We start from the raw sequence: 142836 nt of genomic DNA, 5'->3' as shown, positions 1-142836 counted from the left end.
GAACCTGAGCATTCCAAGGACAATCAGATGTCAAGCTGCCATTGACAGATGTTATAGAACTGGACCTGCTAGTAAAGGATGGATGGACTACCTTTACACATGCACTCAAACAGAGAGACACACACATACAAACTCTATAAGTTACATATACTGTACTGTGATGTATAAAGCCATAGATTCGTGTCATGATGACAAATACTGAGGGTAGATTGATTATTCAGAGGTCTCACTGCTCTCCAAGCTTTCCCTTAATGAAAGATGGTTGTCATTGACTGGTTTTTACCCCTCTGAAGGGCAATGGACTCACAGAGACATACTGTAGCTCTGTAGAACACTGGTTTTTCTCACAGTAGGTGAAGATCAGTAAGATATATATAGCCTTCTGTTTGACACAGAAAGCTCTGACCTCAGCCCTTTTTGAGAAATACTCATACTGTTGCATGAGTATGACTGTTGCATACTAAATATCGCTAATGTTATTTTGACCTAGATATCTAATTTCTTGTCTGTCAGTGAGTCTTTGATTAGAAAAGACTTAATGAATCAAAAACAAAAGCAGTAGAAAAAACTGGCGCTATGGCTACTGATATTGTCCTAAACCGGGCAGACAGGGAGGAAGTGCTCTGTCTAAGCCACCAAGGCTCTGTCTTTTGGGCCGGGGGAGGGGGGGGGCGGGAATAAGACCTCCTTGTTATCTTAGTGTAAAGGTCACTCACGCAGGTCTGACGGAAGAACCAAAAACAACAACCATCTGAGTTTTGTGTTTTGCCACACTACTGTAGGCTATCTAGCTTTCCATGAGAGTATGCAGACGTCACAGAGCTCACTCATATCTACACACAGGCAGCATGATGAAAGATGCATTGTCAATGCAATGTGGGAACCCCAAAAATATGTTTTCTTTTTTACTTATGCACTCATTGTTTTTTGCTTTCGGCTATATGACCTGATTTATTATGGTGTCTTGGTTGTTGTTTATGTTAGTATAACAGTGTGCTGAATATACGTCTGGATCGTATATCTTCCCACCTCTTATGAGAAACTTTTAGAGGGATTATTTCAAGGAAGTAGTCCTTCTTCACATGCAGTGGCTACATTACAATGAAATGGTTTAGGACAAAATGCCATATGGCTGCACTTTACAGTAAATAACACTGTTTCAATAGATATATTGTACAGTACCAATAGACTATTAAATACTGTACTTGCAACATGGAGAACTTACTGTACCACTTTAGCACTCACGTTTTAGTTCTAATTTTGCATGTACATACATCCTGGTACAAGGTAGTTACATTAGGTATTCCCATATACAGTAGTTACCCTGGAATACTGCCAATGTAATGTGAAGTGTTGCCAAATATATTTATTCGCTTACAGTAGTATCTGCATCCTCCCAGTCTCCTTTGGCTGAAAGATGTGAAAACAGTCACAGTATATCCAGGCTAGGGGCTTTTTCACGGTCCTATTGTTTCCTTCTGGACCTGTACAGAGAGAACCCTGCCCCTTAGTCCCAGACACACACTCTGTATGAACACACGCACACACACACACACACACACACACACACACACACACACACACACACCAAAGGAGGGAATTCACATTATACTGCGGACATAACCATGGGACAATAAATGTTCAGTCCTATTACAATGATAAACAAAAACATGCTGCAGAGAATGAGGACATATATACAAACTCAACACTCTCGCAAAAGGATAGACCTTTACAGTGCTCATAAATCTATAGTGTTAAAGGGCACCAGCTAATGTTTTGACTGTGCCATTGTGCTTTATTTTAAAGGCCATGTTACTTTTACGATGCTTCTTGAGGGTTTTATTTTGAGCCTATAAATCGTTGTTTTTACAGTACGGCTTCAAGGATTGTCTCTCTATGAATCGAGAAAACAGAATAGCAAAGCCAATTGCTAGCAGAAGCTGATCTCTTACCCTTTAGGCTTTCACCTAATTACAGGGTATTGTACTGTGGCAATGCCCTTTACACAGAGGGGAATAATACCTGGATATTAACTAGGGAAACACAGACAGGCACTTCATTTTTATGTGAGGCTATATATTTGTCATGTCATGCAAACTTTATCATGGAGATTACAGCATAATGCCATGTAATGGGACATTAATATTTGGACCTCTCACATAGTTAACGATAATAAAAGGAGAAATATTAGCTGGGAAAAGGCTGCATCCAATTGTAATAATATACTACACAGAGAGGGTAAACAAAAGACAGAACCAGGTGAACCGCTGTACTGTATATGTTATAGAACCAGAGACTGTCATGGGTGGTTTTGATGGCCAGCTGTATTGATTGGCTGCGGAGGTTCTTGGGCCTGTGGGGAATAGAGCCTTTATTTGCTGTTTTTTTTTTTGTATGAAGTGCTGACTTCCCTGGTCCACCTGTTTACTGCAGTACTGTGGTCCAGGCTGTGTCACTGGGGGGAGGTGTGAGTAGTGTTATTGTGTTTATGCAGTTGGGAGAGCATAGTATTCACTGCTGACACCAAGGTTTTTTATTTTACTGCATATTTGAGCTTCTTTTGGCTAGTTATGTGATGTTATGTTGTTGTGGGTCACTGACTTCAACACACTGTCAGCCTAAACTGATTAATAACCATTTATATCATTCAAATATCAAACTATTCAATGTTCATGTTCCTACACTTCAAACACACAGTATTCTCTGCTCAACTGTGTTAATCAGAACGTAAAGCTCAGGTCAAGTAATCAAGTCCCTGAAGGCTTCATTGGTTGTGATTGGTCTTGCCCAGGCTTGTGATCAATAAACCATGTCAATAGTCGTTCAGTGGTGTCCCACACTTTACCACCCACTAATTACAAAGGTGTTCAGGTCACTGGAAAGAGTTAAAGATTTGCTCTGAAATCACACACATCAATACACTACATAAGCCTTCCCTATACTAAAGCATTACCAAGACTCATCATTTCCTAGAGATGAACTTATGTCAATGACATAATGCAGCACAAAGACACATTGTGCAATGAGGTTGTGAGAATTCACAGTGACCAAAACAAGGGTTTTCTAGTAATTGGCTGACTTACAGCACAACCTCTCACAGCTTTACTCCCTGCACCGGGGACAAAAACACTCATCACATCCAGGTCCACTATGTGGCAGTCAGAGCAGGTGTTACCAAACATCTCTGCATGTCTTAGGTCTGGGAACAAGTTTCTGACCCCTTTCCCTGATCGGTTTCCTGTTTAGAACAGTTAGGAGGAGGGGAGAGGGGGGCTGGGGGTCGGTTTGTTCTCTGGTACACTGACATGTTTTTCCTGATGGCTCCCTTTCTCTCTTCCAGTGAAGTTCTGTGCCAGGTGGACAGACAGAGCAATACAGCAGTACACACAGCCCCTCTTAGTCCAGGACATTTGTGTCCTCAATCCAAAACATGTTTTTTTCCGTCTGTGCCACATCTGAAATGATATTTACCTCTGATCCCATTCTTTCTCTATCCATAACAAAATTTGCAGACTATGCTCCTGCTTCAACGGCAAAACATATTTGTACAAGTGAAACGATAAAAAGTGCAAATTTAGCTCCAGTGAATACAGAACCCTCTAAAGAGAAACACAATTGGCACTGTACAAAGTCCAGGCATCAGCTATATTTAGAAGTGCTTTGCCATTTCAAGAACAAAAGGTTACGCACTGCAACTATGAATGTGCCACTGACACATTTAAACTGGTCATGGCTTGAATAATATATCATGCTAATATTCTTTGAAATATTCCATGAAAACATAAACAAAGTCAAGCAAGCAGTGTGTGCATGATTAGGTTATGTTAATGTTATATCATTTGAAATACATTAGTCTGCTGCATACTGTAATGAACGATTTGATGAATGTGATAGGACATTCTATGGCCCTAACATTTGATGCAATTATATATAACATAAGCTTTATCCAGTGCCCATACAAAGTTTGAACAAGGTATGATTATAAGGTCATTCAGCTGGTAAACAGTAAGGCATTCAAACTCTATACAGTGGCGGGTGTCAGACAACATCTTTAAGACACAGTCTCAAGGACCTGCTGCACCCACTGTGTCCAGAGTAATGCCTCTGCAATGCACAGTGCTTTCTGCACCAAGCCATCTGGAAAGGGGATTTTGCTGTGTCTAACACATGATATATCTCTGCAGTCCATAGAACCAGTGCCCTGCAGCGATACATCACAGCACAAGTGATTATTTGATTGTACTTTTCTCCTCTGTCTCCATTCCAGTTAGGCTCTAGGCAAATTCCCCAAGGTCTGCTGCATCATCTGACTTTCATGTGTTCAGAAGAGAAGAGTAGAAGTACGATGTTCCCCTCTCGACATGTGAGCTGTCAAAACTATCCCAGCCTTCTCCTGTGTTTCAGGAGGTCTTGATGTCCTTGAACAGCCTCTCTATGAGTCCCAGTTGGAGGTTACTCAAAGTTTGGCTTTGCTCAAGCCCCTAGACACAGCACAGCATCAGTCAATCAGCTTACATTAGCCTATACCTAAGGGGTTAATGTTGCCAACCTTGTCCATCTGTTGCTAAGGAAGTTTTGCCTGTTGTGCAGGAAACAGGGAGAGCGGTTTCCTGTTATGAAGAGAGGTTTTTAAAGCGTTGCTTTCCTCCAATCATGCAACAGATGCCTAGCCAGGAAGCCCAGCAAATACTGTAGCAAAAGCTTTTGGTGTTGTGGAGAAACTGTTTTTAGAAGCTGTTTTTAGGAACTTTTCTATGGGTTCCTAGTATTCAGGAAATGTTTAAGGGACAAATATGTTCAGCATTTTGTCTTAGATATTACAACATGTTTATTGTTATTTTAATGTAAGCACTGTTATGGAATTATGATTCTGCCAGAGATATTAAGAACATATTCCTCAGTGGATAGTTATTCAGCCTACTCTTGAGATACATTATCTAGTCTGAAAAGGAGTTTCCATTTCTTATCAATTGCACATTTATTGTGAGTTATGTGCATTTACAAAAACACTATAAAACGGTACAGAATGTCTGGTATGCACTGAATGACAATGTCATCAATTAATGAAAATGCTTTAATAGATCAACATATCTGAAGGCAAGCAACCCTGATCTACAGATATATCATTTTCATTTCCATTTTCATATAGCCCACAGATTTTGTCGATCGCTGATCAGAGACCTTAATCTGAGAAAAAAATCAGTCTCAACAGTACATATAAAAAGCTCTGGTTTAAGCAAATTGGCAAGAAAATGCGAGGATAGTAGAATTATACATTGGTATGGGAAAAAAAACATCAGTACCACATATCTAGCAGCTAGCTATAACATTAACTGTGTTTGATCACATTTTTCGTTTACTTTTCATAATACTTAAATGTTTTCCTCCATCTAAATCAGCTCGTAGTGGGTTTGGTCAGCGATACTTCGCGCAATTAGACCTACCTCCTCAGGAAGCGCGACGGTGCACCTCTACAGAGGCTTGCGAGAGCGCACCAGTCGCTCATCTGCTACAAGGATGCCCGCTCACTGGACAACCAGATGTCCGCTCACTAGACTTGGATAAAGAGAGAAGAACTGTTGTGAAATGTTGAATTTTGACCTCTCGAATTCTTTCATTGTGTATTTGGAGTAAGTTTCTTCAACGTTTGGATGTACAGTGGCCGTTGTTTCCCCAGAAAGAAATATGTGGATAACTATCGGTTGCTATGGCGGATGATGTCCCAAAATGAACACAGGTAGGTACTGTGAAGTGGCGGTGCTCAATCAACAAAAAATAATGGCTTATAATCAACTCATGGATTTAAAGTGTGTGTGTGTGTGTGTGTGTGTGTGTGTGTGTGTGTGTGTGTGTGTGTGTGTGTGTGTGTGTGTGTGTGCGTGCGTGTGCGTGTGTATGTGTGTGTGTGCGCGCGTGCGTGTGTGAGAGATTTTTCTTTTTGTTGACAACAGTTTGACTGTCAACGTTTGTTCAGTCTTGTACATGACTGTAATTAACAGTAAAACAATATTTTAGACAAGTTTGAATGAACACATCCTTTTTATTGTACTGCACTTTAGGCTGGACGTTGCCACCATATTTGATGTAAAGGAATGCAATTTCACTGTCTTTCCTAGCATCTTAAAGGTGTGTAAGAAGGCTTTACAAGAGAAGTAGAGGAGGGTGTAACGAATCACAGCAGGGTGAGACAGGTGCACTGTTGAGTGGAATTAGTATAATTTCAGGTTAGTTTAGCATTTTCCTTTAGGGGTGGGTTCCCGGGCAAAGATTAAGACTAGTCCTGAAATAAATCACACTTTCAATGGAAAATCCCCATTGAAGATGCCTTTTAGTCGAGGATTAGGTTTAATCTGTGTCCTGGAAACTGTCTGTTAATGTTTATGGGGAAAGTAAACTGATCCTAAATCACAGAATAAGCGCAACCTCTGTTGGAGGAAGAGCAGAGCAGAGCCATTACAGGTGTAAAGCTGAGATGGAGTCTTCTCTTGTCGGGGATTGCTGTAACATGTCCTGTTTGTGTACTGTTTGATATGTCATGTGTCATATTGGCAGGTGTTCAATAAAGTCATTTTTTAAAGGCTTTTCTATTGTTGAACACTATTTGTTTGGCCTCACCATCACTCTGTAGGTTATAGGATTATTATGTGATGGGTGACATTTCTTGTCCCCCCTGTGTGAGATCATATCCTGCAAGCTTGGCACAGTCAAAGTCCTAGTGTCTATCAATTCCTTTGTTTTTCAAACATTTGTTTTAATTGAATTCTTGTTGCATAATTCATATCCTGTTGTTTGCAGAGGGACTTTGTGAGACTGTTTTATTGTTCTTTGACACACTGAAAGGACCTTTTCAGCAAAAGTGTGTGTGTGTATGTGTGTGTGTGTGTGTGTGTGTGTGTGTGTGTGTGTGTGTGTGTGTGTGTATGTGTGTGTGTGTTTGTGAGAATCTGGGGAAGAATGACAAGAAGGAAGTCCATTTGTGTTGTGAAAATGTGTACTCCTAGAAGGATTCATGGGGGAGTGAGGGCTCGCTGTTAAGGTCTTTCCCTCGTGGACTTCCTGTGTGGAGTCCTTCAAGGAGAGTCTGCTGGAATAGTTAATTAGAGGTGTTGGAAAACAATGTCTTACCAGAGTGAGAGACAGGGAGGGAGAGGGGGGTGGGCAGACAGACAGACAGAGACACAGAGAGAAGGAGCGAGAAAGAGAGAGAGACAGTACAAGAGTGCACACAGAGTTTAATAGGACGTGCGTCAGGGCAGGTACTAAATAACAGGAAGAGACAAGGGGTGTATCCGTTTTTGTTAAGTAAGGGTGTGTTTCATGAAAATACTTCAGCTCTCTTAAAAAGAGCTGAAGGCAGGTTGATAGAAAAGTATACCTATGTTTGTGGTAGAATTTGACAGATCTATTGCAATCAAAATCAGACAGCATCTGTCTGTGTACAGGTTGTTTTGATCAGCTAATCAATGACAGATTTTTGGTGGCGAAGAAAAGATTTCAAAATAGTGCAGGAAAATGCAGATCTAAGTCTCAGTATCCCAGACATTGAAATGTTATTGTTCACAATAACATGTTCACTATGGGTCTGTTGTTTTTCCTACAGATAATGTCCCCTACAGCAGTCTGCATGTCACTGAGTTGATTGCATATCTGCTGCCTTCCATCTTAGTTACAGGGCTCAGACACTGCCTTAAAGTCAACCAAATTTAGTATCAGGAATATAATTCTAAAAGGGTCACACTATACATTAAGTTGCCCTTATACCTGGTTTATGGGACTGTCATTACTCAAGCAACAACATCATTTTGACGAGTTATTACACAGAACGCTAGTAAAAACTTTATAATTGAGATGGAGCAGTTTGTTGGTATTTACTCCATATACCATGCAATAACAAAATGACTATGTATTAACATGCAAATACAATGCTTTTACCAGAAGAAATTACAGTGTTACTACACTGCTACTCTAAATTATTCACATTCTTCTTTCACCTCTTCTTTCTAGATTGCCAGAAGCGACTCAAAGTTCCCCGACCAAAAATCCGCAATCATCTGACAATCAAGGTGCAGTCCAAACTTATGTCAAAACCTTGTCCCTCTGCCCGGGGTCCCAAGCCTCCTGTAGCCCCGAAGCCCAGACCCTCCTCTGAGCCAGAGGACGACCAGTGCCCCCCACACAGCCTGAGCAATGGAGATCTGATCCCCTCAGAGGGGGAGTCTGAGGACCCTCTACCCCACTCCACAGAGCACAGCCAGGAGAGAGAGGAACCAGAGGAAAACATAGATGACAATGAGATCATAGATGATCAACAAGAAAGCTGTGAGGATGAAATAGAGCGAGATGTAGTCGTGGAGGAGAAGGAGAAGGGAGAGGATGAGAAGGTAGAGGGAGAGATATTGGGGGATGCTGCTGACATGGAGAGCACTGGCTCTGTGGATGCAGCTGAAGCTACTTCTGACAATGTTGAGGAGGAAAACACTGAAGAGACAAATGACTTGAACACACCTGAGAGTGACAATGATGACACATTAGTAGACCCGTCTGATCAACCAGACTATGACAATGAGTTGACACAGTCATACTCAAAGTGTGAAAGAGGGGATGAGGCAGGAGAAAGAGAGAAAGAGGAAAAGGCTTTAACCGAGGAGACTGAAACAGCCAAGGAGCCTACAGGAGATCAACATGAAGATGTAAAAGAACTAGAAATGGATAACTGGCCCTCCTTCAGCCAGCCTGCTGCAGACAATGACAGTGGTCTTGACGAGGAGGACACCACTCCTAGTGGTGATGATTTGCAATGTGAGGTGCCCACTGATGAGACTGAGGAGGAAGCTGGGGATTTTTCTTGTGACACACAGTGCAGTGCGCTTCCACCTCCGTGTGAGGAGTATCCCTATGACGTGATTGGCCCCTCAGATAACACCGGTGACCCATGTGACCCTGCTGAGGCAGGTGACACAGGTGTGTGGCAGCCCGAGCGGGCTACCAAGGACCCCTCTGGACGTTTCCGTTTCACAGCGAGCACTGAGGATGTGTTTGGGCCTTACTCCATCATAGAGGTGGTGCCTGCGGACATGACGAACACAGCTGACCCTGAGGTGAACCAGGATGACAAATGCAGCGGTGACAAACCACATACTTCAAAGGAGCTGGAGACGGCAGCTGGCACCTCCAACCAAGAGCCTTACTATGTGTCATCAGGAGATGTGGCAGAGCTAGAGGATAAGCAAACACTATTACGAGAGGGTGAGCTCCAGGGAGGTCCTGATGACTCAAGCCAACACACAGATAAAGGCAAGGACAGTGAGTCTGTGGATGAATACGCAGACATCAGTGATTCTCTCCAGCTGGAGTGTGTGTCGTCTGAGGATTATGTGGAGATAGGGGATGACGACGAAGAGGAGGACACGGAGAGAAAGCAGATCAGAGGGAAGAGTGTGAGAGAGAGAACGGCCAAGCGAGAGCAAGCTTTACTCGGTCAGCGCAACAGCTGCCAGCCTCGGCTCAGGCTGTGTAACATAACAGTGCCAACTGACCTGGAACTGGGCCGCACCCCCGAACTCACCAACAGGGTGGTCTTCGCCCACACCACAGAGGCCTTCGAGGAGGACATTGAGGAGCTGGACTGCCACATTGTGCCTTACTCCGAGGACTCGGACTCGGATAGTGACGAGCACATCTATGAGGAGGCTGGGTTCGACTCTGAAGGGGAGAACTTTATTTCTCTAGACCGTAAGAGCATTGTGACGCGTTCCCGTTCCTACTCTGGCAAGGTTACGGGGTATGTTCCTGAAACAGTTCCTGAGGAGACGGGTGCGGAGTACCAGAGTACTCATGACTATTGCACGGTGGCCCTGGACCAGAACGGAGAGCCTCTGAGACGCCCAGAGCAGCTGGAGGTCAACAGGCTGATCCCATCTCTGAAGCCACGCCGCTTCCTCTTATACCCACGCTCCTACTCCGCAGAGGGCAAAGATCTGTCATTGGCTGCTCACACGGAGGCTGACCAATCTCTAAGGGAAGAGGGCAGGATGAGGAGGAAAGACAACACCCTCTCCCTACCATGTGTCATCACTTCCTCTGGGAGCTTCTCTCAACGTAGCCATCAGTCGTCCAGTGGCGTTTCTACGCCAACCTCTCTGGTGGACATCCCGCCCCCCTTCGAGCTGGCTTACATCACCAAGAGGCCCGTAACCAAAAGCTCCCCCTCCCTTCTGATCCAACACGAGTCTACAGACATTCCCAAGAAGAAGAAGTCCTCCTTCAAACGCTTCCTGGCCCTGAAGTTCAGGAGGAAGACAGAGAGCAAGGCCTACGGTGACGGCAGCATCCGCTCCTCACGCTCGTCCTCTGAGTCCAGCCACCATGGGCCGGTAAGAGTCCTGGACCTGGAGCGTAGGAGCACCGGCAGCTCTCCACAGCCCCAGTCCCGCATGATGAAGCCTCAACAACGCCCTCCAGACCTGCCTGCCACCTTCCTCCTCTACAAAGACCACCAGAAGAGAAATGGAGCCTACGGGGGCAAGGCTGTGTCCAGGGTTGAGTCTTTCGAGGAGCGTTCTCGGCGGCCCCTCATGCCCCTCCCTCTGACCAAACCACGCTCCATATCCTTCCCCAGTGCAGACACCTCGGACTATGAGAATATCCCTGCCATGAGTTCAGACTATGAGAACATCCAGATCCCCCAAGGCAGGCCCACGCGAGCAATGACAGTCACAGAGTTCTTTGAGGACCCCAACCGGATGACAATCCCCTCCAATGAGAACGACGGCTATGTGGATATGAACAGCTTCCCTGGGATTGACAACAAACCCCAGTCTCCCGAGCAAGAGACTGAAAGGTACAGTTATTGATATTAATTTATATTTAATTATTAAATCATATTTTTCGCCATTATCTACGCTATGAGTTTATCCTTTTGTTTATTTATTCTTTTCAACGGATGAAAGACAACTATCACAACATCGTAGATTTTCAGTCTATGTTATATTTGGATTATTTTGTTTTGGCCCTTGTGTTGAATTGTCTGGATCAGTATCACCAGTGCACAAAGAATCTTCATATTGGATAGCTCACAGTTTTCAGAGGGAGTGCTCCTCTCCAATCCCCAAACCACTCTCCACACACAGATAACCAGTGGACTTGTTTAGCCAGGCCTCGTCAGTTCAACATTGCAATCTCCTGACCAGCTGACAGATAACTGGAGCTCTAATGAACAGCAGGCACCTAGCTGGGCAGGGTTCCCTTTCTTGGAGAGCGTTCTGTGAGAGATGAGCAGCCTGCTGCGCTGAGGCTCGTTGAGTTTTAGAAGATGGACAATGCATGTGGGAGAGCTCATCCAGGTTTTCTAATTTTCTGTGTCTGAAGGTCGCATCTGGTGCTGCAGGCTTCATGTGTGTGTCTAAGGGGATGGAATAGCTCACAGAGATGAAATAGCTCACAGAGCACAGGTTTATGCACAATGGAGGAAGTAATTACTATGTGTTACAATTAAAAGTGAGTGTGTGTGGGCGGGGGGCGGGGGGGGGGGGGGGTAGAGAGGTACTGTAGAGGGAGAGGGGACGGGGATGTGGAAAGATGAGAGAAATAGAGGGGGGTGGAAAAGATGGAGGGAAAATAGTAGGGGAGACTAGAAAGAGAAGGGAAAAATAGGCATGGGTAGGAGAGACAGAGTGAGGAGGAAAGAAAACAGACTGTTTAAGAGAGAGAGAGAGAGAGAGAGAGAGAGAGAGAGAGAGAGAAAGAATGGGCACAGAGGGAGCGGGGGAGAGGGTAAGAGTAGCTTGGTGTAATTGCTCTCCTGTACCTGACACTTGTGGTTAAGTTTAGGATCGCTTTTATTAAAGGAGGTTCTCCTGAGTGCTTCTCTTTCATTGGGCCCTAGAGGCGTGGTAGGATTTACCGCAGTATAAGATAAGAGAAGAAATATCACTGGGGCTGGTAAGGACCAAATGACCCTCACTAGCACTACAGCCAGTCCTCCCTCCAGTCACAATTAGACACCTCTGTTTGATGGCCTAGGTGTGGTCATAGGGACAGGCCATTACTAGGGGCCTCCTAATAGCTTTCTGATCAATTTTCAGAGCAGTTATGTCATGGTTGCCTCAGCTGCCAGTTATTGTTTTTGTTATTGTATTTCACATACATTTACCAGTCATTTCATTCTTTTTATTTAGAGGGCCATTTGATTAATAAGTAGCTTCATGTAATTATATTTGAATCCATGGTTTGATATGTTGCTTAATAAAAACCCATGCAGTTGTATTTTGCACTTGAAAGCATCATGCAGGCGGTGTGGTTTAATGATGTGCCTATAAACTATGGAAAAGATAGTCTAAGCTCCCTTTACAGAATAAGCTACAGTATATCTTTTGAGGGAACCTCTTCTCACAAAATCACACTTATCGTCAGCTCTTTTACAGCCATTGCTTGTATTCGAGTGTATGACTGCCATACCCTATCATGATAGAGGACCTATTCTGTGTATATCTCCTGTTTGCTCAGAACCAGTGTGCCCTATGTTTGAATCTCCTCATTGCCCAGACAATAGTCCCTCAGAGCAGGCTCTTTTTCTCCTGTTGATGTTATCGATCAGGCTCTTTGTGTGCCGGAGGTCTCAAACCTTAGACCACACTCAGTGATCCAAGGAGGCCGATCTGTCCTGTCGCCTCTCCTTGCCTCTGCTGCATTCCCCCTAGAGATGCCTCTGTTGCCGGGGCTGGGGCCGCTGTCTTTGTTTTCTTTTCATTCAGTGTGTGTGTGCGTGTGTGTGTGTGTGCGTGTGTGTGTGCGTGTGTGTGTGTGTGTGTGTGTGTGTGTGTGTGTGTGTGTGTGTGTGTGTGTCTTTTTCCTTTTTAAGCTCTCCCTGAAGAGTTGACATTGCTACTGTCCTAGCCCGCCAGGCCGATGATGGCAGGGTGATTTATTGAGAACGCATTCAGAAGTCAACACTCTTCTCATAAGAAGTCAACACACATTCTCTCTGGAACACATAGAGAGGATCAGCACTGTTGTGGGCACAGTGACCAGTGGACTGCAGGGAGACAAAGGAATAACGGCCACCAAAGCAGGCATATAGTTATAGAGACGTCAGAAAGCAAACACACCAGAGGTCATTTGTTTTCTCAAGGTTTGATTAATGTACAGTACAAATAATGTTGAAAGAGGGTAAAGATGCATGTTTTACCAGTATGCGTATCCAAGACGACCTTAATGAATGTGCATGCCTTTGTAAAACAGGGTGCTCCTTTATCAGAGATGGAACTTGTTGGGTCTGGGTCCTAAATGTTAAAAGAAAATCTTCCAACAGCCTTGCCCTTGTATGGGGACAAATAGATGAGTGAGCTGTATACAACAAAGCATCATGTCATAGGAGAAAGCCTCTTGACTGTGCTTACGTCTCTTTCAGGGAGCGTGTTGTCAGTGTGCTCTGTGATGACTCTCTGTACCAAGCGTACCAGTGAGATCAACAGCACTAATTAACCATTGATGACAGCAGTGATGTTCTATATCATTGTCCTCCATCTCTTCTTGATCACTTATGTTCTATGCTAAACCATTCAGAGAGGCCATTTATCCTAAATTCTACAATGTTTTGAGCAAATCCCTACTACTGTACAGCAGCCCATATCATCTGTTTTCTAGTTCCTCTATGGCTCTGTGCTGTGTTAGTTCTGGTCAAGGAGCCATCCTAGAAGTGCATTGTTGTACAGGGCGGTGGCTGCTGTGTGCTGCGGCGAGGTGGCCGGCCAGGCGGGCGGGCGGGCGGGCAGGCAGGCAGGGCGTGGGGCTCAGCAGGCCCGTTGCCAGGTCTTCAGAGGTCATTGCCAGGTCATCCCCAGGGAGGAAGAGTCCTGCCTATGAGCTTCCACTCTGCTGTTTACAGGAAATGCAGGACAAGGGTGGTGGGGTAAGGGGGAGACATACTGCAGGTTTGGGGGGAGACAGGAGGGATGGGGTTCAGCAGGGCAGGGTGGAGGAGAGGCAGTGTGAAGGATCCCGGACTCCCCCTGCGACTGGAACAACAAGATGAGGTGGGGCGTTCTCAGGAATGTCAGGTCTGCTAACACCAATGTGGTGTTGTTGTCTTCCCTGACAGAATATGCTCTGTTGAAGATCCAGTTTGTTGGTTTTAGCAGGGTTCATGCAGTATGACGTTACCGGCTCCCACAGTGTTTTGATTTCATTGTGGCTTATTTTGGGTACATACTGTACAGTACAGTACAGTAATATTCAGTGCAGTAAGCTAGCCTTATTCATCCCTGAATAATGGTTGAGAATGAAAGAAAGTGTATCCTCTCACTGCTGCCTCTGAAGGTCAGAGTGAGCCCCTCAGGTTCTCTCCTGTTGTTTGTATTGTATGCAAGGCCTCCTCCATCATGTCAGCCACAGTCAGGGCACCAGGCAGGTGCCAGGCTCTTAGCATGCTGCTTCATACAACACTGTCACACAATTAGCAACAAAACAGCCACAGGCACAGACAAGCACAAAACAATTTAAAACAGCTGGTATTTTTTAAATCCCCATCTACATCCGCATCTCCCATGTTGAGTGGAATAATGAACCGATTTCAGCCTTTCCTATTTCCTATAATAGTGCCATTACAAGAACAGAAAAGGCCCTCTGATGGAACCTAATGTATATTTTAATACTCAATGTTTAGCTCAATTGAATTACATATTACAAGCCTCATCAAATGCGGGGAAAAGGGGGACATATAGGTTTTTTTTTAAAGAGAAAATCATTGTATGCTCTTCTGAATTTGTTACAGTAGATTTAACTCGGCGGTATTATAAAAGACATTGCTTGCAAAGGCAGCGATTGCTGGTATAATTACATTATCGTAATGATCTTGTTGAAGTGCTTCGAGTATTGTTCATGTTGCCAGTTTTACAGATGGCAAAATTATAGGAAGCCTTTTGCATATGGAACCCCAAAAACGTATTGGAATTTTAAATGTGGAATGTAGTAGCTAAGGAAAATAAATCATTAGGGAACCATTAGACTACCTATTACTATTTAACATGTTGAATAGGAAATCACTCTTGGACACTGATGAGAGATATTACTCAATAAATGTTAGTAAAATATTTATCTAACTAGCTATATAAAGTGATGTGTAGTTGTTCTTACTACTTTATGAGTTAGTGAAAAACCCTATAATGTGAACCTGTGCCTAGCAGACACTGAGAGAGAGAGAGAGAGAGAGAGAGAGAGAGAGAGAGAGAGAGAGATAGAGATAGAGAGAGAGAGAGAGAGAGAGAGAGGGATGAGAGAGAGAGAGTGAGAGGGGTGAGAGAGAGAGAGAGATAGAGAGAGAGAGAGAGCGTAGTAGTGTAGTATAGTAGTGTAGAGTAGTGTTCAGAGAGTGAGATATTCTGAAAGTCAAGGACTTTCAGAATATCTGGTGTGGTACAAAAACAGAAGTGGTAAAAGGCGAAGGTGAAAACCTGGAGGAATTTTAGTAGAAGGTTGGTGAAAACCTGCTACCTACCATCCTTCATCTCCTTTAATACAGTAAATCAGAGCTCATAGGATTAGAGGATTTAAAGACCCCCTCTCTCCTCCCAACCATCACCTGGGACCCCCAGCGTGACCTGCCCCCCTCTGGAGGATAGTGGGAGGTCAGAGATGAGTAATGACACCTCCAGTCCAGCCAATGGAACTGAGGTGTGTGTTAGAGCCTACAGTGTGGTCCGGGCTACATGAAGGATGACTGTGTCTCAGTGAATATGAAGTCCAGCTGGGAACTCTTTTAACCTTTAGTACTTTAGGAGCTGAGGGAGTAGTAATCTAATAGCCTCTATCTCTGCACTGGGAGCTGTTTAGGTCATGAATACCAACTTGCTTATTACCTTCTTTGTGCATGTGTGTACTTCCACAATTGTGTTTGTGTTGGTATGTGTTTTGCGTTTGTGTGTCTCTGTAAATATGTTGATGGTTTCAGTTTCTAACTCCTCTGAGTGTTTCCCTATGGTCTGTTTCGCTGTAATGAACCTGTTCACTGCAGGACCCCAGATCCGACAGACGCCTCCATGCTGTTAATGTCCCTGCAATCTGGGCCCAGTCATCCATGTGACGATTGTAGGACGCAGAGGGGGGAACCATAGGAGATGAATATACCCACAAGGACAGCCTTTCTTACCAAATGTTATGTCTTTCTTCTCTTTTGTTTTTGCTGCAGGGTCTATATAGAGTCTTAACTAGTGAATGCACCGTAGTGGCCTTTTTTTGTCTCCCTGGTGTCGCAGTGCCTTTGCTATTGAATGTAAAGTCTCCTTTCACTCTATCTGACAGTGCCTATACAGTAAATAGAACCTTTCCCAGTTCACATCATATCATTTTTTCTCTCATTGCTGGTGTTGCTGTACCTATACAAATCCTTTGCTATTGAATCTTATGTCCCTTTCCCGTCTCTCTCCCGTCTCTCTGACGTTGCAGTGCCTATACAGAGCCTTTCCCAGTGAACCACGTCCCTGCTGGGCTCTCGGCTGAGGAGGAGCATGGACGCACCTCAGAAGAGGAGGAGGGTGGTTTGGAGCAGAGCTTCGACAGACAGGTGAGTCATATATTCCGCAACAAAGACAATTTATGAATATCTAGGCCCCATTGAGTTAGTCAGTGGTACAGAAGGAGAATCACTGATACTCTGTAAGTACTGTGTGCTTTACAAGGCATAGTTTACAGTATATTCCACATCTTTGAGTCACTTCTGTTGTCGTTATCGTAGTACTTAGAGTACTACAGTTAGAGTTCAATGAAGTTGCACAGATCTTCAGTGATTTGGGCTTGAAACACTTGTGAGGAAGCATTGTACGTATTTTTAATCTGGATGGCCTTTTCTTCTACGATTTGTGGCAGAATGTGTTCGTTGGAATGTGTCACGTTCAGTTGGCGTGTATCCACTTTTCTTTACGTAAGCAGCCATTTTACAGCAGCACAGAGAGGGACCCCACCCCGCTCCTCTGCCACAATAATATACGCCTGGCTCTGGTCATGTGACTTACACTTCCTTGTTTTCTTCTTCTTCGAAAGAGAAAACAATCAAGGAGAGAAATACTTGAGCCTGTTCCTGAGAACAGTCCCCCTGTATGAAAGTGTGTGTTTGCTCCCATTCCAAGGAAACAAGGATCAACATGCCATTAGGGTTATATTTGTAAATGGATCTGCTTTAGGAAAAAAACACCATTCGCAAGACTGGGACCAATGGCCATGAGTGCCTAAAGGTGTCCAAGATATGTTATGTTATGTTCCTGAATGTTTTGAAGCTCAGTGTTTATAGCCTCTAAATCAATAGGTGCAGTGTTGTCGTCACGAACACAGCCACTCATGTATAATGCATCTGAATTGTAAGTCATGTATTTGTGAAAGCTTTCACGTCTATGCTCCACTCTAATGAAATAATCAGTCTTATTTTGACAGCGGAAAATCCTAAAAATCAGAATTTGCTTTTCCTCAATCTCCTCTGCGCCGTGTAGCTGTTGCTATTAATGTTTCCCAGGAATAAGTGCCCGCAGAGAGCCTTTAAACATTAGCTCTGTTCATTCATCTCCTGCTGCTTGCACTTCTGTCACCCAGATTGATGGGCGATCCCGAGCCTTCTACGTCGCCAAAGAGCTGGTGGACACCGAGACACTGTGAGTATCTGTTCTAATGTACTCAGCAATCTCCCTGCTTTATGCAGGCCTATTCTCTTTCTCTCTCTCTCTCTCTCTCTCTCTCTCTCTCTCTCTCTCTCTCTCTCTCTCCTCTTCATCACTGTCTTTGCTAATTCATTGAGCAGCATCCACGGCAACCCAAACTGACAGCCAATTAAAGATTGTCTTGTGTAAGTTATTAGTTAACAGTTTTTCTCATATACTTTATGAGCAAATATTACTGATGAGAGAATCATATTTAAGACATTTATATAGTATTTTATACCTATTTTAGTAGTCTGTAAATGTTGCTTCCAATGTTGAAGTCTCATCTTTGGATGTCCTTATAAACAGCACCAACACACCTGTAAGAGACTTTCCAGAAGTGTGAGTGCATTTCTCTTAAATCTGACAGTATCTCTAACACTCTCTTCTTCTTTTGCAGACATGTAAAGGCACTCAAGCTCCTTCAAGAGGTAGGAAAAGAATACTCAAATGTTGCCAAACTATGGGTGTGAGGATGTGAGGCATCACTCACATTGAAACTCACATCCACATTTGAATGGAATTTATCCTGTAAAACGTCTCCTGTAGTTACTCCAATTATAGGTTCCAGAAGCCATTGATGACATCACTTCCGGTGTGTCTGCTCCCCGTCAACCCAGCCCCCCCCCCCCCCCCCCCCCCCCCCCCCCCCCCATTGCTCAAGTTTATCAGTGTTTTTCCAGCAAGGTTGACTTCCTCATCTTGACAACGTTAACATGGTCAGTTCAGAGGTAGTCAGTCAGAGGATGACGCAGAGCGTACGCACCAGGCTTTGTTTGGGGTGTTCTTAGCCTCATTTCACAAGCGCTCAGGCACACCGTCGCACAGCTACAGTACCGGACAGAGAAAGGTCAAGAGTAGGCCAGTGTTACCTTCTATTCAGTGGTGCGTAAACTGTAACCTCATCTCCTCAGGACTGGATAGAGTACAAGATAGCAAACAGATTTTTTTTTTTTTTTTGGAGAAGCCTCAGAACAATGGAATTGTGTTAAAGTATAAAGTTTTCAATGAGGCCAATGCAGTGAGGACAGGCCCCAGAGGTGAGCTGAGTCCCAGGAGCCAGCCATGCATCAGAACCAGCTGCTGTCATTCCTCTCCATTATTCCTCGTTTGCTGCCTGTCAAAGCAAGTGTCCAGTCTAGGTCCCAGCAGAGTCGCTTTGGAAGATGGATTTGTCCCAGAGAAGCATTGTAACATGACCTTCATACTGTACAGTACATAGAATACTGTATATTAAATGCTGTACTTATAGATAGCAATTTGTGTTTCTCACAGAGGAAATTGAAAAAACAAACCACTACCTAACAGCTTGTGGTGTCAAATTGGAGATGGGAATTTGAAACAGCAAAGGAGAGAGAGTCAAGACTATAATCTTTTGCTCTGTCTGATGATCATTTGTCAATGGTCGTGTTGATCTGTGTCGGGCTCGGCTAGTTGGAATGTGATGGGGTGAATCCAGGCAACGACATCACTCATACTGCACCGTATACCCTTGAGTAAGGTCATAACCTGAGTTACCTATGTCTTCACTCTATGATTTAGAATTGGTTCATCTGAATATAAAAGCTGTAGTGTATGTCATTTGATGCTGTTAAAAAGCTGAGTAATATACATATATATATAAATATAAAAAGCAAATATTATACATTATTTCACACTAATTATTATGGTTCTTAATGGTTCTTAATATACTGTACATAGACATACATCACAGATCCACACTGTACATGAAGATATGGCCTTAATATTGTTGCTTTGACGTAGCCTTTCGCAGCTCAATAGCATTGTTGTTTTTTTTCCTTTTTTGTATGCATCATCGTTTCCTTGATCATTCCAGCACACTTGCCATGTTTTTGAATATCATTAAGGTCAAAGGTCAGATGTTTAACCTCGTTTTTTTCCCCCTTCGCAATAATGTTATTATACCAGTTACTTGTGCCTTATACCCACCTTTCAACAATGACATTCAAGAATCTTTCATCAGTCTGATGCATAATGCATAGACGCAACCCAGTTTTCTTATCATTCTTAAAGGTACAACAGCAGTGGTGCGTGGTTTGGGATCCATCCCTAAAAGAGAACACATCATGGTTGCAATCCATGCAATCCATTGGAACTCGCAAGCGACTCTTAGACGGAACACTCCCAGGCTGAGAAACACATAATAGAAGACACACACACACACACACACACACACACACACAGCTGAGAAGAGAGACCACCGTCAGCCAGAGTTAGGGAGAAAACACACTGGGCTATTGTTCCATTGTTTGATAAGGAATAACAAAAATACAAAGAATTTCCAGACCATGTCCCCAAATGGGAAGTGGAGTTATGCATTTGGGGTGTTCTTTAGCAGGACTTTCCCAATAACATGTTAAACATACTGTATGATTCTCAGACCTATTTTTCTCTCTCTTATGCCCTTTGATGCCTTTACAAAATCTCCTCTTAAATTCAACCAAGCTTGATTGGCTGCTCAACCAACTGTTTAATGTTTTCATTTGACCAGGGGTGGTTTTACCTCAGTAAACTGACGATGAGGAGGGTGAAGGAGGCTGGGAGAAATAGAGGGTAAATCTCCCCTCATATGTAGGGGGTTAGCCAGCTGTGGCTAGGTCAACAGTGTGTGTCCCAGGGGAGAGATAGAGAGAGAGAGAGAGAGAGAGAGAGAGAGAGAGAGAGAGAGAGAGAGAGAGAGCGAGTAGCCAGGCTATGAGGTAGCAGCTCTGATTCACGGCAGCAGTGATGAATGCTAACTCAGACGCAATCGATAGTGCATGATGAACGGGAGGCGCTAAAGCACACAGTGTCACAGTATTATCTCACACACACTGTGTGTCTCTATCTGTTTTATGTCTGTGCTTTTCTCAAAACTGAAATTGATGAGGTCCAGACGGCTGTCCTTGTAGACGCATTCGGGCTTTGTGTTGTATATGGTGTTAGATACCAGATAGCCATACACCCCTGGAGACCATTGATATTTGTTAAGCATTTTGACACCTTCTATCGATTAGTGAGGTTTCATATGTTTTCCCCAATTCTTGGAGTAGATAAATAACCAATCTTCAGGGCTTTCTCTCCTAGAGAAATGCCATAATTCCTAATGAAGTTTTAGCTCTTGTCACTGACACAATGGCTACTCAATATGAGGGCCTGCTATTGTCATGAACACAGATCATTTTCAGTGATAGTGTAATGATATGATAAATGGTAGGGCTATGTTCAACATTGCATGAATAACCGTGGTCATTAGGCAGTATACTGTAGCGCCTGGTATTTAATTCAAGTTCAGCGCCCCTTTTCCTGAGTGCTTGGACAGACAGAGCTCAAGGAAAAGGAAGAGTGAATAAAGTGATATTGGAATTGGGGGACAGGAAGGATGTTAAGGAAGATCTGAACCAACCTCTTTCCCCCCCCTGTCCCCCACCCCCTCCTCCTCCCCCTCTACCTCTCTCCCTCCCTCCCCCCTTTCTCCTATAGAACTTCAGGGCAGCGGTGGAAGAGGCGGTGGGGGAGGATGGGGATCCAGTGCTGGGGGAGCAGAGGCTGGGGGAGATATTGAGCACGCTCCCGGAGGTCTACACCCTCCATAGTACTATCCTCACTGAGTTGGAGGCTCGCATCAGACAATGGTGAGTCAGTACTTTACACACCTCCCACCTGTCTGTACACACTTCAGTGAAGAAACACACATCCATACACTCACACACACACACCCATGAATGTGGGTGTGTGTGTGATGTTCACACACCCACATTCATTCAGGAGCAGGACATATTGATCTGTTTCTCTGTTTTTAAGTTAACCGTTTAACTGTCAACGCATCATCTAAAACTCATCCACATGCTCTAACACATCACCAGGGAGGAGAGCCAGAGGGTTGTTGATGTCATCTTGTCTCGACGGGAGGAGTTTTCTGTGTTTGCCACCTACATCTCTGAGTATGACCGCAGCATGGCCCTTCTGGAGGAGAGCTGCAGACTGAGCCCTGTCTTCGCTGGCATTGTCAAACAGTTTGAGGTGAGAGACTAGACTCAGATCCTGCACTGTACTGCAACTACAGTACCATAAGAGCCCAAGATGAGTTTAAAACTGAAATCCGCTGGTTTAAATCAACCCTTGGATACGAGGACACAATCATTCTAGTAGTCATACTTGCCAGTATCATGCGAGGAGTTGCGTGTTACGACCAGTGGAGGGATCTAACAATGTCTGTGTTAAGCCAGGACTTTCCTTTCCATTTTCCTGGCAGCTTTACTTTGTCACCCAGACTCCATAGGGAGTTAATGGCCTTTCCAGTCTCTCTCTATCCTGCTCTTCTCAATGGGACTGACCTTTTTCACTGTGCTACCCTAGCTATGTTTTATACATCTCTGACACTGAGCCTTTAGTTCACCGTGAGTCTCTTTATGATAGCTGTCCCCCTAGAGAATACAAAGTACTGGAGGGTTTTTGTAAATCGCCCTGACTGATTCAGAATTCACCTGGCTTCTTATGTTTTTACCCCAAAGGGGAATAGAGTTCACATACAACTACTAATCTTTATGGATCTACTGTATATAGATGAGCTTCTATATACTGTACATAGTATTACATTGATCCATATGTTTTAAATGATTGCCATCACTGTGGGGAAGAACATGTATGATCAAGATAAAGCTCCTAATGATGACGATGATAGGAACCATTATTCATTACAGCACAGGATATTAGGAGCCCTTACAGATAGATAGGATTTCTCATTTCCATTCAGGCATTGGTTGGCCAACAGAATTGATTCAGTTCTCATGTACTGGAAATCTCTACTGCTAATAGTTCAGGTCACCTTGTTTTGAAATGGTTGGTTTGTTCAGTTGTTATTATTATAGTGTAGTGTAGTATAAACTGAGCTGATCATATTTGTATATAATGCTTGTATTTAAGTGTTATTGGTGTTTTTAATATTTACATTTGTTGTGGCGTTTTAATTTACATGATTACATTAGATCAACTCATGTTCTATCATCATATGTTGATTATGTAAATTATCCTCAGCTCTATTGGTTATTATTCTGAGGTTGTTGCGTCAGACAACCACAGATATATATTGCATACCTTGCATATTCATGAGTTAATCGTTCCGAGCCACATTTTGATTCATAGCGATCGGTGGACGCAATGATTCTACGCATTTTAACGGCGATAAGAATCGCAACCTGACAAGGAACCAACTGTCTCAGCTTCTCCAAGACGATGATAGGATGGTCAGTGGACGGCAGCAAAGACAGAAAGAAAGAAGGGGAGAGGGGAGAAGTGAGGGGAAGACAGACATTTGACTTGTACAGCGTCTTTATTCTCACAACACAGGTCAAATAAGAGTGTTCATTCTGATTCGCTCGGTTAAAAGCTGCTCTGCTGTATGATGTAGTGTCCACCTCACCCCAGCCTCTCATGGTCACATCAGAGACAGAGCACTCTCAGAGAGAGCGGTGAGGTGAGGGGGTGATGGATGTAGGAGAACTGACATGGAACTCTCTCCGTGTGACACTGCAGTAATGAGAGAGACCAGGGGTCAATGGGAGAGCGTTAAGGACCCAAAGGTCACTGCCTTACCGCCGGGGGGGACAACAGCAGTTTATTTATGAGTGACAGTTTAACCAACGATCAATAGAGAGAGAAAGGGGCGGCCATTTTGCTTGTTTGTCTGTTCATGTATTCGTTGAGGTGTTGATTGATTGATTTGTTCGTTAAATTGTCTTACATTTTCAGGAGCCTAACTAATAGTGGCTATTGGAATCATCAGAATATATTGTGTAATATTGTTTCAGTTTTCTTCATGTTTCTAGACTTTCTCCTTCTCAATCCTATATTTGTACTTTCTCTATCTATAGTGAAAGGTGGAGGGTTTCTGTTAAGCGCTCTAAGCGCAGGTCCAGCAGTGTTGTTGGGCGTAATCTCATTGAGGATGTGGTGATGACAGTGATAAAGTAGCTATAGAGCGTGATCACATCACTGTTGGACCCTTACAGGATTAAAGCCCCTCCTCAGACTATTTGTTGTTTACTGGGCATTATAGAAACGCTAGACAATGGTGTGTGTGTGTGCGTGTGTGTGCGTGCGTGCGTGCGTGCGTGCGTGCGTGCGGCGTGCGTGCGTGCGTGCGTGCGTGTGTATTATATGCGTTTGTAGGCTGTTGTTCATAGACCTGTGTCTTCCCTTGTGGCGGAAAGAAGGAGTATTTCGGTGGAATGCAGCAGGTGGACAGAGAGAGATAAAGGGAAAAGGATGGTGTGAAATCCCAGTAATGGCAGCTGGGCAAATGAGGCAGACCAAAGCTAATTAGAGAAGCAGCCTCCTTTACAACTCCCCAATTAGATCAGTTGTGTGTGCAGACGGCAAATCAGCTGCCCATGACTGAGTAATGTGTGTCTGTGTGTGTGTGTGTGTGTGTGTGTGTGTGTGGTGTGTGTGTGTGTGTGTGTGTGTGTGTGTGGGTGCGTGTGTGTTGTGCTGGTGTGTGTGTGTGTGTGTGTGGTGTGTGTGTGTGTGTGTGTGTGTGTGTGTGTGTGTGTGGTGTGTGTTGTGTGTGTGTGTAGTGTGTGTGTGTGTGGGTGTGTGGGTGCGTGCGGGTGCGCTGTGGCTCAGTGTTGGCAGTGTTGGGATGTGCAGACACCCCCCCCCCCGCTCATTGAACCACTCACCCAGCAACCAATTATCTGGCTCGCAACAGAGCCACTTCCTCTGAACAAGTGTCAATTGGATCACAATTTACATGTGACACTTCAGGAGAGCGGATGTTCTGTCAGTGAGAGGGTTTAATGATGGGATGCTGTTATTGTGCCCAATTAATCAGGGAGAAAATTTAGATTGATCCTAGGACACAACCTAAAAATCAGTCCAGCTAATATAGGGTATAGAGCGTAAAATGAGAGAGAGAGAAAAAGAAAGAGAGAGAGGGAGGGAGATATACTGTATACGTATAGAGAGAGAGAGAGAGAGAGATACTGTAGTACTATAGAGAGAGAGTGAGAGAGAGGGAGGGATATACTGTATACGTAGTATAGATAGAGAGAGAGTGAGAGAGAGAAGAGGAGAGAGAGAGAGGAGAGAGAGAGGGAGGAGATATACTGGTATAACGTATAGTATAGAGAGAGAGAGCTGGAGGGAGAATTTTAGGGAGGCTTGAAGGCTGATTGGAGGGTGGTTTGACACTGTAGATGCCCTGGTGGCACTCTTCAAGGCCCCAGCTCAGATAATGAAGCCAAAGATCTGCGTATACCTGGTGTGTGTGTGTGTGTGCGTGCGTGCGTGCGTGCGTGCGTGCGTGCGTGCGTGCGTGCGTGCGTGCGTACGTGCGTGGAATCCACAGTCACCCAGAGTAAAATGAGAAGAAGATGCTCTCTCCCTCAGGGTGCTATCTCTGCCTCTCTAATGAAGGATGGGACGAGCCTATTGGATTAGGAGTGCTGATGTGTGTATCTGCTCTCCTCCAGTCCCCACAGCTCTGGGCCCTCTATAGGAATAATACCTGTCAGAGACAATTATACCCTGATTGATTTTCTAGATCTCTCTTTTTTTTCTTTTTGTGTCTTTCTCTGTCCTTTCACCTCACAAATGATTTCTTTTGGGAGAAGAATAGAGGTCGTTGAGGTTTTTTGTGTAAGGAGATGAGGAAAGGTCAGGTTGGTGGCCAAGCATTCTAGCAAGGTTATCTTAACATTGCCTTTAGTCACCTACAGTGTGACCTTGAATGACACCGTTTAAACAGAGGTCACTCTGTTTAGGTAGAGAGCAGTGTACGCGTGGTTCGTGGGCGTGTGTGTGTGTGTGTGTGTGTGTGTGTGTATTGTACTCTCTCTATTAAACTGACGGAGTGAGTTTGTGTGTGCAGATGCAGGGTCCAGACGGAGCTCAGGTCCCACTGAAGCACCAGCTGCTGCAGGTTATTGTCAGAGTCCTCCAGTACCGCATGCTGCTCACAGGTACAGAACCTTACACACTCAAACCTGGGAGAGAGGAGGAAGGAGATAGCACACTCATCTATGGTCGTCAGTTCTCTGACAAATGATTTCGATTGGATGCTGTATTCTATACAACACTTTATCAGTCATCTAATCTTAACCTACACTTATGAGTTTGTCTTCTTCTTTCCTCTCTTGCTAGATTACCTAAACAACCTCTCTCCAGATTCAAAAGAATACGACGATACGCAAGGTATGTTTGTCTGGGTAATTTTCTATGCTCTGCAAGCACTGGGATAGTTGCTCTAATATACACACCACACACACACACACACACACACACACACACATATTAGATATGTGTCAGAGGCTAGTTGTTAAGGCACAGACAGGCAGTGTCTACTGTTCTTACTCCCTGAATAGTGATGCATTTTAACCCTTTCGTCAACACACACTGTCTTTTTATTCTATTCAGCTGCCTTGGTGATCGTATCAGAGGTGGCAGACCAGGCCAATGAAAATCTCAAACAAGGGGTAAGCTGTGTGTTTGTATATGTGTGTAAGGTTCTGCTGTTATTTCAGACTACAACTGCTATTTTTCAGGGTTTTCTGGAGGTATTGATGTATAGTGCATTTTTGAGTTTGAGCTTGTGTGAGAGATCCGTTTTTCCTTGTGTACATCCTTGCTCTGGATTACACCAGCATTCTGAGTGAAGGAGAGGCCTGTCTTTCTACTCTCAGTGGGCTCTGTTGCCTGTTGATGAATGTGTGGGCGAGGAGAGATGATGTCATCAAAAGATCCCAGGTGCATCATAACAATGGGTGCAGTGTGAGGGAGGACATGACTGACTTACACACCCTCACTCAGATCATCCTCACTATTATGCCCTGTCCCTCTCTCTCTCTCTCTCTCACACACACTCTCACACACACACACACACACACACACACACACACACACACACACACCACATATGTACTTTGTCTCTCCCCTCTTTCCTATTCTCATTCACACACACATCCTCCCCCCACTGATCCTCACTATCTCCTTCCTCCCCTGTTTATCTCAGTCTCTCTCTCTCTTCTTTACACACACACACACACACACACACACACACACACACACACACACACACACACACACACACACACACACACACACACACACACACACAGTCGAACACATGATCCCTCTATCTCTGCTGCTCCTATTCAGTTTCCAGCAGCACATCCCTTTCCGCCTCCCTCCCTGTCATTCACAAACAAAAACAACAGTTTCATTCTCTCTCTCTCTCTCTCTCTCTGTCTGTCACTGGAAAATCACCCCCTTTCTCTCTGTCTGTGTCTCTCAACTCTCTTTGTCTCCGTGTCTCTCTGCCACACAGGAGAACTTGCTGCGGCTGGTCCACATAGAGTACAGCGTCAGAGGCAAGAGAGACCTCCTCCAGCCAGGAAGGGTGAGCTCAGTCTGGCTTAGTCTCTCTGGACAATTACACAGTCGCGCAGTCATAACAGAAACACCGCAATGCTATCTAACTACCAAGCCCATAGCCCATATCCAGGGGGGGAATTCCTAAACAGGACCTAAATGCTTAGTGATGATACAGGCAGCCCTTTAGCTGACATCTGTTCTGTGTGTGTGTTTGCAGGTGTTTGTGAAGGAAGGCACTCTCATGAAAGTATCCAGGAAGAGCAGACAGCCCAGACACCTGTTTCTGGTAACTATTACTCTCTTGTGATGTGCCGTACAGTATGATTCTAACCAGTATACCTATATTGTTGCTCCCTCACCCGCCACGTATACAGGACAGTGAAAGCTCTAGCACAGGGCTAGATAGCACTAGCACTAGGCTAGAGAGAGGTAGCCAAGCTCATATCATGTGGACAGGGGAGAGGCAGAGGGAGACCGGGAGGGGGGGGGGGCGGGGGGAGACAAGGCCACAGGGCCCCACCACACCCAGACGGCCAGGGCCTCCCTCTCTCAGGGCTTGTTTTTCAGGGCCCTGCTTCCTCACAGGATGTTTGGTGTGGGTCACTGGATGCTGGCTTCCCATGCAGGGAGGAGTGGGTCTGACAGGGCTGTGAAGGCCAGACACCCTCTAGAATGCGGACACACATCCACACACACACACACACACACACACACATGCGCGCGCGCACACACAAACACACACACACACACACACACACACACACACACACACACACACACACACACACACACACACACACACACTCTAGAGTAGATGGCTCAAGAGGGGCAGGTGTAATGTATGGCTCTTTAAGGGAAGTGCGTCCAAACTGAAACAATGAAATCATCCATCAGTCACCGGACGACACTGAGAAGATGCTCCCCCATAACCATCAAAATGCTGCCATGGCAACCAGAGAGCCAGAGAGAGTCTTAGAGAAGAAGGAGGATGGGAGTGAGTGAGAGAAGGGATTAGGGGAGGATGGAGAAGAGAGAGGAAAACCGTCACTAGAGGAGAGAGACAGGTGAAGAGTTTAAAGTAAAGGAGAGGCAGAGAGGACGCTGGTGGAAAAGTGGATGTTCACGTGTGGATATACAAAGTCTACTACCTACGATCATTTACTTTTCCAGCATTTTCTCTTCCTTTCACCTGTCTCTCTCCTGTGACAGTCATTTTGAGGATTTTGTATCAGAAAAAAAATCACTGCTAAACAATATTGGCACTGTACTCCATTTGTATGGGATGATTTTGGCTGCATGTTACTTAGACCATGTGAAACAGGGTGGAGCTGGCCAACAGTGGGAGCTCTAGAGGTCACAGTCAGGACTGGAGGGTCACGTGCTGTTTTTTTCTAGCTGTTTGTGTTGTTGTCGTTGTTGTTGTGGCTGCTGGTTCTACTGCCTCCACCCAAGAGCTTTCTCACAGGCACTGAGAGCTGGAAGTCACTGGGAGCGGGGAGCTGGGAGTGGGGAGGAGAATTCCTGGATGCTGCCTTCCTTATGGGCCCAAGGATGTTTAGAACACACTTGATGTGTGACCAATGATGTCACCACTTTTGTCCGACTCTAAATAAGTCCCCTCAGAACACAATGGGCTGAAGCATGTTCTGAGGATTACAATAGTTTGGGTCTGATAAGCAAAGAAACCCTGCCTTTTTATCATGTAGGCTTTGTTATGTGTTAACATGTGAATTGGTGGCCAGAGGATTGGACTGAGATGTGTGAATGGTGTGAAGGAAAACGTGTACAGTCTGTTTATTGTAAAACTCAGAGGATCAGTGTGAGTTGTTCAAGCTCACACTGCCCTCTTGTGGCAGCTCTGTGTTTTTACACAACTCTGGAGACCAGTGTACCACAGAGAAATCATTATGATGTGGGTGATGTAATTGAATATCTCGAGACTAAACAAAGTGTAATTATGCTAAACAAAATGTAATTGAGACAAGTTGACCTAAATGTCACTTAATCCTGGGTTCCTTTGAAATAAAGCACCTAGGTTACTCCTGTGCACACACAGTGTATGAGAATAACCATACCTCCCCTTTCTCGCTATGTCCAACAGATGAATGACATGATGCTGTACACCTACCCCCAGCAGGATGGTAAATACAGGCTGAAGAACACCCTCTCTCTGTCTGGGATGAAGGTGAGTGACCTTTTAACCCCTGAGATGACCTTCCCTGACCCCTCATAACCCCCCTGTGACTGCTCTGTGTGCTGACTGGGCTGTGTGCTCTGTTGTCCCAGGTCAGTAAACCTGCAATCGACAACGTGCTGAACAGCCTGAGGATCGAGGTGTCTGACATCACCATTACCCTGTCAGCCAGGTGAGGGACAGGTCCCTAATGCCAACACAAACACCCAGGCTCTACCTACTGTATCTGTGTACCATATCCTACACAAGGCTCTGTGGTTTTTGTGTGTCTGTTGCGTCGTGGAGTTAGCTAGTAAACAGGCTAGATTACAGTACACAACTCCTGTCTGTCTCTCCACCCCTGTGTTTTGGTTGAGTTTGATGCCGTTTGCCTTTAACTCTCTCAGGTACGCAGGCGTAAAGCAGACTAAAATGTACAACATCTCTCTGGTCTCTCTAGCTCGTGCGGAGAGAGGGAAGACTGGTTCCACACACTGAGTCGGGCCATAGCGGACCACGCCGCAGGGCTCTGTACGTTCGGCGGACCCTGCAGTGAGGTAAGAAGAGGGATTGTTTCATTTCAAATGATGTTGCTGTTGTTGTGAGGATGTTAACATCGGTGTAACATTGTCCCTGTGTGTGTGCAGGCTCGTGAGAAGCTGTGGATGGCCCTAGGGGAGGCGGCTCCAGTGCTGGTGCCTGTGTCTCATGTGATGATGTGTATGAACTGTACCTCTGACTTCAGCCTGACCCTGAGACGGCACCACTGCAACGCCTGCGGCAAGGTCAGAAACACAGGACCAAAGCCTCCTCTCTTTGTCTGTCTGGATGATTTGTTATTACAGCATTCATTGTTCCTATGTCAGGGCATAGCTCTTGTACTGTATCTGTGGTTTGAAAATAATGAATGAAAAAAAACCTATTACGATACCAGTTTGTAACCTGTTCCCCAGGTAGAGCCAGTCTTACTGTGCTCTCTGTCTCTACATACAGGTTGTGTGTCGTGCCTGCTCCAGGAACAGATACCCTCTGAAGTACCTCAAAGACAGGATGGCCAAAGTGTGTGACCACTGCTATGCTGAGCTTAGGAAAAGAGGTGTGTCCTGTCTCTGTGTCTCTGTGGTCGGTAGTGTTTGGGTGTCCCTGTTCCTTTCTATTAGGTGGTAGTGTCTCAATGTGACTGTCTCTCCCTGTGGCTGACAGTGTGTTAGACTAAGTGTCTCACTGTTGGTAGTCGTGACTCAGTGTTTGTGTGTGTGTGTGCATGTGCGTGTGTGTGTGTGTGTGTGTGTGTGTGTGTGTATGTGTGTGTGTGTGTGTGTGTAGGTGGCAGTGTGTCGGGGGCGTGTGGTAACTCCCACAGGGCTAGCCGGCCCCTCTCGGCCGTCTTCCAGAGCCTACAGCCCCCCGGCCTGTGGAGAAGCAGGAAAAGCACATCGCCTCTCAACCAGGTGTGAGAGCATGATTACCATTATCTGTCCTCTATAACATGCTATGAATTTATTATAACCGGATGCTCTAAGTAAAGTGTTAGTTGTTTAAACACTATTTTACAACTGATGTCTTGGGCGTGGGAGTCTGGGAGTCTGCTAGGGAGTCTGCTAACTCCTTGACCTCTGACCTGTGTTGACCAGGTGGCCTTGGGGGCTGAGGGCTCCACCATGAGCGGTAGCCTGCAGCGCCGCAAGAAGAGCAAGAGGAAGTGGAAGAGGCTGTGGTTCCTCCTCAAAGACAAGGTGCTCTACACCTTCACAGCACGCGAGGTGAGGGGGCACAGAGTCTCCCACACCGGCCCCAAACACACACACACACACACACACACACACACACACACACACACACACACACACACACGCTTATCTTCCTCTTTCTTTCCCCCACAGTCTCTCTCTATCAGTCAACCCCTCTACCTCACATGCACAATTGCCAACGCACGTACAACATTGACACTCAGTGTTATCGTTCTGTGCTACTCAATTCCCTTTTCCTCCTCCTGTTACAATTCTGGGGAATTCCTGTGCTCTCTCTCTCTCTCTCTATTTGGGGGTCTTTTGGGGGTCTATGGTTTGGTTTTAGATCATATTGTTTGTATTGTATTTATTGTTTATATTGTTTCGTATTGTTTTTGTTGTGAAGCACTTTGTGACATTTGTCTATGTAAAACGTGTTATGCAAATACATTTGATTGATTGATATTTACATTTACTTGTATGTGTTTTCTGGAGCATTTAGAATCAGTAGTAGTTATGCCAGGAATGCAAAAGGCTACGAAAAGTTGATCAATTTGTTTCCATGCTTATAAATTCTGTGATGTACATGATGTGATTGGTGTACAGCTTAATGAAGATCTATCTGCCTCTCCTCTCTCTTCCTCTCTTCCTCTCTCCTTCCTCTGTCCCCCTCTCCTCAGGACAAGGTGGCCTCAGAGAGTCTTCCTCTGCAGGGTTTCACAGTGAAGCTGTCTGAGAGGCCCGAGGGAGAGGAGAGCTCCAACATGTTTCAGCTCTATCACAAGAAGACCCTGTACTACACATTCAGAGCAGATGACCAGCACACTGCACGCAGGTCCACTAAGAGACACAGAGAGAGAGACACACACACACACACACACACACACACACACACACACACACACACACACACACACACACATACACACAATCAAACACACACACACACACACACACACACACACACACACATACACATACACATACACACAATCAAACACACACACACACACACACACACACACACACATACACACACTCAAACACACATTGCACACAATACTCATTTCACACAACACTCATGTTGTTCACTTATGTCTTACAGGTGGGTCAATGCCATTGAAGAGGCAACGGTTTTATAGCATCCGCCCACCTGCACAGACTCTGATGTCCACCAATGCTTTACCTCTTCCACCACTCTCCCCTGGTTTCAATAACAGTCCACCAGAATGCCTGAATGTCACCAGGAGAAAACATTCCTCCCGTGCTGCTCTGGATCAACTCTGACTCTGTTTCACTGGATAAATGATATTTGCCAAGGTCACCATCTAGATGCAGAGGAGTGTACGCACAACCCTGGTGGAGCAGCGAAGCGTCCAGGTGTGAGATCACTGTTTGGGAGTCTCTAAAGTTTCTGACGTGGAGGCCTCTCAGTGGAGTATACTGTGTCAAACTCACTGCAGCAGAGCTTTTCTTTGGGTCTACAAAGGGATGGAGAACAAGACCTCTTGTTGCATACTGTTCCCTCTCAGATCCTGAGGATGAGCACAGGGATCAGCTGGAACACATACTCTGTCCCTGTTTAAGGACTATGCCACAACACTCATAAACAACGTACTGTATTTACCCTGTTTTTATTAACGACTCTCTTCTAGCACCAACTCATGTTCACTGAATCATCTGTATACACTACCACTCTTTTTCTACGCTGTAGAAAAACATCATGAAGTTAATTTTTGTACATGGAACAGCTTTACATTGTACATTGGTCCTGTTTTGGATTGTCTGTGCTTTTTGATGCAGTACAAATGCAAACATTTTACAGACAAATAATGTACCAAATCAGTATTAGCAAGTTATATAGGAGAAGGAATCGCTGGTTGCCATTTAAAAATATGTAAGAAATATGTCAGATTTTGAATATATATTGTGTAGTATTCAATACACACATATTGAGGTGAGGTATATGAAGTATTTGTACAGAAATGTTATGCTAAGATGTTTCAAACAAGAGCCCATTTTAATCGTTTTAGCTTGTGTATACTGTATTTACTCTACTATTTCTCTCTTTTTAGACTTTCCAATTTTACAATGGAGTTTTACTCTTGTATGTAATAACATTTACAGGACGAGTGGCGCGACAGTATTGTTAAACAAAATAAGATTTGAAACATATTTCACAGTTGAATGTATCGTTTTTAAACATTTTGAAAGGCTGCATTACAGTTTTTTAAGTGCCAATAGTTCCCTATTGTATGCAGTGCCATGTGTTCTGGCAGAGAGAATGTGAGTGACATACCACTATCATCAGTTATGACACTGATATTACTAGTAATGCCATTTTATATGATGCACTGTTGCACCACATTATACTTCTCCTGTTCCAGAAAAGTTTAGGCTCATAAAAAAATACTATTAGACATTGTATTGCCTTTGTACATAAATTAGTCTGAATTTAGTGGACATGGCCTACATGGGAGATGTTGTGAAGAAAACGTACGCAAAACTATCTCTATATATTTCTCTGAAAACAACCTACTGTATGTCAATATTAGCATCAACTGAGCCATTTTCTCATGAGTATTTGAATTGTTGGTATTTATATAGGGTGTGTCAATCTTTTCTCATCATCCCCATTTGAGAACATCCAAGTCTACCAACCTGTCTGACTACATTTTTACTCTATTCAGAATGCAGCAACCTGTGGTAATTTAAATGTTTTCACATTGGATGGGCTTACTTTTTAAAGCACAGTTTCTGGATCCAGCAAATAATGTTTTGCTATTACCTGTCTTTATGGGTTATACAGTGCCTTCGGAAAGTATTCAGACCCCTTCACTTTTTCCACATTTTGTTGTGTTATAGACTCAATTTAAAAAGAAAGAATTTGCCATCAATCCACACACAATACCCCAGAATGACAAAGCGAAAATAGGTTTTTAGAAATTTCAGTAAATTTATTCAAATTGAAATACAGAAATGCCTCATGTATGTAAGTATTCAGACCCTTTGCTATGCCACAAATGAGCTAAAATGCAAAAATATCATCAACAAATCACTCAATAAGTTGAATTGAGTCCATTTTAATGCAAGGATAATAGTTCATGTAATTTTGGAATTAATATCTTTGTTTTTATATGGTCTTCAATTTGCATAGGAATCAATTACACACTTAATTTAACTTATTGAGTGATTTGTTGATGATATTTTTGCATTTCAGCTAATTTTAAGAGTGTCATAGCAAAGGGTCTGAATACTTATGTACATGAGGTATTTCTGTCTTTCAATTTTAATAAATTTACTGACATTTAAAAAAAAAGTGTTTTCACTTTGTCATTCTGGGGTATTGTGTGTGGATTGATGGCAAATTATTTTAATTTAATCCATTCCAATTGAGTCTATAATACAAAAAAATGTGGAAAAAGTGAAGGGTCTGAATACTTTATGAAGGCACTGTACACCTGTAGTTGAATGGATTGTACCTCTAAAATGGCCTTGCATACAGTGCATTGTAAATGTAAATGTTGAGGTATGTAGATAAATACCGAAAATAAACTCAGACCAGATACATTTGTTTAATCTGTGTTTCCAGAAGTTGAAGACGAGACTACATAAACATTGTGACTCATTGATCACCACTGGTAATTCCTTACCCTCTTTACTTTTAGATTCTATTTAGTTTTATTACCTTATAATAGTCTATTCATGTATGACATCCAACAGGGGGCAGCACATGACAGAGAAACAAATATGAGAGTGCGGTAAGTAAACATCTGTCCAGGAGTGAGGGTGGAAAGAGAAGGCCACCTAAGTCTTGTATCTATTCATAGCTACCATAACATCACATACATATGGTTGTGGGAATACTGAGCATATTGATTGTTTTCAAAATAATTACTGACTCGCTACTTAAAGTTAAATAACTTGTCCACGCTACTTAAAATCTACTGTTGATTCAGCTTATGTCATTACCCCTTTATTTTTGTGTCTCTTTACTCCTCTGCTGTGCCAAAGCTGAAGTAATATGACACAAGAGAGATAAGTTCATTAGCTAATCTATATCAAAGGGTTCTACGAAGCTCCAACCAACCCAGTGGACCGAAGCAAGTAAAGCAGCAGCTGGTATAAATAATTAAAGATAAAGAAACAGCACAAAACATTTTAGCCTATTTCTTTTCAACGCCTGCAATATTAATGACCGTGAGTTAAACAGAATACTGAGGGCCCAATGCAGGAACTCTCCAAACAAACAAGGCCTGGGTTTGATTATAGAGTACACATACTAATAGAATCTTATTCAGGTCACAGAGGAGAGAAAATGAGAAAAATATAGGGGTATGCAGAGAGGAATGAAGATTGAAAGGAGAGGATGGAGATTAAAGAAAACATGGGGATAGGGCTTAAGATATTGATATTATGACTATTTATGTACTGATTGCTCTTTGTGATACGATTTTAGGATTTCAAAGACAACTAATAGATGAATACATTGGATAGAAGGATGGAGTGACAGACAGAGAGAAAGAAAGAAGCAGAGTTGTTCTAGTTACCGCCATCCCTGGAGTCACAGTGACCCAATACTAAGTAAGTGAGCAATGAGAAAGAGAGAGACAGAGAGAGAGAGAGAGAGAGAGAGAGAGAGAGAGAGAGAGAGAGAGAGAGAAAGAGAGAGAGAGAGAGAGAGAGAGAGAGAGAGAGAGAGAGAGAGAGAAAGAGAGAGAGAGGGCAGAGAACGTTTCCCTCACTGAAGCACCTGAAAGTTACAGACACCTTGATCTACTTTTCACTTTAGTAATCTATGTCCTTTCTCTCTTCTCTGGATAGGCAGAAAACGATGAGGTCTCTGTGAGCATGCTCAGATCAATGGGCTCTGTGCTCTCTGCGAAGGTGAGAGAGATGCTCTAAATATAGGGAAGGACACTTCCTTCTTGTCCCCCCCCTTAGAAAGATCCAGATCCACATTTGGGATGCTTACTGCACAATGCCTCATTGATTAATTAAACTGCCTATAGTATAATGTCAAGCTCACATGTAATGATAGCACAGAGATTGGGAAAGAGATGAGAGGTTATGGTGGATTACAAAATAGGCATGGTTCAATAAAAAAGGCATCTGGTCTCAAGTGGTACCGATGAGAGTCAATGACAACTTTCTCCCTTGTCAGCATCCCTTTGACACAATAGCAGCTTCTACACTGTAGACAGGAAACACCTCAGGGTCAGGAGTCATTTCATCAGGAAGCAGGACGTTTCATTTCTGTACTTCTGAAATTCCAATGTACACTGAGAAGGACGATGTGTTCACCATGTATTCTGTGTTTCAGAACAGAATGTACCATGTATTCATTTGATAATTAGGCCATATGTCTGTGATATTGGCTAGCAAGACATGTAAAGCATTTAAATCAGATGGACAAGTCTCTAGAGATGTTTGTGTTCTTATCTTAATTTGAGAGGAAAATCAGTTTGTCAGTGGCTAAATGAGGAACGTGTTGCTGCTTTTAGAGATCACCAATAGTTTACTTCAATGTTTCACCCTCACACTGTCACCATGTAGGGGTAAAAACAACTCTTTGTGTTGGCCAAAAAAGAGAGGCCTGGTTTTCCTCCAATTTCACACTGTGTTCTCATTTTCTTTAATGACTTCTGTTATAAAAACACATACACACTCACAGTAAACCACATGGGTAGATACTGTACATAAGATACTTCTGTCTGTCACTGTGTACCGACATGTACATTGATTTGTAACAATAACATACTCATTTACTGCCTTGGAACACAAAGAGGCTCACAAATACAAAGACAAGCTGTGAGACGCAAAGAAACATGAAGAAGAGGAAGATGAGGAAGACGGGAGTAAACAAAGGAGAAGACAGAGAAAGAGAGGAATGAAGACAGTTAAAGGAAGGCTGTTTTAGTCCATGCCAGGGGTCTTGATGAAAGGACCATTTCTCTCTTTTTGAATATGTTTATTTCTTTCCTCTCCCTCCATTCGTTCCTTTCATTACTCACTCTGATGTTTGCCCTGACACCGTATAGGAATAAATTAAGTGGGTATTGCTATGAGAAACATCTGTGTTATCCTGGCCTAACGGCTGGTACCAGTACACACTGTCGGGGCCAGGAGACACCAGAGTAAGTGATCACAAACAGTACAACCTTTTTTCACGCACTGGTTACAAGCTGAATAGTCTATAATTGTTTTAACCTTGGAATCAAATGAAAGAGAGGGACGACTAAAGTCAAACTTATCACTTTCACACTAAAGTTAAATTAAAGAGGTTGATGACAAACATACACAAACTGAAATACTCAAACTGAAATACTCCAAACACATCTTGGTGTTCAAATGGTGCTGCCTTTCATTAAAAAGGGAAATGTCAGGAAACTATGGAATATCCTTAAGAACTGCACCTTGTCTGGGAGGTTTGCAAGCTTTACTTCTAGGCAGGCATCTGAGAAAAAGGGGAAGTACAAATGAAAGTGTGGACATTATTAATGGAAAGACAGAGGGAAGGAAATAGAAAGAACATGGGGTGGGGTTTTGGGTCGAGAATAGATAAGGAGCTGGACAAGTGAGAAGAAATAAGGCTCATAATGGCTGAGAAATGTAAAGAGAAAAGTGGCCTGAGTTGTCTTGTGGTAGTATGACAGCTGTCTGCTATCCTTTCTTAAATGAAGACAATTAGCTCAAATCAGTGCCAAAACCACAGGTGTAACACAAAAGCATTCTCTGGCGTAAACAAAAACAAACACATTATTCAACCATTGAAACTCCCTGATTTCCCAGTATTAGTTTCACACTCTTTTGTTTGAACAGGGGGGTGAAACCAACATTCCTCTTCCTAATGGGTGTGTGAAGAGTAACCATCTCTTGTCCAACAATGTAAGTATGTCAGCATTCACCTCAAATCAGGAATGCAAGTGTGTGTCATCCATATACTCTGAATGGGACTAAAAATAGCCCCATAGGAACGAGACAGATTGTCTAAATTTACCAGCCATTTCTCTCTTAAAGCTGCGGAGGCGGGGTGGAGTGTGGTGACTCAGCAGCATGTGACGAGAGTGGTTGAAGAAGGTTTCTGCCTAGCTAGGACTGGGAGCATGGAGCATGTAGGTGGGGCCATTGTGGATGGTTTAGTCAAGCCCCCAGAAAGTGCTCTCGCCCAACCTGTCTGTGGAGTGACAGACACACTCTGTTTGTGTGTGTGTGTGTGTGTGTGTGTGTGTGTGTGTGTGTGTGTGTGTGTGTGTGTGTGTGTGTGTGTGTGTGTGTGTGTGTGTGTGTGTGTGTGCACGCACTACCATCATTTCCTGGTATTCTGCCATATACGTTTACGTTTTCCTGAAAAGAAACAGAGGCAGCTTTGAATTGTGTTTACAGGACAATATTCCTAGACACCTATGCAATTGTGAAAAGGTTAATTATGTTGTAAAAATACATTATTGGGGCATAACCAAAGGGTATACCTGTGCCCTCCTCCTCTCTCTCTCTCGCTCGCTCGCTCCCTCCCTGCTGGGATTGCACCTGGCCGACGTCACCACTCTACTGAACTGACAACCCTGCCAGAAGAAAGAGAGCGGGCGAATGGTCGGATACTTCCTCAAACACGCTAGTGTTTCACGTTTCTAGTGTAAAAGAAGGTCAGACACTTGGGAAGCCAAACACAATTTACTCAGATACTTTTATATCGCTTTGAAAAGGTAAGTCGACTCCGATTACTTTAAAAAAGATGCACAACCGCTGTATGAAATGTTCATTAGATCTATGACACTGAGACATGACAGTCAAATGACAAAAGACAACAACAATGAGAACTGCCTATTAGACATATTTTAGTGGGGCCAGTTGTTTCGAGATACACTAGTACACATTTGAATCAACTTTTGTTGTTGTCATCCTGAGCAAGGCTACTTTTGTGGGTCTTTTGCTGATTGTGCAAATGACCGATCGTATCAAGGTTGTACAATAATTTACTGGTGTAAGGTGTTTCAAGGAGTATTCTGCACAGACATAATGCAGAATAAACGCCTTTACATTACGCCTTGTAAGAACCAACCGGTTAAGCGGTAGGGATTGATGGGAAACATTACTCCATTGTCTCGTTCAGTGTATCGGAGAATGTTATGTGTTCTCTCCTCCCGTCGTTACGTAAGCCATTCAGTAGGCTACTTGCACTCTTGTGTTTTCAAAACTTTCTCGCTCGCACATGATGTTCTTGTTGAGATTAAGTTCGAAATCCTGCGTTTGTGTAGTTTGTCTTTTTCTTTACACACACTCGGTTTTTGTGAGCACAGAGTTGAAACGAAATGAGAAGTAATATTTAGTCATCATTTCGCTTTCACAGGTCCGATTTGACGCTGTCACATGGTCATATTTGGAGGGATTGTTTACATTATATTTACATTGTCATTTGCGACATAGATTTTGCATTTACGTGAGGTTCAGAGGAAGTTTTGAAGGGGACAAAGTCCGTCTGAGTGCAATGTTTCATTGTCCTCTGTCGCAAGACGTATTCCACAATGCTACTCTTTACCATGCTACTGTGGTTGTTACCACACTCACTCGAGCCACGGTGTTTGCACACTGTATCATCCAATCATGTCATCTACGAATGTTTCTGCATCACTACTATGATTAAATTACTTACCCTGCAATGGGAGCTTGTAATATTATGTAAGTTAGACAAATTAGGCTGTTTGTGGTGAGACCTTTGTCTCTATTCTTTATCAGTGGCTCCTCTGAAATAGTCTCTTTGCTCGTTTTGCCCTATTCTTTTCATATGTAGTATCTAGGAGTCAGACCTTAATGTTCCTGTCCCTTGAACCACCTGTAGTGCAGTAGGAGAGTCAGGCTGTCACTGAGCCCTTTGATTTATTAACCATGGTCCACCCACTGACACTGTTAATTTCAGTCTAGAAGATGAGTCAAAGCTTATGGACTAATAGAGTAGGTCAAGCTTACAACGTCAAGCTACTCTGGTGAAGTTGAAGTCCACTGAAAGTGAGACATGCTCTATGACAAAGTTTTGTGCTGAAATGTTATGCAAGATTACATTCCTGTGGCAGAATACACCACACTGCCACCACACATACAATCTATGGACATTTTAGTTAATGCTTCTAGTGTCTAATCTGACAATTTGGGTATCTGAATGTGTCTTCAAACTGCAATATGTTATTGCCATGCCAATTTCTTATTAGGCATATTTTGCGACACAGCAACAAATTGGCTTAAGCCAAAACAAACGTGCATCTATGTATTTATGTCAGACAGTGTTTCATTGTTAGCTCTATGACGGCACACACTAGAATGCTAAGACAAGTAACCCTAGACACCTGTATAAGGTGCTGTACAGTATTAGTAGTGTGTCAATATTAGCTGTGGGTTGTGGTCTGGCTTTGCTGGCTGCTCTGAGGAGACAGTTGTGACATCTGCTCACTGAGGAGCTCCCCATGCAGCACTGATCCTTCAGAAAACACAACAAACACACAGACACTCTTTTGACCAGCTGGAGCAAAACATCAGGCTCATGTAGCTTGTGTGGGTTGACTTATGTAATAATTCTACCCTTCATAACCATTCTTCAGGCAGTCGGCTTTTTTAACATTGGTTAAGCAATGTGCTAGTCAAAATACTCAGAATTTGTATGTGTCTGTCTGACTGCAAATCTAATTTGGTATGCCATGTCCATGACATTCTATGTTCCGTGACACAGAGACACATGGCAGAAAAGAAAACTCTTCTCAGTAATATTACACAAACAAACTGAGTTGAATGGACACACACACACACACACACACACACACAGACAGACAGACAATGTTTAGCTAATTATGTGTTGTTGCCTGTTCTGTTGTGGTGTACTTGTATTATTTATTCATTTGGAGCACACCTGCTGTCAGACAGGCAGAGTAAACACACACATACACACACACACACACACACACACACACACACACACAGAAACAGAGGTAATTTGTCTTAATCTGCAACAAGCTCCCATACTCCATTATTTATCTCAGTAGTTTACACGTTCTGCTACTTACTGACACTATGATCATGTTGTCTCTGACATACACACCCAGACTGACACCAGTTTAACACACAGTTTTGTCACATCTTCTTATGTATCTTGCTCCAGCTATGTCTTTCTCTTTTGTTCCCCTCTCTCTTTGTCTCTCTCTCTTTCTCGCTCTCTCTCTCTCTCTCGCTCTCGCTCTCGCTCTCGCTCTCTCTCTCTCTCTCGCTCTCTCTCTCTCTCTTGCTCTCTCTCTCCCCCCCCTCTTCATCTTTATCCTACTACAGTACTCTATAGAGTGTAGTCACTCGGCTGTGTTCACAGTTCAGCCTCCTGGCCTGGCCTGGTCTGGTCTAGGAGCTCTGCTGTCTGTGGCTCATGTTAATCAAGCTTTTGTGAACTGTAAGCGAAGCAGAAATGGACACCACTCTTACAGACAGGGAGAGGAGCTGGCACAGTCCCTCTCTATCTCTCTCTCTCGCTCTCTCACACACACACACACAGACACACACACACACACACACACACACGTGCACAGTATAACACAGTTATAGACAGGGATTTTGTAACTGTTTGTATTGATTCTGTAGTAGGGTGGGTCCAGCGGCAAAGTGAAGTTAGAAATCGATAGGGCAAGTCCAGACCAATGGCAAAGTGAAGTTAGAGATTGATGACACTCAATGTATCAATCAATGTAACTCAGTAGCTACTTTCCCCTGACCTTGAACCAGTGGCCCCAGCTCCCTCCCTTCCCTTTCCTCTCCTCTCTCCTATAACTTTCTCTCCCTGCAGTGACCTGAGGTCTATTGAAATGTGTGTGTGTGTGTGTGTGTGTTTATATACATCAGAGTGTCTTTTCAGGGAGACCCAAGTGTGTTTCTAGAATGTTTTGTTTTGCATTCTAACAAATGTAGTCAAATAATTGTACTCTCTTACCACAGCAGGAGAGTATGTCTTGGGAAGGATTTGTCTCTTGAGGTGAGGTGAGGTGAAGTGAAGTGTAGCTTTTGGGGGATGGTCAAATTCCAAGTCAATCACAAAAGCATCCAATGAGAAATCACAACTTATGGTAGCCCCCTCAATATATGCCCAGCAACAGTGCCTATCAAGTCTATACCCCCTTTCAAAAATGTTCACTTTTTGTTGACGCCGAACCTGGAATCGAAATACATTAATTTAGGATTTTTTTCCCACTGATCTATATAGCCTACTGGACACTTCCAAAGTAAAAGAAAAAAAGAAGAACAAGTTTTCAACAATAAGTTGAATTGAGTCCATTTGAGTGCAAGGATAATGGTTTGTGTGATTTCGGAATGAATATGTTTGTCTTTGTACGGTCCCTGATTTTAATAGGAATTAATTACACACTGTCTTGATTAGGCTGTCACTACCGACTCAGCAAATTTCTAAATGTTCTCTTGATCCTGACAAACTCCCCAGTCCCTGTTGGTGACAAGCATACCCATAACATGATACAGCTACCACTATTCTTCACACGGGACATGATGTGGAAACAGCGATGTGCTGGATTTGCACTAAATGTAATTCTTTGTAGTAAAACCACATTTCCATTTTTTTTTCTGTACCACTTGAATTCAATGTTGCAGACACAATTATGGATTTGAAATAGATTTCTTTCATTAAGGGATTCCTTCTGGCCACCAATTTTGTCTAGTGACTGGGATGATGTTGTCAACTGTGGGTTTCCCTCCCAGCCATTCAACTTTATACCTTTTTTAAGTCTCCCCAGGCCTCATTCTTGAGCAGTTTTGTTCCTCTCCATTTGCTTAATTTGTAGTGACAGCCTGAGTGTGTAATTGAGTCCTATGCAAATGAGGGACCCTGCAAAGACAAGGTTATACATTTAAAAAATGTTTTAACTATTCACTTGATTCAACTTGAACTTTACCAACAGTTCTTCTCTGTTTTTCATTTTTAATAAATTATTGAACATATTAGGATTGTTCTTTCACTTTGAGAGTGTCCAGTAGGCTGTGTAGATCAGTGCAAGTTTTATTTTTCTAATTTAATGTATTTCAATTGCAGGGTCTGGGTAAAAAAAAGGTGAACATTTTGAAAGTGGGTGTAGACCTTCTGTAGGCACTGTATATAGCTTTGTTTTTTTCCATGTCTGAGGCATGATACTGTACAAGTAGCTGCCAAACAATTTAACTACAGTAGCACATAAAGAGATGACGCATTAACACAGACACACAACAGTGATTAACACTACGTGACACACTTTTCCATGGTCACAGTCACCATGTCAGTCCTCACAATGAGCAATTAGTTAGGTAGAAACATTTTTCTACAACATGAGTTGTCATAAATATAGTAGGCCAAATGACATCCACGCTTATGACACACACACACACACACACACACACACACACACACACACACCATGTTATTAGCTAAAGCTGTAGGTATAGTATAGTCTTGGCCCTAAGATGACACAGGCAATAATTGTTTAGTTTCAATATTGTCATGTGAAGTCTGTTTGCTTAGCAGTAATTGCTAGGGCTGAAACTAGCCCTGCTCTATAGACCCTCCTTGTTCTCAGACCTGCTGTACATGTCTGTCCTGCACTCCCTCCCTCTCTCAATCTCTCCCTCCGAGTATCCTCTCCCTCTCTCTCCATCTCAGGTTACAGTCACTCAGGGTTTCTGGGAAAGAAGAACTTTGTCAAAAGCACAGAGAGGCTTTTAACTCAAGACACAGTGCTTGCTTCTGGAGCTTGTGACAAAATGCTGTTTCAGCTGAACTCGACTTGAATCAACTCAAAACAAATATTACATGCTGAACCTGGGTTATGCCTAGTAGACATGTTGCTAGAGAAATACCACTGCCTGAAACATGGTTAATTTATATTTGATTCTAAATTTATTCTACACACACACACACACACACACACACACACACACACACACACACACTCATTTCATTTGGTACTAAACTCTGAACACTAGATAAATCCATATTCTGTCACTGAACTGAGAGCTGGCATCCAGGCACTTTGATCAATTGACAGGGACGCAGTCCCTGATTCTGCCTTGCTGGAGTATGTGTGAGAGCATGGTATTAAATGTTTGTGTTAGGGAGAGAGAGAGAATGACAGGTTATTTTGCGTACTCTAACAAAAGACGAAGACCATAAGGTAAATGCCATCTGCTTCTACAGTAGCTGTTTTTCCTGAAAGTGGCTGCTTTGCATGTGTTCTGGGAATGTGTGGGAACAGGTTCCTGGTGTCAATCACGTTTCACTGCAGCCACCGAGCAACTGAAATCAGACACGTCAGAAATATGAGTGTATGTGAAGAGTATAACATCTTTGGAGTGATTGGAAGATAGTCTTTCAGTTCACCTATAGGCTCCACACCTGTATCTACTCTACATGTAGCTCTTACATAAAGCGCAATCATCTGTTTTTACAGCTCCAAAGATGAGCTGTCAGGACAGGATCATTCCATACAGTAATTATAACACTAGGGTAGAAGGTCTTCCTGGTATTGGTGTGAAATACGTGCTGGACTAGCCTCATGGTTTTGTTATCAGAATGAGCTGTAGGATGCCCTCTGCACAGTTCACCTCATCAGTTCCTTAGAATTTCCACTACTTCTTGGTTTGGACTCCCCTGAAACGCCTCCTCTACTTTGTTAGAGTCTATCTGTGGCATCCAGGGGTGTGTGTGTTATGCAGTCAGGCAGGCAGCCCATGACATGGTGGAAATACTCATTATCATGAGCCATTGTCATGATCACTGTCATTGTCCCTGTCCCTTTGAGAGCAGGTGAGATGCTGATAGGATGATACTGTAGGCCAACAGAAGCTACCTTACCTGCCTAACCTGCTTGGCTAGAGTCCTGTGGTTAAACTCCATGATTAAAGTCCTCCTCTAATGACAACCTTAGCAATAAGGGGGTGTTCTTCACCTCGTTTGTATCTTACAGTTTATTTCATGATGACGTTTTCCCTCCTCAGGTTTTTCTTGCGTCTTGTTCCTCTGCATTTTCTTCATTGTTGCATATTTTCCATTCTCTCTCTGTCTGCTGAGAGAGTTGCTGTGTGATCCATGAAGACATTCTGTGTTTGGTAACCGAAACCTGACTTTCCAGTTGTACATTTACTGTAACTCCGGCCCTTTAATTCCAGAACACAAGCTAAATAGTTACTTGAGAGTCTTGAGTTGAGGCCCACTGGCCCCAAGTCCTATTCCCTAAAGATTACACACACACACACACACACACACACATTCACACAGAACGGCCCATTCTACCCACGCTTTATGGAAGTAGACCTCTCTGTGACGCTAGACAAGGGGGCTGAAGTCTGTGTATGTCGTTGAGACTTTGACTTCTGCTCATGTCCACTAGCCTGTTCTCCCTCTCCTCTTTTCCTCTCTTTCCCCTCTCCTTGTTCTCTCTCTCTGCCCACTCCCATCCCCAGTTGCCTGTGCTAATTTTTTCCACTCTCTCTGGGGAGACAAGGATCTCTTTTTTTTATAGCTGTGCGTGTGTGTGTCTGTGTCTGTGTGTTGGGTCTTCTCGAGTGTACGGTAATATTAACATAATATAGTAATATTACAGTGGTATTTCACTCCCTCCCATACCCTTGCAATTACTGCTATCCTGTCATACTACATTTATCGTCAAGGGTAGTATATGGCATACTCAACACTTTTTCACCCCTCTCAATCTCACTCCCAAATTGGACAGAAGAACTATCCCAAACAGTTGAGTGGGTCCCTTTCACCTAGCCAGACAGACAGATGGATAGATGGTTGACTAAAATGCGGCCAGAGTAAAACAAGGATGGACATGGATCTAGTTCATCACCTAGAGCTACTTGAACCTGACCCTGTCCCACCACTCATACCTACCTGTACCTAACTCCGTGAACACTGAACAGAACACTCTAGAACACAGCATTCTCTTCAATCGTAATGACTGGCATGCAGTAATGTGAAAATGAGCGTGAAAAACAAACTAGTCTCTTCTGAATGATCAACTCTTTTAACACCAGGAGGGACACCATGTCCTAGTCTGGGAGTACGCTATGTATGTTTTCAGAAAGGATAAGAAAATACTGTCTGTACAGTATGTGTGATTTGATGTCATATGTATGCCCAGAACTACCACTCTATGTCTGTGATAAGAACAGCCACAGGACTTACCCTACCCGACATTGCCTTGAGTCACTGGATCTAGTGATTTTACAAGCTGAGTAGTACATCTCTGAAATAACTGTTAATCCACATGATTATGGCAACAAAGAAACTGGAAAACGTGGCAATTGGGGGTAGTTGCAAGTTCACAAAAAACTCTGCTGTGCGGGAATTCCATGGCTCCTTTGGGAATTAGGATGTAGGCTAATGCGGCCTCTTAAGCACGCTAACTGTGAGTCACAGCTAGCAGCTCTGGCCTGGTTGTGTTCTGAGGCAGCCTTTATGATGTAGGAAGTGTAGTTACAGACTTATCAATGCTCGTAAGCACTGTTGTGTTATGCAAGATCTGGATTCCCCTAAAAACGTTGAGGAAGTTAAAGGTGTCATCATCTCAAAGACTACTGTGTTATAACCCATAACAACTATAGTAGGGAACTGGTTGTCCTCAGGAACCTGTGTGTGCATGATGGGCCATTGGGCCTGATCCATGCCTGTGTAAAAAAAGGACATTATTAACAAAGTGTAGGGAAATGTCAGCAGGCCAGATTTAGAGCACTGGCCCTGTCTTTCTCTCTTGGACTTTTAATGTGTCATGTGATCCCATTGATTTTCTGTCTGATTTTCTCTCTCTCTCTCTCCTTTCTCTCTCTCCTTTCTCTCTCTCCCTCCACTCTGTCACTCATTTGCTCTTTCTCACTCACATAAACAAAGGTTACTATTCATTAATTCATTCATTAATTCATGCACAGGGACAGGACAAACAGATATGTCTTGTTCCTGGAGTGCCTTCTCCAATGTCTTAATATGGTGGTTTCTCAGTGGATGTAAATTTCAGTTCCTATGTATTTCCTAGCACTGACATCTGTGCCAACTTCTTCTTTCTTCTTTTTAGTGTACATGATGAGCAAGGGAATGTGTGACTGTGTGCAAGCTTATGTCTGTGGCTCTGCTTTTTGTAAATATAATTCAAATATGTAAATATTTGAGTTATATTTACAAAATTCTGCTTTTTGTAAATATAACTGTGAATATCTCTGTGTGTTTCAGGAGGCCACCATGGCACCCTTCCTCCGTATTGCCTTTAATTCGTATGACATTGGGGCCCTGCCCCCCCTGACTGACCCAGCGTTCTGTGCCATCAAGATGAAGGAGTCCGTCAGCACAGGTCAGTAGCATTGTAACACATACTGTACATACACACACACACACACACACACACACACACACACACACACACACACACACAGCATGTTTTGGTCATGTAACCCATCCCCTCTCTCCAGAGCGCGGTAAGACCCTGGTTCAGAGGAAACCCACCATGTACCCAGCCTGGAAGTCTAGCTTTGATGCCCACATCTATGAGGGGCGTGTCCTACAGGTGGTTCTGATGAAGACCGCTGAGGAACCATTGGCCGAGGCCACGGTGGGCGTGTCGGTACTGGCAGAGCGCTGTAAGAAGGGCAACAGTCGTGCTGAGTTCTGGGTAGACCTGCAGCCCTCTGGGAAGGTGATGATGGCTGTGCAGTTCTTCATGGAAGACACAGACTCAGGTAGGCCAGACGTACATGCTCTAAGTAACATACTTACTATATATACCCCAGTGTCTCTTAACCTACACACACACACACACACACACACACACACACTCACTCACTCACTCACTCACTCACTCACTCACTCACTCACTCACTCACTCACTCACTCACTCACTCACTCACTCACTCACTCACTCACTCACTCACTCACTCACTCACTCACTCTCACACACACACACACACACACACACACACACACACACACACACATATATATATATCCTCACCACAAACCAGAAGCACACTCACAGATACCCTTGCTATGGACAGTAAACAGTGTCCTCTAGTGGTCGTGAAAAGTACACTTTCTCATCTGATAATAAGGTGCTCAGACAGCAGTCACTGCTTGATTCAGGTGTAGCCCCCATGTGCCAGAGGAGAATAACTCAGGTGTGGTCAAGCATAGGTAGATTTCAGATCAGTTTGTTTGTATTTAGCGAGCCTTTAGGAATGGCATTGTCAATATGGCCACAGAGTTGTACATGTATGAGCAGACAGGGTGCTGAAGTCTTTGTTATGGACTGGATGGATAGATTGCTAGTTGCTCGTGCAGAAGAGATTAACTTTTAGTTAATGGGATGATGATAATGCATGAATAAGACTGATATCCACGGTCAAAGTGCACACACTTATAAAACCCTTTTGGTGAATCATAAACAAATCCACAACTCCCACCACAGTGTAGTATGGCTATCTGGAGTGTACACTACAAGGCTGCCAGCCTACTTCATCATATGACGTACAGCCCAGCATCCAGAGCCTAGGAGGGGAGTGGGAGTATATGTCTGGCTCAGGCCCCAGAGTGCAGTAGCTAAGGGGGTGGCTGTGCGTGGGAGTGCCCCAGCCAGGGCCCTCTACTCTGGGTCGGCACAGGGAGGGAGAGGGGGTAAGCTGGAGGAGCTGGTCTTAGCTGCAAAAGCCATCACACACCCGCTCCACAGGTTTCCTGAAAACCAGCCCAGACTGGGGTATTTTTAGGCCTGTGTGTCTGAACAGCCCCTCTCTCTCTGTCACCCACCCTGTGTCCTGGGTTGGCAGACAGGAGCAATGCATGTCAAAACATACACACACTAGTCAATGGAATGAGGAGGCGGAAAGGAAATGAATTTCTCTCCCTCTTCTGATCTCTTTCTTTCCTTCTCTATCTCTCTGATGAAGATGACCTCTTGTTCTGTCTCTGTCTCTCTATCTCACCCCCTCTCTATGTATCTCCTTTCCCCTCTTTTGTATTTTCTCACAGTCCCAAGTTTCCTTCTCTTTGTTTACCTCTCTCACGCCTTTCTCTCGTTTTTCTTTCCCTGACCTTTGACTCAGTCCCCTCAGCTTGCGTCAGTTGGAGCCACATATCCCAGCATGCTATTCTCTCTGTTTACTCAGAATGTCGAACAGGAGAGAGAGTGACCTTGTTATTGAGCTTTCTTCTCCTACACAGTTTTTTTTTATGGGCAAATAATCTGATGATTGATGTTTGCCTTCAGTGTCATTATTTCCATTCAAGAGATACTAGTAAAACACGGAGTGCCAAGTTTAAAAAGCAAAAAAAGCATTGTGTGCTTCAGCAAAGGCTATGAATCGAGCCTTGTACTATTTGCCCGATTTCCAAATAAGAATAGCACATAATGAGTCTATTTATCAATTATGTATATATAATCTCTTGATAAGCAGCTAACAAATGTGGAGGGTTGTATACCGACTTTGAAGGTGTATACTGTATTTATGAAATGTGTATAGCAATGACTGTTCCATAAAGGTGTTCCATACCTCTCTCTTCCAGCATCGTGTAAGCCATCAGTGAAGGTGCCTGAGGATGATGGGGTGATGACTCTGAACAGGAGAAGAGGAGCCATCAAACAGGCCAAGGTCCACTTCATCAAGAACCACGAGTTCACTGCCACCTTCTTTGGACAGCCCACCTTCTGCTCCGTCTGCAGGGAGTTTGTCTGGTGAGAAACCATAACCATGACCATGACCATTTCAAAGACCATGCCTCTCAGGAATAACATAGTGGTTAGTGTGAGTGAAAAGCATGAAATGATCAGTCATCGAGACAAGGCTTACAGCTGATTCACCCGAGTCACCTGTCCAGACCTGATAAACAGCTCTGATCATGAGAGCATTGCATATATTTGTCAGCAGGGCAAACAATTTATTAACACCCGCCACCCGCCAAATGCGGGTAGATTTTGGCATTGGTGGGTAAATCTGTAAATCTTACAAGCCAACAAAGGTTTGTGAATACTATGCTTCAATTTAAAAACAAAACTGGTGCGATCCGCAAATATGGTCACCGTTGAATCAACATTCATGACAACACTCCTGCTGCCACTGCCTCCTCCAGCTGACTGTAACTGCTGCGTATCTCACTCACGCCTCTCACGACTTTCAGACAAACCTCAGAGTCTGACCTTTCTAAAATAATGCATAACAGTCAAATTCAACTACTGTACATGTGACAGCACTAGATAGCAACTTACACGTGACTGCGTGAGAGAAAACATGCAGGGGAAAATATTTAGCGGTATTTTGACACAGGGATAGGCACAAAATGTAAAGCTTACTACAGGAGGCTTATTCTGTGCAGGGAGTATTTTTTTGTTTGGGTGATATTTGCCTTAATATTGGTCGTTTTGCTGAGGTGAATTACCTGAAATAAAACACCATCACACCAGTGCCCAAATTCTAAACTTCATCCTACTGTACACACATTCATTTAATTGAATTTGTTACAGGGGTAAAAAGACAAAGATAAGTAAAAGGGGTAGTTCACTGTTTTACACCTATACCAGGAATATATATGGTTCCTTACCCTGAAAGTAGTCCATGGGCCACACTAACTTTAACCACAGCTAAGCAAAAAAACAATGGGAGTCATAGGGGCAAAATTGCATGCCCAAATCAACTCAAATGAACTTTCTGACTTTGTTATACTTTGTCTAATTGCCCCCCTCACTCCCATAGTTTTTTGTTAGCCGTGCATAAAGCTTATAGCATATAGCTGAAGTTAGTAGTGGCTATTTAAACAACTGAACCATGGATTCCAGTTTCTTGTGTACCACAGACAAGGAACCAGCTAACTATTAGGTGTAAAAAGTGAACTATCCCAGTAAGAATTCCAATAAGAATACTGAGAGAACCCACAGCCCAGCCCCCTAAGGTATCAGTAAGTAGACCAGTTAGAATCTGTAATAGTTCCCTAACTGGAGCAATCCACTGTGGTCAGTAACAATAAGACTAGCAGGACCAGTATTGTGAATATGAGTCACTGGGGAAAACCCAGAGGGTGTTCCTGCCACCATGCTCCTGCAATGTCAGCACAATACCCAGGACATAGAGAGAGAGAGAAAATATGTTATCTATCCTTTATGGCCTGGGGAGTGACTGATGTCCCATTTAGCCTTGTGTGTGTGCATGTGTGTGGTGTTTGCATGGGATTTCCTTAGAACCTGTCAGTATGTAATTTGCCATTCTGGTAAAAGGACAACTAAGGAGAGTTTAGAGCTTATTGTTTGACCAATCTTTGTCTATTATTTCCCTAAACAGGGGACTCAACAAGCAAGGCTACAAGTGTAGACGTGAGTATCTCCCTGACCTCTCACCTGCTTTACAGGATATAGGCATCCATTTGTGTGATATATTTAAGTTAAACATCCTAAATGTTCATTGTTTAACTCCCAAACCATGTTTTTCATGTCAGTAAGTAGGTAACATGACGCATCATTCTGACTTCTATGTTCCAGAATGCAATGCAGCCATTCACAAGAGATGTATCGACAAAATCATTGGGAGATGTACAGGAACTGCAGCCAACAGCAGAGACACTGTGGTAGGCATTACTACCTCCCCTCTCAGATCTATAAAACTATTGCATCGAAGTTCTGACATCAATGATGTGCAGCACTCTGTAAACAGTATATGGCCCACTGTATAAAGTGTCATATAAATATATAACATTTATATGACCCTAATTAAACAAACAGTCCTACCTATTCTGCAGGAAATGAAACAGACACCAGTTAATCAGTGAGTTGGCCTGAGTAATTTTTTCCCCCAAATCAAACAATGAGGCGATAGCCAACATGAACGATAGTCAACGTGACCAAAGTGAATCCACCCTTTCCTCTCCTAAAATGTTTCCAATATGTCTTCCTTTATCCTCTGAACCTCTTACCTGGAGACCTTCTGCGGAGTGTTCCTTTAAGAGATACAGTATGAGAGCTGTGATCAGTGTTAAAGATCCCCCTACAGAGGCACGAGGCATGTTGGGCGGCAAAGTCAACATCAACAACCACAGACAGCTATCAGAGTTCAGGCTAGTTGAGTTAGATACATCAATAGAGCCTTGTGTTTAGAACAAGAGCAGTGGTGGTCCATTTCAGCTGAAATATAGCTACAGTAGCACAGCACCAAAGCAGTCATCAGGCCTATTACTAGTGAGTGTAGAATAGGACAAGTATTAGGTGTAGGTGTGTGTGCCCCTTCCCCTGGCCAGGGGGCACCATGAGGAGGGTCAGAAAGGCTGTGCAGTGCCATAGGCCCACAGGTCTTCTGGCAGTGCTCGCGGGTTCTAAACTGGCTCCTTGGTGACATTGGGAGCTTTGTGTGTGTGTGTAGTTCCAAAAGGAGCGCTTCAAGATCGACATGCCGCACCGCTTCAAGAACCACAACTACATGAGCCCCAACTTCTGTGACCACTGTGGCAGTCTGCTGTGGGGGGTGGTCAAGCAGGGGCTTAAATGTGAAGGTGGGTGTGGGTGGGATACCCATTCTTTACTACACTCTCTCTCTCTCTGATATCTCTCCCTCTCTCTCACTGTCTCTCTATCTCCATCTCTCTCTTTTTTTTTTTCTATCCATATCCCCGTCTCTCCCTCTCTTAATGTCTGTCACTATATCATTGCTCATAGCCAGAGTCTCACTCTTCTCTCCTCTCTCTCCATGCCAGATTGTTCCATGAACGTCCACCACAAGTGTCAGACCAAAGTGGCCAACCTCTGCGGGATCAACCAGAAGCTTCTGGCCGAGGCTCTGTCCCAAGTCAGCCAGGTGAGCCAAATCAGGCAGGGAGGTGGTCATCACCAGGTAACATTTACCTGCTTAGGTTAGAGTCTGGCAAGAGAGACTAGTCACACACCAGTTCAGGCACACACTCAAATGCAGATAGACAGAGAATTTAAGATCATGAAGATTCACATGCATATTTTAATGGCATGTTCTCCCCCTCTCAGAAATCCATGAAGAAGTCTGACAACTCCAACTCAACAGATGTTGGGATCTACGAGGACTTCAACAAAAGCCCAGGAGTGGACTCTGCTGGTGAGTAGCTATTATTGCTGCTACATTACACCACTATTGTTAGATTTTTTTATAATATTTTGGACATTGGACTAGTCTGCTTTTCCATGCCGTGTGTGTGTGTGTATGTGTGTGTATGTGTATGTGTGTGTATGTGTGTGTATGTGTGTGTATGTGTGTGTATGTGTGTGTATGTGTGTGTATGTGTGTGTGTGTGTGTGTGTGTGTGTGTGTTCTGCAGATGGCAATGGGAAGTTATGGGATGGCACTGGCCCAGCCCCTGCACCTCCTTCCAGCGTTACACGCCTCACCTTCAACCACTTTGTGTTCCACAAGGTGCTAGGCAAGGGCAGCTTTGGCAAGGTAAGCCCTCTACCGCCTGGTTCATAGCTCACTAAAAGAAGATTAGTGATTGGCTTACTGTAAAGCACTTGGGATAAATGTATTTGTAAATAAATAATATTACACTCATAAAATCTTAATTGCTGTATTAATGCCTACATGTCTCTCGCGGCCCAGGTTCTGCTGGCTGAGTTGAAGGGGCGAGGGGAATACTTTGCAGTGAAAGCTCTGAAGAAAGATGTGGTGTTGATGGATGATGATGTGGAGTGTACCATGGTGGAGAAGAGAGTTCTAGCGCTGGCCTGGAACAACCCCTTCCTCACACACCTCTACTCCACCTTCCAGACCAAGGTGAGACCACTTCTCCCCCTTTTTTCTCCCTTCATAATGCGCACACTTATGTAATACTGTACACCTAGGGCCATTTTTTTTTGTCATTTTGCTCAGTCATGTACACACTGGTTGGATGTAGATGTGGTAGGATCTGCTAAACTGACGTGTGTGTGTGTGTGTGTGTGTGTGTGTGTGTGTGTGTGTGTGTGTGTGTGTGTGTGTGTGCGCGCGCACGTGCATGCATGCGTGTGTAGGAACACCTGTTCTTTGTGATGGAGTACCTAAATGGAGGAGACCTGATGTTCCACATACAGGATAAGGGCCGCTTTGACCTCTACAGAGCCACGTGAGTACCAGAGTTTCACATTATGACTGTATGCAGCACCTCTCACTCACAACCCACCAGTTACAGACTAATTACACACTCAACAAAAACAAAAGCCTTCCAAGAACATGTAGAAGTCATTGGGTGTTTTCATCCCTTAGGTTCTACTCTGCGGAGATCATAATTGGACTCCAGTTCCTCCACTCCAAAGGAATCATCTACAGGTGAGAGCCATAAAATACTCTTGCTTAACCAACTGCCCTGTCCTGATATTGAGTATAAGGACCTCACCCATCTGCCCTCTCCTATTCCCAGGGACCTGAAGCTGGACAATGTGATGCTGAACAAAGAGGGCCACATTAAGATTGCAGACTTTGGAATGTGCAAGGAGAACGTGTTTGGAGAGAACCGCGCCACCACATTCTGTGGAACGCCGGACTACATAGCTCCAGAGGTGAGTGCAGTGGTTTCTCTCTCTCATTCCCTCTTGTGTGTGTGTGTGTGTGTGTGTGTGTGTGTGTGTGTGTGTGTGTGTGTGTGTGTGTGTGTGGAGATCACTCTGAAATTGCTATATGTGTACAGTAGTACTGTATGTAATATTGTGCTCCCCCATGCTAATGTCCATGTGTCTTTCTCTGTCTATCCGTCTGTCCTCAGATCCTGCTGGGGCAGAAGTACACCTTCTCTGTAGACTGGTGGTCGTTCGGGGTGCTGGTGTATGAGATGCTGATTGGCCAGTCGCCGTTCCAGGGCGATGATGAGGATGAGCTGTTTGAGTCCATCAGGATGGATGTGCCTCACTACCCGCGCTGGATCACCAAGGAAGCCAAGGACTTGCTGGAGAAGGTGAGTCTGCAAAGCATTAAGACATACACTTGCACACGTACGCACGCACACACATCATACCACCCCACCAACTCTGTACTTCCTTTTCACTAGATGATGTGCCCTTGTCTCTGATGACCACTAGTAAACAAAGCAATCTGTCATGTAATCTCCCTTGGTTTAGTTTCGTCAACACTAACAAAGACACACACACACACACACACACACACACACACACACACACTCCTGTACAAGAAGTATCTTCAAAGAACTTCTGCATGTGTCACTGAGCTCTTCTGTCTCTGTGCCCTCCCCAGTTGTTTGAGCGGGAACCCAGTCGTAGGTTAGGCGTGGTGGGGAACATCCGTGGACACCCCTTCTTCAAGACCCTCAACTGGCCTGCCCTCGAGAGGAGAGAGGTGGACCCGCCTTTCAAACCAAAAGTGGTACGTCCTGGTTCTCTGTAATGGAACTATTAAGACTTTATATAAAACTTGCTCTCTGATATTTGATTCATTTGTGCCATACAAGCTACTCATTTATGCTTTAGTACTTTTACAATATGGATCATCAGAAGAAGATGATTGACATAGCAAAAGCAACAGCAATAGTATGAATACCATCTACTCTACTGAGTGTGAGGCCCTGTTCCAATCCTTTCAACTGCACCCTTCCTTCTGTGATGTAATCACAGATCTAACACAATTGGATTGATATAAGTAAGGATTCCATTACAAAGCGTTGACCTTTCCATTCATAAATCAGTGACTACTTCAGTATTGAGTATTGGAAACAGGGCCTGGGTCCTTGGTTATAGGTTGCTTCCTGAACTGACAGTCCTTTTCCTCCCAATGCAGAAAGCCCCCAATGACTGCAGCAACTTTGACCGGGAGTTCCTGAGCGAGAAGCCCCGCCTCTCCCACACAGACAAGAACCTGATAGATTCCATGGACCAGACGGCCTTTGCTGGCTTCTCCTTCATCAACCCTAAAATGGAACACCTCCTGGACAAATGAGGGCCCAACATGGCTAACCCTGACCATGGATGAATCCCAACACTCCAAACTGGCTTCCTCTCCTATGTCCTCATCTACACGTACCCAAGTAAACTAGATAGGTTGAGGCAACTGCGTTGATTCAGCACTGGTTGGCCTCCGCCATATTGCTTTTGCATATTCAGTTCTCTCATCAGAGAAGATGGAGAGAGGACACAAGAAAGGGTGCCACAACACAGTGTTACGATTCAGGCCATGTCTCCATCCCAACCATCCCATTGTAAATCTCTAAACACACAGGAAAGGGAGGAAGGAGAGACCAGTGCAAAAAACAGTGTTACGCTGTGGAGGGTCCAATCAATAAAGTTGTCTTCTTTTTTTCTTGTGATCAAACCTTGAATCAATATGAATCTGTCAATTACTGTAGTATACTTTGTATCCTGGTCACTCACGTAAGTGTGTGTGTGTGTGTGTGTGTGTGTGTGTGTGTGTGTGTGTGTGTGTGTGTGTGTGTGTGTGTGAGAGAGAGAGAGAGAGAGAGAGTAAGAGCACATGTGCACATGTGTATGGGTGCTATTGTGTTTGTGTCAGAATTAGTGTAAGTGTTGATCTTACTAACTGTGTATGTAACACCTGCATGAGTCTGTGTCTGAGCGTGTCAGCATGAATCTCAGGTAGATTTCATCCTAGCTCTAGTTTTAGCACCACAAGATGAAAGATTGTTCAGGTGCAAATGTAGTTCTATAAAAAGTTATATTTGTGTGGACATGGGGCTGAATATACTAGAACTCATTACAATGCATCCATGAAACGGGACACAACTGAAGCCTCCTGTTTGCAGATAATTGCATTGTGATCCTGAAGGTATCTGCTTTGGGACAGATTAATACAGGATGGTCTCAACCTTCTCTTTGTCAGCACATCCACATAATATAAAACAAACTAACGTTGCACCTTTTTGGCACTGATTCAAAGATGAGAGTTAAACTGAGTCAGATAATATATGCTGGAAGGAGTTGATGTAATGGTACTGATGGTGTTGAAGGGGGTACTTTAAAGAAAGGATAAGTAATTAGGTCTCTACAGTATATGTGTCATTACTTGAATGTAGGTATTTTAACAAGAAAATAATATGCTGTATATGAAAAATAATGTTTATTTCCCTATATAGATAGCCTACACTATTGGTGAGCTACGGATGTACTTTTTTTACTGTCTTCATATTTTACATCTGATTATAAATAAACACATTTTAAATCTTAATGATTGTCCAGGACCTGTTTGTTAAAGCTTATTTGGTGATTTTGTGTCTAATTTTAGGCCTACTCTTGAGGTTGATTTTTTTAGTAGGTAGCACACGTTTCACACGGTATTTGCCATGTTTTTGTCACATTTTGTATTATTCCCAAATTGTACCACAATTGAATGGGAGGTAGCAGACTTCCCTGCCATCTAGCGGTCAGGTGCCACAATTACTGTTCATCTCCCAGTTCATTGTGTCCATTGCCGACGACATTCCTGCAGTGCGCACGGCACGGGCTGTCCGCTGTCCAGTCCGTCGCATCACAAGCCTAGTAGTACACCTTGCATGATTGAAAAGTTGAATCATTTGGACCCTTGACCTCGCATTTGTGATGCTTAAAAGCCTTCGAAAGTTAATTAGCTTGTTCAGGCCTACGTATGAATTCGCATATAACCTGGATACCACCAAAGTTAGAACCTTAGATTGGAACATGTTTTGCATGAGTTCATGTTTTTCTTCAAATGCAAAACCACACAATGCCATATTTTGAAAATAGGATATCATCATTTCCCAGATGATGTTGATCTTTTCTCATCGTTTACATCCAGTTTGGTGGTTCTTGATATCATTATGAGAAATTCTTAAGAAAGACCTAGCCTACAATAAATGATATTTGAAAGAAATGAGAAATGCATTTTCTCTTGTTTTTTTTGTTGATGATTTTGGCTACTTAAATTGTTCAGGTGATTCATGCTGAATATGGATTATCGTTATTATACATCCATTAAACTATTGATATGGATGTTTATTCCACTCTATTGTTAAAATAGGATTGGTCTATTTGTGGGATGTAGTAGCCTACATCGTCGAAGTGAGCGACCAAACCTACAGTATAGGCTATCCTATTCGGTTTATGGACTATTAGAATGATTGTCATAACGATAACTAATATGTATTCCTCTATGAAAGCATTTGTAAAAGATTCACATAGCCTACCCACAAAACATTTTTAAAACGTCTTATCGACACATATTTCTAGCAGTTTCTCCCAAAAAGCGTGACTTTCTGATTATGGCCAATAGGCTACACGCATGAACAACTGGGATTGCCACTATTGCAGTGCATTCAATAATTTTGATAAAAGAAGAATTCTAAATTTCACAATCATATTTGTCGAATATTTCTGGACCGAATGGTGCGAAATTAAGCATTTCGAAACCTTTCTTTACGCGGTTCCATTACGAAGAAGACACCACCTTTTAATGTGTTTGATGACTGAAAAATACCATTTAACGAAAGTGGTCGATATGCAATCCATATTCTAGTTAAAGCATTAACAAAGTGTTGAATCACACGGGAATTGGCGGAATTGGACCAATGTAAGCCTTATTCACAATCAACGATAAAATACAGTGGGCTACTTTTTCTTTCTAGAATATGAATGAATAAAAGAAAACAGTGGGTCCAGTTTTCTTCAATCTTTAAATGTTGGGTTTGATTAAGTCATATTTGATTGTGTGAGAAGATGGAAGTCATTTGTTCATGCTCAAAGCCGACAATATCAGCTACCCGGGCTTAGAACGTGGATATAGGCGGCAGAACATGCGCAGTGGCAGTTTGTGCCATATTGGAATGAGGTCGTGAACGACTAGGCGGAAAGAGACGGCATCTAAAACCGACTTGAAAAACTATTTACTGGTAAGAGACGAATTTTGTGACTAAATACTCACATACTACATTTTGTTTAGCAAGGGCTCAATATAGTAGCATGCATTTTGGTGCTGTCTGCGTCTTTTTTCCCGTCTCTAAAAAAGATGACTCGGGCTCGGTCGAGTGCAAGCGCCCTTATTGCTCGCTAGTGTATTGCTCAAGCCATGACGTTTCAGTAACTTGACTTGGTCACAGGCTTTTTTAGCATGTGCCGAATCAGCCGCATTCGACCGCGGTGCCTTTGGCATCAGAACTGACCTATATTGTTTAAACACGGACATTATTGTATCTTTCTTTCTCGCATTCGGTGTCTTTCTTTCTAGTGCACGCATCAATGTGAAAGTTGGATCATCGGCGCTCGTGTCTGCAAAGCTATTGCGTTAATGACCCCTTCTATTGCCGAATGCGGTTAGTCAGTTTGAAAGCCGTCATTGAGAGCTTCCACGACAAAAGCCAACAATTATTATAAAACGCAATACAAATTTGTTATTTTTATGTGTAGTTCTTATAAATGTTGCACAGCCTTAGACGAATGTGGTTTTACGCTTCAATCAATTGGATATCCACATTAACATGTCGAAATGTCCTTTAAGGGGACAGATTAAAGAGGACCGATAAAATAATACATGTGTAGCCTATAGTGATGTAAAAAGCATTGCCATTTACTACGTAGGCCTATTTCTCTTCGCACTCCAACTTCCCTAGTTATGCAACTTGAATGATCTTGGCAACATTGTTTCAATTGATATAATATGGCAACATAGTTTCAATTGATCCAGCCTACCGCTGTGAAATTGAATCGTGTGGTGTTTACGCATTAATCTTGATATTCACCTCTGGATTTTAGTTAATGTTCGATTGATGGTTATTCTTTGTCCATTTACACAGAAACACCAGGCCAGTTCAAAGAATTTCAGGTTAGGTTAGACAAACCGCTTTGCATAACCGTCCACCGACATGTGAGGGGCGCCAACTGACATTTGGTTATTTGACATTGGCAACAAGCAACCGTGAAATGCTAAGGAAAAACAATGAAATATATATAAAATAGGCCGATAATTCAGACACTCAGACAAGGCGTAAACAGCTATAGCCGTAAAAGCAGCAATCTGGGATTGGTCCATCCCATTTGGACTTCTAAATTAATGATATAGCCATTGATTATTGAATAATATAGCTTAGAAATTCCTCATAATATCAGTTTAACTGTCTTACCCTATAAGAACCCAAATGTAAGCTTCTTTTACTCTATTGTTTGTAAACAATGTAATTGTAAATAAATACTTTATAGCCTCAAAACATAATATCATTTTCATTTCATGGATGTTTCAGTCCTTGTATCCATAGCTCCGTCTAGGAATTTGAGAGTGGTAACATTTCTCCAGCCCCATTACTCAGCTGTTCACAAAAGTTGGACATGGGGCTGAATATACTTTGTTATTGTTTGTGTTTGTTTGTTAATGACTTTTCACTGAGCAGCTTGTGTCAAAGAGCTCAATGGCATGTTAAGCACTGATCATATGGTCTAATATGTGCTAATTTACGTGTATGTGTGTGGTGGTGGTGGGTGTGTGCATATACTTTCTGTTTCAGGGGGAGTCTGTTTTTTTTGTATATGATTGAGAGACGTGTGTGTGGGGTGTGAGGGGGGGGGGGGGGGGGGGGGTGTAGGCCTCTAAAAGGGAAATTGTTGGTGTTCCTGTCTGAAGTATTCAGTATGGTGAATTCAGTATGGTGCAGTGTCAGCTTGTTTAGCAGAAGCTGTAATTTCCCAGGACATAACCTTTCATTTTAATTCCCCATTAATATAGATACATATTTTTCTCCATTTTTACTTTTAGTATTCTTTTTCCCCACTAATAAACTTACAGACATTTACCATGTCTGTCATAAATGTTTTATATACTTTTGGGGGGTTGATAATCAGGTATTAGAGTCCACCCAAAATACTGATGGGTCTTTGTAAATGTCTCTGCTTCTCTTTTTATCCTCTCCTGTGTTGGGAGTGTGACCTCCAGCACAAAGAGAGCCTCTGGGCACACTGTGTGTCTGTGTGTGTGTGTGCGTGCACACGCGCGCGCTGAGCCCTGCAAGGCGGCAGGGTCGTGGGTGAAAGGGTGGGCTGATTCTGGTGGAGCACAGGGGTCGCGGTGGCCGGGCGGTGGTCAGGGGATCCTGTCTGACGGCCGTCTCGTTTTTAATAGAGACGTCAGAGATGACAAAGACAGGCCTGACAGGCCGGCTGAATGGAGCAGCCGTGACAGAGCAGCCATCCTCCGCGTCCTATACACAAATCTCACAGCTATTGTCATCTCTAATGCTCTCCTAGGCCCAGTTTATAAATGCACTCTCCCTTTATTTCATCCGCTGTGGGCGAAAACTTTAATCTGAATCGTGTATTGATGAGAGATTTGAGTGAAAATCAGTCCTGTGCATATATTTCAATTTTAGATCTGTCCAAATGTGGCGAGGTAGCTGAACTTTTGTCTAAGTTGTTGTCTGTATCTGTGATGGACATGTTTGGGGATTATTAAAGATTTTACATTTTGAAAGTCCCCACTCATGCCGTTCTTTGCAAGTGGATATTTACACAACTGCATAAATGTTTCCCCTTTGAACGGACCGTCTCTCAGAGTGAATTTGTCTCATTCACAGAGCAATAAAAAAAACAAAAAAACTCTTCCTTCCCAAAAACAGAATATGATGGAGCCTGGAAGACATAACAATCTCTTACTAGCTAACGAACTAACCACTTAACAAAGGCATACAGCTGTCTCTCTCTCTCTGTAAATCACTCTCTCTCTCTCTCTCTTCCTTATCTTTGGGCAGATTCTAAGAACATTATAGTGTCACTGTCCATCCTTTTCCAGATTATAATTCCTTTTCTCACCCCTCTTTCCCCAGAGCTGCCAGATTTGGCCAATAGGGCGAGCCAACATGAGTTATGAGTCGCTGGAGTCTGGTGAGTCCTACAATGTTTTTCAGGTCTGCTACAAGATGCATTTGTGAAAATATACCTAAATGGATAAACAACTAATTAACCAAAGTATGGATTTAGAAACTGCCAGCATTGATGGACAACATGTCACCATAGTGGAAACAATTAGTAAAAGTGTCAATCATGAACTAAACCTGCTGTGTGGTCCAGATGGGGACTCTGGTCAGGATGTGTCTGACTTTAGCTGGGATGAATACCTAGAGGAGAACGGAGCAGTATCTGTGCCCCACCATGCCTTCAAACATGTAAGTGCACAAGCCCCCCCCCCCCCCCCCCCCCCCCTCACTCCTGACCACAAATATGTTTCATATGATGTGTTTGAGGTTGGTATGTAAAGGCACTTTGGGAAAGTGAATTAATGGTCTGCCAAAAGGAGATTACACTTGTCCTTCTTACCCTTACTCTATCCTCTCTCAATTCCTCCCATCTCTCTCCTCTCCTCTCCACCCCCCTCCCCTCCCTTTCATCCCCCTGCTCCCTCTCATCCCCCCCCCCCCCCTCCTATCCCAGGTGGACCAGGGTTTGCAGACAGGGCTGATTCCGGGGATGAGACTGGAGGTGTGTGTGCGCTCGGAGCCCGACGCACCGTACTGGGTGGCCACTATCATCACCACTTGCGGCCAGCTATTGCTGCTACGCTACGAGGGTTACCACGATGACCGCCGTGCCGACTTCTGGTGTGACATCATGACGGCTGACCTCCACCCTCTGGGCTGGAGTAGGGAGCAGAGGAAGCCCATGAGACCCCCCGAGGGTGAGGGAGAGCTGGGAGGGAAACTCAGGAGAGGAGGGGCGGGGTTCGTAGTTACACTGGTTTCGTTCACTTGGTGGATCACAAGAAAGAAAGACCTTTGTTGGGCAAAGAAGTTTGGGAACCACTGCTGTAACCATGTTTCTATGTCGCCCTCTTCAGGTGTGCGTGAGAAAAATCAGGACTGGGAGGCCCTTTTGGAGAAAGCCCTGGCTGAGGAGTGCAGTGCACCTGCCAACCTGCTGGAAGGGGTTAGAGCACTTTAATTCTTGGCCTACCTCTTACTTCACAACTTTATACAGATGTGAATATTTTACACTACAACACAAACAGTATGCACACTCCAGGCCCTTCAAGGATAGTATAGCTCCTTGTGTATGCATGTGTTTACTGGTGGGTGTATTGATGTATCTTTCCTTCCTTGTGTGTGTTCCGTCTCCAGCCCCAGCGTGGTAAGGACCCGGTGGACCTGCTCTCCCCAGGCTGCAGTGTGGAGCTCCAAGACAGTGGTGACGCCGGTGTGGCCTGGGGGGCTAACGTGGAGGAGAATGTGGGGGGCAGGCTGAGACTGCGTCTGGCAGGCACAGAGGGGCTCCCAGAGACACACAGCACCCTCTGGCTCTTCTACCTCCACCCACGCCTCAACCCACCTGGCTGGGCCAAGGAGCAGGGCTGCATCCTCAGGCCTCCCAGTGGTGAGCTCTCTGCCTCCCACAGGTCTAGGTTTCTATTTAAAAAAAAAAAAAAAAAACACTCAATGAAACAAAATATATCTCTCCAAACGATTGTCAGTGCATCCTTGAATTTGAACAGGAGCCCAGTGTTTTGCTTACGTTGTGTGTGTGTGTGTGTGTGTGTGTGTGCGTGCGCGCGTGTGCACGTGTGTGTGTCTCCGTGCGTGTGTGTGTGCGTGTGTGTGTGTCTGCGTGTGTGTGTGTGTGTCTGCGCATCATGTGTCTTGCTTCAGCCCTTATTGCCCTGCATACGGAGGAAGAATGGGAGGAGGTGAGAAAAAGGATTAGTGATCAGCCCAAGGACGATGTCCTGTCCGAAGAGTTTTATAAGGTAGAGTGTCATGTCAAGCACTGTGTTTTATACCTGCACTGCGCTAATGGTATGGGCCTTACAGTGTGTGTGTATCTGTGTGTGCGCTTCAGGACCGGCCTGCCATCACTGCTCACTGCTTCACTGAGGGGATGAAACTGGAGGCCGTTGACCCCACTGCCCCTTTCTCCATCTGTCCTGCCACCATCGCCAAGGTAAAAGCACCTTTACATAACCCCCACTCCTCCTTCAGTCTTGTTCTGTTCCTGTCCATGCCCCAGGATCTGTCTGGACTGTCTACTCTGACATGATTGCTGATTGATAGGGTGCCTGGGATGATAATAGAACGTCACAGAAAAGGCATTCCATTTCACCCAGGAGTTTCACCTATCCAGTCCTTTTAGATCAGTGGTCAGTTACCTCAGGGTTTGAAGACAGAGGGTGTGTGCTATTGGATTACCTCTGAGTTGTTTATTTAAATAATGAATGTAGCATACATGAGTGTGATGATGACTATATGATGTGTGATGATGATGATGATGATGATGATGATGCTCTTTAGGTATTCACTGAGCTGTACTTCCTGGTGAAGCTGGACGATCTCCGTGGTGATGAGGCGTGGTCAGAGGGCGGTGGGCGGTCCTTCCTGTGTCACAGAGACAGCCCTGGGATCTTTCCTGCTCAGTGGAGCCTCAAGAACGGGGTCCTGCTCAGCCCCCCTCAAGGTGGGTGGCCTTGGACCTTCCACAGTTGTGGTTAGTTTAGGATTCTCTGTTATCTTATTGACAGTTGATATCTCTTGCTCATGCTCTATTGCTTTGACTCTCTCGCTCTCGTTCTCTCTCTCGCTCTATCTGTTCTTCTCTCTTTCTTTATCTCTTTCTCTGGTTGTGTAGGATACCAGGGACAGGACTTTGACTGGGCAGACTACCTTAAACAGTGTGAAGCCGAGGCAGCTCCCCAGAACTGCTTCCCCACAGTGAGTTGGGCTCACTATCTCTTTAATACACGTTATAACAACAACAACAAGTATAACACAGAGGACATACACAGAGGATGTCATACTCACAATGTTAGTGACAAGGCTAATACAATAACACTTTACTGAACTTGTTAATATAATTCCATTTAAATTTGATTTCAGTCATTAAGGAAATGTGCATGATGGGCTTTTCTCTCTCCTTCGCCCACTCTCTCTCCCCTCTCTCCTTCTCCCCCTCCTTTTTCTCTTGTTACCTTTCAGGAGCTGAGTGATCACAGTTTTAAGGAGACCATGAAGCTAGAAGCTGTGAACCCCCTCTTGCCTGAGCACATTCACGTGGCTACAGTAACCAAGGTCAGAGGGCAGCATATCTGGCTTGGCCTGGAAGGTGAGAGAAAACCAGCAGGCTTGTGTGTGAATACTTCTCTTCATTTTGAGTTGGAGCCCCTTTGAGTCTGAACACTAGTGATGGTAATACACTATTAATAATTCTACTGTAGACTGAATAAGTGTGTCTCAATGATATTTGTCCATCTGTCTCCCAAGGGCTAAAGAAGCCGATGCCAGAGCTAATCACTCATGTGGACTCATTGGACATCTTCCCTGTCAGCTGGTGTGAGACCAATGGTTACCCTCTCCTGCACCCTATCAAGCCCCGAGGTGGGTGTGTCCCTCTCCCTAATCTGAAGAAGTGATACAACATGACACAACACATACAGTATTTCCCATTTTAGAACATTTGCATTCAAATGTTGCCCATGCTGTCATGACCGTATGACTCGCCACCAGATAAGACAACTCTTCACAGGAAATACGTCGATGGATCTGTCCTTAATGCCTCATTTTCCATTGTATTACAGTTGAGAAGCAGAGAAGGATTGCTGTGGTGCAGCCTGAGAAACAGTAAGTTTGGGAGATGAAATGTGCATGATTGGTTGTTTCTCCCTCTTTGATTGGTTACTGCTCCAGTCCCACCCTTAACTTTCATATATTTGCCTTTACAGCAGAGCCACACCCAAATCCACATTACCGGACGCTCTCAAGCAGCAGATGACCAGCCAATCAGAGACTGGTTAGTGTAGTCTTGTCTTCCCAGATAAGCACATTTATTTTGTGTTAAAAGCGCTGACATTATATGTGAATGGGTGTCTGACTGTGTGTCCATGTGTAGGACAGGTGAATGGGAAGTACTGCTGCCCCAAAATCTACTTCAACCACCGCTGCTTCTCCGGGCCCTACCTCAATAAGGGCCGCATCGCTGAGCTGCCCCAGTGCGTTGGCCCCGGCAACTGTGTCCTGGTGCTGAAAGAGGTGACTGTGGAACCACACTATTATACCACACAATTTATTAAGTTACATGCTCAATTGAATCAAACTACACATATCTATCTCCTTTGAGTAGTTTCTGTTTTTCCACTGCTGCTTTTTCCACATCCCTCCCCTCAATGAAGCACTTGCACCTGAAATAGCCTTTCTGCTAACTGTTCCAATGTCTCTCTGTGGCTGTGTGTGTCCTGTCCAGGTGTTGACCCTGCTGATCAACTCAGCCTACAAGCCCAGCCGGGTACTGAGAGAGCTGCAGCTGGACCAGGAGGGCCGCTGGCATGGCCATGGAGAGACACTCAAAGCCAAGTGAGAGACACACACACACACACTCCCTCCCTACTCTACTGCCATGTCCATGACCTAGTCCTAGACAGCCACAACCTTACTCTTCTGCATTTAATGACTCAATGAAGGAAAGGGCATCGGGCATGAACATGAACACGATGCTATACCTGATCTGCAGGTACAAGGGCAAGAGTTACCGGGCCACGGTGGAAATAGTGCGTACTGCGGACTGCGTTGCTGAGTTCTGTAGGAAGACCTGCATCAAGCTGGAGTGCTGCCCCAACCTGTTTGGACCACGCATGGTTCTAGAGCGCTGCTCAGAGAACTGCTCTGTACTCACTAAGACCAAATACAGTATGTACAACCATGTATATTATCTGTTTATTATGAAGAGATCATAGTATACACAGTATACACTAGACAGTGATGCTGATGTGTTCTCTCTAGCCTATTATTATGGTAAGAAGAAGAGTAGGCGTGTGGGCCGCCCACCAGGGGGCCACTCCAACCTGGAGGGAGGAGTGAAGAGGAGAGGCAGGAGGAGGAAGAGGAGGAAGCAACTCTTCGTCCATAAGAAGAGACGCTCCTCAGCCTCACTGGACAACACACCTGCTGGCTCACCACAGGTAACACATGCCCCACACACACCCCCACACACACACACACACACACACACACACACACACACACACACACACACACACACACACACCTGTCTCCACTTACATGTCTCTCTCACAGGGTAGTGGAGAGGAGGAGGATCTTGATGAAGACGACTCTCTGAGTGAGGATTCCGGTTCTGAGATTCAGGATGACCTGCAGGACGATTCAGAATATTCCGCTGGGAAGTCTCAACCCCCCACCCCTTCCCCCTCCCCGCCCCAAACACCCAGGCCAACACGCAAGCGACGGAAACCCCGCTCCCCATCCTTTTCTGACGACGAGAACCACCCCCCCTCACCAAAGGTAAACATGTCACTGGTGGTTGATTTGTCTTGATTTTCAGCTGTTTAATAAGCAGGCTATTTTCTGGGTCTGGTCCGTGTCAGACTGCCTTTACATCTGTGCTCTGTGTTTGTGGGTATAGAGCGCCAGAGTTGAGGTGCCCCAGAAGCTGTGTTTAGACACCAGTCCTTTGGAGTGGAGCGTGACTGATGTGGTGCGTTTCATTAGGACCACCGACTGTGCTCCCCTGGCACGCATCTTTCTGGATCAGGTAACACACACACACACACACACACACACAAAATATAGACCCATGATGCACACCCAAAAGAGAAAAAAACACTCTGACATAATATTGTACAGTGGTGAGTGTATTGTTGTCTAAACCTGTATGTGTTTCCAGGAGATTGATGGACAGGCTCTGCTCCTGCTCAACCTCCCCACTGTGCAGGAGTGTATGGACCTGAAGTTGGGACCAGCCATCAAGCTGTGCCACCATATTGAAAGGGTCAAGCTGGCATTCTACCAGCAATTTGCTACGTAGCTGAGGCCACTTAACAGGGAGTGACATTCACATACTGTGTGCTATATGTCAGTCCCATGAAATGACTCTCCATAACTGTTCTACCACTGGACATCCATTGGAACCCTCCGCCCCACACAGGGAGCAGACATCATGCACAGACATCAAATGGATCAAGAGTTTCATTGTTTCCTTGCTATTTTATACTGTGTGATCTAAAAGAGGCAGAGCGTTGGTGCCACAGGACCAGAAGCCTAATGTTGTTTGTCCATCTGTCCTCAGATCTCCAAGGTAAAGGGTTCATCTAGCCTACAGTCTCATAGAGGAGTTAAAGTGACTCTTGATTTCATTTAATCATCTTCAGACAACTTCAGAGCGGTTGACAATGCAAAGAGCTATAAGCACAAATACAATAACCATCAACTGTAGTGGTATGCAAATGTGTACATAGCAGGGTGTGTGTTTGTATATAGTGTATATACTCAAAAGCTCCTCTAGTGCAAACGGGTGGTTAGTTTGATTTTCTACTGAGTAAATAAGCTCTGTAACTATATTCACAAATGGGCCCTAGGCATATTTTGTTATAGACATAATATGGGGATTAGAGGCCCACAGTAATGCTAGCATTCTCCACTGTTTGCTGTGTCACAGCCTTTTGTCTTCTCAGACAATGATTTAAACCTGTTTATAATCAAATTAAACGTTATTTCAAAGCCTGGAGCTATGCTATGACATAACTTCAGTGTTTGAACAAATGACGTCACAAAAACTTGGGTTTCCATGATTGGAGTTTAAATTAGTTTAGAACAAGTAGGCCTAGGTGGCCCTAAAATATCGTAAATTCAACTGCCATAAATGCAATGTTTCCCCCTCATGCCAGGGAGGAGTTCCTGTAGACTTTGGTGTTGCAAAATGTCTTTTGCTGTGTTTTAGTTTCCCTCATTTACCTGTTCAATGGCATTAATATTGATTGTATCTATATGTTCTTGGATTATCATTGCTATTTAAGACTATGTAATAAAAACCTGAATCTCATCAAAGCGGCCTCAGATTTGATTTATCCTATATTTCCCAGGATCCCGTCGCGTCACATGGTCCTTACGTCATGTCAACATGAGTGGGCACTGAACAGGGAAGCAACGGGGATTTTCAGTGGTATACAACGGCTAGACTATCATCTTCAAACAAGTTATTCATCATTCCACGTTTCGAGATCGTGGTAGTTCGTTAAGAGACAAAACAGCACAAAGGCAATGCATTTTATGTATGGACAAGACTGGATCATTTGCAAGTACTCTGACTGAAGCTCGCTTAATGCTAGTCTGAGTAACGTTAGCATCGTCGCCTTGCATGTCCTTTGGTAATTGCTAGCTAGCTGTCAGGTTGTTAGTTTTATCCCAGTACAGTAGCAATAGGTTCAGATGTTATTTTAGAAAAATACAGACAGTTTAGCTACTGAATGAACTGACAGAAAATCGCTAGCTCGGTAAATTAGTTAGTTCAACAGCTGTGCTTCAACTGCTGGGCTGTGCTAACGCTCTCGCGCACCGCTAAAATGAGATGAAAATGCCTTGGGATGACTCCTCATCTTTTGCACGGCTGAATGCAACTTTGTTGCTAATGTTTCCTATTGCACTTGAGGGCAACACATTTCTTACTCACTTGCAAGTCCAGTTTGCTACTAGTTAGCTTTTCTTTAACCTGTCAGATTGTCAAGATGCTATGACAAGGGATATGTCTTTTGGATATGCCTTTTGGTGGCGATTGTCTGATGGTGTTGCATATAGGGAACGAGAGGATGGGTCCGCAGTTGAGAGGAAGAAGATCACATTATCTCCTACTGATAACTGTCCTGTGTAACATATCGATTGCCAGTTAAGTGGCAAGGATACGTCGATATTGACTTATATTTAGCTTGGTCTACTCCATTTCATCGTTCCAAACCTCTTCTCTGGTCTACAATGATGCCTGTAAGCGGGGTAAGTCTGCTCTCCCAAGTCGGGGACGTGGCTGGCCCTGGTGCTGCAGGGCTGTCTGCTATGTCCTCGTCGAACATGTCGTCGTCCGCCAGCCCCACGCCAGATGCGGATACCCGTGGTTGCGAGAACGGTGACTTGATGGACTCTTTCGGCATCTTCCTGCAAGGCCTGCTTGGGGTCGTGGCATTTAGCACGCTGATGTGTGAGTACAGCAGTAATGTAGTTGCCTCCCATATTTTTCAATTAATGCTACTCTGTATTTGGTTTGCAAGAGAGAGATGAGTGGATTTGATATTTCTAAATACGAATATTGGCACTAGCATTGACCTCTTTTTAATAGCCATAACATTCTCCCTGTAGTTCATGTTTGCTGGCACAGATTATCACATGTTGGTAGGTGTGTCACTTCCCAACTTCCAATCTGTTAATTCATGATTTTATTGATATTTAGCCTACCTGCAAATCAGTTGCAATTATTAGGAGGAATTAATACATAAGTTGTCTAGTCAACAATAGTATTCCATTTTGTCATGGCAGTTTGACCTTTTAGTACCTCTTTTACCTCAGTAGCTGTGTCTGTTCTGCCCCCAGTAAAGGCCCACTACAGCACAAGGTGAGGAATGTTCAGCTCTTTAGAGCAGCATCGCCTGAGGCAGTTTTCTTTGCAGGAGTAGACTAGGCCTGGGCCTGAGCCTGAATCTCAGCCCAGGCAAGTAGGGTGTGTCAGTAGTTACACACTCAACACAAATAATAGAACAGATTGAGGTCACTGCATAACATACCCATATGAAAAGCCCTCTATAAACATTTGTTTGGACAACAGTGTCAACACACACACACACACACACTGGTAAATATGTTACAAATATGTATGCTGACGTGATTGTTGCCCTGTGGTTTGCCCTGTGATCCTCTAAAACTGAGGATCAGGGTACAGTATGTCTGGTATATTTACTGGTAGTTCAGTGAACCACATCTCACCCAGCAAGCAATCCTGTGTAATGGAAGTTAGGAGAAGGGGGGGGCATGGAAAACAAGCAACTATTGTCAGGAACAGCGAGAGCTTTATTTGCCACTACGTCGGGTTCAGAGAGTAGGCCACACACACACACACACACACACACACACACACTTGCATCACTCTCACACAGGGATAATTAAAAAGGAGACTTTTTAAGGCACATCTCTGAATAAGTTGCACATAAGCTATCACATAAGCTATAACCTCAGAGTAGCAGTCACCTTGACAGGCAGGCAGTTTCAGCCTTTCATGTATGGTGTCTACAGGGAACAGTGTTTTTGTGAGCTTTCTATCTGAAGCATCACCATCATTTCATAGACAGTTGATCATGCTGAAAGAGTCACTAATATACAGTCAGTCAAGTGACCAAGACAGTGTGACAACTACAGTAATATGAGAAAGGTTTCACATGCTGTATGTGTGTATATAGGTGCAGGTGCTCTAACTGTAAGATGTATGATGGAAATTATTACAGAGGTGCTTGATGACACATTTCCTGTGTTAGCTCATGTTAGTTCAAAAGCAGTATCAATACCTGCCGGGTGGTTCCTCTTTCCCTGGCCAATGTCCTTTCCACTGAAGTCTGGAAACTCATTGTCTTTGTTTGCTTCTATAATATGTATTGTTGTACTAAATGTTGTTTGGTTTTACTGCTCAAAAAGTCTGGCTACATTTTCTATCGAGACAGCCATTAATGCAAAAAGGCCCTGTAACACTTTAAGTGAGACACTTACTAATCATGTGTGTCTCTTTTGGCTGGATATAGTTGCACACGACAAAACATGGTGGTGTAGCTAGAGACTGGACCTTGATTATGCTAACTACAGTAACATGAGTGATTGCTGATTGAATCTGCTCCTAATGAGAAGCACAGGGAACCTGTTTGATCACACTGCTTGTGTGTGTGTGTGTGTGTGTGTGTGTGTGTGTGTGTGTGTGTGTGTGTGTGTGTGTGTGTGTGTGTGTGTGTGTGTGTGTGTGTGTGTGTGTGTGTGTGTTGATGTTGTGTATGACACTGTCTCTCTCGTTGACAGTGAAGCGCTTCAGGGAGCCCAAGCATGAGAGAAGACCCTGGAGGATCTGGTAAGGCAGCAGCTGTATCTTTCTCTCTCTCTCTCTCACACACACACACACAAACAAACAGCTTATTCAAGCTTATCAGCTTCCATTTCTTATTCAGCTGTTAATGGAACTTGGATGCTCAAGTGAGTGCCATAAGGACCTTTTTCCTGCTCCTCCTCCTGGTAGGTTCCTGGACACCTCCAAACAGGCCATTGGGATGCTGTTCATCCACTTTGCCAACGTCTACCTGTCTGACCTCACAGGGGAAGACCCCTGCTCACTGTGAGTGAGTGTGTGAGTGTGTGAGTGTGTGAGTGTGTGTGTGTGTGTGTGTGTGTGTGTGTGTGTGTGTGTGTGTGTGTGTGTGTGTCTAACCCTGTCTCTGAGTTCTTGTGCTTCTTTGTAATCTTGAAGTGTTTTTGCTATCTTTGTAACAACTACTACAAATCCATCTATGTATGTCTCTCTCTTCCTCAGATACCTCATTAACTTCCTGTTGGATGCGTCTCTGGGCATGCTGGTGATCTACGCTGGGGTGAGGACTGTCAGCGCTGTCGTGGAGTGGAGGCAGTGGGACTCCCTACGCTTTGGAGAATATGGTAAAGTTCTGGAGGGGTGTGAGTGTGAGAGAAAGAATGTGTACTTCCATTCTGTCATACCACTCTTCTCCAGAGGAGGGCAGTGGCTGCTTAGTGCAGTGCTGCAATGTCATCCAGATCAAACACTTGCACTGTACACTTGTTAAACCACAGGAAGACAGTTTATGTCTAGCTAACTAAAACAAACCTTTTTCAGTTGAGTTCCTTCTATGCGAGTATCGTTGTCCCTCTGTGTGGGTTTGTATATTGTCTGTGTGTTTCTGTGAAAAATACTTTCTGTCAACATAATTGTCCATGGTGGTAACTCCATAAGTGATCTAACATGTATGTGTGTTTGTAAGTCTTGATGTTCATTTGACATGAGTGTGTTTGTGTGTTTCAGGAGAACCGGTGCAGTGCACTGCGTGGGCAGGCCAGTGTGCTCTCTACATCCTCATCATGATGTTTGAGAAGGTTTTCATCATCCTGGTCCTGCTCATTCCTCAATGGAAGAAGGTCAGCAGGGTGCATGATGGGATACAGGTGGGGGGTTTGTGGGTAGAAAGACACTGGGAATTAACACTGTCAGTATGGTTGGGTTGTGACATTTGTAATGTGTTGAAACTAATTGCATTGCATTGTTACGGTAACTGGATGTCTTTTGTTAGTTTCTGTCTAACGTGTGTGTGTGTGTGTGTGTGTGTGTGTGTGTGTGTGTGTGTGTGTGTGTGTGTGTGTGTGTGTGTGTGTGTGTGTGTGTGTGTCACAGCTGGCTATCCTGAACCCCATAAACAACCCTCAGTTGGAGCTGGCCATCGTCATGCTCATCGTCCCATTCTTTGTTAATGTAAGTCTGCAGTGCCTCGGTGTCTGGATGTGCTGTATTGAAAGAGGCCTGCATTACAGTATTGTATGAAATTAAATACTGTTTATGCATATAGATCAGTCTCTTACCAGATATGGCCGCAAAATTGTCCGCTGTAATGTATAACTTTTCACTTCCTTGTTGAAGAATTTCTTATAGAACGTACAATTACGTCTCAATTATTGTAATCAATGTTGGTAGGAGGAGAGAAGCAACCCCTAATGAGAATTGAACTTATGGTTCAGTCCATGAGCATGCAGCTTGTGCACTACAGAAGGACCAATGAGGTCACAATGTTCTACACATAAAGCATGCCTGCCTTCCAAGCGTGAGACTGACGTAGTACACAATTTACGGGTCCACGTCTAGCTCACAAGCACCACTTTTTGTGGTCAAAAGCTTTAATTGTTATTTAGCTCCAACTGTCGTTTTTACTGTTGTAATTAGTTAATGTCTATTGGTGTAAACCATTTAAGGGTGTGTGGTGTGTGTGGATGTATTTCCTCATTGAGGTGTGTACTGTATGTTGTGCCCAGGCCCTGATGTTCTGGGTGGTAGACAACTTCCTGATGAAGAAGGGGAGGACAAAAGCAAAACTGGAGGAGCGGGAGGTGGGGGAGGACTCTCGGGGCAGCAGTAAGGTGCGCTACAGACGCGCACTCTCCCACGACGACTCTGAATCGGAGGTAAGACCTGGGTCCAGACATCTGACATATGGGCCATTGTTGAAATAGCTCTATTTACATTTGACATGAATTGCTTGTCAGAAGACCAAGGCCAAATCACACACACCATTTACATGCTCATTAACACACCCATTCTCACACACACTCAATTTCAATTCAATTCAAAGGAGCTTTATTGTCATGGGAAACATACGTATGTTTACATTGCCATACCTTGCTTTCTCTCTCAAACACACTCTTACATTCTCTTTCTCTCACACACACCCCCCCCCCATACCCATCCTTCCTTACCCCAGAAGCCCTCTTGAAGCCCTGTGCGGTGTCTCTGTCTCCTCCGTTTACTGAGGAGACATAGCCACTACATTCAGCTACATCATCCTCCCTGGCACAGTTCCCGCTCAGCATAGACAGCCCCCGCTCAGCATAGACAGCCATCTAGCCATCATAGACGTCCAGTATTCAGCAGAACCATGTCTCAGTGCTGTGAATCACTCCACCTAGTGCCCATGGCCAGACCAGTCACTTTATAGGCCTGTTAAAGCAGGTGGGCCTGGGACAACGATCTGCTCCACAGAGCACAAACCACCAGCACGCCAACATTAGTAAATGAAGTAATTTGGCAGTCTTCCTAGGGCAGGGGGAGCTCTTATGAATCAGAAGTTGTTCAAAATAAACTGTCTGTCATTATATGGAGTGGTTATACTGAGTTACAGCTATCTAGAGCAGTGCTGTTTCTCAGTACGAATGGTGGAGAGTGGCTATGCTGTTGTTGCTTGTGTTATGTGATTGGTTTCTCCAGTTACAGAGGTTGACTTATGGGTGCTAAGAGAATCTTGTTGAGTTCAGTATACTTTAGGAGGTATAAAAAGGGGACGTTCCCTGACCGGGAATCGTACCCGGGCCGTGGCGGTGAGAGCACCCCATCCTAACCACCAGGGAGGTGTAGCTTTGACAGGGAGGTGTAGCTGTGACAGGAATGCGTGTCTGCTGGAATGTGTGGCACATGTGACCGGAGGGAATTCAATCACCCATTGAGACAACTGAGTGTCGTGTAGCAGACTTCCACCAGGGTTAAAATTGCCCCTTAGTGTCAGAAATAAACAGGTCATCAATCTAAGAAGTTTACTCCAGGGTTATCTATACCACTAACAGTCTTGTTGAGTCACAGTACACGGTACAAAGTAATGTAAAAGGATATTCCATGACTGCGAATCGAACCCGCGTATACTGTAAATCAACAACAATCAATCTGACTGTAAATCAACAAGAATCAATGTTGTTCGATTTACAGTATAAGTGGAGTGGTATTAAAAAGGACATTCCCTGACCGGGAATCAAACCCAGGCCGCGGCGGTTAGAGTGCCGAATCCTAACCACTAGACCACCATGTATCCTGAATGTATCCTTATTGAAAATATATCGGCTACCCCCCCCCCCCTCCCCCTCCCCCCCCTTCACACGGACACTCACTCCCTCTCTCCTTCTCTCTCTCTCATATTCCATTTTACATTAGCAGACACTTTTATCCAAAGCGACTTACAACAAGTACATTTGTCTAAAGTACATTTGTCTATAGCCATCTATCAGCCATCATAAGAAAAAATCTATGGTAGGACCAGGTGCCATTGGCAGTCACAATGCTAGAGAAAGAAAGGATTACTTTTTATTTTATTTTTTTATTATTAACAGTACAGGAACTGTACAGAGGGGTAGTGGGGGGGGGTGAAGCGGTCTTTAGGAGGGACAGTCAACATGTAACCTGAAGAGATAGGTCTTCAGTCTACAGCGGATCCATCATGGCAGTGTGGCTTATATCTAACTCACACGCTCCCCTCCTTTGCCATTGTCTCTGAAGTGTGCCTCTTCATCTCTCCCTCAGATCCTGTTCTCGGCCGACGATGAGATGGACGACTCAGAGGAGGAGGATGTCCGCCGGCTCACCGGCCACAAGACGGTCAAGAAGAAGAAGCATCGTATGGGCATCCCTGTTTGACCCAGGCCTACCAAGGCCATCCTGGTCTAACCCACTCCTATGTCCGGTCACTTCTCACCCCATACTCTATCTCCCTCCCCTCCAGTTGTCCTGACTGGAGCCTACTGTGGACCTGTACTCTCTAACACTAGGCTGGCCTTGGAGTCTCCTATGTGGAGTGTTTATGTGGGGAGGATGAAGGATTGAGGAACATGGGGGGGGGGGGGGACAACTTAACAAATGACGGAGCGTATTGGACAGCCTTGATTATACCAGATTCTTATTATAGGACTCCTGCCTCAAGCTTCTGCACTGGGAAAAACATTTGAGAAGCGTTGTGCTACAGCTAACCACACACCATGGTTATGTGTGATGTTTCACCATGGATCTCTCGCATGTGGCTTAGTGACACTTGTTTGGAAACAGTTACCAGAAGTCATTTATGAGTATTGTATTGTTAAAGCATTTATGACTGTTGGGAAAGCTCTGTTATTAACACTGGTCAATATTAATGGGAAGGTTTGGGTGTATTTCATGGGTCATGCAGTGTAATTGGTATCGGTCCTTTCTCTGTGGTTCAGTTCTACGGTGACTTTGAGATCCAGTGTGATGTTCACTCACTGTATCAGGTTAAGCTGTGAATGAATGGGTGTAGCATTTCTGTGGTTTAGCAGGTGAACGGTTGGATGTAGAGGGAGAGAATAGCGCTCTGCGTACCTCCCAGCCTACAAGCCAACCTCATTTTAATGTTTTGATACATTTGATACTTTGATGAATCTTCCGCCTCCTAAAGTGATTGTATTTCTCATCGAGGTTCCTGTATGTGCATGTGTGGGAGATGTGATATATATCCATTGGAGGCTGGGCTTTGCAAAGGAGTAGTGTTTCACAATGATGAGAGAACATTTACGTTCCTAACTCTTCCAAACCTCTACATTATGTCCATGGTATGTAAAGTGTCATGTTAACCATGTTGAAGCCTATATCATGATTGCAGAGACAGGGCAGTGCTGCTTGGGGAGTGAGACCCCCCCCCCCCCCCCCCCCATTCCAGTTTGATGCAGTGGTTTTATTACTGCCCATGTTAGCTCTGTAGGGCTTGGACCCCCCTTCTCTCCCTCTCTGTGTATGTCTGTGTGACTGTTTATTGGGGGTGGTTACCATACTGTATTTATTCTGCGTCTTTGGTGTGTGTCCTATTTGTTTGTTTATTTTTTTATTTTTTTACTCTGTGTTATTTTGGGACAAAACCGTGACAAAGCCTACTCCAAGGGTTCTATTCATTCCCAGAGAGAGTAGATATTGGATCTCAGAGGGTATTCTCCTCACTTACAACAAACAAACTTTCACACCTCTTGCAAAATGCCCACCCATCACTGGTCTGTGAACATTCTTTGTGTTTATGCTGTATTTTTGTTGTTTGTTATTTGTTATTCATTCCAACATTGTGCCTGTGTAAATTTCACGTTGGTGGCGAGTGTTCATCTTGTGGCACAGATCCTCCATGGGTTTAGCTCAGATGTTGAGACTGTGACAGAAGCAGAGACCTCCTGACCGCGCGTGACTGTGGACCAGACAGTGGAGGGGGTAGTGCAGATATGTTTCTGTATGAGTGTGTGATTTCCTTCTTAGCCCTGTTAAATGTAAGGGAGAGAGGGAAACATTTATGGTTACTGTCATGGTGCCATTGATGTTGAATGAATCATTTGACTGATGTTGTTGAACTGATACAAAGGAATAAGTGACTGTGGGGTTTGGTGAAGGGAGGAGCAGCATAAAAAAAACTAAAAACATGGTTATCCTCAGCTCAACCAGGACGAAGAGGGCTTTTAGTACTTTGCTAAAAAAATAACAAAATAATTAAAATGACTGACAAATTATGGACTTACATTATCATTATATATGCTTTTGCAATAAAGTTGGTAAAACAACTGTGACATAGCGGGTCTTTTATGAATATGTTTGTGGAATGCTACCTACTGGGCCTTTGTGAAGTTGTGCAACCATATTGTCTTTCAAATGTCATGGAAATGTGATGTCTTTTGAAGGGTTAAAACATACATTCCCTGACCGGGAATCGAACCCGGGCCGCGGCGGTGAGAGCGCCGAATCCTAACCACTAGACCACCAGGGAGGTGTCCCAAGATGAAGAATGCATGAGTTGAAAAAGGCGCCTGGAATGTAGGGGGAGGGGGAAGACGATGAGATTTATGTCAGGCAGTAGGGAGGAGCCTATGAGATCATATGTATCAGTGTAGTATTCCAGACAGCCACTAGGTTGAGCACTCACAAGACTGACAGACCAGAGCTGCAGTCAACAGTTTGGAACAGCTGCAGTGAGGCATGCACTATGAAGGAGACTATTCTACTCATAGAGTAGACACAGAAATGGTTCTGTACCTTAAAATTGATTCAATGTGTAGTTCACACACACTCTTTAAGCATTCAAACTGACTCACAGACAATTATTATAGACACACACGCCTGCCTCACTCTTTAAAAACAACCCCTGACTTGCTGGCTATTATTAACTAGCCACACACACACACACACCCCAGCTCTTTTTCATTTAAAGAGGCTGATTAATTGTCCCTTTGATAAAGATGACAGGGCCCTGTCTGACTCAGGTGTTATTCGAGTTTAGTTTTGTTGTACTGATTCGCACCACACGTAGTGGATTCTTTTGTTTAGACACTCGAGGAGTAGAGGTGGCTGTTCTTGCCTGTATTTAAGTTTTGTCCGCTGCATTAGGCCAGTGAGGTTTTGTTTTCGCTTTGGTTTTGTTTAAATAATGAACGTTTAGGTTTTGCTCGCCTTTTATGAGCTCTCTTTTGGATATATTTGTTTGTTTGAGTTGAACAGCCCCTGCCGGTCCTTTTTCCTTTGTTGTAGCCGCCGATTCTGTGTCACCATTGTTACCTTTTATAAAACGATCTAAGTTCCTTGTTAATAAAATAACTATAATTTACCAAATCCATCTGGTTTTATGTTGCTTCTCTTTCCCCTAGCGAGCCGGGTTGTAACATCAACCATTAGGAGCAAATTAGTGTAACGTACAGGTGCTGAGTCAACAACAGTTTTAGAGCCATCTTTAAACTTAACTCCTGATTGTATGTGAGTGAAGTTCTCTGGATTGATTGATTGATTGATTGAATGGTTGATACATTTTCCAGCTTTTGGTTTGAACCACATCGTAAAGGAGGGAAGACCCTCTCCAGCTGCACAATCTCTCACGTCAGGCCTAATAATACACCCTGACAACATACAGAAAGAGACAGAAGAGGGGTGTGGGTCTATTGACTCACTCCCAGAGTCAGTAGTAGAGAAATATCCCCCTGACCTGATCTGAGGGGATATATATAATGGGCTGGATAGATAGGAACAGACCAGACAAACAGACAGCTTCACTGACAACAACTCTGGAAATAAACTAAGAAAAACATACAGACCATGTCACAGGTAAGCCAAATCCCTGTGAATAATTCTTATTTCATATATCATACAGCTGTATCAACAAGCTGGAATTATTTACACTTGTTGGTCTTCAATAACAGTAAGGTTTGATATGGATATTAAACACTACATTGTTTGGATAAGAACAAGAATAGGAGAATAATTTAGGCACAGTGATACTGACAAGGTCATCATTGGTGAGAGTGGCAGTATTGAAATTGAGTTTTTTTTTTTCCTTCCCATTCTCTCTCTCTCTCTCTCTCTCCTCTTTAGCCCTGTGAGGTCAAGAAGAAGAAGCGTCCCGTGATGAAGGAGGAGGACCTGAAAGGAGCCCGCAGTAAACTGGGTCTGAAGGGCGAGGTGAAGAGTAAGACCTATGAGGTCATGGTGGAGTGTGGTGAGTAGGAGCTCTATGATGTGTGCTTTACCACAACAGCCTAATGTTGTTGGACTCATGTTTTACACACTCACTGACATTTTTTTCCTGTATCTCAACTTATCTAACATTGTTATTTGGACTATCTGTGTGTATCAAACACATATTTTATTCCTCTCATCTTCATGAAAGCTGACCACACACCATTGATTATGGTCAATGATTGTACTTATCAAGCGAGAAGTGTCACACTATTTCTAGAATGTTATCTCTCAACTCTGGCTTGTATTCGGCCCTAGCCCAGTTCTCTCTTGATGAGACAGCCAGGGAGGGAGTTACTGAGTGAGTTTCCACTCCTTCTATAGAGAGTATTGGAGTGTAAATCAGGGGTTGAGCAGTCAGAGACTCTCTGTCCCTGTTCACAGAGTAAGGGAAGCTCTTAAAGAACCAAAGAGGAGGATAAACAACACAATTGCAGTACCTGTTCTAAGAATACATTACTGCACTAGCGTCGGTCTTTATGTGTCTCTTTGCATCACCGTCTATGTATGTCAGAATTTGTCGATCACTTTTACTGTGTGTGTGACTGCACACAACAGTTTCTTTGCTCACAGCTGCTCCTCTCTGTCAATCCTCAGAGCGCATGGGGAAGGTGGCACCCTCTGTGTTCAGTGGGGTGAGGTCTGGAGGAGAGACAGTACTGGAGAAGCCTGGAGCTAAAGCCCCGGGAGCCAGCGTGTTTGGCAAGTAGAGCCGTGGTGGAGCAGCACTGGATACAAACACACCGGAGTCTAACAGAGATGACTAAATAGATATCAGTAGCTGAACTGAACTTTTTTTTTTTTTTTTTTTTTTTTATCAGCATGGTAAATGGTCTTACTTGTAATGTTTTTTTTTAAATCATGATAACGATTCATTCCCTATATTGCTTTGTTGGAGATAATAAAATAGATGCACAACTTCCCTACATTCTGGCTCTTTAATTTTGCATCCTAACATTAAGTGGATAATATCTCTTGTCACATTGGCAGGTTAGTTAGGAGTGAGTTGGAGTGTTTGACTTTGCATTATGTGATGCTGCTACAATTTGCATGACCATTACATTATTATTACCACAACATTACAACATCATGTCTATCACATCACCTTTACTGATAGTTAGCCATGAGTAGTTGTTGGAGAAAAGTTCACACGCTTGAGTTTGTTCCAGGTGCTCAGAGTGAATGAACTAGCTTTGAAAAGGAAAAAACTTTGCACACTAGCTTTCTTGCTAGTTCCTGTGAGAAAGATAGCAACATTTTGGTCAACAGACCTTCATCAGTGTGTTTCCAGAAGTGTTTTTTTCACATTCTTATACACAAGTATCCAATAGACAAAAAACGTCACAGGTGCATACAATCATCGAGCTGGGAATGCACCTCCCACATGCCAGCACACAAGCATAGGCTATGATTTACAATATACTGTATAATGGCAATATCCAAAATACATTATCAAAATAGATTGCATACAAAAAGTGCACTTAAAGAACACATGAAAAGGGTTCACATGAAGAGTTCCCTCACCTACAGTTATTTATCAGGTGCTAAAAGAGAACACTAATTTAAAAAAAACAATTAAATACTGTATCAAACCAACATTTTGGTCAAATGACTTTCATCGGGGAAGATATGCAAACACAAGTGTCCTGCCAGCCAGTCTAAGGTTAAACTAACACCCCTGTATCAAGCACACAGAGCCTTTCTTGATGTCCTCTCGAGGTTCACCTCTCAATCTCTCTCATTCTTTCTGTTTTCTGGGCAGTGAAGTCAGTGTTTAGCTGCAGTTTGGTGCATGTACTGTATGGAGTGTGGAGTGTGCTGCTACTGTGGGGCTGTGTGTACCTGCGTGTGTGTTTGTGATGGAAGGGGGAGTCATGTGTGTCTGTGATTCTTCTTTTTCCACCTGTCTATTTTATTCCTTGTTGTAGTTCTTGTTGCTGCTTCAGCTGTTTATTTATAGTAGCTACAGTATATACTTACTGTATTAAAGTATCAGTGTTTAATTGAAGTGTGTTATCAGTTGCAAAATGTTGTATTGCTACATAGAGAGCAGCAATGAGATAGCAAATCTAGTTTTGATAATATTCTAACACCATGTACCTACCTATGCTTTTGTGTGTTTCAGAACTCTGATGGTGGTACAAAGTTACTGAAGGTACTGTAGTTGCTCAGTGTGGACACAAACATAATTACACACTGATTAAAACAGGATTCTAGGATTGTAAACCTGATCACCCCATAATGATTCTAACTTTGTTATTCACTCAAACAAACAACCCTTGAGGCCATGATTAAGTAAATATTTCCGAGAGCTCCTGTCGAAAGTCTTCTGTGCACTTCAGTAATGACAACATTATCATTGGCACCTAAGCAATCTCTTACACTTGCAAAGAGTAACATTTCCATGATAGATGAGGTGTCCGTTCTATTAAAAGTTCTACTACTGTACATCCTGTATTTTTGTAAGAAACTATATTTAAAACTTTTTTAAAGCATACATACAGTGCTTTCGGAAAATATTCAGACCCCTTCACCTTTTCCAAATTTTGTTGTGTTATAGACTCAATTTAAAATGGATTAAATTAAAAGAATTTGCCATCAATCCACACACAATACCCCAGAATGACAAAACGGAAAAAAAAAATCAATTTACTGAAATTTCAGTAAATTGATTAAAATTGAAATACAGAAATACCCCAAGTACATAAGTATTCAGACCCTTTGCTATGACACTCTTAAAATGAGCTAAATTGCAAAAATGTCATCCACAAATCACTCAATAAGTTGAATTGAGTCCATCTTAATGCAAGGATAATAGTTCATGTAATTTTGGAATTAATATCTTTGTTTTTACAGGGTATCTAATTTGCATAGGAATCAATTACACACTAGATTAGGAAGAGTCGAGAGGGCCTCCTCCAGAGGAGGGCTGCAGCGCCTCACCCTCTATAAGGCGCTCTGCAGCAAGGGCGCCCTCCACGTACCAGACCATCCATTTGAGTACCTCAATATCCAGCAGAGTGCATAGCTCGCAGAACGAGCTGTCAAGAACGGCGGTCTGTGTGTGGATTAAATCAAGGCATGGTGGGCAGACTTTTTGTGAGTCTTGCTTCCACAAGGCATGTCCACATCCATTCGGGCTCCTTATTAGTTGGCATATGCACTACAGCCATAGCGGGGTCCACAACCAAAAGAATATAATCTCCCAAGAGAGATAGCACTCACCCACACACCAAAATAGCAAAGCAATGAAGCTTCACTGAAAATGGCGGAAGATAGCTAGCGTGCCAATTGCCTGTGCGCAATTGGTAGCGTTGCTATGCAGGTGTTTGCATGAAGCATAGGAGCTAGAGACTGTCAGATTAGCTGCATGCTCAAATTGTAATGACGATGAACGCACTAGTACCCACTTTAAAAAGGAAAGCTCATTCACCCATACATGAGGTCACTTCCCAAAAGCATTATTACACAGGGCGGCAAAGCTAAAAACCTAGACAGAGGTAGCATCCCAAATGTGTCAAAATGGATTAGAGGAGAAGACCCAAGGTTCCTCCCCTTAGATATTACTCCAGTGCTTTTTGAGAAGGATGTGATGCGATGAATAGAGGAAAGACAATTGGTACGCAACCAACAAGTTTGTTGGCACTACAGAAATGCTTTTGCACTGTTGTCTCGGAACCACACCTTTGATTCACTGCAACACACAAGGCCCTCCCCTCCTCCCCCTCCTCTCTCAATCCTGTGTACAGTATGCTCTCATGTACTGACCCTCATTAAACCCGTTGGTGTGTGTGTACTGTGTAACATTGATACAGTGTGTGTGTGTTTTTACATTTTTTTTCTGTGTGTGCATTTGTGAATGTGCATGCAGGCGTATATATGTCAGTCTGTGTGCGTGTGTGTGTGTGTGTGTGTGTGTGTGTGTGTGCGTGTGTGTGTGGAGGTGGGGGGGCACGAAGGATGTCTAATTCACAGCAGAGGTGGGGATGGTTTGAGAGGCTCAAAGCCTATACTATAGTTTGTGAGAGAAGGAATCCTAACTTGAGATAGGATCAGTCAATCTCTTCTCTATTTTCTGTCTTTTATTTTTTACCATAAGTCAAAATAACAACTAAATTGTCTTTTGATGAACAAAACATGAAAAAGGCATAAGTGAGTGATAGCAACAGTAAGTAGTTATACTTTGTCTCATTCAGCCTTGAAGTAGTGTCAGAGCAATCTTTAGACTTCATTCCAGTTTGTACATGAGGAAAGGTTGACTTGATTGATTGAATGGTTTATATTTTTTCTCCCCATCTGTGTATTCACTCTCAGGCCTTGACATATATAGGATGACCGTGTTCACACCACATAAGTCATCATGTTTGCTATTCTGCATTGTATTTGATTGAGGTTATTACAGCAGTGTGTGGTAGTGCCCAATTGCTGGCTAATTGTGAGAGGCCACAACAGTCATTTATTTGCAATTTATTGTGTGAAATGCAGTAGGGAAAGATGTCCATAGAAGTTACATGTGGGATCTGTAAATGTGTTTTGCCAGACTTCAGAAATTGAATTCCATTAAGGGGCCCAAAAATACATTCCCTGACCGGGAATCGAACCCGGGCCGCGGCGGTGAGAGCGCCGAATCCTAACCACTAGACCACCAGGGAGGTGTGAAAGAAGGACAGGCCCCTATTGCACCAGATTGCTCTTAGCTGCTGTGGAGAAGGGGAGAGAGATATGTGAGGTGTCCTGCTCCCTCAGCTGTTGGTTTGGACCACATCGTAACCGAGGGAAGACCCTCTCCAGCTGCACAAACTCTCACACCAGGTTTAATAATACACCCTGACAACATACAGAAAGAGACGGAGGAGAGGTAAATGAATAAACATTGAAAAGGAAAAAACTTGAGCATACTGGCTTTCTTCCTACTTCATATGAGAAAGATACTAATGTTTCAGTCAACAGACCTTCATCAGTGTGTTTCCAGAAGTGTTTTCCTCACATTCTTATACACAAGTATCCAATAGACAAAAAAACGTCACAGGTGCATACAATCATCGAGCTGGGAATGCACCTCCCACATGCCAGCACACAAGCATAGGCTATTATTTACAATACATACAAGTTTGAAAATGTCAATAACAAATTGGCAGTTTCCAAAATACATTATCAAAATAGATTGCATACAAAAAGTGCACTTAAAGAACACATGAACCCAATAATAATAATACATAATATACATAAGAACATCAAATAGTTTGGCAATGGCAAGGACTCCATAATACATTTCACATATTCATAGACTCATAACATGACGTTAAGCAACAGTTTATGAGTAAACATGAGGGCAGGGCTGTTTAGATCAACTACAGACTCCAGTTGTGCTCCAGTGAAAAGGGGGAGGGGGAGGGTACATCCAAACAGTTAGTTTAGGACACTGTCATTTAACTAGTCATGAAGTTCCCAGTTATTATTCATCAGGAGCTAAAAGAGAACAATAATTCAATACTTCAAGAAAAGAAACTGAAGCACACTGATTTTCTTGCAATATATATACTTTTTTTTTTTCCTTTTTTTTTCCCGGGAATGGGAGGTGGGTGAATACAGCACACTCTCATGATTGATGTGAGTTTTGATGAATCATCATACTGGATATGCTGGGAATAACCCATTAATATGAGAACCCAAGAGACTCATCACACAGAGAGAGGCTATTACCACCCCGACCAATAGGGTAAGACTGTCCACTCTACTGGTCAGAGAGGGAACAGTCCCACTATGCTTGTCCAGAGAACAAACACTGAGCAATGAGCTAGTCCAGACACAGCAAGTCCAGACACAGTTTTCTGCTGAGCAAGTTCAGACACAGTTTTCTGCTGCATTAGGTATGTGAGCAGTCATACAAGTAACACACACACACACACACACACACACACACACACACACACACACACACACACACTCTGTCCCTCCTCCTGTATATTAAGCAGTAGGTCAGGGTAGCCGGGCAGTGAAGTCAGTGTTTAGCTGCAGTTTGGTCATGTCTGGAGTGTGGAATGTGCTGCTTCTGTGGGGCTGTGTCTGCCTCTGTGTCCCTGCTCTGTCTCATGGAGCTCTGGTCATCTCCCGGGACAACATCGCGGCACAGGTGACTACTATTACTCCTTATATACTTTACTGTTACTCTCTATTGCTACTCCATGTGTTGCGTATGCATCTTTTCTCAACTAACCTTTTTTTTCTTCTAATCTTCTCTCCGCTTTGACATCCTGTACTCTGCTGCCCCTCCCCTCACGGTTCTGCGTTCATTCCCTCTGCTCCTCAGTTACTATCCTTGTAGTCTCATGTCTCTACTCCATTGCAGCTCTGCTCTAACTCCTGCTCATCATACTGAGTTTCATTAGATTAGATTAGATTAGATTAGATTCAACTTTATTGTCATTGTGCAGAGTACAAGTACAGATACAACAAAATGCAGTTAGCGTCTAACCAGAAGTGCAAAAAAAGCAGAAAAGTGCAGTGTGAACAATATACAGGTAGTGCAGTATAAGCAGTATATGAGCAGTATAAGTAGTGCAGTATAAGTATAAGTATAAGTATAAGTATATTCCTCTTACTACCTCTGTCCATTGATCATAGGCTCTCAGAGACCTTGTTGTTGTTGTTGCTGCTGCTGCTGCTGCAGCTGTTTATTTTTAATAGCTACAGGATATACTAATTACCGTCGCTGTGTTTAATTGAAGTGTGTAATCAGTTGCAAAAAGTTATATAATTACATAGATCTACAATGACCGTGTACATACCTATGCTTTTGTTTATTTCAGAACTCTGATGGTGGTACTAGGTTACTGAAGGTACTGTAATTGCTCAGTGTGACAGACATCAACTCCTGATCCCCCCCCCATGATGATTCTAACTTTGTGTGGCCAAAAAAAACTACCAGCCCAGGGTTAAGTAAATATTTGAGAGAGCTCCTGTCCAAAGTCTTCAGTCAGAATCATTGTCACCTAAGCGAATCTCTTACACATGCGAAGAGTAACATTTAAATGAAATATGAGGTATTAGTTATAGTTCTATTACATAAAGTGTATATATCTATTTTTAGAAACTAAAACTAAACCTTACATATTTGTTTACAGAAAAGAAGTACAAGCAATGTTGAGGTAAGGATATCTACATTCTGTTGGATGATGATGATGATGATGATGCATCAACTTCATAAAGAAGACTTTGTGCCTCAGACTGACTCGCCCACATTGACTCATCTACTCTGACCTGGAAACCCTGAGTTCATGTTTTTCATGAGAGCACAGCAGTAATCCCCAAGTCAATGTAACCCTACTTCTCAGTATCCAGCCAACACTAGACCTGCCTGTAAATTTTCAAACCTGAATACTACAAGACTCTTCTTAGAATAGGTCATCATAGCTGTATCACGGATACATTCTTTCAAAAAAAACAGACCTCTAGCTCTTTCCAAATGTCCAATCAAACCAGAGAGCTATTGAGAGCATGGTCTCTTAATGGGAGATGAAAACCACTCACTTAAACCTGGCTGCTAAACTTCAACGGTTTGATGTGGGCTTCCCTTATTGACAGAGCATAATCAGTCTTATGAGGAGACAGTTTGAGTGTAAAGGAATGGTTGTTGCTTATTCTGTTCATAGAATAGACATGCCCACAATTGTTCTCCTTTTCTTCCCACTGATTTTGAAGGAAACAAAACAAACCTCTGGTCTCGAAATGAATATTTTTGAAATCCCACAGTGAATATGTCTCAATTGCTTTTTACAATAGAGGATGGTGTATAGTTTGATGTCGTAAAGGTGTGAGGAGTGTCAATTTCATAATTTCCTTGGAAAACTCCTATATAACTGGTAATCCTAAAGGGCATGAATGGAAGCATACAATCAATCCTAAATACTGCAAGCCTCTTCTTAGAGTATGTCATATTAGCTGTATCTCTGATATATTTATTAAAAAAACAGACCTCTTGCTCTATCCAAACTCCCAATCCAGCCAGAGAGTTATTATGTATGGTCTCTCAATGCAATAGATCTGTTTGTTATAATCAATTGTCAATATAATGACAAATGTTGTTTTCCTATTCAGAGAATATTCTCTGATGTAAATTGATATTCAAAGACAAATATCTGAATTGTTCAAATCAGAGTTTCCTGATTACTGCCATTGACTTACAGAGGCCTTATGAAGTTACATAGTCTCTTTTGAAGTTACATGGAGTCCCTCCAGGTTACATGGAAGCCCTAAAATTGGTTACATAGTGTCCTTAGAGTCCTTTACAGATCTCTCTCTCTCTCTCTAATCTCTCTGGTGGACAGGTGGAGGTGTACAGTGTACAGGTGGACTGTAAGGTGGCTTCTCGCTTCGCTCACACAGTCATGACCTCTAGTGCTCTGAACAAGGCCAACTCTTCTCAGGAAGTCTTCTTTGAGGTGGACCTGCCCAAGACAGCCTTCATCACCAACTTCAGCATGTCAGTCAGCAGGCATCTCAAAGTGGCAAACTACACTGTGTGTGTGTGTGTGTTTTTTGTGTGTGTGTGTGAGTTTTATTCACATGAATAACTATTTTCTTTATGTCTCAGGGAGATTGAAGGACAGTCGTACATTGGTGAGGTGAAGGAGAAGGAACAAGCCAAGAAGCAGTATGAGAAAGCTGTTTCCACAGGGCAGACTGCTGGACTGGTCAAGTAAGACAATCAGAGCAATAAGGAGAAGGAACAAGGGGTGACAACACACAGTGTGTAAGGCACAAAGTCACAGCCACAGTGTTAGGTTGTTGAGTTTGAAGTGTGGGGATCCTAAGCACTCTTTTTATCTCTGTGCTCTAGAGCATCTGGAAGGAAAATGGAGAAGTTTTCTGTGTCTGTGAACATCGCAGCCAATAGTAACATCACGTTCATTCTAACCTACGAGGAGCTGCTTCAGCGTAAACTGGGCCAGTACGAATTGTTGACCCGGGTCAAACCCAAACAGCTGGTCCAGCACTTTGAGGTCTGGTCTGTAGACATTTACACTGTTATTGTGTGTCTGTCTGTGTATGGTCACCTATGCCTCTTTCCTAACAAACTCCCAACCTTGGAATATCCTGTCTGTCTTTAACTTTAGTCTGCATGAGGGGTTCTCAGAGGAACTTTCCTGACTCTAAACCTACAGCACTTTTTCATCCTAACTCAGTTGTCTTTCTCATTCAGTTCTGTCTGTGTCTCTGGGATAGATTGTGGCAGATATCTATGAACCCCAGGGCATTGCCTTCGTAGACGCCTATGGAACCTTCATCTCCAATGAACTACTCCCCCTGGTGAAGAAGACTGTCACTGACACAAAGGTGATACATGTTTTGTGTTGTGTTGTGTTGTGTTGTGTTGTATTGTATTGTATTGTATTGTTTTTCCCTCTCTCAGGTGCACGTCTCCTTTTCTCCTACGTTGGACCAGCAGAGGAAGTGTCCAGATTGTGATGGCACACTGATCGATGGGGATTTCCTCATCAAGTACGACGTGAAGCGACCTGAGGGAGTTGGGGATATCCAGGTCAGCTGTTTTGGTTTAAACTCTCTTCTTTCTTTGGTTTTGGAACAACTATTTGCTTATCTGTTGTGTTTGTATGTCTATTCTTTTGATATCATTTTGTTAAATGTTATTTTTTTTATTCAGATAGTGAATGGGTATTTTGTTCACTACTTCGCTCCTCCGGACTTACCCCGAGTCCCAAAGAATGTGGTGTTTGTAATCGATACAAGTGGATCAATGCATGGTAACAAAATGACACAGGTAAGAGATAAGATTTGTGTGTGTCAAATTAAGTCAAATCAAATCAAATCCAATTTTATATGTCACTTCCATCACATACAGCCGTAATTGACATTAACACTAAAAAGTAATATAAGTGACAATAGAAGAAAAGTGACAGTGTGTGTGTGTGTGTGTGTGTGCGTGCATGCGTGTGTCTGATGTCACGATGTGAGTGTGTGTGTGAGAAATTATAACTTTGAAATGAGTGTCAGTGTAAGTGTTTCATAGAGGTAGAAATCTGCTGGTGATCAGCTTCCTGTTCCGATTGTTGTTTTGAGTTTTGAAAGTTTGACGACGGACTAAGGACCCCAACTTGCTTCTGCTAAAGACCGCTACGCAACTCTAAAATCATGTGAAAAGAGCGTTTTGCTAATTCGGTGACACCGATGTAGCGCCCCTTTGCTGGTCTGAGCAATTAATAGGGGTGGCTAACCTGAATTCCTTAAATAAAATGGTATCTCTACCTATTATTATGTGTTTACTTTGTCTATTATATATTAACACAGTCCCACCAATAACTTGTCTTTTGTTATTTTATTCAAATCAGATCTCTTTTACTGATATTAAATCCCCAAAATAGAAAACACGAAATGAAATACAACAACACTTAACATACACATACAAATATCAAAATGTAAATGGTAAAGACTGTAAACCTCAATTAAAATAAATAAAACCTATACTAAAGCCGGCAAAGATAACTACGACAACAATACCAAGTCCAGTGCGTTGCAGGCCTGGCGCGTGTAGCTTGAGTGCGTAGTAGCTCGCACTAAAATGGCGGCTCCTTCACTCCCACGAGCTAGACGACACACCAAACTCCCAGTTCCGTAAGCCGGCAGCCTCGCGAAGCTCCTCTCTCGGCAACCTGGGTAGTTCTCTCCAACGGCAGGAATCTTTGGTACTACTGTCTCTCCCGGTGGCTATCGACGTTTGGAACTCTCCCTTGTTGGTCGAACACACAGCCCATAAGCCTCCGAAGAAAAACTAGCTATCTCACTTTTGAGCTAGGCTAGGCTAATCCAGTTGGTTGACCGTCGGAACGGTTACTCCTCTACAGAGAAAGTGTTCCTAAACAGGTCATACGCCGAACGTAGTACTTTGTAGAGTTCACGGGTTGTGTACTCGCATTACCTTGTTCTAAACAACAGAAATAAGTGGGCTACCTATCTCCACACTATTAACTTTCACAGCCAGCAGTACATTACATCCGTTCTCTTTCTTCGCCTTCTCCCAACTAACGTCTCCTTCTCCTCCACCTGACACCTGACCTCCAACTCACTTTTTCATTGGCTTATGAAAATAAACAAAGTGCACAAACTTTATATTTGAATATTTTCACACAGAAATCAAAAGTAAATTATTTTACAATATTGCCAGCATTGTGAACATAGTATAGAATAAAACAAAATACATTTCAAATCATGTAAATAATTCAACACATGAACTTAACCCATGAAACTCTATTCATTTTGCACAATATTCAATACCAAACATAGTAATAGTTTTACCCTTTTTAGTCCTATGTATTCTATTAATGAACTTTTAATAGTTAGGCCTAATTTTCCATAGGGCTACACCGACTAACACGAACTTTGCACTAATATAGGCGGGGCAGTAAATGGGAGTTTTCAGGGGATGTGCCAAGGGGTGTTCCGTATTCAAACAACTAAGACGTTCCGCGTTCAATAATTACCAATAGGCGCAAATAGATAATTTTTGTCGCCAGTCATGAATAATCACTCATACCACTAGTACATCCTATATAAATATGCACAAGTGGCCCTAGTGTATATTCTCGCATTAGTACGTTATGGAAGCCTTGAACATCAAATGACCAATGTTGCATAAATCGATCGCCTCCGCTCTCTGTGCCAATTACGAATGAAATCATGGAACTGTGCATGTATTTGATACGGTATACAATCAAATAGGAGAATATCTTATACTAACATATTCTGTAGATTATATAATAATATGCAGAATAGAAAATACACCTGAAGAGCCTTTACGCACGAACTAAAAAGATGGTTGTTAGAATCATACTGAAAGTTGTGAAATTCCGCTTTTTCTATACATGGTAAGATTGGGAGGGGAAAATAATAGAAACTACTAGGATACAATAGGCGTATGCAAGTCCACCCTCACACTACGTGTTCGCCCACATTGTTCAGTGCGCGTCGCTGTCTCAACAGGTTCAAACAGTGCGCTACACTATGATCCCACGATGCTTTTTACGTTGAATATTATCCACTATTGCCAGCGACTCTAAGTAGGCCTACAATAGGCCACTGTAATAATAACTTCACAGTCCTGAGGAAACAGAAAGGAAAATAAAATGTATACAAATTATATAAATAAATGCATGTAGACTAAGACTACACTAAAGTGGCAGGTAATTATGGTTATCATTGGCGGTTGCGAGAGATAAAAGAGAATTGCCTATTTATTTAGCTGATCGCAAATGATAACAAACATGACAATGGTCGCGACAGATTCATCGAACAGGATTTGGTGACACGCAGCAGGTTGAATTTGGCGAGCCACTTGTTGAGTGCTTAGATGATCGAAATCGATCATTCATCTAGTGTTTACATTCGTTGCCGACAACTGATAGTATTTGCATTTTATTTGTCAAAAATGATTATCGATTCCAACATTCGCAGTGAAATCCTGATTGGCGAGGAAAATGGATATCTTCATATGATAACATTTTCCCCAACCACTCATTGCCGTCAGAAAATGTTCCCCTGTCAGATAGTTTTCCCGATCTGACAAAATGTGTGTCTTTAAGAGTAATCTAATGAAAGTTATTGTCAAATAACAATGATAGTGGTTCACACTAATGACACTTGTCCCCCAAAGCAGTTTCATGATGATTAATTACAGTTATTGATGATACCATGAATATGAATGCTATATTACTCAACGTTTGCAATTATGATGAATTACTACTTAAGTAATAATTGTCATTCATGCTATACCCTTGTTCATCATATTTTTGTGAATATTATAACAGTGATTTTGATATTTCTATGAACTTTAGACCGGCTATGAATATAAATATGTATTCAAAATATGCATATTTGTCATTTATTAATCTGTATGACGTTGCTTATGCTTGCAGATGGCATATCATTGATTGCATCTGTAATGTTATATCATTTAAAAAATAACATCTTAAAAATGCATGTAAACACTCAACACTAAAACTAAAACCTAACCAAAGGAAATTACCAATTTCGCAGCCATGCCTACTAAAACTTAGTGTTGCACAGCGCTCTTTAGCGGAAGCAAATTAGGGGCAATAGTTTTAGTTTTTAATTGTATTTATTTATTTCGCACAAAAATGGCAACTTAGTGAAAATAAAAAAAAACATGGTGTAAAAAGACTGCAGGTGAGGTGAGAAACCCAAAAGGGCCTTCATAAGTTCAACTCACAAAAGAAACATTTCGAATTTTCAGAAACAGTACATAATTAAATGACGAACATTATTTACTTAACTATAGACAGCACACACTTACATAGTGATCCCTTTTAGACGCGGGAAGCTATGGTGACCATCCTGAGTGACCTGCAGAAAGATGACTACTTTAGCATAATCGCGTTTGACTACAGTATAAAATCATGGAAGGACTCTCTCACCAAGGCCACGAAGGAAAATGTGGCTTCTGCCAAGAAGTTTGTCAGCCAGATCGATAGTAGAGGAAGTGAGTCATATGTTTTTTTATATTGGAGTGAGGTGGCACACTGACATCATCAAATGAATCCATCATCTTTATACTGTATGTGTTAGTATTTGGCAAATCAGTAGCTCAGTTACCTAAAAAAGTATCTTCAAAACACACCTGTGACACGAGGCTGCTGTATAAATGCCTGTAAAATGCTTTTGGGATCTTGTTTTCCACCCAGGTTCTCATATGAATCGAGCTCTGCTGACAGCTGTGAACATGCTCGTCAAAGATAAACAAGACAACAAGCTGCCAGAGAGGAGTGTGTCCATGATTATCTTGCTGACTGATGGAATGCCGTCCATAGGTTAGATCTCCTATCCTACCCATGCTGAGGTAAAGTCATAAAAATACTCTCTAGAGATGCATATGGGAGGCCTACTTTTTTTTCATCAAATTGTGTGTGTCTGTGTGTGCATGTGTGTGTGTGTGTGTGTTTGTAAAAATGTGTTTGTAGAGAGCACAGGAAATATCCAGTTGAATGTCCGTGCTGCCATCAATGGAAGCATGTCTCTGTTCTGTCTGGGCTTTGGCAATGATGTGGATTACTCCTTCCTGGACGTGATGTCCAGACAGAACCAGGGAATCGCCCGAAGGATCTACGAGGGCTCTGATGCTGTTGTCCAGCTGCAGGTATTAACAAGCGCTGTTTCCCAATATTCTGAAATGGTTTCTCTGCTTTTCTCTGGTACGGTGTCAGAGATGGGATAGGTACAACTCATTACATGGAGTGTACAACCATAGCAGACAACCATACGCTTTATCATATGTTGTGTGGCAATAAAAGTATTTTGTATATTTTAACCAGGTGTGTATCTTTGTGTCGCTGTGTTTCAGGGTTTCTATGAGGAAGTGGCCAACCCCCTCCTCTCTGAGGTGGACTTCCGTTACCCTGCTGATGCGATCAACTCTCTAACCACCAACCATTTCACACAGCTGTTCAACGGCTCTGAGATTGTGGTGGCTGGCCGGCTGAGTGACAATGACATAGACAACTTCATGGTGGAGGTGTTTGCACAAGGGGTGAGAGAGAGAGACACAACATGTGACACAACCCCCCCCTAAGCAGAAAACTGCTTTGTCCTCAGAGGATGAGACAAATAAAGACAGGTAGATTGTGACTCTAATATAATGTGTGTCATGCCCCCCCCCCCAGTTTGAGGAAGCCTTCCAGGTCCAAGGACAGGCCAGTGCCCAGGAATGGGGCATTCTCTACCCTGAACAGGAGTACATCTTTGGGGAGTTCACTGAACGCCTCTGGGCTTATCTCACCATCCAACAGCTACTGCAGAAGAGGTCAGTCTGAGCAGTCTGAATACTGTTAGAGTGTCAGCTTAAATGGATACTAAATGTATTCCTCTAGGTGGGGCTGGGCTGCATCTTCCAGTTGGCAGAACCAAATGGAGATGTTTAGATTAGAGCTTTAAGACCAAAGCCAACCGTCCCCAACCCCAGTCATTCCCCGTTGTGTTTGGGTCTGTCAGAGAGAGTGGCACTGTAGAGGAGAAGGCCAATGCCACTGCCAAGGCCCTGGAGATGTCTCTGCAGTACAACTTCGTCACCCCGCTCACCTCCATGGTTGTCACCAAGCCAGAGACAGAAGACCTCTTAGTCGCCGACAAACTGACTGAGGGTAGGAGACAGTGTGTGTGTGTGTGTGTGTGTATGTGTGTGTGTGTGTGTGTGTGTGTGTGTGTGTGTCTGACTGTTTTCTCTCTGTGCTTTTCCACAGCACAAAGGCAGTGGTCAGAGAGATATGGTAAGTACCTGGCACTACCACAATGTATCTGACCACATTGTATGGAGATGAAGCTGTCTGTTATCACTGGTCTACACTATTTAGTTCACCAGCTTCTGGTTACAACCTGATGTTACAGAAAGCTGTTTCTTTTAGGTTATTCAACAACAAAACAGGGAAGAATAACCAATCAAGGTGCCAGTGCTCCCACGTATTTTGGTGAGTGCTCTTTCTCTCTATTGTGACTGTGCTGTTCTTTTGGCAATAGGCTTTCTGTAACTTGTTTTCCCACTGGAGCTCCTGTGTTCTGTTTTTAAACCTACAGTGGATGGAGACCCCCATTTTATGATTGAGCTGCCAGGGCAGGAGGATGCACTGTGCTTCAACATTGACGACACACCCGGTACCATCTTCAACCTGGTGAAAGACCCGCAGTCAGGTGAGCCAACTGATACAACTACTGTGTTAGCCCATTTAGAAGCAACTAGTATGCTTTTTTAGTATATCTTACTTAATTCATTACTTTCCTTACCTTGAAAGTCATCAATGGACAGTGGAGTGGCAGTGATACATGACACAAACATAACATCTACCCAAGCGCAACATAAACAACTGGTTTGACCACCACAACAATCCCAATTTTCATTGCAGGTATTTTGGTCAATGGCCAGACCATCGGGAAAAAGAAGGTTGCCCCTGGTGGTAAAATAAAAACCTACTTTGGCCGTTTTGGGATCGTTCACCCCCAACTGGGAGTTAGACTGAAGGTGACCACCAATGAAATCACTGTGTCTCAAGATGGCAAAAAGGCCAAGCTCTTCTGGTCCGACTCCAGCTCCCTCAAGGGAATAAAGTGAGTGGTACAAAGTCAACAACAACTGATTATGAATATTTCTTGTTCCCTCTTCGCTTACTTTCCGATTGCTCCATGTATTTCAGATTTGTAGTTCTGGCTTCCATTCTGCAAGTCAGTTTGTTTCCACTCTTGGTCAAACCTAGAGGAGAGACCAGAGACACCAGAACCCTGAGTTGTAATGACCAATAAGCCACCACCACCCTTAAGGGCTTGACTGTTTCTCTGACTCATTCATTCTATATCTCCCTCTCCTTGCTAAGCCTCTATTCCCTTCTTCTCGCTTCCCCTTCTCCCTCTCCCACAGTATGGACCTACAGGTGACCAAAGACCGCAGTCTGACCGTAACCCTCAGAGGCTCAGTCCGGTTTGCGGTCCTCCTGCACAAGGTGTGGAAGGGGCACCCCTACCACCAGGAATACCTGGGCTTCTACACCCTGGACAGCCACCTCCTCTCCCAGAGTGTGCATGGCCTGCTAGGTATAATACTCTGCCACCAGAGGGCAGCACAGGAGAGGTTGTAATTAGCAGAGCCAGAATTAATCTGTTTGGAAGTTCTCCATCAATATTTCTTGGAATCTGTGTATCTATGTGTCGCCCCCTACAGGTCAGTTTTACCATGGGGTGGAGTTTGAGGTGAGAGACCTGCGCCCAGGAGAAGTCCCGGAGAAACCAGATGCCACCATGCTTGTGAAGGGACAGGAGCTTAACGTGACAAGGTAAATGTCACACACACACACATACAACACACATACATACACACACACACACACACACACACACACACACACACACACACACACACACCAGTGGTGTTTTGTCATTCAGCAGATGGCGATGTTGCATGAATTAAGCATCACTCTTGTCATATAATTGTATCTTCATATCCTACCGTTTGCAAATCAAATATGGCTGTGCTTTTGTTTATTTTATTATCTCATCATCATCAGTTCCCTCTCTCTGTTCTCCATTTACAGGGGCTGGCAGAGAGACTTCAGATGGGATGTGAAGAATGGCGAGAACATTCCCTGCTGGTTCATCCACAGCAATGGCACCGGGCTCATTGATGGAAACCACACAGACTACATTGTGTCAGGACTCTTCAAGACCATCTGAAACTAGTCAGGCTGTTCAATACGTACAAATGAATCAATGTTTCAACATGCTGAATGCACAAGGCCCTCCCCTCCTCCCCCTCCTCTCTCAATCCTGTGTACAGTATGCTCTCATGTACTGACCGTCAATAAACCTGTTGGTGTGTGTGTACTGTGTAACATTGATACAGTATATTTGCGTGTGTGTGTTTTTACATTGTTTTTCTTACTGTGTGCATTTGTGTATGTGCATGCAGGCGTATATATGTCAGTCTGTGTGTGTGCGTGTGCGTGTGTGTGTGTGTGCGTGTGTGTGTGTGTGTGTGTGTGTGTGTGTGGAGGTGGGGGGGCACGAAGGATGTCTAATTCACAGCAGAGGTGGGGGCTTGAGGATGTTGGGGATGGTTTGAGAGGCTCAAAGCCTACACTATAGTTTGTGAGAGAAGGAATCCTAACTTGAGATAGGATCAGTCAATCTCTTCTCTATTTTCTGTCTTTTATTTTTGACCATCAGTCAAGATAACAACTACATTTACATTTACATTTATGGCGTTTAGCAGATGCCTTTATCCAAAGCGATGTACAACAATACATTTGTTTAAGTAAGTGAATCATCATAAGTCATCATAAGACAAAGTAATCAGTCGTAATGCCAGTAGGCTAATTTTTAATATATTTTATTTGCAGGAGAGAACTTGTACAGGGGGGTAGCAGGGGAGAAGAGGTCTCAGGGTTAGGGTTAGTATAGGGGGGGGTAGTGAGGGTGAAGCGGTCTTTTGGAGGGACTGTTAAGATGTAGCTTGAAGAGATGGGTTTTCAATCTACGGCGGAAGATCGGAAGTGACTCTGCAGTCCTGACCGTTGTGGGAAGCTCATTCCACCAGCGGGGCGCCAGGACAGTGAAAAGCCATGACCAAGTAGCGCGGCCACTGCATCCACGTAGAGGCGGCGGTGCCAGGCGGGCAGCCAAGGTGGACGAGCGGTTTGGGGGCTAACCATTGCTTGCAAGTATGGAGGGGCTGTTCCCTTTGCCGCCCGGTAGTGTTATGGAAAATACATTGATAGAACTGTTTTCAGGTTATACACTTTCATATGACTGATACAACTTGTGTAAATACTGTGATTACACTTTCTCTTGCCACACCTCTAAAGTTTTATAGCCATTGTTCTGAGAAGCACTGTATAATTTCCCATATGAACAGCGATGATTTCGGAGGGAGTGGTGAGGGAGCGCAGTAATGGGGGAACAGACATATCTTGCCGATAGGTGTGAAATGTTGAACGCCGATTGATCAGTAAGAGAGTCTCCCCATTGTTCATTCTCTCCCACCCTCTCTCACGTAAACACAAGCCCATCAGCGGATAGCCTTGGCGGCGCCTACCATTATGTTTAAACTGTATAAAAGACAACCCTGATAATCGTCTCTTCAGATTTGTGCTGAACGGACCCCCGGATCTACGCTGGGCTGCTGTTACGCTCTTGTCTCTTGTTTGCAAGCAATAAATATCGGACTCAGATATTGTGGCTACTCAGGACTTGTTTCTTGATTCTTACCTCCGAAGAGCTGAAGCACAGAGTGGTAAATCCTAGACTTCCACCACAGTAGGCAAGCATCAGGGTCTTGAATTTGATGCAAGCTGCTACCGGGAGCCAGTGGAGGGTGCAGAGGAGGGGCGTGAAATGGGAGAATTTGGGGAGATTGAACACCAGACGAGCGGCAGCGTTCTGGATGAGCTGCAGAGGCCTGATGGAGGAGGCGGGGAGTCCGGCCAAGAGTGCATTGCAGTAGTCAAGGCGAGAGATTACAAGTGCTTGGACCAAAAGTTGTGCTGCTTCTCTGGTGAAGAATGGACGTATCCTTCTGATGTTGTAGAGGAAGAATCTACAGGAGCGTGCTGTCGCTGTGATGTTCGCCACACAGGATAAGCAGTTGTCGAGGATCACCCCAAGGTTCTTGGCTGTATGGGAGGAGGTCACAGTAGAGTTTTCTACTAGAGTTTTCTATCTAGAGTTTTCTACTGTGATGGAGAAGTCTTGGAGAGGGCAGGCTTTCCCTGGGAGGAAGAGCAGCTCAGTCTTGTCAAGGTTGAGCTTTAGGTGGTGGGCTGACATCCAAGCAGAAATGTCTGCAAGACATGCCGAGACACTTGTTGCCACCTGTGAGTCAGAAGGGGGGAAGGAGAGAAAAAGTTGAGTGTCATTAGCGTAGGTGTGGTAGGAGAAACCATGTGAAGAAATTACAGAGCCGAGAGATTTGGTATAGAGAGAGAACAGTAAAGGACAGAGCCCTGGGGGACACCAGTGGTGAGGGGTCATGGAGAGGACAGCGATCCTCTTCACTTCACCTGGTAGGAGTGATCGGCCAGGTAGGATGCAAACCAGGAGAGTGCAGAGCCAGAGATGCCCAATTCTGAGAGGGTGGAGAGAAGGATAGGGTGGTTTACTGTGTCGAATGCAGCAGACAGGTCCAGAAGAATGAGAACAGAGAAGATGGAGGAAGCTTGAGCGGAGTGGAGAGCCTCTGTGACAGCGAGGAGAGCAGATTGGTGAGGGTCAAGGAAGTTGTTTTGAAGGAGGTAGTTAGACAGTTGGTTAGAGACAGCACGTTCAAGGGTTTTAGATAAGAACTAACTAAATTGCCTTTTGATGAACAAAACATGAAAAAGACATAAGTGAGTGATAGCAACAGTAAGTACAGTTATACTTCGTCTCATTCAGCCTTGAAGTAGTGTCAGAGCAATCTTTAGACTTCATTCCAGTTTGTACATGAGGAAAGGTTTACTTGATTGATTGATTGATGGAATGGTTGATATTTTTTCTCCCCATCTGTGTATTCACTCTCAGGCCTTGACATATATCGGATGACCGTGTTCACACCACATAGGTCATCATGTTTGCTATTCTACATTGTATTTGATTGAGGTTATTACAGCAGTGTGTGGTAGTGCCCAATTGCTGGCTAATTGTGAGAGGCCACTACGGTAATTTATTTGCAGTTTATTGTGTGAAATGCAGTAGGGAGAGCTGTTCATAGAAGTTACATGTGGGATCACATGGGGGAATAGACAAAAAACGTCACAGGTGCATACAATCATCGAGCTGGGAATGCACCTCCCACATGCCAGCACACAAGCATAGGCTATTATTTACAATACATACAAGTTTGAAAATGTCAATAACAAATTGGCAGTTTCCAAAATACATTATCAAAATAGATTGCATACAAAAGTGCACTTAAAGAACACATGAACCCTATAATAATAATACATAATATACATAAGAACATCAAATAGTTTGGCAATGGCAAGGACTCCATAATACATTTCACATATTCATAGACTCATAACATGACGTTAAGCAACAGTTCATGAGTAAACATGAGGGCAGGGCTGTTTAGATCAACTACAGACTCCAGTTGTGCTCCAGTGAAAAGGGGGAGGAGGGGGAGGGTGTCACGCCTGAGGTGGCTGTCTGGTGACTCTGGCGCCCTCCTCTGGCGGTACGGGGCCAGTGGCCTTCCAATCTACCTGTATTCATTTCACCTGTGTATGTTCCGCTATCCTAGTTGTTTACCCTGTTGTCCTAGTTCGACTTTAGTGTTTCTTTAGTTCTAGTTATTCCACTTGTTAAGTGTGTACTTTTGTTAATGGAGCTGGTTTTCTCCACCTTTGTTTTATTTAACTAGTCATGAAGTTCCCAGTTATTATTCATCAGGAGCTAAAAGAGAACAATAATTCAATACTTCAAGAAAAGAAACTGCAGCACACTGATTTTCTTGCAATATATATACTTTTCTTTTTTTTTTTACTGGATCAGTTTTTTTACTGGATTAAACCGACCTCAAATGACCTTTATCGGGGGAAGATAAGCAAACACAAGTGTCCTGCCAGCCAGTCTAAGGTCTAAACAAGGCTGCAGTATCAAGCAGACAGAGCCTTCCTTGATATTCTTTCCTCTCTAGGTTCACCCTTTGAATCTCTCCATTTCTCCCCCCTACCCTTTCCTCTCTCAGAAAAATGACTCACTCTGTCACCGTTGTGCAATCAAACCTCAGTAATGTTTGTCAGTGAAGGTCCATACAGGTAGACTAGACTCTCTCCATACTCAACTCAGCAAATGTGTAATTACAAGAACACAAAGTAGCAGTGACAGTGTGTGAGGCAGAGAGGAGGCGAAGAAGGGAATGGGAGGTGGGTGAATACAGCACACTCTCATGATTGATGTGAGTTTTGCTGAATCATCATACTGGATATGCTGGGAATAACCCATTAATATGAGAACCCAAGAGACTCATGACACAAAGAGAGGCTATTACCACTACGACCAATAGGGTAAGACTGTCCACTCTACTGGTCAGAGAGGGAACAGTCCCACTATGCTTGTCCAGAGAACAAACACTGAATGAGCAAGTCCAGACACAGTTTTCTGCTACATTAGGTATGTGAGCAGTCATACAAGTATCAGTTGGAACGAACATCATTCATCAGGTCGTCAGGTTGCCCTCATAAAAGAGGTTTCCAACCTCAATGGGTCTTACTTGGTTAAATAAAGGTTAATATAAAAAAAAATAAAAAATAAAAAAAAAGATATTTGGACATTGAGTGTTACTGTAGATTCAGTGAAATGGTAAGTAGAGTTAGGGTTGAGCTCAGCAGATTGAGTATGTGGCCAGTTAGGCAAACCGATATGTGCACACATACACCCACCCACACACAAAAACACACAAAAACACACACACATCCCTGGAAGTGTACAAGTACAAACACATACACACACTGAGGTCAGGTCTGCTCTGCTGGACATCATTCCTTCAGTATAAAGTACACACACTCATACACACACACACACACACACACACACACACACACACACACACGCACGCACACGCACACACACACACACACACACACACACACACACACACACACACACACACACACTCTGTCCCTCCTCCTGTATATTAAGCAGCAGGTCAGGGTAGCCGGGCAGTGAAGTCAGTGTTTAGCTGCAGTTTGGTCATGTCTGGAGTGTGGAATGTGCTGCTTCTGTGGGGCTGTGTCTGCCTCTGTGTCCCTGCTCTGTCTCATGGAGCTCTGGTCATCTCCCGGGACAACATCGCGGCACAGGTGACTACTATTACTCCTTATATACTTTACTGTTACTCTCTATTGCTACTCCATGTGTTGCGTATGCATCTTTTCTCAACTAACCTTTTTTTTCTTCTAATCTTCTCTCCGCTTTGACATCCTGTACTCTGCTGCCCCTCCCCTCACGGTTCTGCGTTCATTCCCTCTGCTCCTCAGTTACTATCCTTGTAGTCTCATGTCTCTACTCCATTGCAGCTCTGCTCTAACTCCTGCTCATCATACTGAGTTTCATTAGATTAGATTCAACTTTATTGTCATTGTGCAGAGTACAAGTACAGATACAACAAAATGCAGTTAGCGTCTAACCAGAAGTGCAAAAAAAGCAGAAAAGTGCAGTGTGAACAATATACAGGTAGTGCAGTATAAGCAGTATATGAGCAGTATAAGTAGTGCAGTATAAGTATAAGTATAAGTATATTCCTCTTACTACCTCTGTCCATTGATCATAGGCTCTCAGAGACCTTGTTGTTGTTGTTGCTGCTGCTGCTGCTGCAGCTGTTTATTTTTAATAGCTACAGGATATACTAATTACCGTCGCTGTGTTTAATTGAAGTGTGTAATCAGTTGCAAAATGTTATATAATTACATAGATCTACAATGACCGTGTACATACCTATGCTTTTGTTTATTTCAGAACTCTGATGGTGGTACTAGGTTACTGAAGGTACTGTAATTGCTCAGTGTGACAGACATCAACTCCTGATCCCCCCCCATGATGATTCTAACTTTGTGTGGCCAAAAAAAACTACCAGCCCAGGGTTAAGTAAATATTTGAGAGAGCTCCTGTCCAAAGTCTTCAGTCAGAATCATTGTCACCTAAGCGAATCTCTTACACATGCAAAGAGTAACATTTAAATGAAATATGAGGTATTAGTTATAGTTTTATTACATAAAGTGTATGTATCTATTTTTAGAAACTAAAACTAAACCTTACATATTTGTTTACAGAAAAGAAGTACAAGCAATGTTGAGGTAAGGATATCTACATTCTGTTGGATGATGATGATGATGATGATGATGATGATGATGATGCATCAACTTCATAAAGAAGACTTTGTGCCTCAGACTGACTCGCCCACATTGACTCATCTACTCTGACCTGGAAACCCTGAGTTCATGTTTTTCATGAGAGCACAGCAGTAATCCCCAAGTCAATGTAACCCTACTTCTCAGTATCCAGCCAACACTAGACCTGCCTGTAAATTTTCAAACCTGAATACTACAAGACTCTTCTTAGAATAGGTCATCATAGCTGTATCACGGATACATTCTTTCAAAAAAACAGACCTCTAGCTCTTTCCAAATGTCCAATCAAACCAGAGAGCTATTGAGAGCATGGTGTCTTAATGGGAGATGAAAACCACTCACTTAAACCTGGCTGCTAAACTTCAACGGTTTGATGTGGGCTTCCCTTATTGACAGAGCATAATCAGTCTTATGAGGAGACAGTTTGAGTGTAAAGGAATGGTTGTTGCTTATTCTGTTCATAGAATAGACATGCCCACAATTGTTCTCCTTTTCTTCCCACTGATTTTGAAGGAAACAAAACAAACCTCTGGTCTCGAAATGAATATTTTTGAAATCCCACAGTGAATATGTCTCAATTGCTTTTTACAATAGAGGATGGTGTATAGTTTGATGTCGTAAAGGTGTGAGGAGTGTCAATTTCATAATTTCCATGGAAAACTCCTATATAACTGGTAATCCTAAAGGGCATGAATGGAAGCATACAATCAATCCTAAATACTGCAAGCCTCTTCTTAGAGTATGTCATATTAGCTGTATCTCTGATATATTTATTAAAAAAACAGACCTCTTGCTCTATCCAAACTCCCAATCCAGCCAGAGAGTTATTATGTATGGTCTCTCAATGCAATAGATCTGTTTGTTATAATCAATTGTCAATATAATGACAAATGTTGTTTTCCTATTCAGAGAATATTCTCTGATGTAAATTGATATTCAAAGACAAATATCTGAATTGTTCAAATCTGAGTTTCCTGATTACTGCCATTGACTTACAGAGGCGTTATGAAGTTACATAGAGTCTCTTTTGAAGTTGCATGGGAGGCCTATTGGTTACATGGAGTCCCTCCAGGTTACATGGAAGCCCTAAAATTGGTTACATAGTGTCCTTAGAGTCCTTTACAGATCTCTCTCTCTCTCTCTCTCTCTCTCTCTCTCTCTAATCTCTCTGGTGGACAGGTGGAGGTGTACAGTGTACAGGTGGACTGTAAGGTGGCTTCTCGCTTCGCTCACACAGTCATGACCTCTAGTGCTCTGAACAAGGCCAACTCTTCTCAGGAAGTCTTCTTTGAGGTGGACCTGCCCAAGACAGCCTTCATCACCAACTTCAGCATGTCAGTCAGCAGGCATCTCAAAGTGGCAAACTACACTGTGTGTGTGTGTGTGTGTGTGTGTGTGTGTGTGTGTGTGTGTGTGTGTGTTTTGTGTGTGTGTGTGTGTGTGTGTGTGTGTGTGTGTGTGTGTGTGTGTGTGTGTGTGTGTGTGTGTGTGAGTTTTCTTCACATGAATAACTATTTTCTTTATGTCTCAGGGAGATTGAAGGACAGTCGTACATTGGTGAGGTGAAGGAGAAGGAACAAGCCAAGAAGCAGTATGAGAAAGCTGTTTCCACAGGGCAGACTGCTGGACTGGTCAAGTAAGACAATCAGAGCAATAAGGAGAAGGAACAAGGGGTGACAACACACAGTGTGTAAGGCACAAAGTCACAGCCACAGTGTTAGGTTGTTGAGTTTGAAGTGTGGGGATCCTAAGCACTCTTTTTATCTCTGTGCTCTAGAGCATCTGGAAGGAAAATGGAGAAGTTTTCTGTGTCTGTGAACATCGCAGCCAATAGTAACATCACGTTCATTCTAACCTACGAGGAGCTGCTTCAGCGTAAACTGGGCCAGTACGAATTGTTGACCCGGGTCAAACCCAAACAGCTGGTCCAGCACTTTGAGGTCTGTAGACATTTACACTGTTATTGTGTGTCTGTCTGTGTATGGTCACCTATGCCTCTTTCCTAACAAACTCCCAACCTTGGAATATCCTGTCTGTCTTTAACTTTAGTCTGCATGAGGGGTTCTCAGAGGAACTTTCCTGACTCTAAACCTACAGCACTTTTTCATCCTAACTCAGTTGTCTTTCTCATTCAGTTCTGTCTGTGTCTCTGGGATAGATTGTGGCAGATATCTATGAACCCCAGGGCATTGCCTTCGTAGACGCCTATGGAACCTTCATCTCCAATGAACTACTCCCCCTGGTGAAGAAGACTGTCACTGACACAAAGGTGATACATGTTTTGTATTGTATTGTATTGTATTGTATTGTGTTGTGTTGTGTTGTGTTGTGTTGTGTTGTGTTGTGTTGTGTTGTGTTGTGTTGTGTTGTAATGTATTGTATTGTGTTGTGTTGTGTTGTGTTGTGTTGTGTTGTGTTGTGTTGTGTTGTAATGTATTGTATTGTATTGTATTGTATTGTATTGTATTGTATTGTATTGTATTGTTTTTCCCTCTCTCAGGTGCACGTCTCCTTTTCTCCTACGTTGGACCAGCAGAGGAAGTGTCCAGATTGTGATGGCACACTGATCGATGGGGATTTCCTCATCAAGTACGACGTGAAGCGACCTGAGGGAGTTGGGGATATCCAGGTCAGCTGTTTTGGTTTAAACTCTCTTCTTTCTTTGGTTTTGGAACAACTATTTGCTTATCTGTTGTGTTTGTATGTCTATTCTTTTGATATCATTTTGTTAAAAAAAAAATTTTTTATTCAGATAGTGAATGGGTATTTTGTTCACTACTTCGCTCCTCCGGACTTACCCCGAGTCCCAAAGAATGTGGTGTTTGTAATCGATAGAAGTGGATCAATGTATGGTAACAAAATGAAACAGGTAAGAGACAAGATTTGTGTGTGTCAAATTAAGTCAAATCAAATCAAATCCAATTTTATATGTCACTTCCATCACATACAGCCGTAATTGACATTAACACTAAAAAGTAATATAAGTGACAATAGAAGAAAAGTGACAGTGTGTGTGTGTGTGTGTGTGTGTGTGTGTGTGTGTGTGTGTGTGTGTGTGTGTGTGTGTGTGTGTGTGTGTGTGTGTGTGTGTGTGCGTGCGTGCGTGTGTCTGATGTCACGATGTGAGTGTGTGTGTGAGAAATTATAACTTTGAAATGAGTGTCAGTGTAAGTATTTCATAGAGCTAGAAATCTGCTGGTCATCAGCTTCCTGTTCCGATTGTTGTAAGAGTTTTGAAAGTTTGACGACGGACTAAGGACCCCAACTTGCTTCTGCTAAAGACCGCTACGCAACTCTAAAATCATGTGAAAAGAGCGTTTTGCTAATTCGGTGACACCGACTAACACGAACTTTGCACTAATATAGGCGGGGCAGTAAATGGGAGTTTTCGGGGTTGTGCCAAGGGGTGTTCCGTATTCAAACAACTAAGACGTTCCGCGTTCAATAATTACCAATAGGCGCAAATAGATACTTTTTGATCATTAGCAGTTGTCGCCAGTCATGAATAATCACTCATACCACTAGTACATCCTATATAAATATGCACAAGTGGCCCTAGTGTATATTCTCGCATTAGTACGTTATGGAAGCCTTGAACATCAAATGACCAATGTTGCATAAATCGATCGCCTCCGCTCTCTGTGCCAATTACGAATGAAATCATGGAACTGTGCATGTATTTGATACGGTATACAATCAAATAGGAGAATATCTTATACTAACATATTCTGTAGATTCTATAATAATATGCAGAATAGAAAATACATCTGAAGAGCCTTTACGCACGAACTAAAAAGATGGTTGTTCATCAATCATACTGAAAGTTGTGAAATTCCGCTTTTTCTATCCATGGTAATATTGGGAGGGGAAAATAATATAAACTACGAGGATACAATAGGCGTATGCAAGTCCACCCTCACACTACATGATCGCCCACATTGTTCAGTGGTCGTCGCTGTCTCAACAGGTTCAAACAATGCGCTACACTATGATCCCACGATGCTTTTTACGTTGAATATTATCCACTATTGCCAGCGACTCTAAGTAGGCCTACAATAGGCTACTGTAATAATAACTTCACAGTCCTGAGGACTGATTGAAACAGAAAGGAAAATAAAATGTATACAAATTATATAAATAAATGCATGTAGACTAAGACTACACTAAAGTGGCAGGTAATTATGGTTATCATTGGCGGTTGCGAGAGATAAAAGAGACTTGCCTATTTATTTAGCTGATCGCAAATGATAACAAACATGACAATGGTCGCGACAGATTCATTAAACAGGATTTGGAGACACGCAGCAGGTTGAATTTGGCGAGCCACTTGTTGAGTGCTTAGATGATCGAAATCGACCATTCATCTAGTGTTTACATTCGTTGCCGACAACTGATAGTATTTGCATTTTATTTGTAAAAAATTATTATCCATTCCAACATTCGCAGTGAAATCCTGATTGGCGAGGACAATGGATATCTTCATATGATAAAATTTTCCCCATTGCCGTCAGAAAATCTTCCCCTGTCAGATAGTTTTCCCGATCTGACAAAATGTGTGTCTTTAAGAGTAATCTAATGAAAGTTATTGTAAAATAACAATGATAGTGGTTCACACTAATAACACTTGTCCCCCAAAGCAGTTTCATGATGATTAATTACAGTTATTGATGATACCATGAATATGAATGCTATATTACCCAACGTTTGCAATTATGATGAATTACTACTTCAGTAATAATTGTCATTCATGCTATACCCTTGTTCATCATATTTTTGTGAATATTATAACACTGATTTTAATATTTCTATGAACTTTAGACCGGCTATGAATATAAATATGTATTCAAAATATGCATATTTGTCATTTATTAATCTGTATGACGTTGCTTATGCTTGCAGATGGCATATCATTGATTGCATCTGTAATGTTATATCATTTAAAAAATAACATCTTAAAAATGCATGTAAACACTCAACACTAAAACTAAAACCTAACCAAAGGAAATTACCAATTTCGCAGCCATGCCTACTAAAACTTAGTGTTGCACAGCGCTCTTTAGCGGAAGCAAATTAGGGGCAATAGTTTTAGTTTTTAATTGTATTTATTTATTTCGCACAAAAAAGGCAACTTAGTGAAAATAAAAAAAAACATGGTGTAAAAAGACTGCAGGTGAGGTGAGAAACCCAAAAGGGCCTTCATAAGTTCAACTCACAAAAGAAACATTTCGAATTTTCAGAAACAGTACATAATTAAATGACGAACATTATTTACTTAACTATAGACAGCACACACTTACATAGTGATCTCTTTTAGACACGGGAAGCTATGGTGACCATCCTGAGTGACCTGCAGAAAGATGACTACTTTAGCATAGTCGCGTTTGACTCCCTTATGGAATCATGGAAGGACTCTCTCACCAAGGCCACGGAGGAAAATGTGGCTTCTGCCAAGACGTTTGTCAGCCAGATTAATAGTAGAGGAAGTGAGTCATATGTTTTTTTTATATTGGAGTGAGGTGGCACACTGACATCATCAAATGAATCCATCATCTTTATACTGTATGTGTTAGTATTTGGCAAATCAGTAGCTCAGTTATCTAACAAAGTATCTTCAAAACACACCTGTGACAGAGGCTGCTGTATAAATGCCTGTAAAATGCTTTTGGGATCTTGTTTTCCACCCAGGTACTCATATGAATCGAGCTCTGCTGACAGCTGTGAACATGCTCGTCAAAGATAAACAAGACAACAAGCTGCCAGAGAGGAGTGTGTCCATGATTATCTTGCTGACTGATGGAATGCCGTCCATAGGTTAGATCTCCTATCCTACCCATGCTGAGGCAAAGTCATAAAAATACTCTCTAGAGATGCATATGGGAGGCCTACTTTTTTTTCATCAAATTGTGTGTGTCTGTGTGTGCATGTGCGTGTGTGTGTGTCTTTGTAAAAATGTGTTTGTAGAGAGCACAGGAAATATCCAGTTGAATGTCCGTGCTGCCATCAATGGAAGCATGTCTCTGTTCTGTCTGGGCTTTGGCAATGATGTGGATTACTCCTTCCTGGACGTGATGTCCAGACAGAACCAGGGAATCGCCCGAAGGATCTACGAGGGCTCTGATGCTGTTGTCCAGCTGCAGGTATTAACAAGCGCTGTTTCCCAATATTCTGAAATGGTTTCTCTGCTTTTCTCTGGTACGGTGTCAGAGATGGGATAGGTACAACTCATTACATGGAGTGTACAACCATAGCAGACAACCATACGCTTTATCATATGTTGTGTGGCAATAAAAGTATTTTGTATATTTTAACCAGGTGTGTATCTTTGTGTCGCTGTGTTTCAGGGTTTCTATGAGGAAGTGGCCAACCCCCTCCTCTCTGAGGTGGACTTCCGTTACCCTGCTGATGCGATCAACTCTCTAACCACCAACCATTTCACACAGCTGTTCAACGGCTCTGAGATTGTGGTGGCTGGCCGGCTGAGTGACAATGACATAGACAACTTCATGGTGGAGGTGTTTGCACAAGGGGTGAGAGAGAGAGACACAACATGTGACACAACCCCCCCCTAAGCAGAAAACTGCTTTGTCCTCAGAGGATGAGACAAATAAAGACAGGTAGATTGTGACTCTAATATAATGTGTGTCATGCCCCCCCCCCCAGTTTGAGGAAGCCTTCCAGGTCCAAGGACAGGCCAGTGCCCAGGAATGGGGCATTCTCTACCCTGAACAGGAGTACATCTTTGGGGAGTTCACTGAACGCCTCTGGGCTTATCTCACCATCCAACAGCTACTGCAGAAGAGGTCAGTCTGAGCAGTCTGAATACTGTTAGAGTGTCAGCTTAAATGGATACTAAATGTATTCCTCTAGGTGGGGCTGGGCTGCATCTTCCAGTTGGCAGAACCAAATGGAGATGTTTAGATTAGAGCTTTAAGACCAAAGCCAACCGTCCCCAACCCCAGTCATTCCCCGTTGTGTTTGGGTCTGTCAGAGAGAGTGGCACTGTAGAGGAGAAGGCCAATGCCACTGCCAAGGCCCTGGAGATGTCTCTGCAGTACAACTTCGTCACCCCGCTCACCTCCATGGTTGTCACCAAGCCAGAGACAGAAGACCTCTTAGTCGCCGACAAACTGACTGAGGGTAGGAGACAGTGTGTGTGTGTGTGTGTGTGTGTGTGTGTGTGTGTGTGTGTGTGTGTGTGTGTGTGTGTGTGTTTGACTGTTTTCTCTCTGTGCTTTTCCACAGCACAAAGGCAGTGGTCAGAGAGATATGGTAAGTACCTGGCACTACCACAATGTATCTGACCACATTGTATGGAGATGAAGCTGTCTGTTATCACTGGTCTACACTATTTAGTTCACCAGCTTCTGGCTACAACCTGATGTTACAGAAAGCTGTTTCTTTTAGGTTATTCAACAACAAAACAGGGAAGAATAACCAATCAAGGTGCCAGTGCTCCCACGTATTTTGGTGAGTGCTCTTTCTCTCTATTGTGACTGTGCTGTTCTTTTGGCAATAGGCTTTCTGTAACTTGTTTTCCCACTGGAGCTCCTGTGTTCTGTTTTTAAACCTACAGTGGATGGAGACCCCCATTTTATGATTGAGCTGCCAGGGCAGGAGGATGCACTGTGCTTCAACATTGACGACACACCCGGTACCATCTTCAACCTGGTGAAAGACCCGCAGTCAGGTGAGCCAACTGATACAACTACTGTGTTAGCCCATTTAGAAGCAACTAGTATGCTTTTTTAGTATATCTTACTTAATTCATTACTTTCCTTACCTTGAAAGTCATCAATGGACAGTGGAGTGGCAGTGATACATGACACAAACATAACATCTACCCAAGCGCAACATAAACAACTGGTTTGACCACCACAACAATCCCAATTTTCATTGCAGGTATTTTGGTCAATGGCCAGACCATCGGGGATAAGAAGGTTGCCCCTGATGGTAAAATAAACACCTACTTTGGCCGTTTTGGGATCGTTCACCCTCAACTGGGGGTTAGACTGGAGGTGACCACCAATGACATCACTGTGTCTCAGGATGGCAAAAAGGCCAAGCTCTTCTGGTCCGACTCCAGCTCCCTCAAGGGAATAAAGTGAGTGGTACAAAGCTGCAAAGTCATGGCAACCAACAACAACTGATTATGAATATTTCTTGTTCCCTCTTCGCTTACTTTCCGATACCTCCAGGTATTTCAGTTTTGTAGTTCTGGCTTCCATTCTGCAAGTCAGTTTGTTTCCACTCTTGGTCAAACCTAGAGGAGAGACCAGAGACACCAGAACCCTGAGTTGTAATGACCAATAAGCCACCACCACCCTTAACGGCTTGACTGTTTCTCCGACACATTCATTCTATCTATCTCCCTCTCCTTGCTAAGCCTCTATTCCCTTCTTCTCGCTTCCCCTTCTCCCTCTCCCACAGTATGGACCTACAGGTGACCAAAGACCGCAGTCTGACCGTAACCCTCAGAGGCTCAGTCCGGTTTGTGGTCCTCCTGCACAAGGTGTGGAAGGGGCACCCCTACCACCAGGACTACCTGGGCTTCTACACCCTGGACAGCCACCTCCTCTCCCAGAGTGTGCATGGCCTGCTAGGTATAATACTCTGCCACCAGAGGGCAGCACAGGACAGGCTGTAATTAGCAGAGCCAGAATTAATCTATTTGGAAGTTCTCCATCAATATTTCTTGGAATCTGTGTATCTATGTGTCGCCCCCAACAGGTCAGTTTTACCATGGGGTGGAGTTTGAGGTGAGAGACCTGCGCCCAGGAGAAGTCCCGGAGAAACCAGATGCCACCATGCTTGTGAAGGGACAGGAGCTTAACGTGACAAGGTAAATGTCACACACACACACACATACAACACACATACATACACACACACACACACACACACACACACACACACACACAAACACACACACACACAGACACACACACACACACACACACACACACACACACACACACACACACACACACACACACACACACACACACACCAGTGGTGTTTTGTCATTCAGGGTTAGGCCCGGCCCCACTAGCAGATGGCGATGTTGCATGAATTAAGCATCACTCTTGTCATATAATTGTATCTTCATATCCTACCGTTTGCAAATCAAATATGGCTGTGCTTTTGTTTATTTTATTATCTCATCATCATCAGTTCCCTCTCTCTGTTCTCCATTTACAGGGGCTGGCAGAGAGACTTCAGATGGGATGTGAAGAATGGCGAGAACATTCCCTGCTGGTTCATCCACAGCAATGGCACCGGGCTCATTGATGGAAACCACACAGACTACATTGTGTCAGGACTCTTCAAGACCATCTGAAACTAGTCAGGCTGTTCAATACGTACAAATGAATCAATGTTTCAACATGCTGAATGCACAAGGCCCTCCCCTCCTCCCCCTCCTCTCTCAATCCTGTGTACAGTATGCTCTCATGTACTGACCCTCATTAAACCCGTTGGTGTGTGTGTACTGTGTAACATTGATACAGTATATTTGCGTGTGTGTGTTTTTACATTGTTTTTCTTATTGTGTGCATTTGTGTATGTGCATGCAGGCGTATATATGTCAGTCTGTGTGCGTGTGCGTGTGTGTGTGTGTGCGTGTGTGTGTGTGTGTGTGTGTGTGTGTGTGTGTGTGTGTGTGTGTGTGTGTGTGTGTGTGTGTGTGTGTGGAGGTGGGGGGGCACGAAGGATGTCTAATTCACAGCAGAGGTGGGGGCTTGAGGATGTTGGGGATGGTTTGAGAGGCTCAAAGCCTACACTATAGTTTGTGAGAGAAGGAATCCTAACTTGAGATAGGATCAGTCAATCTCTTCTCTATTTTCTGTCTTTTATTTTTGACCATCAGTCAAGATAACAACTACATTTACATTTACATTTATGGCGTTTAGCAGATGCCTTTATCCAAAGCGATGTACAACAATACATTTGTTTAAGTAAGTGAATCATCATAAGTCATCATAAGACAAAGTAATCAGTCGTAATGCCAGTAGGCTAATTTTTAATATATTTTATTTGCAGGAGAGAACTTGTACAGGGGGGTAGCAGGGGAGAAGAGGTCTCAGGGTTAGGGTTAGTATAGGGGGGGGTAGTGAGGGTGAAGCGGTCTTTTGGAGGGACTGTTAAGATGTAGCTTGAAGAGATGGGTTTTCAATCTACGGCGGAAGATCGGAAGTGACTCTGCAGTCCTGACCGTTGTGGGAAGCTCATTCCACCAGCGGGGCGCCAGGACAGTGAAAAGCCATGACCAAGTAGCGCGGCCACTGCATCCACGTAGAGGCGGCGGTGCCAGGCGGGCAGCCAAGGTGGACGAGCGGTTTGGGGGCTAACCATTGCTTGCAAGTATGGAGGGGCTGTTCCCTTTGCCGCCCGGTAGTGTTATGGAAAATACATTGATAGAACTGTTTTCAGGTTATACACTTTCATATGACTGATACAACTTGTGTAAATACTGTGATTACACTTTCTCTTGCCACACCTCTAAAGTTTTATAGCCATTGTTCTGAGAAGCACTGTATAATTTACCATATGAACAGCGATGATTTCGAAGGGAGTAGTGAGGGAGCGCAGTAATGGGGGAACAGACATATCTTGCCGATAGGTGTGAAATGTTGAACGCCGATTGATCAGTAAGAGAGTCTCCCCATTGTTCATTCTCTCCCACCCTCTCTCACGTAAACACAAGCCCATCAGCCGATAGCCTTGGCGGCGCCTACCATTATGTTTAAACTGTATAAAAGACAACCCTGATAATCGTCTCTTCAGATTTGTGCTGAACGGACCCCCGGATCTACGCTGGGCTGCTGTTACGCTCTTGTCTCTTGTTTGCAAGCAATAAATATCGGACTCAGATATTGTGGCTACTCAGGACTTGTTTCTTGATTCTTACCTCCGAAGAGCTGAAGCACAGAGTGGTAAATCCTAGACTTCCACCACAGTAGGCAAGCATCAGGGTCTTGAATTTGATGCAAGCTGCTACCGGGAGCCAGTGGAGGGTGCAGAGGAGGGGCGTGAAATGGGAGAATTTGGGGAGATTGAACACCAGACGTGCCCTGGGGGACACCAGTGGTGAGGGGTCATGGAGAGGACAGCGATCCTCTCCACGTCACCTGGTAGGAGTGATTGGTCAGGTAGGATGCAAACCAGGAGAGTGCAGAGCCAGAGATGCCCAATTCTGAGAGGGTGGAGAGAAGGATAGGGTGGTTTACTGTGTCAAATGCAGCAGACAGGTCCAGAAGAATGAGAACAGAGGAGATGGAGGAAGCTTGAGCGGAGTGGAGAGCCTCCGTGACAGTGAGGAGAGCAGTTTCAGTAGAGTGCCCAGCTTTAAAGCTGGATTGGTGAGGGTCAAGGAAGTTGTTTTGAAGGAGGTTGTTAGACAGTTGGTTAGAGACAGCATGTTCGATTTTCCAAATGAACCAGATCCATCTGTTTTGGAGGATATCTTGGAAGTGTCTTCTAATTTAAAGGGTCTTAGAGCAAAATGGGATGATGAATTGGGAGAGACAATACCAGATAGTATATGGGAGGAGGCGGTGCGTAGGGCCAATGGGACTACATCCTGTGCTCGTCTAAGCTTAATCCAGTTTAAAGTTCTACATAGGATGCATTTTTCTAAAGCTAGATTGGCAAAAATATTTGCAGGCATGGATGAAAATTGTAGCAGGTGTCATAGTGCTCCAGCAACTTTGACCCACATGTTCTGGTCATGCTCATGTTTAGATCAATTTTGGTTAGGGGTCTACAAACCTCTGTCTGAAGTTATAGAAATAGACTGTGAACCCAATGTGTATACCTCAATCTTTGGGACAGTGCCGAGCAACCTTATAGGGATGGCAAGGTATAAAGATATATTAGCCTTTTCAACTTTGATTGCCAGGCGGCAAATTCTTTTACATTGGAAATCCCCATACCCACCAAAAGTATCTGTATGGCTGACGGATCTTATGATGTACCTGAAATTGGAAAAGATAAAATATGCACTTAGAGGGTCCACTGACCTTTTTTATGGCATCTAGAACCCATTGATCACATATTTTGAAAAACTTAAGTCCCTTCCTGAGATTCCCTAATGACATGCAAAGCACTAAGTTGGTTTGATGGGCAAGGCCTGAGTCTGCCATATTGTTTTATGTACCACTGGTTTTATTGCTGGATTGTTTATATATTTATTTTATTATTTTATTTGGTATGATGTGGCAATAAGTGTATTTGTGACTTATTTTGAAAAACTTAAGTTCTCTTACAATAGAACCCCCCCTGTCCACCCTCCCACCCTCATCAGAACTTCTGTGCGTCTCAGTATATCAGTCAAACAAAAGACAGTAGTCTTTTGTTTGACTGATATACTGAGACGCACAGAAGTTCTGATGAGGGTGGGAGGGTGGACAGGGGGGGTTCTATTGTAAGAGTAAAACAAATAAGAAAGAACAAATTGTAAGTATGTATTTTGGTTATTTCTGGTGAATAAAAAGAGATTTAAAAAAAAAAGAGAGACAGCACGTTCAAGGGTTTTAGATAAGAACTAACTAAATTGCCTTTTGATGAACAAAACATGAAAAAGACATGAGTGAGTGATAGCAACAGTAAGTACAGTTATACGTCGTCTCATTCAGCCTTGAAGTAGTGTCAGAGCAATCTTTAGACTTCATTCCAGTTTGTACATGAGGAAAGGTTTACTTTGATTGATTGATGGAATGGTTGATATTTTTTCTCCCCATCTGTGTATTCACTCTCAGGCCTTGACATATATCGGATGACCGTGTTCACACCACATTGGTCATCATGTTTGCTATTCTGCATTGTATTTGATTGAGGTTATTACAGCAGTGTGTGGTAGTGCCCAATTGCTGGCTAATTGTGAGAGGCCACTACGGTAATTTATTTGCAGTTTATTGTGTGAAATGCAGTAGGGAGAGCTGTTCATAGAAGTTACATGTGGGATCACATGGGGGGAATAGACAAAAAAACGTCACAGGTGCATACAGTCATCGAGCTGGGAATGCACCTCCCACATGCCAGCACACAAGCATAGGCTATTATTTACAATACATACAAGTTTGAAAATGTCAATAACAAATTGGCAGTTTCCAAAATACATTATCAAAATAGATTGCATACAAAAGTGCACTTAAAGAACACATGAACCCAATAATAATAATACATAATATACATAAGAACATCAAATAGTTTGGCAATGGCAAGGACTCCATAATACATTTCACATATTCATAGACTCATAACATGACGTTAAGCAACAGTTCATGAGTAAACATGAGGGCAGGGCTGTTTAGATCAACTACAGACTCCAGTTGTGCTCCAGTGAAAAGGGGGAGGAGGGGGAGGGTGTCACGCCTGAGGTGGCTGTCTGGTGACTCTGGCGCCCTCCTCTGGCGGTACGGGGCCAGTGGCCTCCCAATCTCCCTGTATTCATTTCACCTGTGTCTGTTCCGCTCTTCTAGTTGTTTACCCTGTTGTCCTAGTTCGACTTTAGTGTTTCTTTAGTTCTAGTTATTCCACTTGTTAAGTGTGTACTTTTGTTAATGGAGCTGGTTTTCTCCACCTTTGTTTTACCCTTTTTTCCCAGTGTTTGTTTGTATGCCGTCCCCCAGTCTTATGATTAAAACATCCCTTGATTTGTACTTTACACTGTCGTCTGAGTATCTCTCCGCACTTGGGTCCACCGCACTATCACCTACTAACAGGAGGGTACATCCAAACAGTTAGTTTAGGACACTGTCATTTAACTAGTCATGAAGTTCCCAGTTATTATTCATCAGGAGCTAAAAGAGAACAATAATTCAATACTTAAAGAAAAGAAACTGCAGCACACTGATTTTCTTGCAATATATATACTTTTTCTTTTTTTTACTGGATCAGTTTTTTTACTGGATTAAACCGACCTCAAATGACCTTTATCGGGGGAAGATAAGCAAACACGGGGGAAGATAAACACAAGTGTCCTGTCAGCCAGTCTAAGGTCTAAACAAGGCTGCAGTATCAAGCACACAGAGCCTTCCTTGATATTCTTTCCTCTCTAGGTTCACCCTCTGAATCTCTCCATTTCTCCCCCCTTACCCTTTCCTCTCTCAGAAAAATGACTCACTCTGTCACCGTTGTGCAATCAAATCTCAGTAATGTTTGTCAGTGAAGGTCCATACAGGTAGACTAGACTCTCTCCATACTCAACTCAGCAAATGTGTAATTACAAGAACACAAAGTAGCAGTGACAGTGTGTGAGGCAGAGAGGAGGCGAAGACGGGAATGGGAGGTGGGTGAATACAGCACACTCTCATGATTGATGTGAGTTTTGCTGAATCATCATACTGGATATGCTGGGAATAACCCATTAATATGAGAACCCAAGAGACTCATCACACAGAGAGAGGCTATTACCACTACGACCAATAGGGTAAGACTGTCCACTCTACTGGTCAGAGAGGGAACAGTCCCACTATGCTTGTCCAGAGAACAAACACTGAATGAGCAAGTCCAGACACAGTTTTCTGCTGCATTAGGTATGTGAGCAGTCATACAAGTATCAGTTGGAACGAACATCATTCATCAGGTCGTCAGGTTGCCCTCATAAAAGAGGTTTCCAACCTCAATGGGTCTTACTTGGTTAAATAAAGGTTAATATTTAAAAAAAAAAAAAGCTCAGCAGATTGAGTATGTGGCCAGTTAGGCAAACCGATATGTGCACACATACACCCACCCACACACAAAAACACACAAAAACACACACACATCCCTGGAAGTGTACAAGTACAAACACATACACACACTGAGGTCAGGTCTGCTCTGCTGGACATCATTCCTTCAGTATAAAGTACACACACTCATACACACACACACACACACACACACACACACACACATGCACATGCACACACACACACACACACACACACACACACACTCTGTCCCTCCTCCTGTATATTAAGCAGTAGGTCAGGGTAGGCTACAGTTGTTTTCTGGGCAGTGAAGTCAGTGTTTAGCTGCAGTTTGGTCATGTCTGGAGTGTGGAATGTGCTGCTTCTGTGGGGCTGTGTCTGCCTCTGTGTCCCTGCTCTGTCTCATGGAGCTCTGGTCATCTCCCGGGACAACATCGCGGCACAGGTGACTACTATTACTCCTTATATACTTTACTGTTACTCTCTATTGCTACTCCATGTGTTGCGTATGCATCTTTTCTCAACTAACTGTTTTTTTTCTTCTAATCTTCTCTCCGACATCCTGTACTCTGCTGCCCCTCCCCTCACGGTTCTGCGTTCATTCCCTCTGCTCCTCAGTTACTATCCTTGTAGTCTCATGTCTCTACTCCATTGCAGCTCTGCTCTAACTTCTGCTCATCATACTGAGTTTCATTAGATTAGATTAGATTAGATTAGATTAGATTAGATTAGATTAGATTCAACTTTATTGTCATTGTGCAGAGTACAAGTACAGATACAACAAAATGCAGTTAGCGTCTAACCAGAAGTGCAAAAAAAGCAGAAAAGTGCAGTGTGAACAATATACAGGTAGTGCAGTATAAGCAGTATATGAGCAGTATAAGTAGTGCAGTATAAGTATAAGTATAAGTATATTCCTCTTACTACCTCTGTCCATTGATCATAGGCTCTCAGAGACCTTGTTGTTGTTGTTGCTGCTGCTGCTGCTGCAGCTGTTTATTTTTAATAGCTACAGGATATACTAATTACCGTTGCTGTGTTTAATTGAAGTGTGTAATCAGTTGCAAAATGTTATATAATTACATAGATCTACAATGACCGTGTACATACCTATGCTTTTGTTTATTTCAGAACTCTGCTGGTGGTACTAGGTTACTGAAGGTACTGTAATTGCTCAGTGTGGACACAAACATGATCATAATACAGACATCAACTCCTGATCCCCCCCCCATGATGATTCTAACTTTGTGTGGCCAAAAAAAATTACGAGTCCAGGGTTAAGTAAATATTTGAGAGAGCTCCTGTCCAAAGTCTTCAGTCAGAATCATTGTCACCTAAGCGAATCTCTTACACATGCAAAGAGTAACATTTAAATGAAATATGAGGTATTAGTTATAGTTCTATTACATAAAGTGTATATATCTATTTTTAGAAACTAAAACTAAACCTTACATATTTGTTTACAGAAAAGAAGTACAAGCAATGTTGAGGTAAGGATATCTACATTCTGTTGGATGATGATGATGATGATGATGATGATGATGATGATGCATCAACTTCATAAAGAAGACTTTGTGCCTCAGACTGACTCGCCCACATTGACTCATCTACTCTGACCTGGAAACCCTGAGTTCATGTTTTTCATGAGAGCACAGCAGTAATCCCCAAGTCAATGTAACCCTACTTCTCAGTATCCAGCCAACACTAGACCTGCCTGTAAATTTTCAAACCTGAATACTACAAGACTCTTCTTAGAATAGGTCATCATAGCTGTATCACGGATACATTCTTTCAAAAAAACAGACCTCTAGCTCTTTCCAAATGTCCAATCAAACCAGAGAGCTATTGAGAGCATGGTGTCTTAATGGGAGATGAAAACCACTCACTTAAACCTGGCTGCTAAACTTCAACGGTTTGATGTGGGCTTCCCTTATTGACAGAGCATAATCAGTCTTATGAGGAGACAGTTTGAGTGTAAAGGAATGGTTGTTGCTTATTCTGTTCATAGAATAGACATGCCCACAATTGTTCTCCTTTTCTTCCCACTGATTTTGAAGGAAACAAAACAAACCTCTGGTCTCGAAATGAATATTTTTGAAATCCCACAGTGAATATGTCTCAATTGCTTTTTACAATAGAGGATGGTGTATAGTTTGATGTCGTAAAGGTGTGAGGAGTGTCAATTTCATAATTTCCATGGAAAACTCCTATATAACTGGTAATCCTAAAGGGCATGAATGGAAGCATACAATCAATCCTAAATACTGCAAGCCTCTTCTTAGAGAATGTCATATTAGCTGTATCTCTGATATATTTATTAAAAAAACAGACCTCTTGCTCTATCCAAACTCCCAATCCAGCCAGAGAGTTATTATGTATGGTCTCTCAATGCAATAGATCTGTTTGTTATAATCAATTGTCAATATAATGACAAATGTTGTTTTCCTATTCAGAGAATATTCTCTGATGTAAATTGATATTCAAAGACAAATATCTGAATTGTTCAAATCTGAGTTTCCTGATTACTGCCATTGACTTACAGAGGCGTTATGAAGTTACATAGAGTCTCTTTTGAAGTTGCATGGGAGGCCTATTGGTTACATGGAGTCCCTCCAGGTTACATGGAAGCCCTAAAATTGGTTACATAGTGTCCTTAGAGTCCTTTACAGATCTCTCTCTCTCTCTCTCTCTCTCTCTCTCTCTCTCTCTCTCTCTCTAATCTCTCTGGTGGACAGGTGGAGGTGTACAGTGTACAGGTGGACTGTAAGGTGGCTTCTCGCTTCGCTCACACAGTCATGACCTCTAGTGCTCTGAACAAGGCCAACTCTTCTCAGGAAGTCTTCTTTGAGGTGGACCTGCCCAAGACAGCCTTCATCACCAACTTCAGCATGTCAGTCAGCAGGCATCTCAAAGTGGCAAACTACACTGTGTGTGTGTGTGTGTGTGTGTGTGTGTGTGTGTGTGTGTGTGTGTGTGTTTTGTGTGTGTGTGTGTGTGTGTGTGTGTGTGTGTGTGTGTGTGTGTGTGTGTGTGTGTGTGTGTGTGTGTGAGTTTTCTTCACATGAATAACTATTTTCTTTATGTCTCAGGGAGATTGAAGGACAGTCGTACATTGGTGAGGTGAAGGAGAAGGAACAAGCCAAGAAGCAGTATGAGAAAGCTGTTTCCACAGGGCAGACTGCTGGACTGGTCAAGTAAGACAATCAGAGCAATAAGGAGAAGGAACAAGGGGTGACAACACACAGTGTGTAAGGCACAAAGTCACAGCCACAGTGTTAGGTTGTTGAGTTTGAAGCGTGGGGATCCTAAGCACTCTTTTTATCTCTGTGCTCTAGAGCATCTGGAAGGAAAATGGAGAAGTTTTCTGTGTCTGTGAACATCGCAGCCAATAGTAACATCACGTTCATTCTAACCTACGAGGAGCTGCTTCAGCGTAAACTGGGCCAGTACGAATTGTTGACCCGGGTCAAACCCAAACAGCTGGTCCAGCACTTTGAGGTCTGTAGACATTTACACTGTTATTGTGTGTCTGTCTGTGTATGGTCACCTATGCCTCTTTCCTAACAAACTCCCAACCTTGGAATATCCTGTCTGTCTTTAACTTTAGTCTGCATGAGGGGTTCTCAGAGGAACTTTCCTGACTCTAAACCTACAGCACTTTTTCATCCTAACTCAGTTGTCTTTCTCATTCAGTTCTGTCTGTGTCTCTGGGATAGATTGTGGCAGATATCTATGAACCCCAGGGCATTGCCTTCGTAGACGCCTATGGAACCTTCATCTCCAATGAACTACTCCCCCTGGTGAAGAAGACTGTCACTGACACAAAGGTGATACATGTTTTGTGTTGTGTTGTGTTGTGTTGTGTTGTATTGTATTGTATTGTATTGTTTTTCCCTCTCTCAGGTGCACATCTCCTTTTCTCCTACGTTGGACCAGCAGAGGAAGTGTCCAGATTGTGATGGCACACTGATCGATGGGGATTTCCTCATCAAGTACGACGTGAAGCGACCTGAGGGAGTTGGGGATATCCAGGTCAGCTGTTTTGGTTTAAACTCTCTTCTTTCTTTGGTTTTGGAACAACTATTTGCTTATCTGTTGTGTTTGTATGTCTATTCTTTTGATATCATTTTGTTAAAAAAAATTTTTTTATTCAGATAGTGAATGGGTATTTTGTTCACTACTTCGCTCCTCCGGACTTACCCCGAGTCCCAAAGAATGTGGTGTTTGTAATCGATAGAAGTGGATCAATGAGTAGTAACAAAATGAAACAGGTAAGAGACAAGATTTGTGTGTGTCAAATTAAGTCAAATCAAATCAAATCCAATTTTATATGTCACTTCCATCACATACAGCCGTAATTGACATTAACACTAAAAAGTAATATAAGTGACAATAGAAGAAAAGTGACAGTGTGTGTGGGTGTGTGTGTGTGTGTGTGTGTGTGTGTGTGTGTGTGTGTGTGTGTGTGTGTGTGTGTGTGTGTGTGTGTGTGTGTGCGCGTGTGTGTGTGCGTGCGTGCGTGTGTCTGATGTCAGGATGTGAGTGTGTGTGTGAGAAACTATAACTTTGAAATGAGTGTCAGTGTAAGTGTTTCATAGAGGTAGAAATCTGCTGGTGATCAGCTTCCTGTTCCGTATTCAAACAACTAAGACGTTCCGCGTTCAATAATTACCAATAGGCGCAAATAGATACTTTTTGATCATTAGCAGTTGTCGCCAGTCATGAATAATCACTCATACCACTAGTACATCCTATATAAATATGCACAAGTGGCCCTAGTATATATTCTCGCATTAGTACGTTATGGAAGCCTTGAACATCAAATGACCAATGTTGCATAAATCGATCGCCTCCGCTCTCTGTGCCAATTACGAATGAAATCATGGAACTGTGCATGTATTTGATACGGTATACAATCAAATAGGAGAATATCTTATACTAACATATTCTGTAGATTATATAATAATATGCAGAATAGAAAATACATCTGAAGAGCCTTTACGCACGAACTAAAAAGATGGTTGTTCATCAATCATACTGAAAGTTGTGAAATTCCGCTTTTTCTATCCATGGTAATATTGGGAGGGGAAAATAATATAAACTACGAGGATACAATAGGCGTATGCAAGTCCACCCTCACACTACATGATCGCTCACATTGTTCAGTGGTCGTCGCTGTCTCAACAGGTTCAAACAATGCGCTACACTATGATCCCAAGATGCTTTTTACGTTGAATATTATCCACTATTGCCAGCGACTCTAAGTAGGCCTACAATAGGCTACTGTAATAATAACTTCACAGTCCTGAGGAAACAGAAAGGAAAATAAAATGTATACAAATTATATAAATAAATGCATGTAGACTAAGACTACACTAAAGTGGCAGGTAATTATGGTTATCATTGGCGGTTGCGAGAGATAAAAGAGAATTGCCTATTTATTTAGCTGATCGCAAATGATAACAAACATGACAATGGTCGCGACAGATTCATTAAACAGGATTTGGAGACACGCAGCAGGTTGAATTTGGCGAGCCACTTGTTGAGTGCTTAGATGATCGAAATCGACCATTCATCTAGTGTTTACATTCGTTGCCGACAACTGATAGTATTTGCATTTTATTTGTCAAACATTATTATCCATTCCAACATTCGCAGTGAAATCCTGATTGGCGAGGACAATGGATATCTTCATATGATAAAATTTTCCCCATTGCCGTCAGAAAATCTTCCCCTGTCAGATAGTTTTCCCGATCTGACAAAATGTGTGTCTTTAAGAGTAATCTAATGAAAGTTATTGTAAAATAACAATGATAGTGGTTCACACTAATAACACTTGTCCCCCAAAGCAGTTTCATGATGATTAATTACAGTTATTGATGATACCATGAATATGAATGCTATATTACCCAACGTTTGCAATTATGATGAATTACTACTTCAGTAATAATTGTCATTCATGCTATACCCTTGTTCATCATATTTTTGTGAATATTATAACACTGATTTTAATATTTCTATGAACTTTAGACCGGCTATGAATATAAATATGTATTCAAAATATGCATATTTGTCATTTATTAATCTGTATGACGTTGCTTATGCTTGCAGATGGCATATCATTGATTGCATCTGTAATGTTATATCATTTAAAAAATAACATCTTAAAAATGCATGTAAACACTCAACACTAAAACTAAAACCTAACCAAAGGAAATTACCAATTTCGCAGCCATGCCTACTAAAACTTAGTGTTGCACAGCGCTCTTTAGCGGAAGCAAATTAGGGGCAATAGTTTTAGTTTTTAATTGTATTTATTTATTTCGCACAAAAAAGGCAACTTAGTGAAAATAAAAAAAAACATGGTGTAAAAAGACTGCAGGTGAGGTGAGAAACCCAAAAGGGCCTTCATAAGTTCAACTCACAAAAGAAACATTTCGAATTTTCAGAAACAGTAACCCTAACCCTAACCCTAACCCTAACCCTAACCCTAACCCTATGTATACATAATTAAATGACGAACATTATTTACTTAACTATAGACAGCACACACTTACATAGTGATCTCTTTTAGACACGGGAAGCTATGGTGACCATCCTGAGTGACCTGCAGAAAGATGACTACTTTAGCATAATCGCGTTTGACTCCCGTATGGAATCATGGAAGGACTCTCTCACCAAGGCCACGGAGGAAAATGTGGCTTCTGCCAAGAAGTTTGTCAGCCAGATTAATAGTAGAGGAAGTGAGTCATATGTTTTTTTTATATTGGAGTGAGGTGGCACACTGACATCATCAAATGAATCCATCATCTTTATACTGTATGTGTTAGTATTTGGCAAATCAGTAGCTCAGTTATCTAACAAAGTATCTTCAAAACACACCTGTGACAGAGGCTGCTGTATAAATGCCTGTAAAATGCTTTTGGGATCTTGTTTTCCACCCAGGTACTTATATGAATCTAGCTCTGCTGACAGCTGTGGACATGCTCGTCAAAGATAAACAAGACAACAAGCTGCCAGAGAGGAGTGTGTCCATGATTATCTTGCTGACTGATGGAATGCCGTCCATAGGTTAGATCTCCTATCCTACCCATGCTGAGGCAAAGTCATAAAAATACTCTCTAGAGATGCATATGGGAGGCCTACTTTTTTTTCATCAAATTGTGTGTGTCTGTGTGTGCATGTGCGTGTGTGTGTGTCTTTGTAAAAATGTGTTTGTAGAGAGCACAGGAAATATCCAGTTGAATGTCCGTGCTGCCATCAATGGAAGCATGTCTCTGTTCTGTCTGGGCTTTGGCAATGACGTGGATTACTCCTTCCTGGACGTGATGTCCAGACAGAACCAGGGAATCGGCCGAAGGATCTACGAGGGCTCTGATGCTGTTGTCCAGCTGCAGGTATTAACAAGCGCTGTTTCTCACTATTCTGAAATGGTTTCTCTGCTTTTCTCTGGTACGGTGTCAGAGATGGGATAGGTACAACTCATTACATGGAGTGTACAACCATAGTGGACAACCATACGCTTTATCATATGTTGTGTGGCAATAAAAGTATTTTGTATATTTTAACCAGGTGTGTATCTTTGTGTCGCTGTGTTTCAGGGTTTCTATGAGGAAGTGGCCAACCCCCTCCTCTCTGAGGTGGACTTCCGTTACCCTGCTGATGCGATCAACTCTCTAACCACCAACCATTTCACACAGCTGTTCAACGGCTCTGAGATTGTGGTGGCTGGCCGGCTGAGTGACAATGACATAGACAACTTCATGGTGGAGGTGTTTGCACAAGGGGTGAGAGAGAGAGACACAACATGTGACACAACCCCCCCTAAACAGAAAACTGCTTTGTTCTCAGAGGATGAGACAAATAAAGACAGGTAGATTGTGACTCTAATATAATGTGTGTCATGCCCCCCCCCCCCCCCCCCCCCCCCCCAGTTTGAGGAAGCCTTCCAGGTCCAAGGACAGGCCAGTGCCCAGGAATGGGGCATTCTCTACCCTGAACAGGAGTACATCTTTGGGGAGTTCACTGAACGCCTCTGGGCTTATCTCACCATCCAACAGCTACTGCAGAAGAGGTCAGTCTGAGCAGTCTGAATACTGTTAGAGTGTCAGCTTAAATGGATACTAAATGTATTCCTCTAGGTGGGGCTGGGCTGCATCTTCCAGTTGGCAGAACCAAATGGAGATGTTTAGATTAGAGCTTTAAGACCAAAGCCAACCGTCCCCAACCCCAGTCATTCCCTGTTGTGTTTGGGTCTGTCAGAGAGAGTGGCACTGTAGAGGAGAAGGCCAATGCCACTGCCAAGGCCCTGGAGATGTCTCTGCAGTACAACTTCGTCACCCCGCTCACCTCCATGGTTGTCACCAAGCCAGAGACAGAAGACCTCTTAGTCGCCGACAAACTGACTGAGGGTAGGAGACAGTGTGTGTGTGTGTGTGTTTGTGTGTGTGTGTGTGTGTGTGTGTGTGTGTGTGTGTGTGTGTGTCTGACTGTTTTCTCTCTGTGCTTTTCCACAGCACAAAGGCAGTGGTCAGAGAGATATGGTAAGTACCTGGCACTACCACAATGTATCTGACCACATTGTATGGAGATGAAGCTGTCTGTTATCACTGGTCTACACTATTTAGTTCACCAGCTTCTGGCTACAACCTGATGTTACAGAAAGCTGTTTCTTTTAGGTTATTCAACAACAAAACAGGGAAGAATAACCAATCAAGGTGCCAGTGCTCCCACGTATTTTGGTGAGTGCTCTTTCTCTCTATTGTGACTGTGCTGTTCTTTTGGCTTTCTGTAACTTGTTTTCCCACTGGAGCTCCTGTGTTCTGTTTTTAAACCTACAGTGGATGGAGACCCCCATTTTATGATTGAGCTGCCAGGGCAGGAGGATGCACTGTGCTTCAACATTGACGACACACCCGGTACCATCTTCAACCTGGTGAAAGACCCGCAGTCAGGTGAGCCAACTGATACAACTACTGTGTTAGCCCATTTAGAAGCAACTAGTATGCTTTTTTAGTATATCTTACTTAATTCATTACTTTCCTTACCTTGAAAGTCATCAATGGACAGTGGAGTGGCAGTGATACATGACACAAACATAACATCTACCCAAGCGCAACATAAACAACTGGTTTGACCACCACAACAATCCCAATTTTCATTGCAGGTATTTTGGTCAATGGCCAGACCATCGGGGATAAGAAGGTTGCCCCTGATGGTAAAATAAACACCTACTTTGGCCGTTTTGGGATCGTTCACCCTCAACTGGGGGTTAGACTGGAGGTGACCACCAATGACATCACTGTGTCTCAGGATGGCAAAAAGGCCAAGCTCTTCTGGTCCGACTCCAGCTCCCTCAAGGGAATAAAGTGAGTGGTACAAAGCTGCAAAGTCATGGCAACCAACAACAACTGATTATGAATATTTCTTGTTCCCTCTTCGCTTACTTTCCGATACCTCCAGGTATTTCAGTTTTGTAGTTCTGGCTTCCATTCTGCAAGTCAGTTTGTTTCCACTCTTGGTCAAACCTAGAGGAGAGACCAGAGACACCAGAACCCTGAGTTGTAATGACCAATAAGCCACCACCACCCTTAAGGGCTTGACTGTTTCTCTGACTCATTCATCTCCCTCTCATTCATCTCCCTCATCTCCCTCTTCTGTCTATCTCCCTCTGTCTATCTCCCTCTCCCTCTCTATTCCCTTCTTCTCGCTTCCCTTTCTCCCTCTCCCACAGTATGGACCTACGGGTGACCAAAGATCGCAGTCTGACCGTAACCCTCAGAGGCTCAGTCCGGTTTGTGGTCCTCCTACACAAGGTGTGGAAGGGGCACCCCTACCACCAGGACTACCTGGGCTTCTACACCCTGGACAGCCACCTCCTCTCCCAGAGTGTGCATGGCCTGCTAGGTATAGTACTCTGCCACCAGAGGGCAGCACAGGAGAGGCTGTAATTAGCAGAGCCAGAATTAATCTGTTTGGAAGTTCTCCATCAATATTTCTTGGAATCTGTGTATCTATGTGTCGCCCCCAACAGGTCAGTTTTACCATGGGGTGGAGTTTGAGGTGAGAGACCTGCGCCCAGGAGAAGTCCCGGAGAAACCAGATGCCACCATGCTTGTGAAGGGACAGGAGCTTAACGTGACAAGGTAAATGTCACACACACACACACATACAACACACATACACACACACACACACACACACACACACACACACACACACATACACACACACACACACACACACACCAGTGGTGTTTTGTCATTCAGGGTTAGGCCCGGCCCCACCAGCAGATGGCGCTGTTTCGTGAATTAAGCATCACCCTTGTCATATAATTGTATCTTCATATCCTACTGTTGGCAAATCAAATATGGCTGTGCTTTCATTTATTGTCCTTGTGTATGGAAGCTCTGAAATGCGTGAAATTTGCTGTTTTTCGCAGCTGGCTCAATGATACTATTTTCTATGGTACTGGGGCCAGTCCTTTTCGGCTCCTCTCTGTCAATGAAACGCTATGAGTGGGGAAAATGGTTGTGCTCAAAGTAGTCTCTGTTGAGACAAAGGCAAGCTCAAGGGGCCGGGCTCCACCGGCCCCACGGTACCTAATGGTTCAAAAAGGTGCTGCACACCCATCTTTACTATTGCTTTCCCGCCGGGTCTGCTGCGTGCAAATTTGACTGGCAAAGGTAGTCACATAGCAAGTGGTCATAGCTAAACAGAAAGCTAACATGTTGGAAATAGAACCTGCATGATTGCACACACACACGCACACACACACACACACACACACACACACACACACACACACACACACACACACACACACTTATCATCATCAGTTCCCTCTCTCTGTTCTCCATTTACAGGGGCTGGCAGAGAGACTTCAGATGGGATGTGAAGAATGGCGAGAACATTCCCTGCTGGTTCATCCACAGCAATGGCACCGGGCTCATTGATGGAAACCACACAGACTACATTGTGTCAGGGCTCTTCAAGACCATCTGAAACTAGTCAGGCTGTTCAATACACACAAATTAATCAATGTTTCAACATGCTGTATGTGCTACACTGTAGATAATTAATGATTAACATAGAACAGCACTGGAATGATTTGAACAACATCTGTTCAAATAAATGCCCACCACATTTATTTGTGTGATTTCTCATAATTATTCATTTGCCGATCTACAGTGGCTATGTAGCTCCTTTACTATGGGGTTTTCCGACTGTTACCACCCCTACTGTAGGTCTAGGTAGACTACATTGCATTTAGACTAGAAGTTAGATGACTGACTACTCACTTTAACAAGGCCAAGCTCATTCACCCATACATGAGGTCACTTCCCAAAAGCATTATTACACAGGGCGGCAGAGCTAAAAACCTAGACAGAGGTAGCATCCCAAATGTGTCAAAATGGATTAGAGGAGAAGACCCAAGGTTCCTCCCCTTAGATATTACTCCAATGCTTTTTGAGAAGGATGTGATGCGATGAATAGAGGAAAGACAATGCTTTTGCACTGTTGTCTCGGAACCACACCTTTGATTCACTGCAACACACAAGGCCCTCCCCTCCTCCCCCTCCTCTCTCAATCCTGTGTACAGTATGCTCTCATGTACTGACTCTCGTCAAATGTTTTGGTGTGTATGTACGGTGTCATGCCAGAAGTTCAGGAGTTGAGAACTTTCTTCGGGATCTTTAGCAGGATATGTGTGTGTGTGTGTGTGTGTGTGTGTGTGTGTGTGTGTGTGTGTGTGTGTGTGTGTGTGTGTGTGTGTGTGTGTGTGTGTGTGTGCATGTGTGTGTGTTTGTTCGTGTGTGCTTGTACTTGGGGGCTTGGGGGTGTTGGGGTTGGTTTGGGAGGCCCAGGGCCTATGCTGTTCTCTGTGAGGGAGGAATCCTAACTTGAGATAGGATCAGTCAATCTCTATTCTTTGTCTTTTACCATCAATCAAGAAAAGAACTAAAATGTCTTTTGATGAAACTGCTTTTTGATGAACCAAACATTAAAAAGGCATAGTAGGTGAGTACTAAAACACTTCGTAGGTGAGTACGAACACACTTAATCTCATTCAGCCGTGGTGCCTTGATTGACCACAGGAGGGCAGCCGGTACTTGTGAAAATCCTGCAATATGTGTGAGACGTGGTACTCAGGTCCCTAGTCTTTATTTTATCACTCTGAAGTTGCTCACTTCACACCGGTGTTGTTAAATTGGTCATGGTCTACTCTACTTTCCCTTCAAACATATGTAGAAAGATAGAACAAAACAAAAAAAAGTATGTTGCTGTCCAGGGGTAGAAGTCTACAAAGCATGTATGGTCTTACATGGAAAAGTACTATGTGAAGTTGCAGTTTCCCTAAAACTACCTCATATTCAATAACATTTACTCAATTTTGTGGCATCTTCACAAACTAATGTTGAGTAGATTTTACAAAATCAGTGTCAATCTGAACTCATCACCATAGACTAAATATGTTATTTGAGCACACCAAGTATCTGCCTGTAACAAAGTAACAAAAACCAATGAGATGAGTTTAACATCTAATGACACTCAATGACACAATGATAGCTCAACTAAATGAATGAATGGATCATCCACAGTGCGTAAATCCATGCTTGCTGAGAAGGGAAGCTGGTTCACATGTGTCCCACCCTCTTTGGCCTTGTTCTACCTCCCTGGGCCCCTCCTTGCCCCTTCCTCACCTCCCAGGTCTCACCCCTCACCCACCTCCCCCTCCCTCCCCCTCTCTCCCCCGGCGGCATACCTTTGTCCCTGTTGGAATATTTCACATTGCTATTGCCGCTGGTGCGTGATGCTGGGACTGAGCACTCATTGTACACACGTGTGGGAGCGGTGGTATGCGGGCCCTCGGCGTGTGGTGTGCCGTGACACGCGTGTGCCCGCTGACGCCAGCCCGCCCGCCTGCTCGTTTCTCTAACGGTGCTACTGTGTGGTCACACCTGACCGCCGCTGACATGGCCCCCACGCCAGACGGGCCCGGTGCCCAGAGCTTATCACCCCACAGTAAACCAGAGTCTTCACTGCATCCTCAACACGAGAGGGGGGAGCTGGATGGAGCAGTGGGAATGAGTGGTGTAGTTTGATATAGTTCAGTAATTGGGTGTGGTCTGGTGTAGTTTTGTGTTGTTCCGTGTCCAGGTAAGGGTTATCCAGGTTTGGTGTTGTTCAGTTTAGTGTTGTGCACGCTCTACAGTACTGTGGTTCTGAATAGATGTATTGTATAGAGTAGGGGCCACGGGGCACAGTGTGTTGGTTTTACTCTGGTTTATTGTAATATACTGTGAGCCGTGCTGTGTAGAATCACGTGGTATTGTAATGTACTGTACTGTAAGCTGTGGTATTTAGTGTCTCCTCTGAGGCTTCGGAGGTGAAAAGTTGAACCTGGTGTTGACCTTAGCGAGAGAGGGCTTACCTCTGAAGTCTGGAACAGGGAGGATATTCTCAAGTTCCTCCCTCCCAGTCCCCTCACGCGGAAACAATTAACATCTCTGATAACATGCTGTACATATTTTCATCTTTTTATCTTATTTGTTTGTTTGTTGTTTTCCTCCCTCATGACGAGAGCCTTATGTCCTCACTGTCACGCCTCTGTTCAATCACAGTTACATCTTATCTGTGTGGAAGGAGAGATAATAAGATGGAAGGGGGGGGGAAGAGAGAGAGAGAGAGAGAGAGAGAGAGTGAGACTGAGTGGGGCCTCATGTTTATATCAGAATCAGGGAGTTGAATTCCAGATGGAGTGATAATAGAGAAAACAAGCAAACAAAAATTCAAAAATAGAAAGTATGAGAGTAGAAGAGAGGGCAGACAGACGACAGGAGCAGTGTTGGGAGTTAGAGAAACGGTGTTTCTCTGTTCCCAACGGGCCTATCAGTAACGAGCAGATCAGCAGCATATCCTAGACGCTGCTCTGAAGTGCTCTAACCATTGTTGTACAGCAGTGGTGTCATATCATTCCACTGACTGATCAGCATTCCATTTTACAAAAACAACATGACCAAGATTTAAAACTAAAACTAAAGCTAACATTGTCCCGCCTCAAATGAGTTAGAAAATACATGGCCCTAAATATATGAAAGCGACAGTAGACATTGAGTAGCTCAGGGTTCTCCATCTGTTTTAGTTTTGTAATAGTTGTGATAAACTCAGTGTGACCCCTGATTGGTCTAATCTCACCCTCATCTACTCTGAGAGGTCAGCTGACACAGCAATGCACTGTGATTGGAAAATGCTCAAGCTATGGAAGGGAAATTGTTTGTCATTGTGTTGGGTTAACAGCTACCCCGGTAAAAGTTTAGTCTACAGTTTGAACCAACCATGTCAAAGCTTCAAAATAAAAACTTGAAAGAATTCTGGACTGGAATTCAACACACTTCAGCAAAACATGTGGTTGCTAAGCTGTGTACAATTAGTTTGATGCTATCCTGTCTTGTGTGTGTGTGTGTGTGTGTGTGTGTGTGTGTGTGTGTGTGTGTGTGTGTGTGTGTGTGTGCGTGCATGCGTGCATGTGTGTCTTCTTGTATGCCTGTCTGTGCATCTACGTGATTGTTTTGGTTTGCAGCCCTCATAATTTTTCCAGCCTGTGTGATCTCCCCATTCATCTATTGGAACCCCACTGTCCCTGCTCAGCTGCTAGACAGTACTAAAGCAACGTCCACCTGTCTGAGGCTTCTAGCAAATGATGACCTATTCTTTGTCCCAGGTGGAGAAGTGGCCCTAAATATCTGGGATCAGCTTTGTTCACACCAATCTTTGATTTAACCATTATCATTATGAGAGGATAACATTACAGTATACCCCACTCCTGTAAAGTTTCAGCACACAGCAAGCAGTTCTGTCCCTGTGCTCAGAGTGGTTGGGATGCCTTAGGGTGCCTGTCGATGATGAGTGTTTTGAGGGTTTAGCCTGGCTAGATTAGATCAGAGGACTGCTGTGTTTGTTTGTTTTGATTTGGGAGGGGTGAGGGTCCTGAGGGATGCCCCCACCCCCACCCCCCCTCCCTGTCCCTCAGCAGTATTCCCCCTCAGGACAAACTGCCGACTGGAGCCCCCCTGACCCCTACCTCACCCTCGCCTGCTACGCTACCCAAGGCATCCTGGGAAAAGAAAGAGAGGAGACTGCCATGGCTTATAGTCCACAAGACCAAATCACAACCAGACCCTTGATCCAGGCGGAGTCACCCAGGGAGGCAGACCTCCAGCCCTCTCAAGCACCAGAGGGAGCTCATCCCGGTGGGGTGACTTCCCTTTCATCTGCCTGTGGGTCTGGGTCTTCACAGCCACACTGGCTCTGGGAGTGCACAGTCTCACAGCTAGGTAATGAACATGGCATGTAGGGCACACTGACACGTATGTGACATGTATGTCACATGTGATTCTCAACTACAAAACCAAATACTTGACTACAGTATGTTGTCTAAATAACTTATGTCCTCTCCATTTTCTAACTTCTGTTCCACTGCTGCTGTTGATCTGGGATCTCATGATCAGGGTCAGATGTTCTCAGTGCTCTCCATCCAACCCTCAGTCTTTTCTTTCCTCCGTCTTTCCATCTGCACAGACAGAACGCCACATCTCCACCCACCACTCTCCACCCTCGGCCCGCCCCCTCATCCCCCTTCGCTGACCTCTGCTTCATCTCCCACAAGCCCCCTCAGGCTGAGCAGCCTGGCACCAGACAGTTATTCAACCCCTCAGGCTCCCCATAGTCACAACCACAGGTCATATATATATATATATATATATATAGAGAGAGAGAGAGAGAGAGAGAGAGAGAGAGAGAGAGAGAGAGAGAGAGAGAGAGAGAGAGAGAGAGAGATGCATGTGGACAGCATACTGTGTCTTAATATACTTAATACAATATATACATATACAATGATGTTCACTATCTGTGTATAGTGTGTTACTCAAGACTTTTGGAGCCATATTGAATTTGGACTAATTGTTTGATAGCTTTTCACAAGAGTTTGTAATGACATTAAATAGTTAATTCCAAGAAACACATTCTGTGCTCTCACTTTATTTTTTCCTTTGTAGATGTAAGCTCTGTCTTTTAACCCATCCCTACACTTTTAAACAGAGCATTGGTGAAAAATATGTTATTTAAGCATAAATTAATTTGTTTTTTATTATGTTTCATTTCGTTTTAATCCCATTGAACAGGAAATAAAAGCAGGGGGAAGCTGTGATTGGATTAAAAGTCCTCTTTGTAAACATTGTGACCCGTGTCTTTGACGCCCCTCCGTCCCGCCTTTTAAAGGAAGTCTCTTCATGACAGGAGCGGAGAGAGATGAAGGGCTCCTTTAAAAGAGGACACAAGTTGGGGAGGCAGGCTTTGGAGTCTTTGTGTGGCATGTGAGCCTATGTTTTAAGTCTGTTTTTTCTTTTAAATCCTGCTTGGTTTTTGTTTGTCTTAAAGCTCTGCTTTGAGCGATTAGGAACTGGGGGTTGAACAGCTAAATGAGGATGCTATTTTAGCTCTTTATAGGTTGGAGCATTCCTCTTGCATATCAATAAAATAGACAGTGTTTCATGCTAGGTAGGCAAGGTTAGTTTATCTTGGGTCATTAGGATGTGTCCTGATATGTTGCTTTAACTCAGACTGGAGGTCTGTGGTGTGGAGCACTGGTCCAGTGATGTCAGTAAAACGTCCCACCAGAGATGGACCATATCAGAGGAAGCATCAATGGAAATCTGAGTTGTGCCATTAGACTGAGAGAGAGAAGCAGTATCACTGAGAAAGAGATGAGACTGAGAAACAGAGAGGGGGGGGAGAGAGAGAGAGAGAGAGAGAGACGGAGAGAGGGGACACACAGAAGGGATTGTTCTGGAACAGACTGACGGACCTTTTAGCCTTATCTCTGTGAGCTACTCTTACAGAAAACCAAGTAGAAAGGGAAAAAGAATGCCTCACTCTTTCTCTCCCTTTCTCTCATTTCTCATGTCTCCCCGCCTCCTACCCACTTCATTTCTTCTCCTTCTTTTGTCCATCACTCTCATTCCCTAAACCCTCTTAACCCTTGCACTCCCCATATTATTAGTTTTCCTCAATATCTCACCTTGATATTCAAATCTATTCTTTCGCTCCACACTCAATGAACTATCTCTTCTCACCTAATAGGATATTTTCAACACAAGATACCGTACTCTTTAGAGTAGTCTGTTAAGCACATTTGTTTCACAGTTTGTTACAGGGGAGGTTGTAAATGCCTCATGATCTCAGCAATTGACGGCACCACAGACTGTACTGTAAAAATCGCTCCAAAATCCAGTTCTTAAACACTTTCAGATGTGACAGCTTTTTTAGGAGGGGTGTATTATTCGCTGCCTGCTACCAGAATGTCATAATGCTTCCGTTTGCATTTGCATTTGTTTGTACACGCCAATCTCTGTACATTCCGATTTTCTACATGTCACAGTGATATATTGGGCGGGGGGGTGGGGGGGGCTGCCCCTGTGCTTGGATGCTGGGGTGCAGGCATGTATTTAGTGTTGCAGTGTGATGACACAGTGTGGCGGCCCTCTGCACCCTCTCTGACAGAATGAAGCGGATGGATAATTAGATATCAAAGAGAGGCAGGCAGGGTGTGGTGAGCGGTGCATGCGGCCCTCTCTCATGGTAAAGCACTTATTAATGAGATAGGCCTTATCTGCTCTCCTCCTAGGAATTCTGCCTTTGATCGGCCCCGACTCTGGACTTAATACATTTTTGATTGATAGGCTGAGATGACAGAGAGAGGCGGTGTGGAGGGGGGCTGGGCTGAGGGGTGTGTGTGCTGGTGGGGGGGGGGGGATGTGTTCAGATGCAACTGTAGTGATGCCCTTCATGTGATCAAATAACTCCAGAGACACACACACACACACACACACCTCTACACACATGTATGCACCCACACATTCCTACACACATACAGTGCATCTACACACTCAGGCTTACATACCCCTAACCCTACCACTATGTACACACATCCATTTTCTGAGAAACACCAAACAGACAGCCCTATTCACTCACCTTAAACCCAGCTATAACTCACACATAGTCGGGCACAAAGAAATCTCTTCCTGAGAGAGCAAGGGAGAGGTAGAGGTAGAGGAAGAGCGGGGCCGCGATAAGACCCTCTCCCGCTGGAGATGAGTTATAGCCCACCCAGGAGGACGTGGCCAACAGCAGCCCACCACACCACGCGGCACACGGCTCCATGGGATTGGTAGGGGGGTAGCGTTCCCCCCCGTGAGCGAGGTGGCAGGCGGACTCACAGTGAGAGAGATAACACTCAGCCTCTCAATAACGTCTTGACCAGGGGGAGGAGAGGAAGCATCGAATCAGTGCCCCCCCCCCCAACACACATACACACACACAACCTCTACCTGTACCCCCACCCCCATCCGACAGAGAGTGAGTGAGCGTGACCATTACAGCGGCGTGTCACCTTGTTATGAGTCTCTGTCACCGTGGTACGAAGGGTAAATTAAAGAAGCCATAACTGCAGCTCTGTCACCCGCCCGTCACCCGCCATTCATCACGGTGCCAGCAGGCGCCCGGATAAACCCCCCCATCAGGTGGGCAGATCGATCAATGTGACAGGCACATTTCAGGGGTCCAAATCAATCACGCTAACAAAGGGAGGAGAGTAGGAGTATGTTGCTTTGTAGAGGACTTTGGTTCTGGTTCTGGATGAGTCAGGAGAAAAGGAATGTCTACAACCTCTGTTGTCCTATAGGAGAGAGAGAGCTACCTTCATATGGTTATTGAAGACTTGGTAGACAGTGGTCCCTATAACAGTGTCTCACTGTATGCATTTAACTGTTCTGTTGCATCATTGAATAGATATAGTCACCAGTGCTTATACGGTATGAAAGTAATAATGAGGAGTCGCTGCTGTTCCTTGAACATGCCTGAACTCTTTGTCACTGAATATGAACAGTATATTCGTCACTGAATATTGTCATACATAAACACAGTTTACATTTGGTGGTGTACAGTGTCGTCACCAAGACTTTTTCACTGGGGTAGATTAGCACACACACACACACACACACACACACACACACACACACACACACACACACACACACACACACAGTGAAGACAGAATACTAGAACGGACGCAGCGTGAGAACATAATACTGTAGAGAACATGATGAAATAGAGGAAATGTACAACAGAGAAGGGATGGAAAAATAAGAGGGATGGGAGGAGGGGATTAGATGATAAGAGCGGGAAGAACTGATAGAAGAGAAGAAGAAACAGCTGAGAAAAAATGATTAAAAAGAGCAATCACCAGTCGGAGACTGATAAACGAACGGCTCGTTAATTAGAACTACGCAACTCATGGGGATATGGTCGGGTTATGCTCACATCTCCCTCTCTCTTTTCACCCTTTCTCTCTCTTTTTTCTCTTTTTCTCATGCTCTCCCTCTCTGTTTTGACTTCCTCTTAGGACTTAAATGTCCTTAAGATCCGGATTCCATTTTCAACAGTTGTCCTCGTCAGCCACATAAATGCACAAAAAAGGTCTGTGATGGAAGTATTGAAGTATCATCCAAGTGCCTTGATACAACGTGTTGTCCCATCTCAAATGAACTGTGGAAGACAAATCAAACACGATTTAGTAGAGGGTTTGGTGAGGGGTTGAGAGGAAGGGGGGCAACTGAGAGCGAGTCAGAGATAGAGAGACAAAGAAGGAGTGAGGTATTGCCTATATTTGAGAGCTCCTGGCTTTGGGGCTGTGAGATGTAGGATGTGAGATGGGTCTTGCGTCCATAAACAAAGGCCTGACAGGCCACCCATCACACAGACAGACCTGCCTGCTGCTGCTCAGATAAAGGAGGGCGGCCGCTCCTGTATCAACACCATCCATCATCCATCTACGCCTGCTCACTCGCCTGTCCGCCTGCCTACCCATCAGCCCCTTCACTCCTTACACCCACCTACCCATCAGCCCCTTCACTCCCTACACCCACCTACCCATCAGCCCCTTCACTCCTTACACCCACCTACCCATCAGCCCCTTCACTCCCTACACCCACCTACCCATCAGCCCCTTCACTCCTTACACCCACCTACCCATCAGCCCCTTCACTCCCTACACCCACCTACCCATCAGCCCCTTCACTCCTTACACCCACCTACCCATCAGCCCCTTCAATCCCTACACCTGCCTACACATCCCTACACCTGCCTTTGCAGTTGTCTGAAAGAACAGTGCCAAAATATGATTTCCTGAAACTTGGCCTGCTGTTTAACTGTGATTCAGGGAAATGTAGCTCCCAAAATGACCCTTCAGGGCCACCATTGTTCCCTCGTCACTTTGGGTTTTGTTTGCGTATCTCTTTCCTTCTCTTTATAGCGAATGGGGAATGAAAATTATGCAAATAGGGATTTGAACCCTGGACACTCCCATCCTTGCTGCACCCTAAATACACACACATGCCATTCAGTCCTCTCTCTTTGGCCCAGTTTACTGGTCCTGTCTGTCTTAAATTCTCTCTCACAATTGAATCCCCACCCCCCAACACCCCCATTCCACCCCATCCCACATTGTCTGCCCCACTTTCGTCAAATCGGACAGCTATAGACACAGGAAGACAGTGGAGAAGTGATGAAAGCTCCTGAAAACCTGTCAACCATTATAGTTGATGAAACTTATCTAGTTTATGGAAGAACAAAACGAGAGCAAGGAAAATTCACACAAATATGCATTGAGAATGGGTAGACATGTGGTGTCATGGGCTTTATATAAGCTGTCACCATTAGTCCTTACACACACACACTCACACACGCACACACACACACACACACACACACACACACACACACACACACACACACACACAAATGAAACATAGTGAAGTGTAATAGCCTACCTTTTCTAATAGAGTTGAGGTCTGCCACTCCACCGACAATGAGAGAGGGATTTAAAGATAGAGGGATGGCTGAAATAGAGGGTAAATTAAAGAGAATAAAAGACAGAAATGGAAAAAGGATATCACTAGAGCAGGGTAATGAGCGGAGCAGTGACATCAAAGTGTGTCTCTCAGCCGGGGGACTACAGGGTAAACGTTCTCATACTCTGACAAATGAGTGAAGAGTCACAGCGTATAATGATTGTCCATTAGCCTGGTTGCTGCAGTCCCTTAACTCTGGTGGGGAGTGGTGGTTTTTTAACTGTGGGAACCCCCTAGTGACCCCATGTTGACCTTTGTATCCCTTGGCTTGGCCTAATAGGCCTAGACACAACACTCTCTGTGTATGCATTGCAGGTCGATTGTAGACGCAGGGTTCACACAGGGGCTTTGGGAATCCTGGGGTAAAACACACACCACACACACACACACACACACACAAAGTGACATGTGTACCCTCACAGATACTGTAAGACAAATGGCTTCCATCACATAAGCATGATAAGCTCATAGCTGTGGTGGGTTTGACCGGTCTCTGCATTCCCCCAGCTCTGAAGATGATGATGATGATGATGATGATGATGATGATGATGATGAGTCACCCGTGGCCTAAGAAGGCATGAGCTGTGTTAAAAGACTCCTCCATCCACCATACTTATCATTAACCCCTATGACTCAGCTATTGACACTTACCCCTTTAATGTTTGCCTGAGATCAAACACACATGACAGAGACGGGCCCAATAAGTGTGGTTGAGCTGACGTGACAGGATATGAGCTTTGGGGTGAGCAGGGGTGTGAGGGTAGGGGTATGTGAGAGGTTTAAGTTGAGGGAGGAGGAAGAGGGGGGTGGAATAGGGGTGTACGGGTGTGTTATTTGGTCTTTTAGAATGCGATGTGTCTTAGGTCGTGTGAAACACCCCTGGCACTCTGAACAACCTCAGACATGCTACTACTGCATGACCCGGAAGTAGACATGTCAAGGGTCGAGGTGAAAGGGTTGTCTCTGTTGACAACATCCTCCTCCAACTGTACAAAACGGTCACCCTACGCTCCTCTAGGAATCTAAACCCTGACCTATGTGTTTGATACCATACTTCATTCCATTCCATGCATTACAATCAGCCCGTCTTCCGCCTCCACCAGCCTCCACTGATGTAGACATGTCTGACTATAAAGACTCATTGTGGGCAGATGCCTAGAATTTTAAACAGTCGCTCTGCTCTGGTGAGTGGAGAAGAAAACATGCCTAGAAAGTGCTGTGTTGGATGAATCAAAAGCACATCTTGCCATATCTCCTATATCGAACCCAACTCGTTTATGATTCCAAACCTTGGCCAAACAGGGATAGGTGTCCCTCACATGAACTGTAGACCACTGATCAGTGTTAAGGGATTGGGGGAGGAGGGGCAGGATGGGGGAGGTAAAAGTCGTGGAGTTCGGGTTGCATGTTAAACAAACAGCACAGCCTTTTGAATGGTGAGTGCCAGAGGTTTGCGAAAGTTAAGTAAATTAGTGTACATTTGCAGAAGTAACCTAATTTTGAGGGAAAACAAATGGCGGAATGTTAATTGGGCACAATAGCTGTGGAGTCACTGGTTTGGATGAGGGAAATGAGGCGAGACCGATAGAAAGACTAATGGTTTGTGTTGGCTGCTGCCACAGCGATTATCACTTCTCTACTTCTATAAAGAGAGGAGAGAGACAGAGAGAGGCAGAGAGAATGAAAGGAGGGGACAGAGAGAGCATAGGAGGATGGAGTGAATTTGAGGGATAGATAGAGGTCATGAAGAGTAGGGAAAGGGAAAGGAGAGCATGTAATGTCTCTCTTTGTGTGTGTGTGTGTGTGTGTGTGTGTGTGTGTGTGTGTGTGTGTGTGTGTGTGTGTGTGTGTGTGTGTGTGTGTGTGTGTGCATGTGTAGGTGTGTGTAAGATGGAGAGAGAGAGAGGGGGGGGGGGGGGAGAAAGTGTGTGTGTGTATATGTGTGTGAGTGTGAGTGTTCATAAATCGACTATAAAAGGGAGAGGCCTTGTTTAAACAAACCCACAGCTCGTCGGTCGCCAAGCTTTTTAGCAGGTTCAAATCAACACAGCTTTTTGTGTTTCTGTGTGTGTGTGTGTGTGTGTGTGTGTGTGTGTGTGTGTGTGTGTGTGTGTGTGTGTGTGTGTGTGTGGAGGGTGAGTTTTAATGTACATATGCAACCCCTTAAAAACAGTGTTTTATGAAAACAGTGGCAGGGCTCCCATCAGATAAGACCATAGAATGGGGAGAGACTGCCTCGTAAAGGGGAGGGCCAAGTACGGGTGAGGGGTGAAAGAGGAAGCAAAGAAGGGGGAAGGTAATGTGAGAAACAAGCAAGACATAAAGCCAAAAATCATCTAACTTGATCATTTTTAATCAAATGTGTTGAAATGGAAATACTAGCACATTTATCTTATACATATTTTCAGTGTTGTTTTTTTTTGCATAAAAAATATATCAATGTATAAATGTTTGACCCTCAGGTTCTGTGTTTAAAGCCAAACAGGAAGCTAGTTTGTTATAGAAGTATCATGGCTGGCTTCATGGTTGGCATTATAGACCTACAGGGCATCCAACTAAAACATCTTCCCTTCATAGAAATCAGTTTACTTTGGAGGAGTTGGCCATTTGTTTATTTGTCCTTATACTGTATAAAATTGTGGCTTTGTTGTCCTGCTAGGGCAGAGTGTCCCTGTGTATTGGATGTATTGTAGTCCTAATCTGCAGTGCTGTATTTGTGTATCAGATGGCAAGCCACAGTATATGGTCTTGGTCACTTTGTCATTGCTAATGTAATCTCCTGCTCCCCTGCACCTTCGACACACACTGTCCTGAAAGAGCTGGGACTGATAGAGAATTACAACACACCACCATGCCCCAGTCTCCCAGCCAGCCAGCCAGCCAGCCAGCAAGCCAGCCACTCAGCCAGCCATCTCTCTGTCTCTGTCTCTCTGTCTCTCTCTCTCTCTGTCTCTCTCTCTCTCTCTCTCAGGGAAGAATATCTAATGTTCCTCAGAGTTGTGTGCTGACTACCAGCGCCTTCCTTTTAAACTTCTTCTGTCTGTATTATGATTTCTCTCTGTTTTTGAAGATTGAGGAAGGACCGCCATGTTGACACGACTTCTGCTCTGCCCTAGATCAGCTAAATCTTTCATTTTGAACACCCCCTGCCAATTTCTGTCACTCCGGGAGACAAATGTGCATCGCCGAGCTGGTTCCTCCCTCTCCCTGTGCCCACTGGCTCCCTGAAACTCAGTTCCTATGTCTTTGAAGTGGTGCGTGCAGAATGGAGATTCTTTGCATGGTAAATTCGCCTTGTTGCCCGCAGCGTATCCATTACACAAGTTTAAAGAATGCTGGGGAGTCGTTTGGGAAGGTCCCTTTTTTCTCACTTCATAACCAATTTCTCTGTGTTTTGAACTTGGGCAGTCATGAGCCATGTAATCTGTAAATTGGGCCCTTTCTTCAGTGCGCGCTCCACCAGCGTGCAGCGTTTGATGTGCAATTATTTTGCTCATTACAAGTTAATTTTATTGTTATAGTTTGCAAATGTTTCTTGGGGTCACGATGTTAAAAGTTTCTGAAGAAGTGAGAAAAAGGAATTAGAGAATTAGCACTAGAGCAGGCGGTGGGGCGTTTTCGAGAGCTCATTTGAGATGCCATGGCTGGCTATCTCGCTGCTCACTTTCAGTTTAGAAAGAACCTGCTGGGTGGTTTGAATAGCTAAGGAGAAGTTGATCTGGGATTTACTGTGGAAAATGGATCTGAGGCCCTTTATCTATCTTTATATGGAGCTTTGTCTTGTTTGTCAGGAGAGAATGATAATCTCCTCCACTGAGAAATTCAAGCATTATAGGGAAGGAACATAGATTCCATTTGTATTGTTTTTGCCTTTGTATGCATCTTTTGGCAGCCTCATATATTGAGTGATTATATGCACAGTAGATATGCAGAGAGCGTCAGAGAGAGAGAGAGAGAGAGAGAGAGAGATGCTGAGAAATGCTGAGAAAGTTAAAAAGGAAGGCTCTGGTAGGAAACTCATCAAACTCAGAGGAACAGGAGACATTTTTCTCCTTCCCAGAGAGAGAGAAAGAGAGAGAGAGAGAGAGAGA

The 142836-nt window shown here is 43.6% G+C and overlaps 7 protein-coding genes across 10 annotated transcripts; all 7 read left to right on the top strand.

Moving 5' to 3' along the window:
- The first annotated feature begins 8063 nt into the window (after positions 1-8063).
- On the top strand, positions 8064-32544 carry fgd5a (FYVE, RhoGEF and PH domain containing 5a). Its single transcript, XM_083667620.1, has 21 exons — positions 8064-8319; positions 8443-10840; positions 16441-16558; positions 17578-17636; positions 18082-18112; positions 21165-21316; positions 21548-21704; positions 25555-25645; positions 25827-25877; positions 26100-26158; positions 27010-27081; positions 27274-27342; positions 29158-29241; positions 29343-29422; positions 29690-29786; positions 29877-30014; positions 30223-30325; positions 30556-30680; positions 30864-30992; positions 31640-31794; positions 32065-32544. Exons 1-21 carry the CDS (start codon positions 8079-8081, stop codon positions 32099-32101), a joined length of 4446 nt encoding a protein of 1481 aa, XP_083523746.1. The 5' UTR covers positions 8064-8078; the 3' UTR covers positions 32102-32544.
- A 5844-nt stretch (positions 32545-38388) lies between these two features.
- Positions 38389-57116, top strand: LOC310803571 (protein kinase C delta type-like). Of its 2 annotated transcripts, none has more exons than XM_083668405.1 (17): positions 38389-38665; positions 47194-47311; positions 47430-47696; positions 49516-49684; positions 51282-51313; positions 51479-51564; positions 52353-52482; positions 52684-52784; positions 52967-53054; positions 53275-53396; positions 53553-53726; positions 53963-54054; positions 54195-54257; positions 54349-54487; positions 54691-54879; positions 55176-55304; positions 55716-57116. In XM_083668405.1, the coding sequence occupies exons 2-17, from the start codon at positions 47203-47205 to the stop codon at positions 55872-55874; spliced, it is 2049 nt and encodes a 682-aa protein (XP_083524531.1). In that variant the 5' UTR covers positions 38389-38665; positions 47194-47202; the 3' UTR covers positions 55875-57116. The 2 variants fall into 2 exon arrangements, with proteins under 2 accessions (XP_083524531.1, XP_083524532.1); XM_083668406.1 differs by having other exon boundaries at positions 38645-38665; positions 47525-47696.
- A 1595-nt stretch (positions 57117-58711) lies between these two features.
- sfmbt1 (Scm like with four mbt domains 1) lies at positions 58712-68688 on the top strand. The gene is made up of 21 exons (XM_083667568.1): positions 58712-58794; positions 61711-61768; positions 61955-62049; positions 62315-62558; positions 62718-62806; positions 62998-63250; positions 63523-63620; positions 63713-63814; positions 64162-64324; positions 64496-64578; positions 64843-64969; positions 65128-65241; positions 65442-65484; positions 65586-65653; positions 65753-65892; positions 66104-66213; positions 66371-66546; positions 66640-66818; positions 66934-67158; positions 67280-67408; positions 67541-68688. Exons 2-21 carry the CDS (start codon positions 61744-61746, stop codon positions 67679-67681), a joined length of 2604 nt encoding a protein of 867 aa, XP_083523694.1. The 5' UTR covers positions 58712-58794; positions 61711-61743; the 3' UTR covers positions 67682-68688.
- Positions 68689-68818: 130 nt separating this feature from the next.
- On the top strand, positions 68819-80436 carry LOC310803295 (store-operated calcium entry regulator STIMATE-like). 3 transcript variants are annotated; one of them, XM_083668026.1, is made up of 10 exons: positions 68819-69841; positions 71695-71743; positions 71909-72004; positions 72200-72321; positions 72704-72816; positions 73070-73147; positions 73702-73851; positions 75731-75838; positions 79550-79673; positions 80291-80436. In XM_083668026.1, the coding sequence occupies exons 1-10, from the start codon at positions 69622-69624 to the stop codon at positions 80401-80403; spliced, it is 1173 nt and encodes a 390-aa protein (XP_083524152.1). In that variant the 5' UTR covers positions 68819-69621; the 3' UTR covers positions 80404-80436. The 3 variants fall into 3 exon arrangements, with proteins under 3 accessions (XP_083524152.1, XP_083524150.1, XP_083524151.1); XM_083668024.1 differs by lacking the exons at positions 79550-79673; positions 80291-80436 and having other exon boundaries at positions 75707-77748; XM_083668025.1 differs by lacking the exons at positions 68819-69841; positions 71695-71743; positions 71909-72004; ... (3 more) ...; positions 73702-73851; positions 75731-75838 and adding an exon at positions 79164-79282.
- Positions 80437-85653: 5217 nt separating this feature from the next.
- Positions 85654-97096, top strand: LOC310803468 (inter-alpha-trypsin inhibitor heavy chain H3-like). The gene is made up of 22 exons (XM_083668245.1): positions 85654-85826; positions 86503-86532; positions 86818-86841; positions 88021-88175; positions 88287-88391; positions 88533-88695; positions 88919-89029; positions 89106-89234; positions 89358-89474; positions 93038-93206; positions 93409-93534; positions 93685-93860; positions 94065-94250; positions 94384-94523; positions 94712-94860; positions 94960-94986; positions 95122-95184; positions 95291-95404; positions 95617-95818; positions 96126-96298; positions 96426-96537; positions 96796-97096. Exons 1-22 carry the CDS (start codon positions 85719-85721, stop codon positions 96932-96934), a joined length of 2718 nt encoding a protein of 905 aa, XP_083524371.1. The 5' UTR covers positions 85654-85718; the 3' UTR covers positions 96935-97096.
- Positions 97097-101892: 4796 nt separating this feature from the next.
- Positions 101893-112544, top strand: LOC310803469 (inter-alpha-trypsin inhibitor heavy chain H3-like). The gene is made up of 22 exons (XM_083668246.1): positions 101893-102039; positions 102695-102724; positions 103009-103032; positions 104266-104420; positions 104618-104722; positions 104864-105026; positions 105245-105355; positions 105587-105715; positions 105839-105955; positions 108401-108569; positions 108772-108897; positions 109048-109223; positions 109428-109613; positions 109747-109886; positions 110075-110223; positions 110329-110355; positions 110491-110553; positions 110660-110773; positions 110986-111187; positions 111514-111686; positions 111814-111925; positions 112285-112544. Exons 1-22 carry the CDS (start codon positions 101932-101934, stop codon positions 112421-112423), a joined length of 2718 nt encoding a protein of 905 aa, XP_083524372.1. The 5' UTR covers positions 101893-101931; the 3' UTR covers positions 112424-112544.
- A 5550-nt stretch (positions 112545-118094) lies between these two features.
- On the top strand, positions 118095-128909 carry LOC310803090 (inter-alpha-trypsin inhibitor heavy chain H3-like). The gene is made up of 22 exons (XM_083667726.1): positions 118095-118221; positions 118908-118937; positions 119243-119266; positions 120512-120666; positions 120866-120970; positions 121112-121274; positions 121493-121603; positions 121680-121808; positions 121931-122047; positions 124351-124519; positions 124722-124847; positions 124998-125173; positions 125378-125563; positions 125711-125850; positions 126039-126187; positions 126293-126319; positions 126455-126517; positions 126617-126730; positions 126943-127144; positions 127510-127682; positions 127810-127921; positions 128642-128909. Exons 1-22 carry the CDS (start codon positions 118114-118116, stop codon positions 128778-128780), a joined length of 2718 nt encoding a protein of 905 aa, XP_083523852.1. The 5' UTR covers positions 118095-118113; the 3' UTR covers positions 128781-128909.
- The last annotated feature ends 13927 nt before the right edge of the window (positions 128910-142836 follow it).

Source organism: Argentina silus (assembly GCF_951799395.1).
Source record: "Argentina silus genome assembly, chromosome: 4".
Classification (NCBI taxonomy): Eukaryota; Metazoa; Chordata; class Actinopteri; order Argentiniformes; family Argentinidae; genus Argentina; species Argentina silus.
The sequence above is the reverse complement of the archived record's forward strand: the minus strand, read 5'-3'. Positions and strand labels throughout refer to the sequence as shown.

Excerpts from the sequence above, each read along its gene's own strand:
- sfmbt1 (XM_083667568.1), top strand. The coding sequence starts at position 61,744 with ATGAGTTATGAGTCGCTGGAGTCTG. Across the intron at positions 64,970-65,127 it reads TATCTGGCTTGGCCTGGAAG|GGCTAAAGAAGCCGATGCCA; the intron begins GTGAGAGAAAAC and ends CTGTCTCCCAAG. Across the intron at positions 65,485-65,585 it reads GTGGTGCAGCCTGAGAAACA|CAGAGCCACACCCAAATCCA; the intron begins GTAAGTTTGGGA and ends TTGCCTTTACAG.
- LOC310803295 (XM_083668026.1), top strand. The coding sequence starts at position 69,622 with ATGATGCCTGTAAGCGGGGTAAGTCTGCTCTCCCAAGTCGGGGACGTG. Across the intron at positions 71,744-71,908 it reads AGAAGACCCTGGAGGATCTG|GTTCCTGGACACCTCCAAAC; the intron begins GTAAGGCAGCAG and ends TCCTCCTGGTAG. Across the intron at positions 73,148-73,701 it reads TCGTCCCATTCTTTGTTAAT|GCCCTGATGTTCTGGGTGGT; the intron begins GTAAGTCTGCAG and ends TGTTGTGCCCAG.
- LOC310803571 (XM_083668405.1), top strand. The coding sequence starts at position 47,203 with ATGGCACCCTTCCTCCGTATTGCCTTTAATTCGTATGACATTGGGGCC. Across the intron at positions 47,312-47,429 it reads GAAGGAGTCCGTCAGCACAG|AGCGCGGTAAGACCCTGGTT; the intron begins GTCAGTAGCATT and ends CCCTCTCTCCAG. Across the intron at positions 54,055-54,194 it reads TTTGACCTCTACAGAGCCAC|GTTCTACTCTGCGGAGATCA; the intron begins GTGAGTACCAGA and ends TTCATCCCTTAG.
- LOC310803469 (XM_083668246.1), top strand. The coding sequence starts at position 101,932 with ATGTCTGGAGTGTGGAATGTGCTGCTTCTGTGGGGCTGTGTCTGCCTC. Across the intron at positions 104,723-104,863 it reads CAGACTGCTGGACTGGTCAA|AGCATCTGGAAGGAAAATGG; the intron begins GTAAGACAATCA and ends TCTGTGCTCTAG. Across the intron at positions 105,716-105,838 it reads AGGGAGTTGGGGATATCCAG|ATAGTGAATGGGTATTTTGT; the intron begins GTCAGCTGTTTT and ends TTTTTTATTCAG.
- LOC310803090 (XM_083667726.1), top strand. The coding sequence starts at position 118,114 with ATGTCTGGAGTGTGGAATGTGCTGCTTCTGTGGGGCTGTGTCTGCCTC. Across the intron at positions 122,048-124,350 it reads GTAGTAACAAAATGAAACAG|ACACGGGAAGCTATGGTGAC; the intron begins GTAAGAGACAAG and ends GATCTCTTTTAG. Across the intron at positions 125,564-125,710 it reads TGGAGGTGTTTGCACAAGGG|TTTGAGGAAGCCTTCCAGGT; the intron begins GTGAGAGAGAGA and ends CCCCCCCCCCAG.
- fgd5a (XM_083667620.1), top strand. The coding sequence starts at position 8,079 with ATGTCAAAACCTTGTCCCTCTGCCCGGGGTCCCAAGCCTCCTGTAGCC. Across the intron at positions 10,841-16,440 it reads CCCGAGCAAGAGACTGAAAG|TGCCTATACAGAGCCTTTCC; the intron begins GTACAGTTATTG and ends CTGACGTTGCAG. Across the intron at positions 16,559-17,577 it reads AGCAGAGCTTCGACAGACAG|ATTGATGGGCGATCCCGAGC; the intron begins GTGAGTCATATA and ends TCTGTCACCCAG.
- LOC310803468 (XM_083668245.1), top strand. The coding sequence starts at position 85,719 with ATGTCTGGAGTGTGGAATGTGCTGCTTCTGTGGGGCTGTGTCTGCCTC. Across the intron at positions 85,827-86,502 it reads GGGACAACATCGCGGCACAG|AACTCTGATGGTGGTACTAG; the intron begins GTGACTACTATT and ends TGTTTATTTCAG. Across the intron at positions 89,475-93,037 it reads ATGGTAACAAAATGACACAG|ACGCGGGAAGCTATGGTGAC; the intron begins GTAAGAGATAAG and ends GATCCCTTTTAG.